This window comes from Microcaecilia unicolor, chromosome 5 (genome assembly GCF_901765095.1).
Source record: "Microcaecilia unicolor chromosome 5, aMicUni1.1, whole genome shotgun sequence".
Taxonomy (NCBI): domain Eukaryota; kingdom Metazoa; phylum Chordata; class Amphibia; order Gymnophiona; family Siphonopidae; genus Microcaecilia; species Microcaecilia unicolor.
The window spans coordinates 93110648-93252134 of NC_044035.1; the positions used below are offsets into that span (position 1 = coordinate 93110648).

General features: G+C 41.6%; 1 protein-coding gene across 1 annotated transcript; it reads right to left on the reverse strand.

Moving 5' to 3' along the window:
• Positions 1-1761: 1761 nt before the first annotated feature.
• Positions 1762-115886, reverse strand: IPMK (inositol polyphosphate multikinase). The gene is made up of 6 exons (XM_030203100.1): positions 115505-115886; positions 97779-97864; positions 88220-88316; positions 78944-79116; positions 16073-16154; positions 1762-3343 (listed from the first exon to the last, which is right to left on the reverse strand). The coding sequence occupies exons 1-6, from the start codon at positions 115698-115700 to the stop codon at positions 2715-2717; spliced, it is 1263 nt and encodes a 420-aa protein (XP_030058960.1). The 5' UTR covers positions 115701-115886; the 3' UTR covers positions 1762-2714.
• Between the last annotated feature and the right edge of the window lie 25601 nt (positions 115887-141487).

Consider the following 141487-nt stretch of genomic DNA (forward strand, 5'->3'; position numbering starts at 1 on the left):
TGTAATTTTATGAACCATACTGTGAAGTATTAATTACAGTAATATTTATTCCCCAGTATAACTTCAACTATAAAATAATTCAAATCAGTCCAAATTCATGGCTAAAAAGCAAATTCAAAGGTCACATTTTAAATACTTTAAAAGATATTTGAAGAAAGACTGGGAGAGAAAGGGAAATGTCAATGGGATGAAAATTCTCACCCGCTCACACTATATAACCTGTTCCCTTATATCACAGAAATACATGAAAGATCAACTTAAGAACTCAAAAAAAAAGACCTGTCGAATTTAATACTAGTTCTAGAGGCAATTAATCACTTGGACTGTCATTCCAATTAACGAATGTGGTGGGGGTTATTTTTTATATTAAGGAGTTCCTTTTACTTCTTGCCAGAAAGGTGAAGCCATCATTATCATAACATAAATAGAGGCGGGAAAACTTCAAGTCAATATTCAAATGCATTTATGTGATTAATGTCAGGTATTAACCACATATATGCTTTTCAGAAAATAAAATATTCTGTGCTGGCTAACAGATTTTGGATGAACAAGTCAATGTCAGGTCAAAATTTAGCCATATAAAATTAAGAAGAACCAGGGCATTCTGGGGCCAAGGCTAAAAGCTTATAGAGACTACACATGTTCTACATAAAACAGGGTCAATAAATATCAGTTATAAGGGATCAATCATTTGCTTATCATTAAGCAGCAGCAGCAGCCATGGGTCCAAATAATGTTCCTTTTTTAAATAAACTTTTTTGAATTAAAAGACAATTCAATAATTCCTATTAGTTCAAATATTTCCTGAACTAGTTTGGACTGGATCTTTACATTGTCCATTTCTTGATTTTGGAATACTCAAAATATGTTAAACCTACTTTTGCACATAAAAGAACTATAAAATTCACCCTAAATGCTGCACAGCTTGTTCAGTCACACTTGATATCTCCAGCAAGCAGACTGTCAAACCTTTTACTAGCAAAAGCAAAACACAACATACATAGGCAATAGATTTTTTAAAAGGATATTTTTTATGCAAATACCCTGGGTGTTCCCTAGGGACCCCATTAGCTCTTCTTTAATGGCTAAGGAAAGACCAAGTTAAGAAGTGTGAACCATTTTGATAAAAGATGCAATATAATTATCCAGTACTGCTTAACCTTAATACTAGACCTGTTTATAGCCCTTTGAGGACTGGAGTGGGACAATCAGCATTCTTGGTTATCCAGTTCTTCTGAAACACTTGAGCCTACTATGAGATGAAACATATTTATGTTAAGATGGTCACCTCGGTAGATGCCCAAAAAAGTTTTACTTGTTTAAAAACTGCAAGCATTATCAGACTATTCCTTTTCTTGCAGAAAACACACACACACAATACATTTTTGTTCCTCATGTTAGGATTTTTCCAGTTATTTTTCTCTCCTTGATTTCAGTTTCATATACTCTAGGCAGCAAAGGACAATGCCAAGGACCCCACCTTGTCCCAATTACACTGAAGACAATTATCTCATCTAAGAATTGCTTCCTCTCATTTGCCACACCGCGAATCGGTGACATGGCTTTGTAAGAGGCCCCTAATGCTATGATAACAAATGGAGGTAAACCTGATCCTCATTGCCAGAAAACCATTAATCAGTACTGTAGCTAAGAGTGATGCCACACTGAGGACAATGATCAACATCATACTAGTCAATCCTCTAGTCACATATGATTTGTGAACAGATAGTAAATGCCACATTAGAGGAAAACAGCAAAAAAACTTTTATGCGTAAATCTTTAAATTATGGAAAATGTTAATGCCTTTTAACACATTGATGGGCCTCCTATTTCTCAACAAATTTTCATTTCATGTTGAAATTTATATTTCCCCTTCTGTCAGATTTTATTACTGTGAAATATGAAAATGATGATCAGAAACTGAACCATGAAACCAATACTATAAAAAATACAACATGTATTTTTAAACGCTACTGATTGAACTCAACATATTCTTACTCCTTTCAGAAGAAAAGGCAAAGGAACCCTGAGGAGTGTATGAAAACTTCAAGTTTTTAAAAACATTTGTACTTTTCTATAAAAAAATATCATTTTGTACATAAGGGAAGAATCACACTTCTGCCAGCATGTGTGCTAACCCTACAACACTGCAACCATATGAGGTTTCAATTTTTTTCCCATTACTAAGTAAACGTGGATTTTATAGCACTCCTTCGGACTCTTGCTCCCTCTTCCTTCAAGAGTAAAAAGGACCCATTCTGTGAAATAACAATTTAAAAAAATGTTTCAGTATAAGTTATCTGTCTGTGACTTACTGACCCTTTTAGGTCACATTTAGATTTTAGTAGCTTCAGAGGTATAATAGTGCTTGAGGGAATCATCTAAGTGCAAGATGGATTCTATAGGTGCCATTTAGTATACATAATTTCATCCATTCTGAACAATCAAATGTTTTACCTAAGTAAGTTCGTACAATCTCCTTTTTACTTCACGAACTGTCACCTTTTCCTAACTTCCTAATGAGTTAATTTACCATGTAGTTTTCCTGAGTAAGGTTATAAAAAGTTAAACCCTTCTACCAATCATACAAAGGCAGACATCCTATTGTAGAATCATAATTCAAACCAAGTTAAATAGCTCTGCAAGTATAGAAACTTTTATATTTTGTTGCTCTTCATTATTGGCCCTTCACAACAAGAAATGTGGTGAAGAATTCAATCATCTAAAATATTTTGTAGCACAACAATCAAATGTTTCAGCCCATATATATATCCTTCATCTTTCGTGTTGCTAGGAAACACATGAGCAAAATCTATCATTCGTACTTCCACCTCAGTATTCTTTGTTAGCTCTGGGGATGTACTGCAGAACACATTTTCCAGTTGGGTTAAAATGTTTCCATTTAAATGCTCTTGTGGAACACAAGAACTGTTCCATAATGTACCTTTCTCCAGGTTTTCTACTTTCTGTGAAACCTGACTATGGCCACTCTTAGAGCATGCCTTTTTGTGCAGTCCATACATTTTAGACACATTTTTGTCTACACAGGACTCCATTTTTCCATTCTCTGGAGGACACGTGACATGAATGTTGTTGTTATACTCCAGTACTTCTCCATCTGGCATTTGTCCTTTGGGTACGACTACTTTGTTCATCAAGGTTCCATCGCTCAACCTTCCAATCTGCTGAGAAGAACCTTCGTAAACAAACAATAATGAACTTGCATAAAAGTGAAGCTTGTCCTGGCTCTCAAACCACTGTAGAATTTTCTGAACTTTCTGAATGCTGGCAGCAACAGCATCTTTTCTCAAACTGCAGCCATTATGAAAAAATCTTGAAATACCTGCAAGTATTCAATAAAAAGGTAATTATGGCAAAGTCATTAAGAGCAAAGGTGTACCTGATAAATCAGAGCAACAATGCCCTAAGAAATGCTCAGTCATCCTGCTCCAGATTTAATAATGCCGTTCTATTACACTAGTTTTGTATCATGCAATGTAAACATCACAAACTGGCCAAACATGAGCATGGCATCAAAGTACTACACTGCTGTCAGACACTGAAGGTAAGCTATGTTGTCCTGATTTATTCTCTTTTTACTCTTATTTCAACAGCTCAACAAAATTGTAAGTCAACAGGTAGGGAAAGCTCAGGGAATTCTTTACAATCCTTTTCTATGGAGAAAAGCCTTTAGTGAGACATGGTTAGACATTCAAAACCAGTACTTAATTTCTATCATTGGGCTGAAAATTCCATTCGTTCTCTCTTGTCTCTCTCTCGAAAATGGCGCTGACCATTTTCGAGAGAGAGACAAGAGAGAACAAATATTACTTGGTGTCTTGATCTTAAAGAACTAGTTCCTGAAAAAGCCTCAAAGGGGTGAAACAGTGGCCCCATAGAACATTTGAGAGTTAAGTGCTGGCTTTCTTTTTTACTAAATTGGAAGATTTACAAGAGTTCACATAAGCTTTCACGGATGAACTTTAAATGATTGCACATATAAAAACGAAAAAAATGGAGTTGTCAGCCCTATGATAGAAATTAAGTACTGGTTTTGAATGTCTAACCATGTCTCACTAAAGGCTACAGTCCTTTAGTTTCTGAGGGCTTATCTCCATAGAAAAAGATTCTTTCAGCATTTTTGAATATTACATGCTAATGCTTGAATATTTTTAGTATTAGATTAACTTATTTTGTATTAGTATTTGCTGCATCTTACTGTATTGTTGTACATTCTTTACAATCCCTCTGCATATGAGTGGGGGGGGGGGAGGGGTTGGTGTGTGTGAATGTATGTTTGTGTGCTTTCTGTGTGTCTAATCTGGAGATGATAGCAGTTTGAAAGATGCAATTCCTTAATCACTGTTACAGTAAATCAGTGAATGTACACTGCAGCTGTTGGAACTGCTTCTACTATGGAAATTTATTGGGAGATTTTCTGGCGGGGGGGGGGGGGGTTATTTCTTTTGCACCCCTACTACATGCAAAACCTTTACTTCTACAGTACATCTTCCTCCAGATCACCATCTTCCTTCCTGAGACTACAGCAGCCTTCTTGTCCTCCTCCCCTGCTGCCTTTCCATTGGCTGGATTCTTCTGCTAGCTACAACTGAAGCAAGTATGGAATGCTCACACTGGGGAAGGAGGGGTGAGAGGAACTAAAGAACTGAAGAAAAATGTCTGCATATTACCCATCCTACCTAGGATTACCATACATCAGGATTTCCCCAGACATGTCCTCCTTTTCAGAGGACTGTCAGGGATCCGAGCGGTTTTTTCCAGCCAGCCTGTATGTAAGGATTTCTCAGCTGTGGCCTTCTCCCTCCCCCCGAACCTACCACACACAGTGTGCCCTGGTGATCTAGTGGCATCTTCGGGGCAGGAAGGAACCCCACTCTTTCCTGCCCACTGCCACTGACTTCCTCGCTGTCGCCGCTTCTTGATAATGGCTGCCAAGACTTCCAGTGATGGCCTCATGAGACTTCTTGGAAGTCTTGTGAGGCCACCGCTTGAAGTCTCTGCAGCCACTTTCAAGAAGTGGCAGCAGTGAGCAGGTCAGCGGCAGCAGGCAGGAAAGAGTGGGGTTCTTTCCTGCCCTGAAAAAACCACCAGGGCTGTACGGTAGGCCCAGGAGGGAAGGGAGAGAAGGGGACAAGCTGCCCATGCATGGAAGGAAGAGAAGGGGGCAAGCTGCTTGTGGATGGGAGGGAAAGGAAAGGGGGACATGCTGTTCATGGATGTTTGCTATTTTGGAAATGCACTTCTGTTACTTTTACCAGTATTTTCACTGCTTTTAGAATTTGACTTTCTTGGGTGGTCAAGATGACTGTGTAGCTGAGGCGAGGCTGGGGGCATTTTTTTTTTTTGTGTATTTTCTATTTTGTCTCCACAAATATGGTAACCCTAATCCTAACACCTTCCAGACATTAATGTAAAATTCTGCAGACTTCTGAAAAAAGCCAAACAGTAGGACCCCTGCCCCCCCCCCAAAAAAAAAAAACATGTGAACATAAAGTATGTGCAAAGTTTCTCAATGGATTAAATCTAGCCTTACCCATGGCAAACAGGGGTAGTTGTGGGGTGACTAGCTTTGAGGGTGGGACAGTTGCAGGAGTGAAGTTTTGGGGGGTTTGGGGTAGCTTGTGAGGTGCTGTGTCAGTTGTAAATAGAGTAGATTTTGTGAGTGGGGTAGTTTGCATAATGCTGGGGCAGCTGTGGTGGCTTAGTTTTGGGGGATAGGGGCAGTTTGCAGGGTGGTGAGGCAGTTGGAGTAGTTTTCTGAAATGGTGCAGTTTTAGAGAGTGGAACAGTTTGGTAGTGGTGTGGCAGTTGCAGTAGATATTTTGGGATTTGGGAGCAGTATGCCGAGTGGTAGTTTATGGGTGTGGAGGAGATGCATGGGTAGTTCTGGGGGATAAGCAAGTTTGTGGGGCAGAGGTTCAGCAGTTGCAAGGAGGCGTAGTTTTGCGGGCTAGGAGCAGCTTGGGGTTTGGAAGAGTAGGGAATTCCCATCTTTTAAACTGCCTTGCCCTGTTCTCTAACTGCTGTATTTCACTCTAAGGGGGTCTTTCACTAAAGATTAGCTCGAGTTATCTGAAGCAGGGCCCACTGGAATAAAATGGGACCTGATGCAGATAAAGCTAAGATACTTACCTGTAGCAGGTATTCTCAAGAGGACAAACAGGCTGATTGTTCTCACATGTGGGTCAACGTCCGTGGCAGCCCAGGAATCGGCAAAAATTTTGCAAGCAAAATAAATACAATGTCTTTTCAGAGAGCTCCGTTGCACGAGCAGTGCGAACGGCTTCCCGCCCACAGCGCGAGCATGCCTCCTTAGTTTAATCAAAAAGCATAAAGACAAATAAACAACAACTCCAAAGGGGAAGAGGGCAGGTTTGTGAGAACAATCAGCCTGAAGTCCTCGGAGAATACCTGCTACAGGTAAGTATCTTTACTTTCTCCGAGGACAAGCAGACTGCTTGTTCTCACATGTGGGTATCCCTAGCAACCAGGCTCACTCAAAATAATGAACATTGGTCAATTGGGCCTCGCAACGGCAAGAACATAACATAGATTGACCTGAAACCAAATTCAACTAACAGAGTGTAGCCTGGAACAGAACAAAAATGGGTCTAGGGGGTGGAGTTGGATTCTAAACCCCGAACAGATTCTGCAGCACTGCCTGTCCAACCCAACTGTTGCATCAGGTATCCTGCTGAAGGCAGTAGTGAGATGTGAATGTGTGGACTGATGACCACGTTGCAGCCTTGCAAATCTCTTCAATGGAGGCCAACTTTAAGTGGGCCACTGACACAGCCATGGCTCTAACATTATGAGCCGTGACATGACCCTGTAGAGTCAGCCCAGCTTGGGCCTAAGTGAAGGAAATGCAATCTGCTAACCAACTGGAGATTGTGCGTTTTCCGATGGCGACTCCCCTCCTGTTGGGATCGAAAGAAACAAACAATTGGGCGAACTGTCTGAAGGGCTTTGTCCGCTCCACGTAAACAGCCAATGCTCTCTTGCAGGCCAAGGTATGCCAACTGCGCTCGCCAGTGCGGGTATAAGGAAGAGGAAAGAAAGTGGCAAGGTAATTGACTGTTTAAGACGGAACCTCCGACACCACCTTTGGCAGGAACTTAGGGTGCGTGTGGAGGACTACTTTGTTATGATGGAACTTGATAAAAGGTGCATGCACCACCAACCCTGAAGCTCACTGACCCTATGAGCTGAAGTAACAGCCACCAAGAAAATGACCTTCCAGGTCAAGGTACTTCAGATGGCAGGAATTCAGTGGCTCAAAAGGTGCTCTTATCAGCTGGGTGAGAACGACATTGAGATCCCATGACACTGGTGGAGGTTTGACAGGGGGCTTTGACAAAAGCAAACCTCTCATGAAGCAAACACACTAAAGGCTGTCCCTGAGATAGGCTTACCTTCTACACGGTGATGATAAGCACTAATTGCACTAAGGTGAACTCATACGGAGTTGGTCTTCAGACCAGACTCTGACAAGTGTAGAAGGTATTCAAGCAGGGTCCTGTGTAGGACAAGAAAGAGGATCTAGGGCCTTGCTGTCACACCAGACAGCAAACCTCCTCCATTTGAAAGAGTAACACCAATCTTGAAATCATATCGAATATAGACCTGGTGCATCCATCCTCTTGTTTGTCAAAATCATGGAGGGGTGGTCACCGCCCCAGTTGACATCTTATTTGGACCGTTTCAATATTTTGCATAGTCTCAATCGGGTTTCTGTACTAATTTTAGTACGGAGACAGTGGTTGGTTCTATTTAGATACTGCTAGATCTATATTAAGAAACAGGAAATTATATTAGAGGAGGTGGGACATCATAGAGGCACGATGATGGCACGCAAAGTTTCTCATAAAAATAAAGAAAAGAAAATTTTAAATCATGCACACAAGTTCACAATAAAGAGTGTACGCTACCTGTAAAAATGGGAGTTCAGCAGTTCTAAAGTAAGTGCAGGCTTATAGTGAAAGTGGGAGCTCAGCAGTTCTTTTATTTATTTATAATATTTCAAACCTTATTCACAAGATATACCTTGTTACAAGAAACACAGAGATATTATCTGAAATAACAAAAAGAAGATTCTATTCTAAAGTAAATATTCCTCTTTTCTTACACCACTAATTTAGAGGGGGAGGTCAGTAAATGGAAGAGAACATATATCATATTAATTCATAATAGGCAATAAAGCCTGACCCAAACCACGGACTATTTTACAATTACGTTGCTCACCCTAGTCCCGAAAGTCATTTGGTAATTTTCTTTAAAGCAATAAAGCTTTTCAGCTGATCTGGGGTTTATAGAAAACATATTTATTACCCACATATCTTATCATACATTTGCACGGGTATGCCAGTAAAAAACTGGCCCCCAGTGCTTTAGTATCTTCTCTTAATGCAAGAAACTTTCTCCGTTTTTCCTGAGTTGCTCTTGTAACATCCAAATAGATCCAGATTTGTGCACCCAAGAATTCTTTTAAAGCATTTTTAAAATATAACTTCATTATTGAGTTCAGTCTTGCTCAAAGACTAGAGAAATGAGAATATCAGACAAATATTTTTTTAAACAATTCAAGGGCACTCAGTTCTACCATTTTTGGAAAATTCCAATATTCGCAAATTGAGCCGCCTGTTAAAGTTTTCAATCTGATCGATTTTGTTATGAATAATAACTTTATACTTAATCAGGCACTCAGTTGTGGTTTTTAATGAACTTAGTTCTTGTTGGAAAAGTATTTTCTGGCTATCAGTATCTTGCTTGATTTTTTCTACAGAGTCAGACAAAAGATCAACTTTAGTCACCAAAGAAGCAGTGTCCGAAGCAGCTTTTGTAATTGTCTTATTCAAATGCTGTAACATTATCCAAAGCTTCCTAGGGTTACCTCTGTGGGAGCTAATAGCTCCTGCTGTAAATCATCTGCAGTCTTCCCGGGCGAGGCTCCATCTGTCGAGGATTCCTCAGCCTCTCCTTCAGAGGCTTCTGAAAACTCTGCCTCCTTCTTGTGCTTGCTGGACACAGAGGAGGGTTAAGATCTGGCGAGGAAAGAGTTGGTTACTAGCCCCAGGGGAGTCGTCGCTCCTCCACACGCTCCCACAGCAGGGCTCCTCCCTCCTTCCTCCCGTGGTGTGCTCGTAGCAAAACTATCAAGGGTCGACTGGACTAGCTGTGGTGGTTTCCTGCCACGGATGGCAAGCTTTTTACCACCCCTTTCGTTTTTGTATGCGGCATCTTTCAAAGAGAAAACTATTGTGTTTAAGATAGAAAGGGAAAAAAAACATCCAGAGAGCCTCGATGCGTGCTAACAGGCAGCGTCCGCCATCTTGAAACGCCACCCCTCGGAGCTCAGCAGTTCTGATGGAAGTAGAACTTATACATCAACTCTACAAAAGGAAAAAGATGATAAAAACCCAACAAGGAATAAATCATAAGGAACATGCAAGAACTAAACCCCTACCTTATGAGGTTAGCAGAACAGCATCTCATCTCAGAACACTAGCGACAAAACACCAGATGGACCAGACCCAAACAACCTGGACACACTTTCCAATCCATCCAAGGTATATGAGAATCAGAATTCAAACCTGGAGATCATGAAGCTGGCAGATGCCCTGCAGGCAAACTCCCACTGACCACACTGATGGAAGTGCAAATCAAATGGGGATAGTAAACCTCTCGAGCTACTAATTATCACAGCATGAGACCTCTGTACTGTCTAAAGGACTTTCATTTTGTCTTTCCAGCAAACTAGATGAAATTCAACTATACTCAGACCTGAAGAATTCTTTAGAAAAACTCCGCATGAAGGTATATTTCTACAATAAAGAGACTCCCAAAAGACTGGAATACAATTTTAAACAAAAGAGTACGTATTTCTTGTCACACAAAGGACAAAACAACTAGACACAACACAGAAAGTTTCAGACATAGGGTGAAATCACAACGTTCCAGCAAACAAAAGAAAATTCTGTACAAATTCTCTCCACCAGAAAAAGAGTGGCTATAAAAACTCTACAAAATAACCAAACATTATCATCAAACCTGAAGACAAAGGACGCTCTGCAGTGATTATAGACACACAAAAATACATTGAAGGAGGACACAGACAGCTCTCAGACAATACATACTATATGAAACTAACTGAGGAACCCACACAGGATTATATTAAATAGTTGAAAAATCTTATCAAACACTTCTAAAGCAAGTAAGCCACATCTTTAAAAACTCATACCAAACCATCCTTCTGTGGGCACATTCTACATGCTACCCAAAATCCACAAACTTGGCAGACCAATCATATCTGGTACTGGCACACTTACAGAGGAAATATCTGGACTTAGAGGACATTCTTAAATCCTTCATGCACAAGACAACAGCTTCATACAAGACACCACACACTTTCTGAACAAATTAAACTCAAGCAGTTACCACCAAGTGCTTCTCTTTTCACAATGGATGTTGAATCACTATACTGCAATATTCCCCATGCAGATGGCACAGCTGCATGTGATTAATTCTTAAAAACATCCAACCTGGACCACCAATACTCACCAGAAATTATTACAAAATTAATCAAATTTATTCTAACTCACAACTATTTCTACTTTAATAATGATAACTATCCGCAAATCATGGGCACTGAGATGGGCACCACGATGGCACACAATATGCTAATCTCTTCATGGCTGAACTGGAAAGAGAATTTTTCAATACATATCAGACTAAATCCCTAAATAGTACTGATATATTGATGACATTTTTATGATTTGGTTTAGGCGAGAAGAGACTCTCAAACAATTTCACAGTTCTTTCAATATATACCATCCTACAATCGAATTCCAAAATTGACTATTCTTCAGACAAAACAATATTTTAGACACCACAGTTCCATCAGCAATGGCTATATACAGGAAACCTACAGACAAATGCAGTTACCTCCACAACTCCATCTTCCACTCTTCAAAATGCAAAATGTCTACTATACACAGCCAAGCCACAAGATACCATTGTATCTGATCTAATCCCAGAGACAGAGATAAACATCTCAAAATCCTGACAGAATCCTTCAAACAAAAAGGGTACAACCCCAAAATAATCTCCAAGAATATTGCCTCTTCCCTTAAAATACCCATGGAAAACCTATTGCAGTACAAGGAAAAGAAAGCCACAGAGAGAATCCCCCTTATAGTAACATATAAGGGCCAGAGCTAGAAAAAATCATAAAAGATCTACAGCCACTAGTCCAGCAGGATGAACTACTGAAAGATATTCCCAGCCCATCAGTGCTGCCTTCTGACAGCCCACCCAATTTAAAACACAAATTAGTGAAAAGCAAGCTTCCGATAGAAAGCTCAAAAAGAAAGAGAGTGGCACACATCCCTGCAATATATTTATTTTAAAATTTTTATTCTGCTTGATCCATCGTTCTCAGTGGATTACATAACTACATATCTAAAAACAAATAAAACAACAAAAGACACTTCAAAATATTTAACAAATCAAAGTCCTGAAGCAAATATTAGCATGGTCATGCATTACCCCAGCTGTAGGCTTTCATGAACAATAATGCTTTAAAGCTCTCTTTTAAATTCTTTAGTCTGTAATATTCCGTATTTGCAAAGGAAATTTATTCCAATAAACTGGTCCACAGCATTTTAAAAATTTTACTTCTGTATTCACTAGAGTGGGTATCACATGATGAGATGGAATATCCAACAGTTGCTTGAATTGGATGATACACATGAAGTCTCGTTGCTAATATCTCTGAAACTTGTTATGTAAATATCTTAAACACCAAACAGGCCATTTTAAATTGAATCCAATATTCTATAGGTAACCAATGCAGGCTTTTCAGAACTGGTGTTATATGATCAAAATTAGTCATTCTAACCAAAACCCTAGTCACCGAGTTCTGAGCGGTCTGTAAAGATTGTGTCTTCTGAAGTCCTAACAGCAATACACTTGTGTATCAAAACATGGAACGATTAAACTCTGTACCACCATTCTAAAATTTCTTATCAATCTCAAGTTAAAATATACATATTTAATCATTTTTAGTGCATGTGCTTCATTGTCAAACACACAAAAGAAAGGTCCAAATCTCCCATGAAAACGAAACAAATCACAAAAAATGGCGGAAGATAAACCCAAACAGACCAAAACCAAGGGAGTAAGAGCGCCAGAAAAGTTTAATTAGGACCCTACACGGTCCTTGTTTCGGCCAACAGGCCTTCCTCATTGTCAACCATCATCCAAAATAACACCTAGAGCTCTCAATGTCCTAATAGGAATAGATTCATTATCATACTGAAACATTGTTGGTGAGTCATATGTCATCTATAACATAATCTGAGATTTGTTAATGTTTATTTCAGACTATTTGCAAAATTAGTCTCCATAGTCTGAATTGTATACCAAAACAGTTGAGTAACTGACAAAGAGGTATCAAAAAGACACTGAAGAGAATACAGATACAGGAACCTTGAGGGACACCTGTCTTTATTTGTTACATTTGTATCCCACAGTTTCCCACCTAGTTGTAGGCTCAATGTGGCTTAATCATGCCAGAGAGCTGTGTTGCCAGACTCCAGAGTAACAAATACAAGGTGATGTTGTGGGAGGATGAAGGTTCGTATGGTAGGATCACATAAAGTAATCCTACAACGGGAGAGTTGTGTAGTGACTATTATGAACTTTAATGTTGGGTGTCGCAGAGATCAGGCATTTACGTTGGATCGGTAGGGTAAGCCTTTTAAACAGATGAGTGTTTTCTGAAGTGTAAGTGGTCATATATGGTTTTCAAAGGCTTTTGGTAGAGCGTTCCACACTTGGACACTGATGTAGGAAAAGCTGGATGCGTACGTTGATTTGTATTTGAGACCTTTGCAGCTTGGGTAGTGGAGATTTAAGTACATTCATGTTGATTCGGATGTGTTTCTGGTTGGTAGGTCAATAAAGTTCTGTCATGTGTACCGGTGCTTTACCGTAGATATTTTGTGAACCACCGTGCAGATTTTGAAGGCGATGCATTCTTTGATTGGGAGCCAATGTAGTTTTTTCGCAGAGGGGTTTTGCGCTTCAAATCGGGTTTTTCCGAAGATGAGTCTTGCTGCCCGTGTTTTGTGCGGTCTGAGGTTTGTTCTTTGCATCCCACATAAATTCCATTGCAGTAGTCCTGTGTGGCTTAGTACCATTGATTGTATCAGGTTACGAAATGTTCCCTTGGAGAAACTGTTCGCACATTTGAGTTGCCCATTGAGTAGAACATTTTCTTCGTTGTGGATTTACTTGGCGCTCTAGTCTTATGTTGCGGTCCATGTAATGCCGAGGATTTTCAGGCAGAAGGTGTGGTCTGGGGTGCTGATAGTGTAGGGTTGTCCGTGATGTGTTGGGATGAAAGATGAGACAGTGTGTTTTTTCTTTGTTGAGTTTTAGTTGAAATGCATTGTCCAGGAGTCCATGGTGTTCAAGCCGATCTTGATTTCGTTAGCGATTTCTGTGTAAGGGTATGTATATGGTGACATCGTCCTGCATAGATGAAAGGTTTAAGGCCTTGGTTGGCTAAGGTCCTTGGCTAGTGGGGTCATCATTAGGTTGAATAGGATTGGCGATATCAGTGATCCTTGTGGTACTCCGCAGTCTGCTTTCCACAGTGAAGATATGTTTGATTTTCATTTTACTTGATATGTAAGTCTTTAACAACTTATACTCTGATAAATCATTTCACTGAATGACACAAAGCCTCTATTTTTTTTAGAAAGGATTCAAACCAATACTGTCCTTGTATTCCAATTGCCTTCAATCTATTATCAAAATAACATGATATATAGTATCAAAGGCAGCGGATACATCTAAACTTACGAAAGAAAACATTGACCATTACTAAGCCTGCTCTTACCACATGAAACAGAGACAACAAGCGAGTGTCAGTGTCATGGACTGACTGAAAACTGGACTGATTGGGGTTTATCTATATCTAGATGCAAACTGTGCCAACACATTTCACAGGATCCCACAGTCATTCACATGGGAAAAATTCAGTATAAGGGGATTCTTCACATGCTCATCTTCAAACGTGGTATGTATCATTCAGTGTAAAAAGGTGTGAAGGAGGGTGTATATTGGAGAAACAAGCCAGATGCTAAAGATGAGATTTAATCTACCTAGATATCATATGAACCTGACAATGCCAACCAGGATGTCACCTCTGTGGGACAGCCTTTACAAAACCAGAACACTGCATCAATGATTTTATGGTGAGAATACTAAAAGGAAACTTTAAGACAATCCAGGAATGTAGATCTTTGAAGTCAAAATGTTAAATTTTCTGACACCCACTAGACAGGGCTTAACAAAGACCTCGGATTTCTAGCCCATTATAAACCATACAAGCCTCGCCTTTGTCACCATCCCTCTCTCTCCCTGTTCTCACCTAACCCACCCCACCCTCTTCCTGTGAGACTGTCAATGGAATGCTTTTGTGTTGTTTCACTTATATATTCTGATATTTGTCTACATTTGCTTATTTCTGATCTGAAGAAGGGCTACCTTCAAAAGCTAATCAAAAAATGTAAAGTTAGTCTAATAAAAAAGGTATTATCTTATTTTCTTTTATATGTTTTGTTTTATTTCTATTTATTACCTTTAAAAGTGGACTAACCCGGCTACCACAGCACTTTACTCAGCTTATTGTCTATACTGACACCTAGATCTTTTTCTTGGGTGCTGACTTCTAAGGTGGACCCTAGCATCAGGTAACTATGATTCAGATTATTCTTTCCAGTGTGAGGAACTTTGCATTCGTCCACATTAAATTTCATCTGGTAGTGGTTTGGGCAGGCCAATGTTATCAATATGACTACCGCAGGTTAAAACCACTACCACAGGGTGCACTCAAGCATCCTGTGGTAATTTTTGGATTGGTGCACACGTCCCATACACTAAAAAATACTTTTTGAGCACAGGGGGCATGTTTGGGGGCAGAGAGTAGGCATGCTACATTGCTACAAGCTAACCAATTAGTGTGGGGTTAAGCGCAGGAGCCCTCATCATCTAGAAAATAGGTGGCAGCAAGGTCACATATGCCAATGACCATAGCTAAAAGGGAAATTAGTGTGTTGCCATTAATAGAGCAAATGGAAAATGCAGCAATTTTAAAGCCGCAATGGACTTAGCACATGGGAAAGCCCCGCGCTAGTGATAGCACTGGCCACTTTTTAGTGCAACTTAGTAAAAGGCCCCCTTAATTTTTAAATTTTCTATATTATGCTATTGTATTTCTATATAAATTTATTTATATTTATTATGTTATTGTATTTTGTTGTAAACTACTTTAAAACTTTGCTTATTAAGCAGTATATCAAGTTATTAAATAAATCACATAAAATCAAACTACTACTTTAATGCATTTTGAATGCATTTTTTAGATAGTGATGTGAAAAATGCACAGGGATGTGAACACATTTACAACACACTGCATTCCAGTGTCTGAACCAGGTTAATTTGCATTTTTGGTTATCCTGAAAACCAGACATGTTGATGACTCATGAAGACTTGTGCTGAGGACCATCAACTCAACTGCATCTCAAATAAAATCCGGTAAATTAAAGCATATATTTAAGATAGTCATTTTGTAGTAAGTAGGCATGCCAAAATGAGCATTAGGAAATTGGAAGTTCAAGGGTAGGTGATCAGACACTGTTCTAAAAATCTTTAGCAAATGAAATAATCTTCACACAAGCACATACAGATCTTATATTAACCTAAAGCAGTTTATTTTAATATGACAAAGTATAAAAAATGTTCAAGGATCTTAGTAATCCATTCCCTAACATCATGTTCAAGAATCATCAGATTTTAAGCAAATGTTATTGTTATGCTCATTAGCTCTAACCAATTGCTTATACATTTCCAAATACAAACAATGTTCCCATTGGCAAATAAACACAATATATGTATTCTTAAATTGGGAACTATACTAGTGTATAAATTTATATATGCTGAATAAACACAAGCCCCTGACATTTATATTTATATTCCTTACCATCCCTTATTGTTTCTTTAGTCAGACTCCTTCCATAGTGCTGGTTTTGTGTCTCATAACTGTCAGAATTAACCTGATAAACCTGGAAAAGAAGGGAAAGGAAAAAGTAAATATTCAGTTCTGCATTTATATTTAGTAGCTTTCTACAGTTATATAAAACCTTACTAAAAAAATTACTATGGAGTATATCAAGTTAATATACAATGAATATACTGGTCAGCACTGCCCTCTAGTGCTTTCTTTAGCGGCATGCTATCCATTATCAGCAATTTTTAAAAATGTAAGCAGGTAAATAAGTGTGGTATTTTATTTTACTGCAGCAAAAAGTCCTCTACTGCCATTATAAGTCCAAGAACTATTATGCTAATCATCATTATAAAATTGTGCAAACACCATGAATACATCTTAAGTATGATGACTACGTATCCATTTATTAAACAAAGTAAATTATGTAGTCCTAAAGCTCGGCCATAGCACTGGTGAAGAAGATCTGGATTTATATCTATCATTTAACAGGACATCAAAAAAGTGACATGCTCAAGCTCCCCAAAGGGGTGACTACAGTGAACCCTGCTGGCATAACTGCAGCACCTAAGTTTAGTCTTGCAAGAGGCTTTCTGCCAGCCCTCTGGCAGGAAGGGACCCTTGGTTCACCCAGTATGTTATCTGGGAAAGGGGCTCGAAAAGTGCAAGAATAAATGCAAACACACAAATTTAAAAAAAAATGTTTTCAACAAAACAGAAAGAAGACCAAAAGTAAAAAGTACAGCCAAGCAAAAGGCAAACTTATATAGAGACTGTAGTACTTCTGTTTCAAAGCATGCACAGGAAAACCTATCTTACTAAAGAAAACTTCTTTCACAATTACATCCACAATGATACCACAAACCTTTAGGTAAAAACTAGGCAGATAACACATAGAAAACTCAATGTGCATTAGCAAATTGAAATACTAAAGCCTGTTTGAAACTGTTTATGAGCCACAGCCCATTCACAGTAATGTCAAATTCTGTGTACACGTGTACAGATTCTTCTAACCTAAATTAAATTGCAAAGTATACAATAATGTAGTAAACTTGTTCAGTAAGTATGGCCAAAAGAGCTGTTATATACTTCAATATCCCACAAACCAACAGTTCAGCCAAACCAATATTGTCAAATAAAAACAAGTCTCCATGAATGCAGCTGTCGATCATAAGAATATAAGAATAACCATACTGGGTCAGAAGGATGGTCTATCTAGCCCAGAATCCTGCTTCCAACAATGACCAACTCAGGCCATAAGTAAATGACAGAATTCCAAAGAGCAGCAAGATTCCATGTTACTGATCCCAGGAGAAAGTAGTGGCTTTCCCCAAAGCTGTCTACCTTAATAGCTGATTATGGACTTTTCCTCCAGGAACTCGACCAAACCTATTTTAAAAACCAGATACACTAACTGCTGTTACCCACATCCTCTGGCAACAGTTCCAGAGCTTAACAATTTTTTTATTTGTTTTACAAGTGCCACTATGGAACTTCATGGAGTATCCCCTAGTCTTTGTACTTTTTGACAGAGTAAACTATCAAGTTATGTTTACCCATTCCACTACATTCAGGATTTTATAGCCCTCAATCGTATCTCCCCTCAGCTGTCTCTTTGCTTTTCCTCATTTCCCTTATCATTTTGGGTTGCCCTTCTCTGTACCTTTTCCAGTTCCACTATATCTTCTTTAAGATGCAGCGACCAGAGCTGCACACAAAACTCAAGGTGTGAACTCACCATGGAGTGACACAGAGGCATTATGATATTGGTGTCATGATGGCCACCTTCCAACCTTCAGGTACCGAGGACAATTTAAATAACAGGTTACAGATTACCAAAAGGAGACCTGCAATTTCATTTCTGAGCTCCTTCAGTACTCTAGGGTATACACGATCCGGTCCAGGAAACTTGCTGCTCTTTAACTTGTCAATTTGGCTTACTACATCCTCCAGGTACACCAAGATTTCTTCCCAAATATGCTAGCTTCTCTAATTTCTATTAACTCTTCATCATCTGTCTGTTCTAGTCAGGCAGACGGTAGTATAGTCCTACCAGCATTTTCTTTCCCTTCACCCATGGAATTTCTATTCATAAGGATTCCACATTACTATCTATTGCCTACTGAATTTTTGTTCTTAGTCTCAATTCCTTCTTTAACATATAGTGCCATCCCCCCCCCCCCCCCCCCCCCCCATTTGATTCACCCTATCATTGCGATGCAATCTGCACCCTGGTAACACAGTGTCCATATAGTTATCCTCTTTCCATCAAGTCTCCGAGTTACCTATTGCATCTACCTCTTACTTTAGTGCTATATACTCTATCTCAACTTATTTTTAGGCTTCTAGCATTTGTATAAAGACAATCAAAATATGCTTTTTATTTTTATCCACAAGGATCATTTGTCATCTTTACTCTGCTCTACTAACTTTTGCTTTTGTTGCTGTCTCTCTATTGGGATGCCCTAACTTCCCTGTTTTGATCATACCTCAAAGATACCTCACGCCAAACCATGTGCTCCCAAACGACTGTCGGCCTTCCCTCAGACTCTAGTTTATCTCCTTTCTAAATGTTAGTACCAGCAGCATGGTTCAGTTAAGGTGGAGCCAATCTTTTTGGAATAGCTCCCCTTCCCCAGAATGTTGCCCAGTCCCTAACACATCCAAATCCCTCTTCCCTGCACTGTCTCATCCACACATTGAGACTCTGGAGTTCTGCCTACTTCTTGGGACCTGTGCGCGGAACAGGCGCACTTCTGAAAATGTTACCCTAGAGAATCAGAATTTCTGCTTTCTGAGATTCTGAATTTGACTTCCAGAACCTCCTTCCCATATTTTCCATTGTCTGTAGTAGCCACATGCACCATGACAGCCTGCTCCTCCCTAGCACTATCTAAAATCTTATCTAGGTTAAGAACATAAATGTTGCCATACTGGGATAGACTGAAGCTCCATCAAGCCCAGTATCCTGTTTCCAACAGTGGCCAATCCAGATCACAAGTACCTGGCAAGCTCCCAAAAAATAAAACAGAGAAGGAGAGTTATCTGCCTTAGGACATGACGTAAGCGAAGTAAAAACCCAAAATAATTGTCTAGAATAGCTAAGGGCTTTAGTTATGTGGTCAGAAAAAAGATATTTTAGCCAATCTTATTTGTAAGCTGTAAAATCTCCGACATGACTTACAGCATGCCTGGTCTTCTAAGGAGCCATTCTGATGTTCTCTATAGTACAAGTAGCAGAGATTATAAAATGGCAACATGCACATGTATATGTGTGTCAGAAAAATGTTGAGGTGGGAGGGATGTGCATGCTGATAAGCTACATGTTTGCTTCCAAAATCGCTAGCAGCTGTGTGACATTTTACAATTGGTCTATAAACATTAAAATAAGTACATGTGGTAACCATTAACTATGGCATTTTGACACCTGCCTTTACAATTTTAACCACTAGATTTCCACCACCATTTTGAAATCCCAATTAGCACTTACACCAATCTCTTGATCTGGGGGCTGCGGGTTGTGCACACCTGATGGCCAACTGTTGCCTAGAATCTACTTCAGATGGCTGGAAAAGGGAAAACGCTTTCCTCTACAGCAGGGTCTGGCCAGAGAAGTAGAAGCACTATATTGGGTGATAAGCAGAAGGTGCTCTGTGTGTATTTTAATGTTTGTATCGCCAGACAGTGGAGCAGAAGATATTTGGGAACACTTCTGATTTCAGTGCAGAACAGCTTACAAATGTAGCAAGATTTTTGGGAAGGGAAATCGTATTTTTACTTGGGGGGGCTAATGTTTTTACTGCCTTGTAAATAGTTACAGGTTTTAAATGATGGGGATACTGAAACCTTGTTTTAAATTGTACGGGGAGAGGAGCAGCAGGATCCCAGTGTTCCCACAGTATGGCTGGTAGGTGTAACTGTAGCAAACTGAATACAGAAGAGATTATACCAGTGGTTCCCAAACTTTTTTTGGTTCATGGCACCCTTCGTGTCCGAGCAATTTTTCGCGGTACTCCCCCCTCCCCGACACCAATCTTCACCCCTTCCCCGGCCACATAGGTCTCTGCCCCCCCCCCCCCCCCCCAACCACACAGGTCTCCATCTTTTTCTCTGCACAAATATTAACAGTGCTAGGGTGTCCCTATAAACAGCACTCTAAATGACACACTGATTATGATTTATAACAAACTACTACTCTAACTATGAAAAGTTATTCTATTATTATACTTCCTCTTTGTACATCTGTATGCTGCACAAGCCAGCATATTTAAAAATATAAGTAAGATTAAATAAAAAATGCTACCAACAATAAAGAATGACAAATAGGATGCAACAACTCATAGGTTTGCTTACTTTGTTTTGAATGGGAATGGAAACAGAGACTGACCTATTGGCTTGGCTTCAACTTTTTGACTTCATCCCATCTCCTGTTTTCATCAAACCTCCTTTGTAGTCACCTCTGCGAGTCCCAAAGGCCATCTGCTCCGTGTCCCCAGTGGCTGACTAAAAAAAAAAAAAAAGTGCAGGGCCGCAGCAGCCTTCAGGCATGCGCTGTTGGCTCTGCAGGTCCTCTGCCTCGCCTTACATCACCTTCCAGTCCCGGGGACAAAAGACCAGCAGAACTGACAGCACATGCTTGAAAGCTGGTGCAGCCCTGTGCTTGCTTTTTTTTTGTTGTTGTTTTTCTGCCACTGCTGTCTGCTTTCTATTCTGCTACTGTCTGCAGTAGAAGTTTGGGTAGTGGTAGGCAGGAGGGAGGTCGGGATTGATTTTTTTGTTGTTTTTCCCGCCACTGTCTGTAGTAGCGGTGCAGGTAGTGGCAGGTGGGAGGGAGGGAGGTTGGGATTTGCAATGGAACCCCAGACAGTACACAAGTGTTGCCTTACTGGAACAGACCGGAGGTCCATCAAGCCCAGAATCCTGTTTCCAACAGTGGCCAATCCAGGTCACAAGTACCTGGCAAGATCCCAAAACAGTACACTACATTTTATGCTGCTTATCCAAGAAATAAGCAGTGGATTTTCTCAAGTCCATTTTAATAATGACTTATGGACTTTTCCTTTAGGAAGCCATCTAAACCTTTTTTAAACCCCGCTAAGCTAACTGCTTTTACCACATTCTCTGGCAACAAATTCCAGAGTTTAATTACACATTGAGAAATATTTTCTCCAATTCATTTTAAATGTACTACTTTGTAGCTTCATTGCGTGCCCCCTAGTATTTTTGGAAACAGTAAACAAACGATTCATGTATACCCATTCCCTCCACTCAGTACTTTATATACCTCTATCATATCTCCCCCTCAGCCGTCTTTTCTCCAAGCTGAAGAGCCCAAGCCGTTTCAGCCTTTTCTCATAGGGAAGTCAACCCATTCCCTTTATCATTTTCATTGCCCTTCTCTGTACCTTTTCTAATTCCACTATATTTTTTTTGAGATGTGGCAATCAGAATTGCACACAGTATTTAAGATGCGGTTGAACCATGGACCGATACAAAGGCATTATAGCATCCTCGTTTTTATTATTTCGTAATAATACCTAACATTCTATTTGCTTCCTTTGCCGCCACAGCACACTGAGAAGTTCTGAGAGAAAAGGACATTTCTCTGGTAAGTGAACACTGTTTTGCTTTGTGCTTTGGGGACTTAAAGATTGGGGTTTAAAGGAGGAATTGTAGGTTAGTGATAGGCAAAGTAAAAAGAGAAAAAAGCAAATTTTATCAACTAATCTCCATAGTCTTTTCCCCTTAGTTTTAAAACTTGAACTTTGTACCACAGCATTAACAGATACTGTAGCAGGCACTGCAAGATCTAGTTTAGTATTAAAAGAGAGAGAGAACAAGCATTATTAACTAGTTGCCATAGTGTACATCCCTTTTCCCATAGTTTTAAACTGAAACCTTTTCTAGAGGTAGAAACTTAACAGCCAACAACTCTTGTTCTAAAAGGCAGTTATTTTCTGTTCTTTGGTTGCTGGAGAGGTAGCACTCCAGTGACCTCAATTAGGTGTTAACTAAGGTGTGGGGAAGTAGAATATTTGCATAGGTTGCTGAGTTAGCTTCAAAGAGCCTGTTTAAAAAAGGCCCCTTCAAAACTACATAAAGAGGAAAGGTCCCACTTAAGATTTTTCTGAAACAGAATATAAGAGTTCTCAATCCTTAATCCCTGAGGCAGAGAATTCTAGAAAAAGGCTGCTAAGTATGAGTAAGATCGATCATAATTCCTTTTTGATGACAGATGTACTGAAGGACAGAGAAGAATATTGTTATTTTAAAGCTTAAATGTTAATTGAGAAGAGGAACAATGAAGCAAATTATACAAATGTACAGAAGTCAGACCTTGCAATCATTTGAATACCAAACAGGATATCTTATAAATAATTTTTGCATTGACAAGTAGCCAATGTAAATTAATTAACAAAGACATAACCCTATCATATTTTTTGCTACTAAAAATCAATTTAGCAGCAGTATTTTGAAGTAATTGCAACCTATACAATTGTTTCTTTGGTAACCCAATATAAACTGAGTTACAATTGTTCTGGAATTTTCTGGCCTTTTCTTTTGGGTTTGCTTATTTCTGTTTGTGTTCCTGTAAGTTTCCACTGATAGTTACAAGACAGGAATCTCTGGTTGACCACAAACTGACAAAGACCATTGCCATGACATCCCAACCAACTGTCTTGTTACAAACAAACTGACCAGACCCCCCCGTTTGTCATGACATCCCAACTGTTTGTTACTGAGCAGAGGTGTGGAAAGGATACTAAGGCCCTATCACAGGACTCCTATGTACTTGCAGGATTGCTGATTGGGTGATATATGAGGTGGTCCTTTATGATGGGAAGGGTATATAAGTAACTGCTCAACTAAAGAGACTCTGAAATAGTCTGGATGGCAAGAGAGTTTCATATCCCTGTCACAGCCTATTTTCATGGGGGGGGGGGGTACTCCCCCCCCCATATGAACTAATTCTCTATAGCTAATATTCTTTCTTTCTTTCTTTCTCTCTGTTCTATGACCTTTGTAAGTTTGTATGACAGTGAGGAATAAAACTTTCCTTCCTATTGTTAGCCTCTGTTCTGTAAAACTACTAATGCCAAGAGCCAATAGTATTTCTTGTGCTGTCGCTAGTGAGAAATAAGATTCCTTTTCTTCTTCTAACTTAGCCTGAGTTTTTTAGCATGACTAAACGCACAGCCTAGTACACAATAATTTAACTATGACAGTACAAATGATTGCACTACAAGTGCTAAATGCTCCTCATTAAAGTAAGACCATATCGGTTTTAGTTATCTTAACTTAAAAAATACCTTTTTCATTATACTGTTTATCTGAAATTCAAATGATAACCGTGAATCAAAAATGAAGCCCAAAACTCATGATGTTTGAACAACTGGTATGGATTGTAAATTATCTAGGGGGACCACAGATGGAATTGTATTCAAAGAATTACTAAACCATAAAATCTTTTGTTTTATCAATGTTCAGTTTTAACATATCCTTAAGTAGCCCAGTTCTTAATGGCAGCTATACAAGAAGGAATGACAGAGTAAGTCAGGTCTAAACTCTTCTGTGCAGGTACCCAAATACAGATATCGTTTGCTTAGTGAGTTCACAATAAGTGAGTTCCAGAAGGTAAAATAACAGAATTCAATGAACTCAAAATAATGTTAGATAAGGGAAAGACGTGAACCCTGCAGAGAGTCAACCAATTGCATAGGTGAACTTTGAATCAGGGGACTAAGCAAAGGGGTGAGTGAAGATCTAGTTACCAAAAGATGTACAAAGTTTTAACATTACACACAAACTATTAAAATAGGATCCAAGTCTAAGGAGGAAATTCATCAAAGCATGGTAAAAGATAGCCTTTTACCGCACCTTGATGTACTGCCTGATTCAGCAATTCTCCGGCTTTCAACAAACCTCTGTAATAGAAGCCACAGTAGATTATAATAATAAAGAAACTTCACCTTCCACCTTCACAACAGCCAGCTCACAATGCTGAATCCCTTCTTCAAATTTCACATTATGTTGAAGCTCTATTTTTCCAATGACTACAGACTCTAACCTTAAAAAAAGCCTGCAGGAAGGCATTCACTAGACCAAACTGTCATGTAATAAAAGAGTCTTACATTTTGGATAAATCCAAAGCTAAAACATGCTCATCTCCACTGTTGTCTTGAAAATGTCCAGGAAACTCTGACAAAGAAAGACTAAAAGTTCTCAGTTGACCATCTTTTGTTTTCTCTGATTATTTGCTAGGCAAAGGTTCAGAAGTCTTAAGGCTAAATGATAAATGATTTCTGTTTCCTACCAAAACTTGTAAGGGAGATTCAATTCATATCACTTAAAGGAGAAAAGAGAATGGGAGACCATGCTTGCAAGGAATCACCTCTCCGCAGGAGCTCTCTACAGAAACTCCAGATTTTTCTTTCCTTGTGGTAATTTTGCCTTTTGCTTTGATAGGCAAGAGGAAAGGCAAGCTTTGGGTTTTTCCTCCAGACCCCATCCGAGTGTCTGCCCCCAGCCCAGACAATGTTAGATACTTTCCTGCTACAAGGAGCAGAAGCTGTTCACCTGACTTGTTTTGGCACCCATGTGGCGACTCCAAAGGGAACGCAGGAGTATTGTTAAGCCCAGAGCTGGACAGTTCACTAAAGTCTTAGGGTATGCTGGTTGCAGAGAGTTTCAGCCTGTCCTCAAATACAGAATTTGTGTTGTCAGAAGGCTGGCAGGAAGGGAAAATCTGAACCACCTCTGGGAGAACCTGAGCAGATGGGGACAATGCAGGTGGCCTTGTCAACACTGCCTCTGCATGAGGCTGGAAGACTCAGCCAAGGATGTCTCAAAGGAGATGTATATGTGAAGCTAGAAAAGCAAAGGGAAGTGGTTGAAGGATCCTCCTTGGTGAAGATGAGTAGCCACCCTACCCCCCACCCCAAAAGTCCTCCTTTTTGAGGATGAGCAGCCTCCCACCCCAAAAACAACCCTGAAAATACTAAGGGAAGCCACTGTTTCAATGGACAAATTGTTGTTTCAAACAGACAAGCTCCTGAGGGTAACTTCTGAGCTTAAGAGCAAATGTCAAAAGCAGGAACGACAACTTGGAGAGCAAGTAACCAAGTTGGATATCTGATCAACGCAAGTGGCTGAAATTCAGAAAGAACTGCTGTTTTAGCTAGAGACCAGATGGCTATTTGGAGGAAGATGAAAGCTTTGGATAATCACGGTAGGAGATTTAGGGGCTCATTTTCAAAAGAGAAAAACGTCTCAAAAATGACAAAGTGTCATTTAGATGTTTTTCTAAAAAAAAAAAAAAAGTCCAAAATGATTTTTGAAACTCGGACTCGAGATGTTTTTCCCTGCAATGCGTCCAAATCACAAGGAGGAATGATGGTGGTGGGATTTGGGTGTTCCCAAAACTAGGAACAAAACAAAAACATCCAAGGCTAAAAGTTAGACATTTTGGTCTAGACCTGTTTCAATCACAACTAAATCACAAAAAGGTGCCCTAAATGACCAGATGTCCACTGGAAGGATTACAACATGACCCCTCCCTTAATCCCCCAGTGGTCACTGACCCCCTCCCAACCTCCCATCCCCAAAGACATGAATGACAGCTTCAGATGCTATGGCCAGTCCTATTACAGCAGCAAGCAGGTCCCTGGAGTAGCCTAGTTATTGGTGCAGTGAACTGTAGAGAAGGGAACTCAGGCCCATATCCCACTCTAACTGGTACACTTGCGGTGGAAAATGTGAGCCCTCCAAAATCCACCAAAAACCTACTGTACCTATCAAGAGGTGACTCATACAGGTATACGGGTTATTGTAGTTGGGTACAGTAGGTTTTTGGTGGATTTTAAGGACTCGCTATACAATATAAAGGGGTAACGGTGAGATGTGTACCTGGGAGCTTTTATGTGAAGTCCACTGAAGTGCCCCCTAGGGTGCCCCACTGCTCTGCTGGGATGTCAGTGTGGCCAGTCTATCAAGAATGCTGGTCTCCCATACAGCCCAATGGCTTATTTTAGTGCATTTTTTCTTTGGATTTTTTTTATGGTCCTAAAAGATGCACTGAGCACAAAAACGTCTAGCAAATGGCTGTTTTTGAAACAACAAGTTGGACCTTATTCTGCTTTGAAAATAGCCATGTTCACTACTGGATTTTTGGATGTTTTGCAAAAAAACATCCAAAATTGGATTTATATGTCACATTGAAAATGCCCCTCTTAATCTCCACTTTCTCAATTCCCCTATGGTGAGATCCATCAAGCCAGGGCAGTAAGGTAATATTTTATGGAGACATTGGCGCTTTTTATTTGACATTGGTGAAGAAAAAGGAAAGAGAGGGAGAAAACTAGCTTCACCAGTCTCAGACAATAGTTTGAAAATCAGTAATTGAAGTCAGTGATGCCGCCAGACCTTCTATATTTTTTTTTTTTGGGGGGGGGGGGGGGGGGGGGGCTGAAGCCAAAGTGGCGAGTCACAAAATTTTGCCCCCTTCCCCTACCACAATCTTTAAATACCTGAGCTGGAAGAGATCCCCAGTTTTTGTGTATATGCAAAAACTGAACATGTGCAGTGTGTGGGGAGGGGTGGGGGGGGGTGGCACAGCGGTAGACCATGGAAAGTGAAGTCGACTGCAAGTGTTGGGGAGTTTCCGGCCACACGAGAAGGACTTCTGCTGTTGTGGCTTAAGGATCCCTACCAGCTAAAGCAACAGTACTGCAAATTTGGTTATGCCACTGGTTGAAGTAGATAGGTGGTCTGAATCCGAGTTCCAGCACAACTCTGGTTATGATTTTTGTTTTGGAGTGTGACAGGAAATGGCTATTTAAAGTGTATTTTCGGCATAAAAATAATCTTTTTCTTAGGATGAAATTTTGGGTGTTTCCTGATTTGTGTAAAGTTACACAAAAAAAGAAATTTTTTATTGCTTAAAAACAGAGCTAATGCCTTAGGCATAAACTTTGTTACATTTTCCTTGTAAATGTGTCTAACCTGTAAGAATGATTCCACTTATTTTTTTATCTTAACAGTTTAGAGTATTCCTCAATGCTAAGTCTCAGTCAAACAATGCGATTTGTACAGGTGCCTTTGGGTTGATAAACAGGAAGGCGGGTTAAGTGCGTTAATTGTGCCTTTTTTATTAGGCTTCTCTTTATTACAGCACTGTTTCAGTATATATTTCCTTTGACAATGTGAGGAGCTTCCTTTCCTAAAGTTTTTTGATATCCCTAATTAATTGCCTATATGTGAGCAAACATTGCAAAGGATGATATTCTTGTTCTTTAAGGGGTTTCTTTTACTAAAGCTTAGCTTGTGTTATCTGCAGCAGGGCCCATTTTATTCTTATGTGCCCTGCTGCAGATAACTTGAGCTAAGCTTTAGTAAAAGACCCCCTAACTTTATATATATATATATATATATATATATAGTGTGCTTTCAGCCGTGTCTACCCAGTTAAATCTTACTGACCAGATGCTCCCCTGATTTTCAGTGGCACATAACAGGATACTGCTGCTGAAAATCCAGAAGGACTGCTTTACTGTAGAAGAAAACTGACCGTATTATGAAGCTAATCTTTAAGAACTAGAGTGTGCTCTTATGGAAAGCCTCAACAAGGAAATCCCTGACAGCAAAGGAGCACATTTAAAAACAAACAGCATTGGACATCAGCAGTCTCAGAAGCACTACTACTACGTTTCATTTCTATAGTGCTACTAGACGTACACAGCGCTGCACACTTGAACATGAAGAGACAGTCCCCGCTCGACAGAGCTTACAATCTAATTAGGACAAACAAGAGATAAGGGAATATTAAAGTGAAGATGACAAAATAAAGGTTCTGCTTAGATTTGAAGATGGCCAGAGATGGATCTTGACGTACCGGCTCAGGAAGTCTATTCCAGACATATGGTGCAACTCCAGGATAACCACATATATGAATACCACTATCGGGATATGAAATGAGGTATCTAAGGCAAGATGTCTGCAAAGAGGCATGCAAATCAGAAAATGAGAAGCAGCCATGTCCATTCATCATCATCCTCCTGTAGCCCCTGAATGCAGCATTAGAATGCAACAAAAATAAAAGCCAAACTTTTAGGCAGCAGTGTGTGTACATTAAACAGCATGTAAAGGAGATCATACCATGCAATTAACTGCACAACAGTAAAGCATCAATTACAACTGATGTTGTTCTTTTACATGTACATTTCTTATTTTAATGTACACATTTTCTTCAGAGTGCTTTGTGTGCACACTAAGTTTTAATGACCTTCACAGCATTAAACAGTATGGTATTTCCAATTATAGATGTTTGCACTTAAGAACTTTTTAGATCATGAATATGGTGCACTTCATTATACATTTATTTATTTTTTTAAGTCAATATTGACTTTCAGGGAAAGGGCTGAAATTTTAGTCACTGTTCAGGATACACGGAAAAGATGACTCACTTCAACTTTGCTAAACTAAGGCCTCCCTGTGGCTTTGCTGGCGTTAGAGAAGCACTAATTTCAGAAAAGAAGAGACAGTAGTTTAACAAGCAATATATTTAAACAAGTTTAGTACCATGAGACAGTTGTTGAAACCATACCATTACTAGGGGTTAAAATGAAATAGATGCCTCTGAAAGCTATTTTGGTATACATTATGTTGTTTACAGCCATTACGGGGTCATTGTCAGGTTGATAAAGAGATGAATTTTAATATCTCTAAAATGGACTTCCGGTGGAGCCGCGCGGCAAGATGGCCGCGGTTTGAGAGAGCTCCGCTACACCGCTGATGGGCTCTCCGCCCCCCGCTCTCGAGAACCCCTCCATGGCGAGCTGGCAACACCTAAAGCTCCACAAAGCATGGGGACATATTTAGAATATCCCCTGGAACGTCTGGGAGTGCAGCGCAGCCGAAAATAGTGACTCGCGCGATCAGATCCAAAATGGCGGTCGGAAGAGCAGCGCACGAGAGCGAGAAGAACTACCAGAGCTGAGGGCACAACGCCCAGAGTAAGAAATCGGGGGCTTGAAGCGAGGGCGGAGAAGGGAGTGCAGACTAGAGGATAAGGGGGAGTGCAATAAATTAAAACGCACAAGTTTCCTTCCGGATTCCCCTCACCCCCCCCATTCACAGCGAGTGAACAGGGGAAACGACGCTGGAATATAGCGGGGCTAAGACCAGGTTCGCTATAACAACCCCTGGAACATTCGAACATCTACCTCAAGTAAATTAAAACTTCCACAAGTGCATACAGTCTTTAATGTGGATGCTGTGAGGGTGTGTAGTGAATTTACTTGCATAAAGATTGTACCTGAAAGAGGAGAGAGGTGGAACATTGTGCTTGGGGATCCTAGAGTGATACGGGGCCAGCAGCGCGAGCGGGACTGAGCCAGCCCGTAGGTGGGCTAATTTAAGTTCATACTTGCTTATATTTCACACAAGCGCACAACTAACTCAGTGGAATTGAACCGCTCTCCTTGGCAGTTTGGAAAATCTGAGAGAGCTCCGGACCCGCGGACGTGGCCCCCAATTAGTGGAAAACGGCGAAAGGAGGGTCTGCGGAGCCCAGGCATAAGGTATATAACATCTTGGGATATATACACTACGAGCATCCACCCTGCAAGATCAGACGCTCAGTATTTACAAAGTCATAACGTACTCTATATGGAGCAATTTCTGAAGCCTAAACTAACAGGAACAACTCGAAGCGGGGCCAAATACGATAAAGGGAAGAGTCCCATACTGAGCACAGGAGCCAAAATGGCAGAAGGGAAGCTGGAAAAGCTGGGGGACTTTTCTGAAAAACAACTAGCACAGATAACTATGGCGGTCAGTGCTGCACTTAACCCAAGATTTGACTTGCTCGAACGACAAATGAGCAGTTTGGAAGCTACTATGGCAGACACTGTAAGACGCATGGGAGAGGCGGAGAATAGAATCTCAACGGTGGAAGACACAAGAGCACAAACAGCACAAGACGTCACCCGATTAATGGAACAACTTAAAGCTCAACAAGACAAGATCGAGGATATGGAGAACAGAGCAAGAAGATGTAACCTAAGAATTGTGGGCTTATCAGAATCAATCCCTGAAAAATCCCTGGGACATTTATTAGAGCAATGGCTTAAAAAAGAATTGGCTTTATCAGACAGCTATGGAGAACTGTGTATAGAGAGAGCCCATAGGCTTGGCCGCTGGCAACAAGGGCAGCAGCGACCTAGACTGGTGATTATTAAAGTGCACAACTATTTACATAAAGAGGAGATAATGAGGGGCTTTAGACTGAAAAGAGATACTTTGAAATATGACGGGAACCCGATTAAAATATTTCAAGATTACTCAGCCGGAGTTCAAGAGCAAAGACGCCGGTTTCATCCGCTCTGTACAACTCTGGTGAACAAGAGAGCACGGTTTATGCTGATTTATCCGGCTATTTTGAAAATTCAACATGAGAATCGATGGCGGTCCTTCCACACAGTATCAGAGGCTCAACAATTTATTGACGCAGAGTTCATGGTGCCGGAGGAGGCACCACCGTGAACATGACTTCCAATTTACTGACTGCGTGTGGAGACGGACTTTGTGTTCGGCTTGCAGCCTTAACGAAAACAACAAGGAGACAGTTATGAAAGTAATGTTATATCTACTGTATAGAGTGGTTTAAGAAATGTTATGTTGCATGTTCCCAGAGTATTAACTGTTGATTAGCAAGTTGCCTGAAGGTTCTATAAGGAAGTTCCGGGGGAGCATATGGGGGGGAGAGGGGAGAATTCCATCCCCCCTTTCCGGATTAGGGGAGAACAAGGGGCTCGGGGGAGGGGGGAGAGCCAGGAAGCGGTACTACATCCAAGGAAGGGAAGTAGTTAGGGGTTAGGTAAGGGCACGGTCCTTAATGGAGGGCGAGGGGCGGGGGGAGGGAGAGTTCACAGGGGATTTCAAATCAAGGGTGGGAGGGATTTTAATAAGAGGACATAGGTCTCTAATCCAGATTAAACAAAAGAATAACTTGCATAGGAACTGCATGGGCATAAAGAGAAAAGCAAATAACAGGATATACCTTTCACAGCTACTGGGAAAGGGCTGGGACCCAGTGGCTGAATGTTACAAGCGCATTGTTATGGTATCAAAAAGTTTAAGAAATAACACATTGTAAAATAATCACTTGGAATGTGGGAGGTATTTCCTCTCCCATTAAAAGGAAAAAGATACTAGCGCATTTAAAGCACCTTAAAGCAGATATTGCGTGCCTGCAAGAAACGAAACTGACAGCCGCAGAGCATGAAAAATTGAGACAGGGCTGGGTGGGACAAGTGATCTATGCATCTCCAGAAGGGCGGAGAGGGGGTGTGGCAATTTGTATACACCGGCGGCTAGCGTGCACGGTGGAGACGATCTTACAGGATCCTAAGGGGAGATTCGTGCTGATTAAAATATGGTTGCAAGGGAGGGAACTATACCTTTTAAATGTATATGCTCCCACTCCCCCAGATGACTCTTTCTTCCCTAGACTGTCTAGGCAGTTACTCCCTTATGAAAGTAAGCAACTAGTGATTGTGGGAGATATGAATGTATTGATGGACCCAAGAATTGACTGTTCGAAGGGAGACCAGGAGGGGAGAGAGCACCGCAGGGGAGGTCGAATGTTAAAGGAATTTAGCAATTCACTGTCTGTCATAGATACATGGCGTAACTTAACCCAGGCTCGAGAGAATATACACATAGATCTAGGGCGCACGGCACCTGGGGCAGAATAGATTATATGTTTACTTCTCCCACACTATTTGCGTGTATTAAAAACACTAAAATTGAAGAAATATTGATATCTGATCATAGCCCTGTCTGGTTGGAACTGGAGGCACCTGGGAGCTACCAACCGACCAGGCAATGGAGATTCCCCAGTCACTTAGCAAAGGATAAGTCTTTTCAAAAATTTTTAGTTACAAAATGGGAAGAATATGGTTGGTTTAATAGACAACATGAAGCTAATCCCCAATTATTTTGGTGCACTGGAAAGGCAGTTCTCAGAGGTAACATAATTGCCTTTATTGCAAATAGGCGGAAAAAAAAACTCGGCTAGCCTCCTGCACTTAAATAGACAATTACAGAAAGCCAGAAATCGATATATGACACGGCAAACCATAACTAATAGAGACTCTTATCTATCTATCCAAGCAGCGGTGAATTCCCTGCTGCATGAGAGAATGAAAAAAAATAGAATCTTTCAGAAGTATAGCTTCCACAGGTTTGGGAACAGAACGGGGGGAATGCTGGCTCGGATAGTTAGGAGACGGGAGGGAGGTAGAACCATATCGGTACTAAAAGAAAAGACGGGAAGCCTCACCAATTGCCCGGATAGAATCCTTCAATTGCTCCAAGAACACTTTGCACAACTATACACAGCTGAACACCCGGCTGGGGAAATACAAATGAATGATTTTTTGAAAAGAGCCAAGATGCCAAAACTCGGGGATCTAGATATAGCGGGCTTAGAAGCTCCCATCCAACCTAAAGAATTAATAGAGGCAATTAAAGGACTGAAATCCTTTTCAGCTCCAGGGGTGGATGGGTATTCCGGAGAATTTTATAAGCTATTACAACCTCACTTAATACGGCCGCTCTTTGAATACCACCAGTCGGTGATACAAGAAGGGAAATTTCCCTTATATGAAAACACCGCCTGTATTTCATTACTGTTGAAGCCTGGGAAAGTGGTTGAAGATCCAGAATCCTATAGGCCTATTTCACTAATCAATGTGGATATTAAGTTGTTAGCAAAGATTATGGCTTCACGACTCGGTAGATGTATACCTAGTGTAATAGATCCGGCGCAGGTGGGCTTTATTCCAAAAAGACATTCTGTTGTACATATACGGAGAATGTTACTAGCAATGGCACAGTGTCAGTTCCACGAGACACCAGGGATAATGGTGAGCCTTGATGCCACTAAAGCTTTTGACAGAGTGGGGTGGAGTTATCTGTTCTATGTATTGAAGTGGATAGGACTCCCTCCTGGAATAATCCAAACTATTGAGACTTTGTATTCTGGCATGGAAGCATGCATATCAGCTAATGGGGGACTTTCGACACGGTTCAGGATAGGGAGAGGAACAAGGCAGGGTTGCCCCTTGTCCCCACTATTGTTTGATATAACGCTAGAGCCACTGTTGCGCCTTCTTAACTCCGACCCCAGAATTCGTGGGGTACAGTTGGGGGGGCAGGAGATCCGAGCGTTGGCTTACGCGGATGATGTTCTTCTACTATTGACTAAGCCACGGGAATCATTTGAAGCGGCACTATCTCTGATAAAAGAATATGGGATGTTATCGGGATTTGAACTCAATCTCTCTAAATCTTGTGCGATGCCTATGAACTTGGGAACTGAGTCCCTTTGGCGGGGGGAGGCCCCCATTAGGTGGGAGACGAATAAGCTGAAATACCTAGGAGTATACATCCCGTGCGATAGGTCCGCTGTGTATCGAGTTAACGTAGGCCCATTAATGGAGATGACTAAAAGTAAATTGATGATGTGGAAAGAGCTCCCGCTCACCATCTGGGGTAGAATAGCACTATTTAATATGATGGTGGCCCCTAGATGGTTATATGTTTTTCAACAACTACCACTCTTTTTGAAACACAAAGATGATAAGCAGTTACAGCGCTTAATACAAACATATCTTTGGCAGGGAAAGAAACCCAGAATATCATACAGCCAAATAGTGACGCCAAGGGAAGGAGGTGGCATGGGACTTCTAAATATCAAATTCCTAACGACTGCATGCTCCATGAGACATATAAACGACTGGTATCGGGGGACATCTGAGTTCTCCGCCACATTGGTGGAGACTTCGGTGTTTCCGGATATACATTTCAGTCATTTGCTACACACGGGTGCCCCATTACCACCGATGGCATTTAAGAGGCATCCACTTTTGCGACCCCTCAGGGAGACTTGGAGATGGGTGTGTAGAAAGTATCATTTTTCTTCTCGTGTAACCCCGTGGGTGTCAATTTGTAATAATCCTGCATTCCCACCCGGCAGAGGGATTAATATATTCAGTAGTTGGGCAAAAAAAGGGATTGTATACTTGGCACACATAGTCACAGAGGAGGGACGCATTCTGGAGTACGCGGAACTCCAGGCCAGATACGGAATTTCCCCAGTGCATTACTTTGCATATTACCAGTTGAGACACTATGTGGCCACATTAGAATGGACAGATATTACAGAAGATGTGGTGGAGGTTCTATCTGAAGAGTTTACATTGGGAGCTCAGCTGCAGGTGCCGCTAAAATTTCACCATAGACAACTCAAAGATACTACAGCAGAGCTGGATTTCCGGCGTCTAGCACGAGAATGGTCGGGGGATCTGGGTTGCACATTTACTGAGGATGACTGTAGGACTTATTTAAAATCCATTTATAAGCAGAGACTTTCCATTCCGCAGAGGGAACGGCTATATAGATGGCTGCTTAGGACTCACATATCTCCGCAGAGAGCACATAAAGCGGGATTTAACACGACAGGTGTGTGCCCCAAGTGCAGCCAGCCTGCGGCAACCCTAGGCCATATGTTCTGGAGCTGTCCCTATACAGCAAGATTTTGGCAACAAGCACTAAAGGGAATAGATCAAATGTGGGATTGTACTCTCCTGAGGGAGCCGTTAATCTTATTTAACTTATTTAAATACACAGTAGACCCACCAGACGGGTTTAGAGCGTTTGCAAAGATAGCAATTTATTTTGGAATAAATACTATACTACAATTTTGGAGAGCACAAGAGGCGCCCCCATTGCAGGTATGGCGCTCTCAATTAGTACAGCAAATGAGAATTGACAGGTGTGGGATACATGATTTGGAAAGCACAAGTGGTTTAAAGTTCCAGGCCCAATGGGAGCCCTTATGGAATACCCTTACACCGAAAGCACGTAGTCTTCTCTTGAATTTTTGACTTATCCGTGAGAATATCTGAAATTGGCCCTACCCAAAGAACTGAGTGATGGGATAAAGCCCGTCTATGTCTTCCTCTTAGATAGGGCCCTCAGTGTATTTTGCAAAGTATTGAACTCACTTCAAATATCAGAGAGGTGAAGTCGGGCCAGTTGTTTATGCTAATGGTTAGAGCCCTATTCAGTCCATTCTATTATATAGAAGTTGTGGAGACACCGAGTGGGGAGGGGGGTGGGTTGAGAGGAACACAAGATCAGTTCAGGCAGGGAGGGAGGGAGGGTAGGAAGGGGGGAAAATATAATAAAAATAACATATATTGTTTATTTTAGTATTGCACATAAGATGTTAGAAGACAATTTTTGTGTTATGCATTTTCTTGACAAGCATTTGTTATGTGTCAATTTATTAATAAAAACGATTTAAACATAATATCTCTAAAATTAAGCCACTGCAACAGCGCTACATTGATGAGGGCAAGGAAATTCAAAGGTCAAGCAGAAAAAATAACTGTTCAATTAAAATGTGAGAAAAAAAGAGACACACCATCAAAAAGCTTCACCAAATCTATGTTCAGTATTATGATTAGACCTCCACCTTGGTAGGATGGAAAAACCTCAGCTTATTACAGGCAAATAATATGTTCCACCTGTAAAAGTTACATCATTGGCTGAAAAACCTTCCACCATCCATAGATCATATAAAGTATCTCAATATTTAATTATTCAAAACTTTTTTCACTTTTTCTTTATATATAAAAACTGTTTAAAGCAAAACTTAGCTTTTCAGCAGATCGACTGTCCCCGACGTCGACCAGTGTTTCGCAGTCTTACATTGTTGCCTCAGGGGGAACACAACTTTCTACTGTGCTCTCCAGTTCATTCATGATTCACTGAGCACAAAGAGAGAGTCAGATATCCACAGGGAGAGGAAAGAGTCTTCTACTAACATTGAAATGGCCAAGAAAGAGAGAAACTGAGGAAATGGCATAAGCCTTGGACAGTCTTAAAGATCAGTGGAATAATTTTACACTTACTACTGACACCATCTTTCTCAGGGTCAAAGTTAAGGTCTCTTTGGATATGAGAACTGAAGTCCAAGTAAGAACTCTGGTAAAGCACTTTGTCTAAAGTTGAGAACATCTCAGCTTGTGAAGGTAAAAATTAATTTAAAAAAAGTTTATTTTTAACAATCACCCTTCAAATCTATATTGAAATGGTTTTCGAAAATCAAACATACTATCTAAATGTACACAAACACAATGCCACAGAGAATCTTCAATGTGAAAGTAATCAAAAGGCTTCTGATTTAATGGAAGTAAGGTCACTAGTACACGTGTTTGTACATATGGAGGAAACCTGGATGCTTAAAGTCAACCTGACTCCTTATACTTTATTTATGGATGTTTGCAGATGCCACCATTTCAATGACTTTCTTGTAACTCTATACCTTATATGAGCTTGAGCAAATGGTATCAGAAATCATGAAAACCATCGTAGTCATAGTAGATGACTGAAGATAAATTCTGCCCAATAACAAACTCATCGCATATGATGCAACATAACATATATATTCTTGATCTTGATCTGTCCTTGCCATTTTCAGGGCATAAACTTTAGAGTCTGCCCAGTACTGGACATATTCTCCAACTACTGGAGTTGCTGTCAAAGCCCACTCCCACCAATCTAGTCCATCTTGCTGAAACCCGTACTCAAACATTTTTTGTAGTGGGGCCAGTTATGTGGCATACACTTCCGCTGGAAATTCATCAAATTACCTCACTAATGATGATCAAAAAATAGTTGAGGCATTGTGTTAATGATTTGACATAATTCTATGCTGTGTTCTAGTTTGGTCTATGTATTATTTTTATGAGTGTACATTGTAACCCGCTTAGATATGTTGGATGGGCTAGAGTGTAAATTGTAAAGGGCTTTTATGTTAGCTTCAGAACTTAGTACAAGAACAGTACTGGGCAGACTTCTACGGTCTGTGCCCTGAGAAAGGCAAGGAAAATCAAACTCGGGTATATATATAAAGTATCACATACCATGTAAAATGAGTTTATCTTGTTGGACAGACTGGATAGACCATACAGGTCTTTATCTGCAGCCATTTACTATGTTACTATGATATAAATTTGATAAATACTACTACTACTTATCATTTCTATAGCGCTACTAGACGTACACTTGAACATGAAGAGACAGTCTCTGCCCGACAGGCAGGCAAGCACACAGTCTCCCGAACAAATGCCGGTTGGCACATCAGAGTTCCCTTCCTGTCCACCATTTTAACATCACAAGGAGAGAGGACCCTGATTGGCCTCTTTCTTTTTGTTTCATCTCATCTCGTGCTGGCATCACCAGTGCCACCACAACAGCCATTTTCTGGGTTATTTTTCAGTGTGGTGGCTGGTAGTGATACAGTGCATCATCGTACAGTACAGGCTAAGGAGAGAAAGGGGTTGCAGGCAGCACAACAAGAGAGACTGACTGAGAACGGAGTTGCCAGTCAACTCGGCCAGAGGACTCATCCAGGCAGAAGAGCATGGGCCCCAGAGGAACACATGGTACATGACTGTGAAGACCATGGTAAGGTGCCCCCACAGCCCTGCCCCCCCCCAACATACTGGCTTGTGCAGCAGCATATGGATGCGATGTACACAGAGGAAATATTATTGGTTTCATCTGTTAGAGTAGTAATTAGTTCATTTTGAGGGGCTGGTTATAGGGACTCCTTGCAGAGATGTTTTTCATCTAGTAAAGGGCTACCAAAAAGTACAGACATCAACTTATCAGTTCAGGCCAGTTGCTCAACAATCATTACTATTTATAATGCAGTGGTATATTATAAAAATGCACTTGCCTTTTTTTTATTACTATTTCATGGAGAAGTTCAGAGAGTCAGTCTAAGGGGTCCTTTTACTAAGGTGCACTGAAAAATGGCCTGTGGTACTGTAGACACGTGTTTTGGGTGCGCGCAGAATTATTTTTTAGTGCACCTACAAAAAATGCCTTTTTTTGCCAAAAATGTATGTGCAGCAAAATGAAAATTGCCACGCATCCATTCTGAGTCTGAGACCTTACTGTAAGCCACTGACCTAGCAGTAAGGTCTCATGTGGCAACCAGATGGTAATGGATGGTCTATGTGCGTCAAATGCCACTTGACACACATAGCTGCTGCATGACAGAAAATAAAAAAATATTTTTCGGACGAGTGCCAAAATTGAAATTACCCCAAGGGCCACGTGGTTACCAGATGGTAACACCAATTTGGCGCGCATAGGCGCCTACGCGGCTTAGGGCCCCTAAATGTGGCAACATTGACCAGTTCATAAGTTAATTACGTTCAGCGGAAAATAAATCTGTTGGCTCAGGCTGTTTGCTATGTTGTAATATTCCATCACTGTTTCATTATGACTACCACCAGTTTTACAGTATAGGACTGCTTTGGGATGGGTCCTATCTTATCTAGAATTTTGAAAGATGGAAATGTGAAAATAAAAATTAAGTTTTAGATGTTCTCTGAGTCTGTAGAAGTTGTTTACTTTTGCAATGTGTATGTGTATCAGTGGATGCCTTTTCTGGTGTTATGCATCATACATATGGCTATGATTTCTAAACATGCTATGGCATCATTAAAGGACAGACTTTTAAAAATGCCCAATTGGTACTATATGTATATACGGCATATGCTAATCTCAACTTTGTTAAATGTTTCACACATATCCATCTACTCACTTACAGCTGTAGATTAATGATTAGAAAAATTTGTGCTCATTATTCTTACCACTGTTTCATTACTGCTACCAGTCCAGTATTACATACTAAGGGCGTATGCTTTAAACTTTTAATTTGTTTATTCAGTTCTGACATGCACATGGTTTTGCTATTTAAATTCAAAGGTAAATCTTAAGGGTGGTTAAACAATCAGGTATAAACTGTGTTTTTTTCTGACTTTACTTGTTTTGGACTGCTTTGGGTCCCTCCCTCCTACTGATCCGTATATCTGCTGTATAGAATTTTGGAAGATGGAAATGTGAAAATAAATATTAAGTTTTGGATGTACTCTGAGTCTCCATAGGAGCTGGTTTGTTTACCAAGGGCTCCTTTTACTAAGTGGCGCTACTTTCCACCCCTAGCACTCCGTTATTTCCGGCGCTACAAAAATGTATATATTTTTGTAGTGCCAGAGTGTACCCTGCCTGGTTAATGCCGGGTTAACACTGGAGCCCTTACCACAACCTCAATGGGTGGTGGTAAGGGCTCCCCCCCCCCCCCCCGACATGACCGTGCAGGAAGTGCTTTACATGCCACATGGCCATTTCCTGCAGGAAGGCGAGAATTCCATTTTACCAGCTGCGGTAAAAGGTGGCCTTGGCGCTCGTGTAAAACAGGCGCAGATGTCAGCACCAACCCCCTTTTGCTGCAGCTTGGTAAAAGGGGCCCTAAGTTTTGAAGTGTGTATATATGGAATATGGATGACTGTTGTGCACTCTGCACGATACCATAATGGCTCTGATTTCTGAACATATGATGGGAATGTATCTTCTATTTTTGCTTTATAAATGACAGTTTAGATTATTGTTTGTTCATTTTTATACTGTAATAAAAACATTGAAATATAAAATCAACAGTTTTAGTCTTCTGTGGATGGGGACAAAGTTCGTGGGGATGGGGCAGGGACAGATTTGACGGTGACGGGATGGGAACAAACTCTGTCCCCGCATCATTCTCTAGTTACTGTCTAAACACCACAAAGTTTTGTTTTTGATTCCATTCTCTTTCCATATAGGAATTCTTTGTGTTTATCCCATGTATTTTTGAATTCTGTTCCCGTTTACGTCTTCATCACCTCTGTGAAAAAGTACTTCCTGACATTACTCCTAAGTTGAACCCCCTGCAACCTCAATTCATGTCCTCTAGTTCTACAGCTTCCTGTTCTCTGGAAAAGATTTGCTTCCATATTAATACCTTTTAAATACACTAAAATTAAAAAGAAGCATAGTCATTTATCTTGGATATAAAAATGCCAAGAATGTGCATGGTATAGAACACTGTCAATCATGAGCTGAGCTATAGCACTGATGTCAAAAAGGAGTAATCAGTTAAATAAATAGATGGATGGAAACAAAATAGACATTTATCTGGAAACAGAGTACTCAAAACACGATACTGGAAATTCAACATACCTATTTCTACACTTTCCACAATAGATATATTTTACTACATTAATTCACTTGTTCAAGGAAAACAGGTATGTTTGATGTGGAGTTAACTGGTATGGTAACAGCTTCTCAATCCGCCCATCATTAATACAGCAGTGTCCATACCAGAGAAAACCCACCTCCAACAGCTCAAAGAGTACAGCCCAGTCATATTGTCATGCACAGCAGTGAGACAGATTTAGATTCAGTTCTCCAGTCTAGCTTCTACATCATGAGGCAGCTGAATCTCTAACTTCAGGTGGCTCATTATTTAGGTTCAGTTTACTAGTCTAGCTTCTGCATCTGTCTCACTACAATGCATGACAATATGACTGGGCTGCACTATTTTTGAGTCAAGTTCTGCAGGGGTCTTTTCTCTGTCATGAGCACTGATGTATTAATAATGTTAGGAAGATTGAGAAGATGTTACCACATCAGAGTTAACTATGTCAAACCTAGGATGTATTTTATTTTTTGTATTTCAAATATCGTGTTTGAATACTCTGTTTCCACAGAAGTGTCTGCATTTTGTTTCCATGCATCTATTTATTTGACTGACCACACCTTTATGACATCTGTGCTATATATAGTTCAGCTTAGCTCGTGATTGGAGTTTAGTAGCTGAGCAATAATCTATATTAAAAGTACTCATTCCCGGTCCTTAAGGGAAGCTAAGCAGTCTGGATTTCACGTTAACCATTTTAAATAAGACTATCTTCCTTTGCAGGCCAAAGATATGCAAATTCACCTGATTAAGTTCAATATGAACATCCTGAATACTAGACGTGTATATAACTCTTGCAAAATCTCCTAAACTATACTTTGATTTCTAGAGCTTCCCATCAACAGATGAAAATAATTGTATTAACAAACGCTCTCTCCCTCTCTCTTTCTTTATAGACAAATATGTACAGAAATTCAAAACAAATATATCAATTAAAGCCAAAATTCAATGTCAGGGATTTAAAGGCCTTCTATCCATGAATATAAGAACTGTAAAACAGAGTCAGAATAAAAGTCAATTAAGCCCAGTATCCTGTTTCCAGCAGTGACCATCCAGGTCATAAATACCTGGCAGAATCTGAAAAAAATAGCTAGGCTCCATACTGCTTATCCCCAATGATAAGCAGTGACCTTCCGAAATCTATTTAAAATAAGATTTATGAACTGGCATTACATCGGCCACTTTCCAATCTTCACATACCACAGATGACAAGTTACAGATCATTTCACTTGTCGTTCCCATTTCCAGATCATTTATTACTATGTTAAAAAGCTCCGGTCCCAGTACAGACCCCTGGAACACTCCACTATTCACCTTCTTCCATTAAGAAAACTGGGCACTTAACCCTACCCTATGTTTTCTATCTTTCAACCAGTTTCCAATCCACAACAGAACACTGCCTCCTATCCCATGGCTTTTTAATTTTCTCAGGAGGTTCTCATGACGGACTCTGTCAAAAGCTTTTTTAAAATCTAGACATACTACATCATCCACTTTCATTCACATGCTTACTTATACCTTCAAAGAAATGTAGTAAATTGGTTAGGCAAGATTTGCTTTGGCTTAACCCACGTTGACTCTGTCTCATTAAACTAGGTTTGTCTATGTGTTCAGTCATTTTATTCTTTATAATAGTTTCTATCATTTTGGCCAGCACTTATGTCAGCCTTATTGGTCTGTCATTTCCCAGATCACCCCGGACTCTTTTTAAAAACTGGCATTAGGCTGGCCACCTTCCAATCTTCAGATACCATGGATGATTTTAATGGCAAGTTACAGATCATTAATAGTAGAGCAGCTATTTTTTTTTTGTTGTTGTTGATTCTTTCAGTACCCTGGGGTGTATACCATATGGCCAGGTGATTTACTGCTCATTAACTTGCTGAATTGACTCATTACCTCGTCCACGTTGGTTGAGATTTGTTTCAGTTTCTCCATATCAACCTTGAATACCATTTCTGGCACTAGTAGATCTCTCACATCTTCCTCAGTAAAGGAGGATGTAAGAAGGGACAGTAATACCTTATAGTAGCATGGTTCAGTAGCAGGGTCCTAGGCCTGTAGTGAAGCTTTTTGACAGAAATTAAAGACCCTAAGCCAAGGTTCAGAACTAAAAAAATTTTTTTTTTTAAAAGCATTTATTTATAACAAAGTCCTGCCTGGATTACCATGCAGATTCAACACAGGGCTATAATCAAGTACTGTACTTTATACATATACACGCCAAGCAAATTTCTGAAGCCATCTTTCTTCCAGTCTGGGACAGAGCTTTTAAGTTCCTTTCGTGGGACACTTAATGGCCTACCAAGAAAGGAAATCTATATTGTGATAGTCCCTTCCTGCTCAGTGTTGCACCTTATAGTTAAAGCCTTAGGAACCACCACATTATTGTTTTCTCTGTTCTCAGCTACCCATTTGTGGCTGGTGGTGCATTATCTGGGTAGATTTGCACCCCACCAGATGTCTGAAGAGCTCTAGAACCCATTTTATCACGCATGCACAGTTATTACCTTCTTAGAGACTAGCGCTCTGGTTTACTAAGCAGTGCTAGCGACAGTCTATGCACTACTGCCGGACAAAAGGCCCATTCACTTTGAATGGGAAGTGTCGGCACTAGCGCATGGACCGGCACTAACGCAGCTTCGTAAACAGATCCCTAGTTTTGCAATGTATGCAATGCAGAAAGACACGAGATAGAACTATGTGCCAATGACTAAGGACACAACTTCTACTACAAAATTATCGAGGAAGAAAGAGCAGCAATGCAGTAAGCTAATAATATGAACATTTCAATCACAGAACTTGTGTACTCTCAGGGGAAGTCTGCAAGACACATGCTCATAAAGGTTCTGTGATGAGGACTCTTCACTATATCCATGCCCAAAGAAAAAGCACGCGTATGCATCTGCACATGAGCCAGAATATTGCTCTTTGCTTAAACATCAGCCTTGCAAAAATTTCTTGAAGCTAATATTTAACAACATTCTGGCTCATGGGCAAATATGTGCTTGCACTTTTTGTTTGGATATGCGCTGTTATCTCCTCTTCTGTCTTTTAAAATGGCATACACTTGTTTTGGTTTTAGGAAGAAAGACAAAACTGGTGTTTAAATCCTAAAAACCAGCATTAAAAATTCTCAACCAACCTAGCTGTAAATTTCTCATGTTGTGCGTGCGTTAAAAGCCACAGTTTACTTCTCTTTGTTCCAAAGGAATACCTAATGGCCTCATTAGCATTCATTTTAATATAGTGAGTGCCAATGCACATCACATGAATTAACTTCTGCACTGATCTGTTTTCTGCATTGTGCACCTGGTAACAAGCACGCAAATAGTAGGTTTCTGCATTAGCCCTCTATGAAGTAAAATTTAAAATTAAAACAGATAAATGTCCTGAGGCAGAAGAGGAAGAGAAGATGTATGGTAGAGAGGTTCGATAAACTCTCAGGTACAAATAAAATGCAAGCCAGAAAAAATTTAGCTGATAAAGAATTTCCAGAAAATATGAAGTTGAATAGGGTCATTCATAAGTAACATAACATAAGGAAGCATTTCTTCTATGGTCTGTGTCCCGCAAATAGCAAAAAACAGTTGAAGATTTGGCAACTCCAGTAGATGGAAATTAAGGTCAGCACCGGGCAGACTTCTATGGTCTGTGTACCACAAATGGCAAGCGACAGATGAAGATCAAGTCTGCATATTGAATATCACTTTATCATCATGTGCTATAAGATTTCTTAATGTTGAAATTAGCAAGTTAAATACTGTTAGCAATACGTTTGGTTTTACCATATATTGTTCCAAGACAACATCATATTTAACTGCCTATATGTGGATGGCATAATGGCAAATTGCCAACCAGTGCGAGTGGCAGGTGCAGGTATGGCCGCCTTATTGGGCAGACTGGATGGACCGTGCAGGTCTTTACCTGCCATCGTTCTACTGTGTTCTCAAATTGGTGTGTGGATGACTCACAGTTAAGATCTGGGGATAATCTAATAGAACTGAAGGGGGTAGGCCAGGAATAGGGTTTCCAGGATTGTGGCAGGCAGAGAAAATGGACAAACTGAATAGGCTTGGCAAGTTTTCTATTGTCAACTGTTCCTTCCATGTCAAAATCCCTCAGCAAAAGGGCACATTTGCAATAAAAAAATGTTTCCTTATTATGCTCAATCTTTCATTGCCACACAATTAAACATGTTTGGCAATGTATTTCTAGGTGTATTAGCTGAACTGTTCAATGCTGCCCAAATTTCTCTCTTCTATATTGTTCCATCCCTACTCTTCCAGGCACATTCAGTTCATGGAACTTCTCACAGCTGCCAATCTCAGGAAACCATAAGTCTGGTTCTTGAAACTGAAGCAAAGTTCATTCTTTCCACACCCCCCCAGTCTGCTAAACAACTACTAATAAAAGAGATTATTTCCTTCTAACTGGAAATAGCATTAAATTGCAGTATGTAGTAGTAGTATGCTCCAAACTGGGTACATTAATGTGACATAACTGAACCTTCTAAACAAATAAACCACATACATGCTGCTCACTGAACTTCATGAGAAGAAATACCAAAGAAACAAATTAATTCAATCTGATGCAAACAAGCAGCTCACAAATGAATAGGAGGGAAACACTTTTTTTTTTCCATATGCCTGCAACCATGGAAACATTTCAACAGACATCATTTCAACAAAAGGCACAAAGGGCAGCACTGTATCTGCTAAACTGTAACCACAATGTGCTAACATAATGTAAGCAGAGACCTGCAAGGACTGTTCCTGTTAACATCAGATAAGAACTATTCTGGTTGATATTAACAGGAGACAGTCAGGATAAAATCCATACAACTATCTTTTATAATAGCTGAACTTTGATCTATTCATTTCTTTCAAAAGAAGGAACAGAGTAAAGAGAACTTTTTATATCCTGTTCAATCAATAAAAAAAGAAAAAAAGCTTCTAGTAAACATGGTTTGCATTTAAGGTTAATGTCAGAAATTGGTACTATACTTAATTCTTTTTTTTTAACTCAGTCTTCAATTCAAACACCTGTCTTTTGAGGAAGCTAAAGGTATTTTGTAAATATTTCAAAATGCAGGCTTTTGGTTTATTACTACAAGCACTTATAATATCGCAGGTGGACTATTGTAAAATTGTGTATTTAAGTTGGTCTAAATATCTTTTTAAAAGATTTTAAACGGTACAGAATACAACAATCAGACTAATTTGTTTTTACACTAGCCCGTTTACTACGCCGTGCAGCTTAGTAAACAGGGGGAGGGGGGTAGGTTTAATAGGATTTCTCCTTATCAAAAATTACATTGGCTCCCTAATGAAGCTTGAGTTCAATTCAAATTATGTTTTAATATTTAAAATGTTATGGTTTTGCCCCACTTTAATTACTTTGATCAATTTATCTGTGGGTAGGAGAGATCATTCTTCTCGTAATCAATATCTTATTCATTTCCCACCTATAAACCAAGTTCAGTCCTTTAAACAATTGGTGTCATCCTTTTTGTACTAGGCATCCTCTATTTGGAATGGTCTACCTTCCTTTGTCAGATCTGAAAGGAATTATTTAATATTTAGAAAATACCTGAAAGCTTTCCTATTTTGGAAGTTTATATTATCTAGGTACTGTTAATAATAAAATAAATTGAAAGATAAAATGTAAATTTACATGTCACAATGATGGGGTTTTTATACTTGTTTAACTGAGTATGTTTCTCAGAAACGTATGACTAGTATGTGATCCACCATGAACTGTATAGGTAATGCCAGAATATAAATTCTAATGTAATGTAATGTACAAAGGTGGTTCACAATTTTCCATTTACATACTAGCCTTAACATTGCAGCAGTGGTGTGGCCTGGCCTACTCAAAATTGCTCAGTATAATACCCAACCAGTGGCTGATTTCATCAAACAATATTTCAATCGATTCCAGTATTACATGAACACTTATCATAGGTACCCAATAATTCTTCAATGGAAAGATTTACAGAAAACAAAACATCAGAATCACTTATCTTCTTTAATACTTCAACATTTTCACGATATATTGGTGACCTCAGCGGTGCTCCTTGCTAATACTTAGACATAGCAATGTACTCAGCACCCACCTCTTCATCGGTTCACCCGATTAATTCTATTAGGCTACTTACTTATTAATACTGATTTTTCCAACTTATCTTTTAATGTCAAACCCAGGGGCTCTGTAACAGTGTTCATGTAATATTGGAATCCATTGAATATCATGGAACTCCACTGAAGTGCCCCCTAGAGTGCCCTATTGCTCTCCTGGGATGTCTGTGCGGCCAGTCTACTAAGAATGTTGGCTCCTCCTACAACCCAATGTCTTGATTGTGTGTGTTTTTCATTTGGACTGGGATTTTTTTTTATGGACCAAAAAGATAAATACACAGAGCACAAAACAGCCATTAAAAAAAATAGACTTTTTCTGTTTTAAAAATGGCTATATTGCCCACTTGAATTTTGGATGCTTCTAACAAAACGTCCAAAGTTGGACTTGGACGTCATATTGAAAATGCCCCTCCATGTGTATTACTATGAAAGTTAGTTGAGGTTATACTGCATGATGTTGAAGGAAGAGCTTTTTTAAAATAATAGTTTATAATTAAGTGCTTGGCATTTAAGTTTGAATGCAATAAAATGCAGCTGCGTGCACCTGGGATGCAAAAATCCACTGGAGACATAAGTTATGAGGAGGAGGTCACATACTGATGTGTGCCAACTAAGCCTTAAGGAAGAGACCTCAGGGTGACCATAGCTGATGATCTCAAGACAGTGAAACAATGCATTAACATAAAATAGTAGCCTAAAACAGTGGTTTTCAACCCAGTCCTCAGAACACACCCAGATAGCTGAGTTTTCAAGATATTCACAAGAAATATGCATGAGAGATTTGCATAACAAAGAGACAGATTTGCATGCACTATCTCAAGTATCACTTCTGCTAAGTCTTCTAAAAGCACACCACACATCTGAGGCAGTTACTATCTTTGACCACCTTCGAAAGTGATGACTATCTTTAACCATCTCAAGTCAGTATTCTATGGAATACCTTGTTTGGCAAAGCGATTGAGCGGCATGGCATGGCTCCAGCCATTTGATGACATCACTTCCACTAAGACTCTTCCAAAAGTGCAACACACATCTAAGGCACACCTCATGGGAAAGTTTCCTTATCCTTCTAGTAACCTATTTGTCAGACAGCACAGAACTTTGGTGTACTGTCATCAGGGTTAACATGTCCCTGTTATTCAGGGACATGGTCAATATGGTTCTTTAATTAGTTAATTTTTGTTAACGGCATTCAAGTTAAATCAAGATCTCTAATAATAAAAAACATCTTCTCTCCCCTCCGAAGGGACACCACCTTGTAAGTGGTGGAGGGGCTTCCGTGTTTCAATGACTCAGAGGGCTATGCTGAAGGGTTACCCATATCAGACAGGCCTCTGAGGAGAAACCAGACAAAGAGTGTCCCAAATTAGGGAGAGAGGAAAGATGGTGACCTGAAGCTCGTACACTCAACTGCCCAGCTGTCCTCTGAAGTTCTGTTTTTGTTCACTTGAAATTTCCTCTCTGCATTGCAGTTGCCTTAACAGAGGAAGGGGACAATGGGGGGTCAGCCGCCGATGACCAGTGTTTTGTCCCCTGTGCAGCAAGTGTGGGACCGCTGTGTGACGAGCTGCCCATAGATGACTGGGTTGATGAGTCCTTTGATTAGCGCCGACGAAGGAGTGTCGATGCTCTTGGACCTAGAAACAACTTCATCGCTCAAAAATCATTTAACCACCATGCCCAAAGGAGTGGAGGAGTGAGTCAGGAGTGTATGCTGAAACGGAAGTCGTTTACAGCTGAACCCGTGTCGGCGGTGCTACTCCTAAACCCTTAAGAGTTATCAGCTTGGAGTTTTTGGCTCCCGTGGAGGTTGCATTGAATGTCATCTGGAGGGTGCTCCAGGACCTGACGGTGGTAGAGAATGACTTTGCTTCAGATATAGTCTTGTTAATGAGCCACATGGATAATCTAATCGAATCCTTTGAGAATATACAGCAAATGAAGTTCTACTGAAGTAGGAAACGGTTAAGATTTGAAAATGATAAAAGACCAGAAAAATTTGAACAAAATGAATATTGTTATAGATGATTAATATCGAGATTGTTGTTTTCCCAGAGTTCCGGGTATGACTCCTAATGTTTTTTTTTCCTCTGAAATGATTCCTCTTAATATATTAATTCAAAAGGAGTGAAGCCTGTGAAACTGGGATTACTTTAATCAGCAGGAATTGGATTGGAGATTCAAGGGTTTGTATTGTTAAAAAATTTCTGGTTTTAAAAGGGAAAAAAAAATGAAATCAGGTGTATTACTTTCACTAATATTGGACAATGAAATTGATGGACTATGCACCGTTATGGTCTTGAAGAAACCAACCAGATGATCAATGTGGAATAATGATTTAGATAAATAATAACTGGGCATAATCGGGTTAATACCACGTTTTCTTTGTTTGCTGTTGCTTAAATTGATCTCCTTGTCTTGTTTCACTCTCCCTATTTATTTTGTGGTCTAAGAAAGAGAAAGATTGTATAAAATCCATTTATCTTGTTGAGATTGTTTTCTTCTAATATTGTTTTAATGTACAATCATCTCTGTTTTACTGTTTTGCAAGTGATCCTTGTAAAATGAAAAAATTATAAATAAATGATTAAAAAAAAAAAAAAAAAAAACATCTTCTCTTGCTGACTGATAGAATTCCTATGCCATGTATGTTAATTAACGCTAGATCTGTGTGCAACAAATTAGATCTCATAAGAGACATGGCTGGGGACGTAGATGTAGGATTAGCTCTGATTACTTAAACTTGGTTAACTACTAATGAAGGTCTTAGATTACACTCCATATGACCACCTGGTTATAAACCTCTTTATTGCTCACGACCTACTCAGAAAGGAAGTAGAAGTAGGGTTTTAGTTCTCCACAGGAGTTGGCTGTCTGTTAAACTAATAAATGGTATTTCTCCACAACGGTCTTGAGCTTGTACCTTTTGTGGTAGGTTTCTCTTCTAAATGTGAACCAACAGCAGTCCTATTGGTTTATCATTCTCCTGCCACATGCTCTTAATCAATTGATAATTTGATAGAACTAGCTCAATTTAAGCAGAATGTTGTTTTAGGAAACTTTTAATGACTCAAGAGTATTGTCATTTATTGATTTTATGGCTTCACTCAACCTATGTTGGCTACCTACATCAGCTACCCATATTGCTTGTCACGCCCTAAATGGGGTATTCATCTGCTTTAGCCAGCACAACACAGCTGGGTGTTCCCGTTTCAGTTACCCCTTTAATTTGGATGGATCACCATAGACTGGAATTCAACTTTCACAAAACAAATACATAAAACAGTGGGGGGAGGGGGGGAAGGTTAGAGCTGGATTCAATAAAGATATTATTGCTCAGGCTACTCAACTGTTTAAAAAACTATTACTACTATTTATTATCCTATATAACAATTTGCACCTCCGTCTGGATGCCTGGGTTCGTAACACACTTCCCATTGGTCTGCCCTGGGGATGACGTCACAGGGCGGACCAATGGGAAGTGAGAGGGGAGCGAAGCCAGCACCAATTCCATGCCCCCCTACCTCCCTCCACTCCTGTCCAAGTTCCACGCCCCCCCTCTCCTCCGGAGGTCTGCACAGAATGCCCCCTACCTCCCTCCTTCCACTCCCGTCCCACGTCCCCCCCCCCTCTCCTCCGAGTTCCCACGCCTCCCTCCTTCTCTCTCTGTGCCCTCCAAGTGGAAGCAGGACGTGTGCGGCTGGCCCTCCCCTTCGTAAGTGCCGGCTGTTATTTAAAACTTTTTACCTGGTGCTCCGCCGGCAACAGTGAAGTCGAGCAGGCACGGCATGGCGCTTCACACTGCCTTCGCTTCTGTTTCAACTCTGCCTCTGGTCCCACCCTTCCACACAGGAAATGAGGGCAGGACCAGAGGCAGAGCTGAAACAGAAGCGCAGGCAGTGTGAAGCGCCATGCCTGTTTGACTTCACTGTTGCCAGCGGACCACGAGGTAAGAAGTTTTAAATAATAGCCGACACTTACGAAGGGGAGGGCCAGCTGCACACGTCCTGCTTCCACTCCGAGGGAACAGAGAGGAAGGGAGGGAGGCAGGCGCGGGGGTGTGGAACTCGGAGGGCAGGGGAGGAGAGGGAAGGAGGGAGGGGGTCCTGGAACTGGAATGGGAGGGGAGGAGGGGTCCTAGAACTCGACCGGGAGAGGGGGATCGGTCCTGGAACTCGAAGGGGAGGGGGAGAGGGGTACTGGAACTCAAAGGGGAGGGGTACCTGGAACTCGGAGGACAGGGAGGGAGGCATGTAGGGGGGTATGGAACCCAGAGGACAGAGAGAGGGAGGGGGCTCTGGAACCTTGCTAGTGCCCGTTTCATTTCTGTTGGAAATGGGCCTCTTTTACTAGTATGATTGATAATTGGCAAGCATAAGAACATAAGAATAGCCATACTGGATCATCCTCCCTCCCACCCACCCTGGAAAGCTTTGGAGTCCAGAGGCTAGGAGAGTTGGCGATCGCTTAGACGGAATCCACAACTTCGGAAGCAGACCGTAGCATCAAGGGAGTTTCACTAAGCCCTCCCTCTTGTACAGCTCCTCCAATACCAGGTAGTAGATACGCGCCGACGGGGACACAACATGTGGAAGCGCCCTAGAGGGAACAGGCTTCTCTTGTTGCGAGAGGAGGACCCAAGGCTATGTTAACCCCAGAAAGAGAACCTTCATAGGAGAGCCAGGCTTTTCAGCTTACCTCCCCCCTCCTACCCGAGGCTCTACTTCCAGAAGTAATGGAGAATTGGTGAGACCTGCTGTGGTAACGTTAGAACTATTATGGGATGTGATTCAGGGTTTAAATTTCTCTCTCCTTCAGGTTTCTAACTCTTTTAAAGGAGAGACTGTGGATTTGAAACAATCAGTTCAAGTTTTGTCTGATAATTATGAAAATCAAATGCATAAAACTGAATCATTAGAACAGGAGATAGTACGTTTACAAAGTTTTGCCTCAATGGCTATCAAGGACAGAGATGTACAAGCTCATAAGCTGGAATACTTAGAGAACCAAGGAAGGAAAAATAATTTGAGGTTTTTTAATTTTCCTAAGTCACTACTCATCTCAGCTCTTGATATGCTAAGAAAGTATTTTGGTGAAATATTGGAAATAACGACGGAGGGTTATCCACCCACAGTCAGAGCCCAATATATCACGGGAACTTCTAGATCTACTGCACGACCTCAATCTGATTTAAACTTGACTCAATTTCTGGAAAGTTCCTTGGACGTAATAATGGAACGGACACCCCTTCTTGTGACTTTTGCTTTAGAGCCAGACAAAATAATATTTTTCGGACTTATTTTCGACATATGAATGCAGACTTTTGGGGAGCAAAAATAAAAGTTTTTCCTGACTTAGCAAGGGAAACACTGAAAAGAAGGACAGAATTCTTAGCTTTAAAACCTAGAATTCTTAATTTAGGTGGTATGTTTGTGTTGAAATTCCCTTGCAGGTGTTTAGTAACGTTAAATTCAAACAATTATGTGTTTTTTGACCCAAATAAGCTGCTGGAATATGTAAAATCTAAAGAAGGTGTTAGGGATACCTTGGTCACATCTAGTAATTGAATTTGCTGTATATCGGTTGCGAATCTCAGGCTTTCCACTGCTCTATTGATATTTATTTTTCCACAAGTTCCAGAGCTTAACTAATCATTGAGTAAAAAAATATTTCCTCCTATTTGTTTTAAAAGTATTTCCATGTAACTTCATTGAACGTCCCCTAGTCTTTCTACTTTTTGATAGAGTAAAAAAATTGATTCACTTCTACTAGTTCTACACCACTCAGGATTTTGTAGACCTCAATAATATCTCCCCACAGCTGTCTCTTTTCCAAACTAGAGCATCTCTTTAGCCTTTCCTCATATGAGAGAAGTTCTATCCCCTTTATCATTTAGGTCGCTCTTCTTTGAGCCTTTTCTAATTCTGCTATATCTTTTTTTTAATATGGTGACCAGAATTGAATGCAATACTCTGGGACAGGTCGCACAGGGAGCGATACAGAGGCATTATAGCAGTCTCACTCTTATTTACCACCCCTTTCCTAATAATTCTTAGCATCCTGTTTGCCACACACTGGGCAGAAGATTTCAGCATATTATTTACACCTAGATCTTTTTCTTAGGTGCTGACCCCCAAGGTGGACCTTTGCATCAGGTAACTATGATTTGGATTGTTCTTCCCAAAATGAATCACTTTGCATTTGTCCACATTAAATTTCATCTGCCATTTGTATGCCCAGTCTTCCAGTTTCCTAAGGTCTTCCTGCAATTTCTCAGTCTGCATGTGATTTAACAACTTTGAATAGTTTTGTCTCATCTGCAAATTTAATCACCTCACTTGTTGTTCCAATTTCCAGATCATTTATAAATATGTTAAATAGCACTAGTCCCAGAACAGATCCCTGCAGCACTCCACTATTCACCCTCCTGCACTGAGAGATGTGGCCATTTAAACCTACCCTCTGTTTTTTATACAATAACCAGACTTGCTAACATGGCAGCACCTTATAAGTTGATTGAACTTAAAACTACTTCCTCTCCATAGTATACTCCTACATTTTTAGAGCATAAAAAAGAATGTAGTAAAACGTGGGCCTAAAAAGAGAATTGCTTTTTTTAAAACTTTGGGGTACATACATAGATTCTTTGACCCATAAGGGGAGAAGTTTAGTTCTGAATACACTGTGATGATTGGACGATGATTACACAATAATCAGACATGAGCGGAGGAATGGGAGGGGGGAATTAGGGATATATAGGGGATCAATGAGAAGGACTCTCTAGGGATAAAAGAATGATGTCTGTTTGTAAAGGTGAAGAATAATATCCAATTCAATAAGTACTGTTTAAACTAAAGGACTCTTTGATACTGCAGGGGGGAGGGTCTAAGGATCCAGTTCTTCTCCGAGATAAGCATATGTTGGCGTGATATCTTAGTATAGAGTTCCTGTTAACCTGTGCAGAATATATCCCTGTTCATATGAATATGAGTTGTTGTAATGCAAAAATGAACAACTTATCACAGATTATGGTTGTAATGTTTTTATTGCATGTTCAATAAAAATTAAGCATAAAAAAAGGAATGTAGTAAGCTGAACAATTATGAATTTCCTCTGAATTGGACAGCACTAAGTTAAAATGGATGAAGTATATTAAAATCTGTAAAATCAACTATTAATTCAACAAAAAAATTATTCTAAAAAAATCCATAGAGGAATGAGTCTTCCTCTCTCTTTCACATTGTACACTTTTTTTTTTAAGGCCCCTTAAAGTACGATAATTAATTCTGCCAAAAAGCTCAGTCAGTTATTTTGAACAATAAATTTCTACGATTAGACTGCAGATATTGGATAGTCAATCATTATCAAAATTTGATGCACCTGTCAATGATAAAATTAATAAAATTCCAGTTGATCAGTTTTGGTGCACTTTTCCAAAAGTAAAGCCTGACGCCCTGTCCAAGATGGTATTAAAATTCAGAAAGGGATATTGTGACCTTGATCCTTGCCAAGAAGCAAATGTTAAAATTTCTTCCACAAGCAGGACTTTTCTGGCTACATTTGAACTTGATGTTTATGCAAGGATATTTCCCGCTCAGTATAAGCACCATCTCTCTTCAATCAATCTTGAAAGGCCCCTCTAAACCAACCAATATTTGCTCTATTGTCCCACAAGTAATATTACTTTTCTTCCTAAAATAGCAAAAGCATTGATGGCTTCTTATCTTCAGGATTAAATACAGAAATGTAATGTATTTGATGATATGCAGTCTGGTTTCCATAAACTTTATAGTACTGAAACTTGTTTAGGGGAAGGTTGGGGGGGGGGGGGGGAACGGGACTTAATATACTGCCTTTCTGTGTTTAACTACATTCAAAGCAGTTTACATAGTATATACAAGTATATTTGTGCCCGGGGCAATGGAGGGTTAAGTGACTTGCCCAGAGTCAGAAGGAGTTGCAGTGGGAATCAAACCTGGTTCCCAAGGATCGAAGTCTGCTGCACTATCCATTAGGCTACTCCTCCACTTTTGACAGTTAATGAACACAGGTTATTGATCAACCAAAGTCAATCTGTTATCCTAATGCAGATGGATCTCTCAGTGGCATTCAACTTGGTCAATCATGACTTACTTTTAGATTCTTTGAATTTGATTGTAATTTTTGGTTCATTGGCTTGGTTCTCTGCTTTTTTTTTTTTTTTTTTTTTTAAAGCAGTAAAGATATTAGAAATGGGTCTTTTTCATCCACTTAAGAGTCCAGGCTGTGGAGTTCTACAAAGGTCACTGTTGACCCCAATTTTATTTAATATCGCACCTGTTTACAAAACTGTGCTAGCAGCTGGTGCGCTGCAATGATGACACAGCCCATTCAAAGTGAATGGGCTGTGTCGGCATTACCGCACCAGCAGCCACTAGCGCAGCTTTGTAAACGGGGGGGAGGGGGTGTATTTTTTTCATTTTTTCAGTAAAGAGCTCAAAGCCTTAGATTTGTCTTATTTTATTTATGAAGAGGTTGAAAGCAAGTAAAGTATGAAATTTAAAAAAAAACAGCTAAAAAAGCTATATATATATTGAATACACACTTTAGTAAAAAGGAATATAAGATCATTATATCAGAAATCTTTTGATAAATCAGCTTTCAAAGCCTTGCAAAATAAAAAAAATAAGAAAGTGAAGTATAGATGAGGTTTACTTGTCTGAACTATGCTCAGAAACTAATAAACAGATTTCAATACCTTCTGAAGGGGTGGGGGTGGAGCGGGAGGGGGGGGAATGTTAAAAACTTTGATGATGAGATTAGCACCGTGCTTGTACTCAGCTTGTCTTGCTTTCAAAGGGGTATATACTGAAATTGTTGACTGTTATTCTGCTATATCATCAATAAAAATTGTTGAAACATTAAAAAATAAAGGCAAAGCTCATAAACCCAATGGCAATGATAACCAAAAATGAACAGCCTGACAGTAAAAAAAAAATCCTCTAAAAACACACTCCTGAGAAAGAGGGAAGAATTAACCTTTAGAAACATTCAAAAAGTAGTTAAGAGTAAGAAAACAAAGTGTTTTGACTGGACAAGTCTTCACACTCCTTGATGGGAATACTTGATAGAATCCCATTTTGCAGTAAAGAGCCATGAATCACTCACAAACTCTGCATAGTAGGACTGCAGCCTTCAAGACTTGCCACAGATTCTCTAATAGATGCATATCTGGGTTTTGACTGAGCAACTTGTTGAACCAGTCCATGGTTGTATTTGCTCACTGAAAGGTGAAACGTGGCCCTATCTCCAAATCTGTGACACAGGGGAAAGATTTTCTTCCAGGACCTACCTGTACTTTGCATCACTCATCCTTACCTCAACTGTCAGAAATCTCCCTGTTCCTGCTGCTGTAAAGCAACGCCACAGCATAATGCTGTCATCATTAGTAGGGACGGTGGTAATAGTATGATTTTTTATTTGTTTCACTTAGCATTAAGATCAAAAAGTTCCACTCTGGCCTCATCAAATCACAAAACTTTCTCTCAGTATCCCCTAATTCCGCGGTTCACAAACTGTGCACCGCAGGAGCACTCTGGCAGGGGCGTATCTGCGTGGGGCCACAGGGGCCTGGGCCCCCGCAGATTTCGCCCTGGACCCCCCTACCACAGACCCTCTCCACCTCCACCTCCCCCTCCCTCCCGCCCGCCCGCCACCAACCCGTCGCCGATCTTTGCTGGCGGGGACCCCAAGCCCCCGCCAGCCGAAGTCCTCTCTTCCGTGCAGGATGCAAGTTTCAACGCTTCCTGTTCTTCTGAGTCTGACGTCCTGCACGTACAACGTGCAGAACGTCAGACTCAGAATTTGGAATTCAGTCTGATGTCCTGCGCGTTGTACGTGCAGGACGTCAGACTCAGAAGAACAGGAAGCGTTGAAACTTGCAGCGGCGCAGCCTGCATGGAAGAGAGGACCTCGGCTGGCGGGGGGTTGGGGTCCCCCGCCAGCAAAGGTAAGTGACAGCAGCGGGGGAGGGTGTCATTTGTGGCGAGGGGGGGTCCGGAAATGGCGGGGAGGGGGGGGGATCAGTGGCGCCGGGGGGGGGGGGCTAAAATGTGCCCCCTCCCTCTGGCTCTGGCCCCCCCTACCGCCCGAGTCCAGATACGCCCCTGCACTCTGGTGCATCACAGTGAACTCACAGGGGAGCCACAGCCTATTTTAGGACCCTATTCAAAATTATGGCACCCATGGAATGGCTGGCAGATATGCCAAGCCTTGCCAGCTGAAGTGGACTGTTGCCCAAGGCCCATGCTGCCTAAGGAAGCTACTGACATCATTACACCCACGCATGCTCAGTTCATATTGAAATAAGCATGCATGGGAGTGCCAGCATTGGCAACTGAAGCATACTACTGACTTCCTCAGGCTAGAGCTAGAGGCTCAGGCAGCAGATTACTTCAGCTAGCAGGTTTGGGCATCCCCACCAGCAAAAGGTAAGACTTCACATGGAGTCCACATCGCCACCACAGGGTGGGAGGAGGAAGAACACCTGAGAGGAAGTGTGTGGCCTAGATGCACCATGAAAAAATTAACACTAAGGGTGCCATGAACTGAGAAAGTTTGGGAAGCACTGCCCTGTTTCTTTGTAATTATGTGGCATATCAGCATTGGCTTCTTTCTTGCCACACTCTCATCTAGGCCATGTTTGTGACTTAATGTTGAAATTGTTAGGTTTGCCATGACAAATGGTCTTAAGAGTTTTGTAATCAAGTGATTTCATTACTTTTTGAATATGTCTATTCTTGTTCCTCCACACAGAAAGTGGAACAAACTCCTGCTTTAATGCATTCTGAATTATATAATTTTGACTGAAGAATATGAAAAATGGTAGAAGTGTGTGAAGATTAAGGCACTCAAAGCTTTCCAGAACAAATGTCCACTTTATTAGATACCGTCAAAAGCTCGTCTCAATAAATGTGCTTGTCAAACAGGTGCCACCAGCCTATGTGTTACTTTCACTATGACAGATTAACAGATGACAGGTGAACCTCTGGAAGCTTTAACGCACTAATCTTTCTGCAAGTACTTAAGTATGTGCAAATTTCAAGGTCTCAAAGAAGTAGTGTAAAGAAATTAAAGGTGAACATTAAAGAAAAGGAAAGGAAAACTTGAGTAATAGGCGTTAGCTTCTAAAAATATGTACAACCCAACAATGTCTACAAACCTGGATCATTAATAATGCCAAAAGGGTGCTGCTCTTTGCAAAATCCATAACAAAACAAATATTTTATTAAAAAGGAAATTCTGGCTAACCAACCAGTACTTGAGAACATGTGATGTGATGATTGTTTTGAAAAGTGTTTGAAAAGTTAAGGATGATTCACATATAAAAGCTGCCAACAAACTTAAATGTGAACATGCTCTAACAACCTAAACAGGATATGTCTTGTGAAGTGTAAGACAGTTTAATGCAAAGAAAGCAGCACTACTAGCAAAACATGTTTTTGAAAGTTCACTTGGCAGTTGAGCTTCTGGCCACCATAATGTTTGTCATCCATATGGCCAAAGGACTTTGTGGATCAATACTTAATCTTACAAAGTCAAATTATATTCTCTTTTTTTCAGGACAGCTACAACTTTTCTGAAATGGTAAATTGTGTGGCACTAAAGCATTTTTTCAGTATTAATGCTCCATTTCAAAGACAGAAATCTTCATTTATAGAAAATATAGCTTGTGGCGAGATAGGCTATTTCTCAGGCACAGTTTTCAACAGCTAAAATAGGAAATGGGCAATCAGAAGGCTTGACAAAATGCATTGCCCTTCTTCCCTTGGTTACTTTGATTCATTATGTGACCTGGAAAGTATTCATGCATTATTTATATTTCCTGAACTCACAAAAGTCTTGTAATTTGAGACTCATATGGGAGTTTGGGCATATCTATAACTCAAAATCACTGAGAGTTGTACGGTGTCAGACTGGCACATCCCTACTGACAGTGAAGTTCACTGCCTTGTGATATTAATGCAGCAATTATGGAATGGAAGTCTGAGGACATCCATAGCTACAGGAATAATATGGCAGTAGCCATGGCTCTGCCCTCAGGCTTTGCAAGGTCTCTAAATGATATCCAAAATAACAGCACTAGCAGTAGGAGAGGTGCAGAGTTGGAATGGTTCAGCAACCAAGGCTTCTATCCCACAGAAGCAAAAATACTGCAATGGCATATCAAGCAATCAACAAATCCTGCACCTGCAATTATCTCCTCTCCTCAGGACTCCTCTAAGATCCAAAGTTTCAAAAGAAAGAAATGCAGATAAAGGGGCTGAAGCCTTTAACCTGGGAAAAAAAAAAAAGAAATCCAGTATTCAAGACAAAAAAAAAAAAGAAACGAGGAAGAAATGAAGGATTGAAGAGCATCAAGTAAAGCTCAGACAGAATATATAAGAATGGGCAAGAATGCCCAGGAAAAAGGAGAAAGAAGCCTAGAACCAATATATGACAATGAAATATTAAAAACATTGCCAGAAATCACTTGGTTTGAATCAAGGGAATTCAACACGACTGCAGAAAGTCTCAGAAACCTATATGAACCCTAAAAACTGGGAATATATGTCCTTCCCTCAGTCTGCATTTCTCCCTCCCTCCTCCCTGAGCGCATGTCAACAGCTCTTTTGACACTCCCCCTCCTCCCCCAGGACCAAACACATCTCCCTCTTCTTCCTATGCCCTCAGCCCTTCAAACATTTCTCCAGCAGTGTTTAACACATACTGTCTGGAACCATTCCTCGGCACATCCCGCCCCTTGCTGATGCAATTTCATGTTTACACTGCAACAAAAAGAAAAGTTTGAAGTGCTATGGGCATGGGAAGAAGCAGGCGAGGTGTTTGGACCCATGGGGGTATAAAGAGAGCTGCTTGCTTGCACTCAGGGAAGAGGGAGCAAGGTTAGAGGTGCCGTAAGGCTAGGCAGGGTAGGGAGAGCTGCTGGATTCCCAGGGGGAGGGGCAGGAGAGATGCTAGACTGGCAGGGGAAAGGGCCAAAAGAAAATCTGGACCTGCAGCAGAGGAGGAAATGATTACCTGTAGGGGGGCTGGGATGAGGAGATGCCAAGCTACCCAGAGGGGTTGTAATTAACTACCGGGGGCAACTAGGCAGAAAGGAGAAGATGCAAAACTACCCCCAGCGATCCAGAGAGAGGGGGAGAAGAGATGCCATAGTGGGGAGAGATGTAGGACTGTGGTCTGTGGGAGATGGATGGAAGAGGCATGCTGGACTCACAGTGGTAGGGACACATGCTGCACTGGGTATTGCAGAGGGAGTAAGGGAATGGAGAGAGACATACTGTCTTATGGTGGGACAGAGGGAAGATAAGGGAGAGAGTGGAGGAGTGGCCTAGTGGTTAGGGTGGTGGACTTTGGTCCTGAGGAACTGAGTTCGATTCCCACTTCAGGCACAGGCAGCTCCTTGTGACTCTGGGCAAGTCACTTAACCCTCCATTGCCCCATGTAAGCCGCATTGAGCCTGCCATGAGTGGGAAAGCGCGGGGTACAAATGTAACAAAAAAAAAAAATGCTGGACACAGGGTGCAGGATGGAGAGAAGAAACAGAGGGATAATGGACCATGTGTGAAGAATATGAAAGATGCTGGGCATGGAGGGTAGAGAGAAAGAAGAAGTTGGACATGGGGAGGAATAAGGACACAGAAGGGAGATAATGGGCATGGAGGAGCATAGGAACAGGGACAGAGAGGGTCAATGCCGGATACAGAGAGGATGACACAGAGGACCAATGCTGAACTTGGGGGAGGGGTGGTTAGGGACACAGAAGGGAGCCTATGGTCAGGGAAAAGGGTGATGTTAGACATGGGGGGGGAGGGAACAGGGACACAGAGGAATGATGCTGAAAAAAGGGTACAGGGATACAGAGGAATGATGCTGAAAAAAGGGTACAGGGATACAGAGGAAAGATGGATAATGGATATGGAAGAAAATAGGGGAGACGGGATGCACACGAAAGGAATGGAAGAGGGGAGACGAGATAAATTTGAGAAGGCAGCAGAGAAATTGAAGAAAGCTGAACGTGAAAGATCAGTGTCAAACAGACAAAGGGCAGAAAGTGGGAAAAGAAATTGCAAATGGAAAGGAGGCCCTGGAAACAGACTTAAGAGCACAGACGTAGGAAAGCAGAACCAAAAATTGTGAACAAGATGACTGGAATAATAAAATCACCAGACTACAGAGGAAGGAAAAATGATTTTATTTTCAGTTTAGCAAGCAAATTGTGTCAGTGTTAAGAATTTGCATGTGTGTTTTATTTTGCACTGTACAGGAAGACACACATTTCTTTATTTTCTCTGCTTTCAGTTTGCATCTGCATGTTTGTATCTGCATGTTCTGCTGACATGTGGTGTCTGTGCAGGAATCTAACAATCCATCTTGTTTCAGTTTCCCAGTAACAGGTATATTGGAGCGGCAATGTATTCAGTAGCATATTTAAATAAAACAACTACTTCTGAAGGTTACAGGTATGGGTGGGGAGGGATTGGATATCAGCAGTGACAGGGGGTATGGGTTAGATTACAGTGGTGTGCCTCAACAAAGTTTGCACCTTGTAAGAATGCCATGAGATGAAAAAGGTTGAAAATCACTGCTTCAGATCATAGAGGGTGAGATGGCACATTCAATATGACATTAAGCATATCTGAATATGTTATAATTACTGCAACCAGTGAATGAAAATAGATCACAGAGCAGAACTCTAACTCGGTAGCCTGATCTAATGACAAAGACCAAACTTATGTTTTCAGCATTTTCACTTTTGCTTTAAGCTATCACTAGGTGTCAGCTGGCATCATTTTGTAATCAAAGCCAGATGGGGCAGGAGTGGAGGGGGACTGCTCCCACCCCTTGCCACTAGTCTATGAGAGATGGCTCCTGCATTAAGTCGCAGGGGTTCTCAGGACAGGGTCAGCTTGGGATGAGGACTAGTTGCCTTGCTGTTATGGGAGGGAGTTTGAGAAGGAGGTAAGGCTAAGTGTCAACGTGCTGTTCAGGGGAGGAGCTGCAGAGGATCAAATTGGGTGGGAGGCAATCTTATTTGTGGGGGGAGGGAGGTCTGCATAGGAGAGAAATAAATTGAGGGGGGTACACTACCACCACAGCAGTTCTGTATTTTATTTTTGTGAGCAGGCCCGCACCATGTTATATGCAGTGCCTGATAGCACAGCTGCTCCACTGCTGTCAAGCACTGCATTTAATGTAACATGCAGTAAGGGTCTGCCCTGTGCAGTAAATGCAGGTTAGAAGCTGGGCATGGCTCCTGCATTTGCTACACAGGCTTTGAATTTAGCATGTGTTCGTTTTTGCAACTGATGCTGGTAACTTAAAAAAAAAAAAAAACAACAACAACAACTTACCACACAGAATCCAATAGTTGACCTGACGTTTTCATATTCAAGAACTCAAACCATAATAGGCAAGTTACAGATTTTTTTTTATACTTTATTATCCTTTCAAAAATTTTAACAGAATAAACTTGTCAAAGAAATACAGCATAATTCAAAATACAGGAAATTTACTTTCACTCTCAGCTTAAATTTTTAAATCGAAACAGAATCATATCCTCTCAATCATATAGGAAATTAAATAAAAAGGAAAAACATCTTTAAGCTCTATTTTCTGCTTCCTTAGACCCCAATATCAGATGGGGGGGGGGGGGATATTATGAATAGAGAAGATTATATAACAAACATTTAATATTTAACATTGCGGCGTTTCCTCGAATTACTATTAATGATGCTATTTTTTCAGTTGTTTCATATCTAGAAAAGATTTTAGCTGCTCTGGTGAATAATATATATATTTTTTTTCTCCCAGTTTTACTACACACTTACATATGGGTAAGCTAGAAAAAAAGAACCCCCTATCTCCACAGTTCTTTTCCTCATAGCCAAAAATGCTTTCCTTTTTTGCTGGGTTTGTTTTGTTACATCAGGAAATAACCAACCAGACCTTCTCACATCCAAAGAGGGTTTTAGCGTTCTTAAAATAAAGTCTCATAACTGAATTAAGGTCCTGTTCAAAATACAAATGAAACAAAAAGTGTAGATTTTTCAGTTGCTCCTTCTAAAGATTGTTCCAATAATGCTGAAATATTATTCAAATCTATGTTTGCTTTCACTGCAACTCCCATCTCTCCTTCTTCTCTCCTGGAATTCGAAATATAATACAGTTTATTTATAGGGGCATTGCTTCTAAAGGCAACTTCAAATTCTCATTCAGGTATCTTTTAAACAATTCAATTGCGGTATTTCCAGGAAGTTTAGGAAAGTTTAAGAGATGTAAATTCAAACGCCGATTGAAATTTTCTAACTGTTCAATCTTTCGACGTAAATCTATGTTATCTTTTGCTACCGTATCTCTAAATACTTGCAGTGATTGAACATCTTGTTGTAAGTTTCTAACTTTAGTTGCCAATTCTTGTTTGACCGAATCTACTGTTACCTTCAACTCTTCAAATTTAAGATTAAAGGTAGCAACTTCACCTGATGATTTTTGTAGTGTTGCATCCATTTTATTCAACATCAGCCATATTTTCTCCAGATTGACCTCCGGTATTTTGCTGTGTTAGTCCTTCGCTTAGTAATCCTTTCACCGCACTTGCGGCAGATTGTTGGATCAACTTTAGCACTGCTGTCGATGCGGACACGGAGGGGACAACAATGTTGGTGGTGAAAGGGAAATGTCTTCTCCCCGCGGGGATTCCTCTTCTCTGATTCTCCCCGCTATGGGATCCGTTTCCCTCAATATCGACGAGGAAGCAGTGAGAAAACACTGTATGTTTGGCTGGATCAGCGTGGAGGTTGAGGAGGGTGGAGGCACCATTCTCACCATTCCTTTACACTTAGTATGTGGCATTTTGAGAAGGGAAAATATTCTCCCTCCAGCTTCACAGGAGCGTTTCACCCAACATCCGACTACGCCACCATCTTGACACGCCCCCCCCCCCCCCCCCCAGTTACAGATATTTTGTGCATTCAGGAAAAATATATGTATCAAATTTAGGGGTAGATTTAAGAAACAGTACCAAAATGTAGGCACTGGGATGACGCACACTAAGTGTGAATTCTCTAATGGCAGTTCCACATAGGATAGTATTCTATAAGGGCAGTTCTAAGTATGCAGTTTCACACCTAAAGTTACAACCTGCCAAAGCCTGGTGCAAGTTCTTGCAGCTAATGTTGGCAGTCAGGCACATAACGCTTAGTGTTCTAGAACTTATGTACCTAACTCCTAGGCACACATCGATTGTCCATCCCACAGACAGGAATTTGCACGCACAGCGTCAAGAGAAGCAACTAAGGGCAGTTGCACACACAACTGCTAACCTGGTGCCAACTAACACAAATTAAAGCCAATTAAGTGACAACTCCAATTAACAGCCAATTAATAAATTTAAATGCATGCAAACTAACCTTATTCTATAAATTGCATGAGCAAATCTATATTTGGGTGCACAAGTTTATAGAATTAGGAGGTAAACTAGAATAAAAACGTAGCCATATATTCTAAAACACCAGGGTTGGAAAAAATCGTAAGTGTTTCTAGGAGCCTGCAGGATTTCTTTTTCCATAAGAAACCAGAGGAGAAAACTGAACTCTCTAATCCAGTGATTTTCAAAGCTGGATGAGAAAAGTAAGAGTACCAGGTTGACAAGCATGTAACTTGGTTCATACCCTACTATAGCTCCTTGTGATCATGAGCAAGCCACTTAATTCTATTGCCTCAGGTACAAACTTAGACACACCCACTAAAACCTTTGCGCGCCTACAGTGCAGCTTAGTAAAAAGGGTCCTATCGTTAGCGTGCACTAAACAGTTAGCATGCCTACAGCGAGCTCCCTGTTGCCTGTTTTGCAAACACAGAAAGTTGAATCAGAAGGCAGAAGGACCTGGCAGAGGGAAAGCCCTGGAGCAGACCTCTGGGAATAGATGTTGGGCAGCTCAATAACGTAGAGTTAGCAATATGGCTAGAGGGAGGGGGGAAAAGAAAGTGCAGGATCCTTGGGGAGGGGGGCTGCTTGACAGAAGGGAAGGGAAAGGTGCCGAACCAAGGGAATGATGGAAGGATTCAAATACCAAACACACAGCTGAAAGAAGACATGGAGGGTATGTGAGCCAGATGCTTGGGGGGGGGGGGGGGGGGGGGAGGGGCAGGGAAGTTGGATGGGAAATGGCTGGAAGAAGACACACACACATTGGTGTGGGGGAGGAACAGAGGGCAGATGCCGGACACAGGGAGGTATACAGAAACAGAGGGCAAACACTTGGCATGGAGGGGAGCATAGGGAAGTAACAAAGAGGGGCAATGCCAGATCCTGGAGAGGGTATATGGACACAGGGACGATGCTAGATATTGGGAAAGAATAAGAATACAGGAGGAAGATGCTGGACTTGGAGGCATAGGGACAGAAGAATGATGCTGGACACAGGGGGAGGGATAGGGACAGAGTTGTGATGATGGATGCGGGGATATGGGCATAGGGGAGATGCTGGACAGGTAAGCATAAGAGACACAGAGAAGGGAGATGTTGAACATGGGGAAAGACAGGGACACAGAAATGGAAGATAGATAGTAAGGATGGAGAAAGACGAAATATAAAATGGACAGGAGACTCTGGTGTGTGAGTTAAGACAGAAGAAAACAGACCAACATGATTGGAAATATAAAATGACCACACAAAGGTAGAAAAAAATAAATTTTATTTTCTGTGATTTGAATACATCAGATTTGAAATGTGTACCCTGCCAGAGCTGGTGTTAAGACATGGCTGGGGATCTACTACTACTACTTATTTCTATAGCGCTACTAGACGTACGCAGCACTGTACACTTGAACGTGAAGAGACAGTCCCTGCTCAACAGAGCTTACAATCTAGTTAGGACAAACAGGACAAATAAGAGATAATGGAATTACTAAGGTGGAGAGGGGGGTGATAAAATAAGGGTACTGAACAAGTGAGTAAGGGTTAGGAGTTAAAAAGCAGAATCAAAAAGGTGGGCTTTTAGCTTAGATTTGAAGACAGCCAGAGATGGAGCATGACGTACTTGCTCAGGAAGTCTATTCCAGGCATATGGTGTAGCAAGATAAAAGAAGCAGAGTCTGGAGTTAACGGTGGAGAAGGGTGCAGATAAGAGAAATTTACCCAGTGAACGGCGTTCCCGGGGAGGAGTGTAGGAAGAGATGAGAGTGGAGAGGTACTGAGGAGCTGCAGAGTGAATGCACTTGTATGTCAATAAGTGGAGTATGAACTGTATGCAGAAATGGATAGGGAGCCAGTGAAGTGACTCGAGGAGAGGGCTAATATGAGCATAGCAACACTAGCGGAATATGAGTTGTGCAGCAGAATTTTGAACAGATTGAAGCGGAAAGAGATGGCTAAGTGGGAGACCTGGGAGAACTAAGTTGCAATAGTCTAAGAGGTGATAACAGTGTAGATAAGGGTTCTGGTAGTGTGCTCAGAAAGGAAAGGGCGGATTTTGGTGATACTAGAGAGAAAGAAACGACAGGTTTTAGCAGTCTGCTGAATATGTGCACAGAAGGAGAGAGAGGAGTCGAACATGACCCCAAGGTTACGAGCTGATGAGACAGGGAGGATGAGGGTTGGTTAAGGGGGAACAATAAGAAGCTCACTCTTGGTCATGTTTAGTTTCAGATGGCAGTGAGACATCCAGGCAGCAGACAGGCAGGCTGATACTTTGGCCTGGATTCCTGCTGAGATTTCTGGTGTGGAGAGGTAGATCTGGGAGTCACCAGCATAAAGATTATACTGAAAACCACGAGATGAGATCAGAGTACCAAGGGAAAGAGTATAGATGGAGAAAAGAAGAGGTCCCAGGACAGATCCCTGAGGTACACCAACTGATAGTGGGATAGAAATGGAGGAGGATCCACCAGAGTATACACAAAGTATGATGGGACAGATAAGAAGAAAAACAGGAAAGAACAGGGCCCAGGGCAGAAATTTGGGAGGGGATCCCAACGTGCACTACCAGGCTGTGTCTACAGCTTCCAGCAGGCTTAGGGCTCTCTGGCCAGGGGACAGTTGCCCTAGTGGCACTCTCCCAACACCATCCCTGATTTTTATATTTTGCAAAGTATAGTAGGAAATGCATCTCTTTCTATTTCTTTGGTGTTGTACTACATGCAAAGTGTGGCTTCTTGAGATTTTGGTTTATGATTATCATTTTTGTTCAGCTATTCTGTATTTGGCATTTGTGTTCTGTGCGCATAACGGAAGTATTCTGTTAGAATTAATTTTCTATGCAGCATTCTGTAGGAATTTGGCTTGTTCAGTTTTCCCGATGGTGGAGAGAATGTTTCTGAAGGAGGAGGGGGAAGGGAGATGAGGGTTTTGTCGATCCTTGCTCTGTATTATTGTTTGTGATTTATCAATGATGGTTGTATAGAATATTGTTTTTTTATACTTTAATTATTTAAATATAAAATCATAACTGTTTGAGACTTGTGCAGAGGGGGGTCAGACTGAGCTCGCAGGGACAGAGCTCGTGGGGACACACACTGTCCCCTTGTCATTCTCTACTTTCTATAATAGTTCTCAACTTTTGAAAAATGAATGTTAACCACTGCAATTTCAAGGCACACAGCTTTCTGAAAGGTAAACTAGTTATCACTATATATATTCCAGGCAAATCTCACATGTAAGAGCTCTATTGTTCTTGGTTAACATGTTAAGAGCTCTATTTTTATTGGTTAAAAAAAAAAACACCACTTACGACTGGCTTGATTTCTTACAGTGCACATATGTTTATGAAGGAAACTGAGCAAAAATTAAGCATCTTCCCATGTTCAATGGTCTGGCAATTCCTGCATCAGAATTTACATTTTTTGTTTGTATCTCACTACCAAAATCTGTTATGTACAAGTTGCATGCAGTCAACAAATCTGTCATATTTAGTGCTTGCTTTAAGTAAGAAGATCAGAAAGGTTTAAAAAAAAAAGCACTTAAATCATAACCTTCAAACTTGGTGGCAACACAGGGATTTATAATGCCACAAAAAAAAACCCACGTTAATAATAAAAGTAGTATATGAATTTGTTCTTTTAATTGTAGAACAAATTGAGCAGGTTCTTAAAGCAGATATACTACAGCATTAAATCACTTGAAAGTATTTGCCTTAGTAATACTGGATTCAAGCATCACTGGAAAAGCACAAGATAGAATAGCATTTTCAGCCTACTCAAATGATGAGGTAAAACATTAGAATGTTGTGAAGATAAACTATCAGATCGAAATACTAATTTGCTTAAAACGAATCTTACTTGGTGTTCATTGGGTATGTCGACAAATGTTTTTTATACACAAGGAGCTCATGAATGTTTAAAAAGAACCCCAAATATGCTGTTGATCTACTTGGTATTTCTATTCCATTAAAGTCCAACAAATCACCTCCTGTAAAGAGTGTCTTTTGCAAAAATAAAACTATCAACTAAAGCAGGGCAAGCTTCTGTTGCAGGGCCACACTGGTAGCTCTTGACTGCACTAGGGGCAGGGGAAGAGGGCCCCACTCAGACTACTACTGTATGATAAAAGATAGAGAGAACAAACTGTGGAGGGCGATTTTTAATCATTGCAAAGATTGTTTTGGTTAAATAGTTTTAAGCATATGGAGTATGGCTCATGGAATTCAACACTTTCACAGATGCACATATGTATGTATGAGTACAGCTAATGCTTCTGTGAGTTTGACTTACAGGACAGACAAGAAGGGCATCTGTTCATGTGGGGAGGAGGGTTGGAGAGACATCAGGGGTAGTCTTATTAATTTAAAATTTATAACCCACTCTATCTTAAAAGTTCTAGACTGAGTACCAGAAAACCCCACCACATACACAGTAGCTTGTTAAGATAAGTGAAATATAACACTTCCACATCACAAAACTTATCACTTTTATGCTGCAGAAGCTGGAGCTGCTTCTCCCACAGAAATATACTAGGTTAGCTTATTTCCCCTCAAACCCTCTCAGTCTGATCATTTTTGAGCTCAACTTTTTTTTATTATTATTATTATTGTTGCATTTTATTAGAACAGACTTGAAACAGAATCATGCAAAAAAGATCAAACCCAAACCACAACCTTTGGCAGGTGCACATGGATTATCCAATATACCAACCCATATCAACAGAATAAATCAACAGTTTTCATAAAATGAACTCAGTGTAACTTGACTATTTTTACTCCATGCCAAATTTGATCCTATTCTGTTAAACTTGGGGCAAAATAATTCTCCAAGGACTAACTTTCTTGACCCTTTATTTCTTTACAATTCTGCTGGGTTGGAAAAAAAAAAAAAAAGAACAGACCTTCTGCAGCGTCATTTTTGCTCAGATTTGACAAACTATGTTTTCCACTGTATGTGAAATAGGAAACCCTGACAAAAAGGAAAGAGAAGGGGTCCCCAGAGAAGACCAAAAGAAAATCAGCAATGATGAATGAGAGGAACTGACAATTTAGGAGACTACCTTGGTTCAAAAATTTATTATTATTGTCTAATACATGACCCAACACAGTTCCAGCAGGGGTCCAAACATTTGTGAAATGCCAAATCCTATATACTTAGGGGTGAATTCTATATATGGTGCCAAAAAAAGTGCCATTCTATAAGCCAAGTTAGGCGCAGCTTATAAAACAGCACTTACGCTTGGGAATTGTGCCTAACTTTAAACAAGGCCATTTACACCAACTGAAAAGTAGTACAAGTGTATGTGCCTAATTTATGTGCATAGTCCCCCTCGTTCTGTAATGCAAATAAATGTTTGGAACACCCCTGTTCCGCCCATGACCGAAAAATTTCTCTTACCTGATCATTTTCTTTCCTTTATTCTCAGCAGATGAATCCAGATACTTGTGAGTTGTGACCATCTAGCAGAATGTGGAGAGAGCGTGCACTAAACTGCACTGTCTTATAGAATAGCATGCTCCCTGGTCAGTCAGTATCTCTCATAACAAAGCAGAAGGAAACAGAATTATAACATTTCTCCTTCCCCACAAGGAAAAGCGATATCCATAACCAAATCATTTAAAGTGTTCCAAACAAATCAGAGAAACGCCAACATTGGGAAAAATAATGCAGCAACCAAGTCAACAAAACAGAAGTAACCGATAAGTCACCAGGTTGGGCCTCTGGATTCACCTGCTGCGACTAAAGGAAAGAACATTATCAGGTAAGATCATTTTTAATTCCTTAGCATCAGCAGCAGATTAATCCAGATACTTGTGGGATGTAGCAAAGCAGTCCTGAAGTTGGGAGGGGGGGGGGGGGGGGGGGAATAGCACAGATACTCCAAAAGATGCCTCCAACCGATCGGAACAATACATGAAATGTCTCTGGGAAAACTAGATAAGTTTTCTTTGTGGATTAGTTGCAATATGAGTTAGTACTTAAGTACATAAGTAATGCCATACTGGGAAAAGGTCCATCAAGCCCAGCATCCTGTCCCCCGAAAGCGGCCAATCCAGGTCAAGGGCACCTGGCAAGCTACCCAAACGTACAAACATTTTATACATCTTATTTCCGAAATTGTGGATTTTTCCCAAGTCCATTTAGTAGCGGTCTATGGACTTGTCCTTTAGGAAACCGTCCAACCCCTTTTTAAACTCTGCCAAGCTAACCACCTTCACTACGTTCTCCAGCAATGAATTCCAGGGGTTTTTTTTTTCTTACATTTGTACCCCACGCTTTCCCACTCATAGCAGGTTCAATGCGGCTTACATATTATATACAGGTACTTATTTTGTACCTGGGGCAATGGAGGGTTAAGTGACTTGCCCAGAGTCACAAGGAGCTGCCTGTGCCTGCAGTGGGAATCGAACCCAGTTCCCCAGGACCAAAGTCCACCACTCTAACCACTAGGCCACTCCTCCCCAACACAGGAAGGCACAGCTGCAGTTCCCAAAACCGCCGGATTTGATTTGTTCTAATGAGTCTTAAATGTTCAACAATTTGCACCCTAATGGGTGATAGTGTGGCCGCTCTGCATTTTAGAACAAGGACAATGTATCATATATACTACTCCCCGAGTTGAACAGTCCATACTTCCCTTCAACTTGAATTTTAACTTTAAAGTCGGATTACATACTTCTGTGACTGAATTGGTATATTTACATACCAGTGCAATGTATGTCCATTAGGTGTACTGCAGTTCAAAGTATTGTAAGGCTCAAAACTAGAACTGGTAAGACAATCTTGTAGATTTAAACCTCTTGAAAAGGCAAACCGCAGAACATCCTTAAACACATTTTATTTATTTGTTACATTTGTATCCCACATTTTCCCACCTATTTGCAGGCTCAATGTGGCTTACATAATACCACAGAGGCAATCGCCATTTCCGGTAGTGAAACAAATACAGAGTTGAAGTAGACGAATAAGGTTCATGTGTTATAGGCACATTGGGGAATCGTAGAGGGGAAGAATTGCACAGAATCTATTACGAGCTTTGGTTTTGTTGTGTTGCGAGGTTAGGCACTTAGGTTGGGTCAGATGGGTATGTCTTTTTGAACAAGTTGGTTTTTAGTGCTTTCCGGAAGGTCAGGTGGTCGTACATGGTTTTCACAGCTTTCGATAGTGTGTTCCACAGTTGTGTGCTTATGTAGGAGAAGCTGGATGCATAGGTTGATTTGTATTTGAGTCCTTTACAGCTTGGGTAGTGGAGGTTTAGGTATGTTCATGTTGATCTGATTGTATTTCTTATTGGTAGGTCTATGAGGTCTGTCATGTATCCCGGGGCTGCACCGTAGATGATTTTATGGACCAAGGTGCAGACTTTGAAAGCGATACATTCTTTGATTGGTAGCCAGTGTAGTTTTTCTCCGAGTGGTTTGGCGCTTTCGTATCATGCTTTGCCAAATATAAGCCTGGCTGCTGTATTTTGAGCAGTCTGAAGTTTCTTTATGAGTTGTTCTTTGCATCCCACGTAGATTCCATTGCAGTAATCTGCATTGCTTAGTACCATTGATTGTACCAGGCTGCGAAATGTTTCCCTCGGGAAGAAAGGTTTCACGCGTTTTGAGTTTCCACATTGAGTTGAACATTTTCTTGGTTGTAGATTTAACTTGGCTCTCAAGTGTAAGGTTACGGTCAATAGTAACACCGAGGATTTTCAGGCTGTCTACAACAGGGAGGGTGTAGTCTGGGGTGTTCATAATTGTGGGTTTGTTTGTGTTGTATTGGGATGAGAGGATGAAGCAGTGTGTTTTATCTGTATTTAGTTTTAGTTGAAATGCGTTTGCCCATGAGTTCATGATGTTTAGGCTGAGTTTGATTTCATTGGTGATTTCTGTCAGGTCTTTTTTGTATGGTATATATATATTGTGACGTCAACTGCATAGATGAATGGGTTGAGGCCATTATTGGATAAAAACTTGGCTAGTGGTGTCATTAGGTTGAAGAGGGTTGGTGATAGTGGTGATCCTTGAGGTACTCCACAGTCGGCTTTCCACGGTGATGAAATGTTTGAGTTTGATTTCACTTGGTACGTTCTAGTGGTTAGGAAACCCTTGATCCAGCTAAGTATGTTTCCACCAATACCAAAGTAGTCTAGGAGTCTTAGTAGTATGTTATGGTTTACCATGTCGAATGCACTGGACATGTCAAATTGAAGGAGGATAATGCTTTTACCTGTTGCTATTTCCTGTTTGAATTTGGCCAGGAGTGTAATGAGTACTGTCTCAGTGCTATGGAGGGGATGAAATCCTGATTGTGATTCATGTAGGATTGAGAATTTATTTATGTAATCGCAGAGTTGCTTGGTTACCATGCTTTCCATCAATTTGACTGCTAGCGGGATAGATGCTACTGGGCAGCAATTGGCGACTTCGCTTGTCTTTTTCTTGGTGTCTTTAGGAATAGGAGTGAGTAGGATGTTGCCATTTTCCTTTGGGAAGAGACCTTGTTGGAGTACATAAGTACATAAGTAATGCCATACTGGGAAAAGACCAAGGGTCCATCGAGCCCAGCATCCTGTCCACGACAGCGGCCAATCCAGGCCAAGGGCACCTGGCAAGCTTCCCAAACGTACAAACATTCTATACATGTTATTCCTGGAATTGTGGATGTTTCCCAAGTCCATTTAGTAGTGGTTTATGGACTTGTCCTTTAGGAAACCGTCCAACCCCTTTTTAAACTCTGCTAAGCTAACCGCCTTCACCACGTTCTCCGGCAACGAATTCCAGAGTTTAATTATACGTTGGGTGAAGAAAACTTTTCTCCGATTTGTTTTAAATTTACTACACTGTAGTTTCATCGCATGCCCCCTAGTCCTAGTATTTTTGGAAAGTGTGAACAGACGCTTCACATCCACCTGTTCCACTCCACTCATTATTTTATACACCTCTATCATGTCTCCCCTCAGCCGTCTCTTCTCCAAGCTGAATAGCCCTTGCCTCCTTAATCTTTCTTCATAGGGAAGTCGTCCCATCCCCGCTATCATTTTAGTCGCCCTTCGCTGCACCTTTTCCAATTCTACTATATCTTTCTTGAGATGCGGCGACTAGAATTGAACACAATACTCAAGGTGCGGTCGCACCATGGAGCGATACAACAGCATTATAACATCCTCACACCTGTTCTCCATACCTTTCCTAATAATACCCAACATCCTACTCTATTCTAGGTAGTTTAGGTGGGATGTGAGGTCTCCTATGAAGTGGTCGGGAGCAGATTTTATTAGGTAGCTGGGGCACGTATCCAATTTGCACTGAGTGACTGAGAACTTATGAATTGCCTGGGTGACTTTCGGTGGTGAGGAGTGCAAAGTTTGACCAGGATCGGTCCGCTGGGTATTCTCTCCTGGGGTTGGGTCCAGACCGTTGATAAAATTTTCGATATCAGTATTGTCAAGAGGAAGTGTGTTACGTAGGTTTACAATTTTTTCATTGAAATATTTGGCAAGTTTGTCTGTGGATGGTATGTCTGTGTTGGTCATGGTGACCGGGGTGGTATCTAGTAATTTGTTTACAAGTTGGTATAGTTTCTTTGTGTCTTTGTAGTCTGGTCCTATTTTGGTTCTGTAGTATGACCTTTTGGCCTGTCTTGTTGCATATTTGTATTTTCTTTGTAGTTTCCAAGCGTTGAGTGTGTGTTCGTCTTTTTTTTTTTTCCTATGCTCTTTCAAATTTCGTGGATTGTGTTTTTAGTTTTTTCAGTTCGTCGTTGAACCATGGTATCGAGATATGTCTTTGTGATGTTCTTGTTTGTAGTGGTGCTATTTCGTCTAGGATGCTTCTGCATCTTTTGTCCCAGCTAGAGAGGTAATGTATGGAGTTCGTTTGTATCATCCATTCGCTATTGTATATTTTTTGCCAGAATGTTTACGGGTCTATTTGACCTCTTGTGCTGTAGGTTGTTTGTTCTTGAAGTTGGTGTGAGCTCTTCTTCCGACATCAAGCTGCTTGTAAAATAAACCAATTGTCTTTAATAATGCATTTAATTTGAAACCCCAAATCTGAATAAGGAAGGATGCATACTAAACCAGACTTGTGATTTTCAGGTGGGCTGCAACAATAAGTCCCTGTTAGTATATAACGCTTGCTTGCTTGTTTGTTTGTTTGTTAGTTATGTATCACCTTAGGTAGATACCCCCGTTTCAGAAATCTCAACTTCATGATTTCAGCTTCTTGTTTAAAATCAATGTCAGGGCACAGACATCAAATGAAAAACTGTCCGACTGGCAAATTCTCTCTGAGATGTTTAGGATGAAGACTGGAATAATACAGAAAGGTGTTGCAATCTGAGTCTTTCCTTATAACGTAGTAACAAATAGACTGCTGAAGGCGAATTAAAAAATATCCAAAAAAGGTAAAGCTTGATAACTTTTAGATGCAAAGAATTGTAAATGGGGATTACAAGAATTAAGCCAATGTAAAAAAAAAAAAAAAAAAAAAAAAAATTTAAATCCTTGAATTCACTCTCAGTTCCCAGCCATACTGAAAAAAATATCATAAATAGTACGTTTCCATATACAGAGGTATTACAAATGTAGTTCCTTAAACCTAGAAACATACAAACATGCCAAAGTGGGGGCCATAGTGGCTCCCATCGCTGTGCCCTTAAATTGCAAAAAAAAAAAAAAAAAAAAACCTGACGGAAGTTGATTTAACCCATTAGTGCCCAATGTTCCCATAATAAAATCCCATATGGGAACATTGGGCACTAATGGGTTAAAGAGCTGTGATATCTATGGTTACAAGTAGCGTGTTGACCAGGAACCAATTGACAAGATTGCAGAAAAAAAAATTATATCTGCAGTGTCTTTCACATATGACAGACTTAGGAACTTTAGACTTCAAGATATAAAGATCCAACAAAGATTCCAAAACCAATCCTATCCCCAAGACTATAGGTCGTCCCGGGGGCAACTGAAGAGATTTGTGGATCTTAGGAGACCGAGCGGAGACATGGAAATGGTAGTGCGCTGAAAAGATATGCAAGGAAGACACGTCATCGCCCTACATATTCCCTCTGTTATGATTCTGCTAGACAGGCAAGGGGAATGTTTGGGACTCGCTCCTGATTGGCTTGTCAGGGGCTGAGCTGACGGCTGAAGCAGCAGACGTCAGAAGCCTGATCTACTTAAGCCTGCTTCTCTTTACCTCTCTTGCTTTAGCGTTTGATTGCTGTCAGCTGAAGCCAGCTTTCCTCTCTCTCTTTTTGTGCTAGTGCACACTGTGTTTATGTTGGAGATTTGCTTTCTCTCCTTGTAGCTTGTAGATTCTGTGTGAGCGCTGGGTGTTCCCAGCGTGTGCTTGATTGCCTCACTACACTGCACCTGGGTCTATTCTCTGCTTGGCTGGTGTTGTATTGTTTGTGGTAAGCTTGTCCCTTGTATCGTTCCAGTTTGTTGGTTTAAGTTTCCCTTTCCTCTGTGTTAACCCTTTGTCTACAGTGTAAGCCCTGCTTCTGGCAGGCTGTGTTTTGAAGCTGTCTTTTCCTTTAGCCTGTTTTTATTCCTTCTTTGCTGTGTCTGTATCATGTTTCTGGTGAGCACTGCTCCTCATCTGTTCTGTGTGTGTTAAGGCAACGTTCTCTGTTTGCTTATCTTTCCCTTTAAGTGCTATGTGGCACAGCCTTGTGTATTCCTGTATAGCAGTTCCCTTTATCCCTTCATGTTGTGAGGCCAGCCTTGTACATTCTTGTGTGTGGATTCCTTTTACCTTTCAGTGCTGTGTGGCACAGCTTTGTGTATTCCTATATAGCAGTTCCCTTTATCCCTGTTTGCTGTGAGGTTAGCATTGTGTATTCTTAGGTGGCTTTCCCTTTCCCTTGTGTGCTGTATGGTACAGCCTGGAGTGTTCTCTTGTGTGGCTTCCTTTATCCTTGATTGCCTGTGGCACAACCTTGTGTTTCCTGTAGGAACGTTTGTCAGTCCCTTTTCCCTTGCATTCTTCGTTAGCGGTTTGGCCGTGAGGCCCACATGCTTGGACTCTGTGCGTGTGGGTTCCCGATAGAGCATTCAGGCAGGCCTCATGGCCTATCTCCCATTTTCTGGTGGTGCTAGTTGGTGTTGTGTGTCTGCCGGGCTTGGTGGCTGGGGTAGTGCATAGTGCCTGTTTGGTTTACCCTAGGCCAAAACCCTATATTAGGCCTCGGCTCAAGGGCTCACGACCAGAATAACACCCTCCAGGGAGGCATGCCAGCTCAGGTAGAAAAGAGAGGGAATTAAATTATGCCTCATGAGAAATAGGGCTGAGGTTCCCAGCACCCAGTAATATGCATAAATCAGCCTGAGACCCTCAGGGGAAAGCCAGCCACCATCCAGAAAAAAGACAACAAAAAAAAACAACTATTCTAGTGCTCCAAGTCCTGTCTAACATAGTACCCAGAGAAAGTCCATGGAGATCAAAAGAGATATGTGAACAGGACTGTAGGTTCAGAAAAATACCTTCCAAAAACACATGCAGCCAAGACACCAAGCTGCAGTCCATACTAAACTCCTTTGTAAAAAAATTCCTGGACAGAGAAATTGCCTAGGTGGGTTGTTTGTTTTTTTTGTTTTAAGAAATAACTGTCCACTGCTAAAAACTGAAGGGATTCCAAGGCTCTATCTGAAGGGAAAGAATATAGGCACACTCAACAGTCCCCTTCTTAAGACCCTGCATACCTGGTGAACTGCCCCGAGACTTTTTGCGGTCTCCCAAATTACAGAGAACAGACAATCAACTATGGAAAGAAAGGGAAAAAAAAACTCCCTACAGGCACTAGGAAAATCTGTGATCTTACCACTGGCAGAATCACTCCTGAGGAGACCCCTTGAACTGAGAAGCTATCCTGCATCGCTTCATGCCTTGTAAGGGGCTAGGCAGCTGCCTAGCATCCATCTTAGGGCTAAACTAGGACAGTGAAGCAGGCATAGCGGAGAAACCCAGAAACACAAGCAGGGCCGTGCAATATCCAGGAACCAAAGGGCTCACAAGACCATCGTCCTATAACTCCTGTCTTTGCATTGAAACAGACAGCCCACCAGACTCTATCTGACCGAGAAGGAAAAGGAGGGCCAGAAATCCCCCATCGGAGCCCACATGAATCCCACTTCCTTTGCAATGCAAGGACTGAAAGGACAGACTGGAAAATAAAGAACCACACAAACCAGTGGAGAACAGGCACTGCAAGGAGTCTGACTGGATATTTTTGTTCTTCTAACCATGGAACATTGCACCAAAAGAAAGCACAAAACATGGGGGAGAATGAAACAGATGCCCCCCTCAACCAGAGAAAACCCTGTATAAGTTGATAGCCGGGAGAGCAGTGCCAAAGCAGGGTCGAGTATGGCAAGCACTGGTAGAACCACCCAGATTGCATGTAAACAAAATGGCTGCTGGCAGCTTCACAAGAGAAACAAGCCCACGCTTCACATGCGTGGGAAACAAGCATAGCCCTCTTGGACACAGCACTCGCAAGCACAGCCGGCAGGACACACCCAAAAATGCTTGCTGCTTTCACTGCGGGAGCAGTGCTCAATCACTACTGCAGTAAGCTGTAAGAAAGTGAAAAAGAAACCAACACTCACCCCAGGGAGTCGATGGGTGTCCTGTCCGGCACCCCAACATGGCTTAAGGCAAACAGCTACCCACTCCTCTACAAGCCCCAATACTGAGATCACCAGTATATCTCAAGAAGCCAACAGAAGTAAAAAAAAAAAAAAAAAAACTGAACGCCCAAAGGCTGGGCCATAATGGCTCCTTTTTTTGTTGTTGCTGTTGGTGCTCCACCACACCGAGGAAGGCAAACAGAGAAAAGGCAAGAGAGGGACCTGGGGTCATCAGGTGTACCCTCTAAAGGCAGCACCGCTCACCTGCACACCACAAAGATCTACTGAACCGAGAGACCCAGAACAGGAGATGCCAACTGGTGAAACTAGGAGCTCATTAGAGACCATCCATCCTCCTAGTGGAGACAGAGAATACTGAGTGGCCAGGGAGCATTCCATCCTACAAGACAGTGCAGTTCATCACTCTCTCTCTCTCTACCTGCTGGTAGATGATCACAACCCACAATATTTGGATTCATCTGCTACTGACACTAAAGAACCTCCCATTTCTGAGTCCCCTTTTTGAACTCGCATGTAAAGTTAGGCGTGGATATCGCGCACCTAAATTTACCCACATATTTCAATTAAAGTAAATAAGCCTAAAAACGAGGAAATTAGTTCCAATAATTGGTTAACAAGCCAATCGGTGCTAATTAGCTCTTTATTCAAAGAAAAAGAGCATAAATTAGGCGCATGCCCAAATTTGTGCGCGCAATTTTTAGCAACTTTTTTTTTAGAAATAGGGGGTTAATGGTTCAAAGAACATTCTCAAGTTCTATCAGAGCTGATATGGTGTGAGTTATAGGTGGTCTCCCAAGTTGTCTGCCACTTGTTTTTCTTCGTTCAAATAAGAAACTGCTCCACCTTAGACTGTTCCTGCAACACAAACTTAGATACAGTAAAAGAGAACCCCTACCCCACAAACGACCTCAACTTCCAAAAACTAGCTACCCTACAACAGCTACCTCTCACCACTATACCAAGCTGCCTCTCCCCTGTCAAAGACACACAGAAACAATACAGCTAAACACACAGGTAGAAGGAATAGAAAGAATTCCATGAGCCATGTGTTACATGATTTTCACACTTATTTAGCTGTAACTATTACGGAGGATTAAAGGAAAATAACTTTAAAATATATATGTACTGCCACTGTAAAATTACAAAACATACATTTTTCTGGCCTGCCCAAAACATGCCCACTTCCAAACTGTGTATGCTGCAATTTTTACACATATAAATACCATTGTTTACATGTGTAAAAGCCACAAAAGGCTTCTAAAATGACCTCATATTGCTGAGCTTATGTTAGGGTTACCTGCTTAGGAATAAAAATGTACAAACTGTAAGACCGATCTATTTTTAAGATCCTTTTTTATGCAGTACCACCAACATAGCACTAGTTAAATCTAGTGTACCCAGTACAATGGCTGTCAGTCCAAACAGTAATAATACCTTACCCTCATGCCAAGCACCAGGAAGCCAATCTCTTCCATTAGTGGGTACTTGCTGACCTGCTGCTGAATCTTCTCAACTGAAGCATAAGGATCATAGCTTTTCTGGCCTATCTTTACATCCATTATACAGGGCTTGTTGAACTTATGGGTCACATCTTCCAGTTTTAAGTATAAATCTGTAAAATAACGATTGTAACATTATGCATTAAAAATAAATGCTCTTACCTCAATATCTATATGCTTAAATCAGTATTTCTCAACCCAGACCTCAGGGCACATCCTATGTGGACTTTCATGAAACCCACAATGAAAGTGGATGAGTGATTTGCATACAATGAAAGCAGTGAATCCTGAAAACCCAAATGGCTGTGTGCGCCCTGAGAAATGGGTTGAGATGAGAATCAATGGCATACAAAAAAATACCACCAAGACATCCACCTCAACAGTAAACAATATAAAACGAAAACAATTACAAAGTTCAGAATCTGCTACAGCTGTAGTTTCTTCTGTAAAAGCACAAGAACCAAAGATCATAATATAACCTGTTTGCTTCTACCCAAGTCGGTCAGCTGAACCAAGTGGGATAATTCAGTATATTTCCTTCAATTACTAAAAAATATTTTAGGGGTTAAAACTTTACAATCAATTTCAGGTTAATGATTTGTTTTTCGTTAGCCAAGCCCCGTGCTCACATACTGCTATGGAGTAATAATCACAGCAATGCAGATAGGGTCTAAATACACAAACAGAAGCAAAGAAAACAGCACTCACCTTCAAGATTTAAAGTAATCTTTTATTCATAAACATGACACAGGACATGTTTCAGAACTGAACACCTGCATCAGGGGTCAAATAATTGAGTATAAACTCTCAAACACAAAAACTTGAGGAGGTCTTAAAATTCTACACATATGGACCATGAAAGCTGCTGCTTCACCGATTGGTAAAACACTGTTCTCGGACATCAGAAAATGGTGTTTTACCGAGCAGTGAAGCAGCAGCTTTCATGGTCCATATCTGTATAAGTTAAGACCTCCCTTTTTTGTGATATTTGAACACTTATACTCAATTATTTGACCCCTGACGTAGGTGTTCAGTGCCGTAACATGGATTGTGGGTTTATGAATAAAGGATTACTATCTCAATCTTGAAGGCCATTGGTGCTGTTTTCTTTCATGGAGTAATAATCACAAGAAAACACAGAAAATGAAAGGGCCAGCCAGGTGACTCAGTAGCAGTCCTAAACACTATCACAAGAAGCACCTAGATACAGGTCTTCATTTCCCCAAGCTCGCCAGGGTTGAAGATCCTGAATTGGTAGCATCATAGGCCCTGGGAAAAAGGTGGAAAGAGTCCTAGTACATGTTCTTTTTTTATGGATTGTAGTTGCAATAATTTAATAGAAGGATGTAAATTTGGGGGGGGAAACCACCAAGCCCTTGCAAATGAAGGATCATGGCACCATAATCTGAAACAAGTCAGCTCCAAATCAAGCTGAATGCCCGAAGAAACTGGGAGAAGAAGAGAGAAAGCCCAATCAGACATGATCAATAAATGAATTAGGTTCAGGTTCACTACATCCATCAAGGCAGAGTAGAACAATATATAAATACCATAGCATACAACATTTGAAAGGAACTGGGGGGGGGGGGGGGGGGGAGGCTACACACCACAGTCCAAAATAGCCACATTCATGTGAGCCAGTCCAGTTGTTGTTGATCGTGTTAATAAAAGCCTGACATGTTTCAGGTCTGCTGCCTGCTTCAGGGGCTAAATCACCACCAGTTTTCACTATCTGGACATATGCTGTGGCAAAAGGTGTTGAAAAAAAATGAAAAAGGGTGAGAAAACAAAAAGTGAAAGTAACCACCACAGAAACATGGGAATTTAACCATAAAATAAATTTAAAAAATTTTAAGCATATAGATATGGACAACAAACATAAATAAACTTGTACAACAGTCTTAAAATCCCATACCCTTTTACCTACAGATATATATATATATAAAGACAAAACCGTTTGTGAACTAGGCTGTAGAAAGGAAATAAGCCTAAAAACAATGAGGAAATTTGTGCAACCATGCATTTCTTCATAAAGATGAAAGAAAGGAAGAGAGAAAAAGGGGAAGGGGAGAAGAAGAGAAGGAAAACAAAGTTCACTTCCCTCTGAAGTGGTCAAATGGTACTAGTCTCAGTTAACTGTCATATAAATATGCCCACTGTTAAGGCCATCTTGTACTGGTTTTAAAATATAAAGATTAAAAAAAAAAGTGGGGGGCAAAAGAAATAAGAAATATTTGCCCATACATGCTAGCCTCAGAAAACCAGGCTCAAGTACTAAACTATACCCATTGTAAATGTCTGTATAACACTGATTTGATTACAAGCCAATAACAAGCCAAACTAGAAGAACATCAGGCACTCAAAAAAGAAAAGGTACTACAAATGTACTCGAGGAAAAAAAAATACAGAAGAAAAGGAAAATTACATTACAAATATACTAAAAAAAAAAATACCAGAGAAGGGGCCCTTTTACCAAACCGGTAAAAAGTGGCCTTAGCACATACCATTCCCACACGCTACGCCATTTTTTCCGCATGTAAATTGGCTATTTTGTATTTTTTGAATTAATGGCCAGGAGCTGATTTTCCTCTTTAGCACGTGAGCCCCTAATGGCATCTATTTTGTAGGTGGTACAGGCTCATCCACTTATCAGCACGCAGCAACATAGCTGTGCTAACCAATTAGAGCAGAATATGCCTACTCTCTGCCCCCGACCCACCCCAGCACTAAAAAATAAAATCTATTAAATTACCACAGGACGCCTGATCTCACCCCACAGTAAGCATTCATTAGTGCTTAGCACAACTTAGCAAAAGGACCCCTAAGAGACATCTAAGACTTGTGACCAGCTGAGCAAAAAGGCACCCGAAGTGGGGTGTGACTTATTTATACCATAAGATAGAGGGATATCAACTGCATAATCCTGCAAAATTTCAGCCTTAAATATGGACTAATTACACCTATAAAAAATGAGAAATGTTTATCAATAAAATGAAGTTAATTACCTGTAGCAGGTTTCTCCGAGGACAGCAGGACATGAATCCTCACATATGGGTGACGTCATCTGAAGGAGCCCTAAGAGGCCTTTGGTAGTGTCCCACCATGCATAAGTGGTTGCCTTCCCACATATGCGTGGCACAAGTGTGGAACTAGCAGTACAATACTATAGCTGAAGGAATGCAACTCCAAGGGGAGATGGGAGGGGATTTGAGAATACATGTCCTGCTGTCCTCAGAGAACACTTACTACAGGTAAGTAACTTTGCTTTCTCCGAGGACAAGCAGGACATTGTTTCTCACATATGGGAATCCCCAGTGGTGTGCTGGTAAATTTTTAACAACAAGCTCTCTCCCCGGTCCACCTCGGCGCCCCCCCCCCCCCATCCACCTCTGCACACACCCCCTGCGCCCCCCCATCCATCTCTGCGCCCCCCCCCCAAAATTGCAGAGCTGGCTATAGCCGTGGGGGGGGGGGGGGGGCAATGCATTACTCTCTCCAGGAAAAAAAAATTAAATGATCCCAGGTTCCAATCTAATTCATGTTTAATATGGGATAAAATGCTATAACATAAGTAAATAAATATAAACTTTTAACGTTCAGCACCTGATTCTCAAAGTGGACATATTCCAAACATTATAATGAAAATAAAAAATTTTTTCTACCTTTGTTGTCTGGTGACTGTTTCTCTGATCATGCTGGCCCAGTATCTGATTCTGCTGCTCTCTATCTGTTCCCTTGACTCCGTTTCCAGGGCTTCCTTTCCATTTATTTCTTTTCTTTCCTCCTTTCTTCTTCATTTCTGGTCCTCCGCAGACTTGACTGTACAGTGGATCCAGCTTCTGCCTATTTTCTCCATCCATGTGCAGTTTCTCTCCTCACTTCCTTTTCCCTCATCTAATCTCCTTCCTCTATCTTCCCTCCATGTCCAACATTTCTTCTCTCTCCCTTCCCTTCCCTCCATCCATGTCCAGAATTTCTCTTGCCCTCCCCTCCATCCATGTCCTGAAACTCTCCTCTCTCCCCTGCCCTCCTCTACCCATCCATGCCCAGCAATTCTCTCCCCTGCCCCCCTCTACCCATCCATGCCCAGCAATTCTCTCTCCTACACACACTCAAACACACACACTTTACTAACAACTCTACAGATACCAAAAAAAAAAAAACCAAAACCATTGCTAGCGCCCGTTTCCTTACAAACAGAAACGGGCCTTTTTTACTAGTATACAATAAAAACCACAAAACAGTAAAAACAGGTAAAAAGGTAAATGGGGGGGGGGGGGCAAAAAAATCATAGAAAAGCTGTTTTTTTTTTAATATGACAAGACGAATATAGATAATATAAATAAAGTCAAATAAGTACTCACATATGGACACAAAAAAACACTTATAAAATATATAAAATTAAGAAATCATATATAATCAAAAATTACTACTACCACTATTTCTATAGTGCTACTAAACATATGCGCGGTACACTGTAGTAGTAAAAAAAAAAAAAAAAAAAAAAAGTTAATACTGAAGCCAGGAGAAGGTACCTTTGGTGGGATTTGAACATGCAACCTCAGAATAATAAGCCAACTGTTCTAACTTCTACATTACCTCAGTTACAGATTGTTAAAAAAAAAGAAAAGTATATAAATAACCAGTAACTATAAACCATTATACGTAAGTAATAGATGAACAAATATGAAAAAATAAAAGTTAAATACCCCCTTCCCCATGAAACCACAGATACACACTACAATCAATCTTTTGGTAAGATTAAGTCATTTTCTGCTCCTCTTGCAATAAATGTTAATATTTCTCCCAATCCACAATGAAAACACCCACACAACATATAATTTACAGTCTTCAGAAGTGTGATTATTTTCAGACAGTGTGCCGCCAAAGGTTTATCCAACAAATCATTCTTTATACAACACTTAACCCTCAGTTGCCCCTGGTACAAAATAAGTACCTGAATATATGTAAACCGCTTTGAATGTAGTTGCAAAAACCTCAGAAAGGCGGTATATCAAGTCCCATTTCCCTTTCCCCCTTTTCTATCCTCCTAAAGTCCTGCTCTTCCTCTATTAGACATTTCAGAATATGATTGTCACTCTCTAACTAGCCATAGAAGCATTCCATGGAATATGAGACAACCATCCCTTATCAAAGTAAAATGCTAATTAGTCAAACTCCTGTAATCCTCTCTAGAATTTTATATTTTTCATAATCCTATCCTGAGCCTATTTTCTTCATGAACCAATAAGTGCCTAAAATAACAATGATAAAACATGTATATGGCCTGTTCCTTGCCAAATCCAGAGGCCACTACTCCATCCTCCTCGATCTATCCGCCGCTTTTGACACTGTCAATCATGACTTACTTCTTGCCACACTGTCCTCATTTGGGTTCCAGAGCTCTGTCCTCTCCTGGTTCTCCTCCTCTCTCTCCCACCGCACCTTCAAAGTTCACTCTCATGGATCTTCCTCCACCCCCATCCCCTTATCTGTTGGTGTTCCCCAGGGATCTGTCCTTGGACTCCTTCTCTTCTCAATCTACACCTCTTCCCTGGGCTCCCTGATCTCATCTCATGGTTTCCAGTATCATCTCTATGCTGATGACACCCAACTGTATCTCTCCACACCAGACATCACCGCAGAGACCCAGGCAAAGGTATCGGCCTGCTTATCTGACATTGCAGCCTGAAACTGAACATGTCCAAGACCGAGCTTATCGTCTTTCCACCTAAACCCACTTCTCCTCTTCCTCCACTTTCTATCTCAGTTGATAACACCCTCATCCTCCCCGTCTCATCTGCCCGCAACCTCGGAGTCATCTTTGACTCCTCTCTCCTTCTCTGCGCATATCCAGCAGATAGCCAAGACCTGTCGCTTCTTCCTCTTTAACATCAGCAAAATTCGCCCTTTCCTCTCTGAACACACCACCCGAACTCTCGTCCACACTCTCATTACCTCTCACCTGGACTACTGCAACTTACTCCTCACCGGCCTCCCACTTAGCCATCTATCCCCCCTTCAATCTGTTCAGAACTCTGCTGCATGTCTCATATTCCGCCAGAACCGATATACTCATATCACCCCTCTCCTCAGGTCACTTCACTGGCTTCCGATCAGATACCGCATTCAATTCAAGCTTCTCCTTCTTACCTACAAATGCACTCAGTCTGCTGCCCCTCACTATCTTTCTACCCTCATCTCCCCTTACGTTCCCGCCCGTAACCTCCGTTCACAGGATAAATCCCTCCTCTCAGTACCCTTCTCCACCACCGCCAACTTCAGGCTCCGCTCATTCTGCCTCGCCTCACTCTATGCTTGGAACAACCTTCCTGAGCCCTTACGCCAAGCCCCCTCCCTGCCCGTCTTCAAGTCTTTGCTTAAAGCCCACCTCTTCAATGCTGCGTTCGGCAACTAACCCTTACCGTTCAGTGAATCCAGACTGCCCCAATTTGACTGCCCCTATCGGACCGACCGTTCACTTGTCTATTAGATTGTAAGCTCTTTGAGCAGGGACTGTCTCTCTTTGTTAAATTGTACAGCGTTGCGTAACCCTAGTAGCGCTCTAGAAATGTTAAGTAGTAGTAGTATATGATCAAATCACTCTGTGTCCCATTTTAGTATCCTTTGGAGTACGCAATGCAATGCCCCAAGCCTACAAAATACTTCCATATGAATATGAAATTAGGTTTATTAAAGTAAATGTATATAGTGTTCATCTTAGAGAAGAAATATTTCCAAGTATCTCCTGCACTCATTTTTTAACATCAGTTCTCTAATCTGTAGAAATGAAACCCGTTCAGTGAATTTCCAGATAGAAAATTAGGCAAGTTCCCCCTACCAAATGTCTCCCTTAACAAAAGATCTCAGGATCAACAGAATCGCTTCTAAAAAAAAAAAAAAAAAATCATACCATATTTTGTCCAAATTTTGAGCCTACAGTATGTGAACCATGTAAAGTGAGCTTCTGGTTCTGCTGCTTTTCACCTCTGCTGATGCAAAACACAGACATTCAATCCCCTTGTTCAGACTAACTGCTCGTCTTGTTATCATGCATTTCTTAAACATACAGATGTTTTCCTTTTATAGGGCCAGTGTCATTGTGAATTAAAGATACAGTAAAGCAGGAGTGATTGAGGATGGTTCCTGCCCCATTTGGAGACAACTACCCATCCAATAGGTAAGAGGCTTGCATTTGTAAACCTGGTGGAGGGATTCTTTTTAACAGGGGACAAGGGATTTTCAGTTTTGTTCATGTGCTGTTTTTTCTGCCTTTTTTACTCTTAGTGGATTTTAGAAAGGGGGGGGGGGGGGACACTGCACCTAAGGTGTTGGGAATGTGCTGGTCCCATTTGATTAAATTTTTCAGTTATTTTGCCCCCAGACAAAATTTGTTACTGGAAACAAAAAACTGAAGAAGAAAAATCAAGTCCAAAAGTGGGTCAGATTGTACCCAGGACTCCAGAAAAATAAGCTCCCCAAAAGATGACCAGATGCATTACTATGGAAGAAGCAGTACCACCTTTTAAACCTATATGCGGTTACAATGAAACCTAGCAGTTAGGGAATTGCTCCTCTCAAACTGTCTCTCCTCTTCCCCAATCTCCCAGTCACAGACACACACAGAGCAGTCACATCAAAACAGACACAGGGATTAGAAAATCCCACAAGTCATGCTACAAATTAAAAAAAACAGTGTAAGAGGTGCAAACAGAAAACCAAGACAAATAAGTGCTAACCTCTCATCAAAAGTCATCTGAGTTTGCCAGGATACAAAAATCTTAAGTAACTGCATTTGCAGTATCCCTCGTAAAACATGTTTATAATATTCCATGCAAAGCTTCTCACACACAGTTTATTTATTCGTACTTGTACCCCACAATTATCCAAAAATGAGTTTCAATTCAACGTGGCTTACATTTAACAGTTGTTAGAGATTACATTGATTCAATTACATTTACAAGGTTGTATGATGCTGTGTTTTACAGTGGTTGGTAAGATAACTATTAGTGCATATGGAATAGTCATTGGGTTTCTTGAGAAGATACGTCTTATATGAAAAGATGCGTTACAGTTAGAGGTTCTGTTGCGATTGTTGATACAGGATAATTAGTGCAGAATATCAGAAACAAGCACATGTGTTAAAAAAGAAACCCACTTTAAAACTCAAAATAAAAAAATATTACTCCATGAAATCTATGGGAGATCAAAAGTAAAACCACTCACTTCAGGCATATCTCCTAGGAACAGCCACTGAACAACTATCATAAGAACACTCTCTCTCCATATACCTCCAAAACTTTTCTATATTTGCTCAACCTAGCCACCGAGAAATGAAGCACAACTCCTTGCAAATCACTATTGTTTCATTGCAATAACTTTTCCTTATACCTCAGCATTATCTCCTAAATAATATAAGAACCTAAGATAGCTAACAAGCCATCTTAGATGTAGCTGTACCGGAATGTAACTCACTTTGAGCTACTACAAAAAAAAATAAATAAAAAGTGTGCACTAAATCCAAAATCTGCCTCTCAGTTCACATTTACATTCAAGACCAAATTCTATAAATTATGCAAAAAAAAAAAAAAAAAAAACACGCAACAAAAAATAAAACGCTTTTACTGCTATTCTATAAACCTCACCTAAAGTTAGGCATGGTTTATATAATACATGTAGTGCCTGTCCCCACGACTAAAATTTAGGCAAGACCATTTACACCAACTAAAACCTGGTGTAAATGCCCATGCCTAATTTAGCTATGGATCGGACGTATTCTAACAGTATGCATAATTTTTAGGAATGCCCATGACTAGCCCATGCCCTTCCCATGGTCATGCCCCCTTCTGTGATCTGCACCATTTTACAGAATACACTTAGAGGTATGTTTTCTAAGGTGCGTTAGCGTTAACGCACATGTAAATTTAAGGTGCGTTAATGCGCCTGTACATTTCTATGGGCATGTTAACGTTAAATGCGCGTACACCATTTACGTGCGTTAAAAACGCTAGCACACCCATAGCACCGCTTAGTAAAGCATGCATATTCTAATTAGTACTGATAATTGCTTGTGAAGTGGCCAATTATCAGCACTGATTAGCTTATTCAGCAATTAAGTTAAATTAAAATGCTGAAGAAAATATATTTTAAAAAAATTCAGTGTAGATGCCTCAAGCAAAACCTGCATATTAATACTTAACAAAATAAATAAAATACCATTTGGTGAATTCGGAGGTGCCCAGATGCCAAAATATTTTGGCAGATACTTCTGCAGCTCAAGAAGATGACTGTCACCACAGTCCACAGCATATACCTAAAAGAGAAACAAAATACTGAAAAGAAAAATCTGCATAATTTTGGGGGAGGGAGGAAGAGAAGGATGTTAGTTCAAAGTACATCTCCCTTTAAGAATGCCATCTCTGAAACATTTAACTATTAGTATGAGAAATCAAAGGAAACTTCTGCCACTACAGTTACCTGGAGCAATCAAAAATACAGAATAGTCTACAGGAGCAGTACCTTTCCACAGCCATGACCCTAGAAAGCACAGGACAATGATAGCTTATGGAGTACCACCCAGTTCATGACACCAAATGCAGGTTTCACAACCTACAGTTTGAGAAGCTCTGGGGTACAGTGCTTTCCATAGACAGGATTCAGACATACAAGTGAGTGACATTGTGACAAACAGCTCTCCCAGAGGTCAGAAATTAGTGAAGTTCTGTGCATGCATTGCCCTTCCAGTGTGTAGAAGTCTCCTTAAATTTTCAGTTCAATAGCTGAAGGATGAATACAACTCAAAGGGAAGTGAGAAGGATTGTATACCTGTTCAGTCTTGCTGTTTAACAAAAATGGGTTAACATCAATTTTCTATTGACAAACAGGATTCAGTCAAGCATACAAATATGGGACTCCCAAACTCAGTGCTACTCATATCTTCATGTACTGTCCAAGGAGAAGCCCACACATAAGGTACAAGAGCTCAGTATCATCCAGAGGCAGACTGGCCATCACAGCTCAACCAAATATATCTGTCTCTTATGGCTGATTGATCCAATAAATACTGCTACACAAATGTATGATGAGAGGACCAGATTGCTTTGAGTCTGCTTCATTGGATACCATTTATAAACCATGTATGTTACTCACATGTAACAAGGGTCTTCTTGATAAGACACATAGATGAATGATGTCATCTGATGGTGCCAAGATAGAACTACACTTTCAGAGATCAACATAGTATAAAGTACTGAGTCACTAGATGCTATGTAACCAAATTGATTTAATTAGGTCTCTGGCACTGAAGATTCAAAACCCAATTCTAATAAACACAACTTTAAGAGCCACCAGAACCAGAGTCACCAAATTTTGTGTAACCAAGTTAATTGGATTAAGTCACTTGGCATAGGTACAAAACACAGTTCCAGAGAGCACCTTTAAGACAATTGCAGCATAAAAATATGAAATCACTGGCACAGAAGTTCAACACAGTTCAAATAAGAAACTACCAGCAAAAATTATGAAATCACAATGCAACAATTGTAACTTATAGGCAATAGGATAGAAAGGTTTAGAGAGGACAGACCCTCAATAAGTGAAAGAACAGGTTTGTTTGTTTGGTTTTTTTTGTTAAATGAGATACTGGTCCCTGATGGTGTGCAGGGCATAGTGCGAGAGGTGGCGGTGTTGGGTCCCCTGGCAAACAATGATCATAACATGATCAAGTTTCAGCTACTATCTGGGATGAACCTGCAAAGGAAATCTACCATAGCTGCATTTAATTTTCGAAAGGCTGACTATAATAAAATGAGAAAAATGGTTAAAAAAAAAACCTAAAAGGATTAGCTAAGATTAGGACACTAAATCAGGCGATGGTGTTATTCAAAAATCTCTACAAAAAATTAAACAAATCTGCATAGAGCAAACTAATAATAGAAACTAAGCAAAAAGCTCTAAGTAGCTCTATAGAGTGACCACACTAATGTCCATATACTAAATAATTTTAAATGAAGAAGGAACAAAACAGTAAGAATTCTATGGCTGTCGAGAGAGAGAGCAAGAAATTCTAAGAGACTTAGAGACTGATAGCTTGCATTCTTTCGCATGAACTATTTTGTTCACTACAGATTGTTTGAAGTATTTCACTCTGTAGGTTTTTTCAGAGAATTGTTGGCCCATGATAAAAGCCTTATCAGGTGTGTTATTCAAAAATACCATCTTGGAAGCCCAGTCCAGATGCATTCTATGTATTTGCAAAGGTGGGAAGAAGAAAAACGATGGCCAGCATAGTTACAAGGTGAAGTAAAAGAGGCCATTACAGCCAAAAGATTGTCCTTCAAAGAATGGAAAAAGAACCCAAATGAAGAAAAGAAGCAGTAACATAAGCACTGGCAAGTCAGATGCAAAGAATTAATAAAAAAGGCTAAAAGAGAATATGAAGAGAAACTTGCCACAGAGGCTAAAACTCACAGTAACAACTTTTCAGGTACATCAGAAGCAGAAAGCCTGCGAGAAAATTCACGGGACCGTTAGATCATAAAGGTGCAAAAGGGGTGAACAGGGAGGAGAAGGCCGTAGCAGAAAAACTGAACAAATTCTTTGCTTCTATCTTTACAGATGAAGATGTACGAGATCTGCCTGTACTAGAAATGGTTTTCAAAGGTGATGATGCAGAGGAACTGAAAGAAATCTCGGTGAACCTGAAAGATGTATAAAGCCAAACTGACAAATTAAAGAGTAGTAAATCAACTGGACCAGATTGCATACATCCAAGGGTATAGAAAGAACTCAAGCATGACATTGCTGATCTGCTGTTAGTAATATGTAACCTGTCGTTAAAATCGTCTGTAATACATGAAGATTGGAGGGTGGCCATGTGACGCCAATTTTTAAAAAGGTTCTAGAGGTGATCCGGGAAGTTATAGACCGGTAAGCCAGACATTGGGTGCCGGGCAAAATAGTGGAAACCATTATAAAGAATAAAATTGCAGAACGGGTAGACAAAACATAGTTTAATGGGACAGAGTCAGCATGGGTTTAGCCAAGTAAGTCTTGCCTCATCAATTTGAATTTGCATAATTTCTTTGAAGGCATGAATAAACATATGGATAAAAGGTAGCCAATTGATGTAGCATATCTAGATTTTCAGAAAGCTTTTGATAAAGTTCCTCATGAGAGACTCCTGAGAAAATTAAAGAGTCATGGGATTCGAGGCAAGGTTCTGGTGTGGATTAGAAATTGGTTATTTGACAGAAAACAGACGGTAGGGTTAAATGGTCAATTCTCTCAATGGAGAAGGGTCCCGCAGCGATCTGTACTGGGACTGGTGCTATTTAACATTTATAAATGATATAGAAATCGGAACGAGCGAGGTGATTAAATTTGCAGATGATACAAAACTATTCAAGGATGTTAAAACATGTGCGGAGTGTGAAATATTGCAGGAAGACCTTAGGAAATCGGAAGACTGAGTATCCAAATGGCAGATGAAATTTAACGTGCACAAATACAAGGTGAAGCACATTGGAAAGAATAATTTGAACCATAGTTACCTGATGCAAGGATCCATCTTTGGGTTCAGCGCTCAAGAAAAAGATCTAGGTTGTTGTAGATAATATGCTGAAATCTTTTGCTCAGTGTGTAGTGGCGGCCAAAAAAAGCAAACAGGATGCTAGGAATTATTAGGAAAGGAATGGTAAATAAGACCAAAAATACTATAATGCCTTTGTACCGCTCCATGGTGCATCCACACCTTCAGTACTGTGTTCAGTTCTGGTCGCCATATTTCAAAAAAGATACAGCGGAATTAGAAAAGGTTCAAAGAAGAGCGACCAAAATGATAAAGGGGATGGAACTCCTCTCGTATGAGGAAAGGCTAAAGAGGTTAGGGCTCTTCAGCTTGGAAAAGAGACAGATGAGGGGAAGATATGATTGAGGTCTACAAAATCCTGAGTGGTGTAGAACGAGTAGAAGTAAATCTATGTTATACTCGTTTCAAAAGTACAAAGACTAGGGGACACTCAAGGAAGTTACATGGAAATATTTTAAAACAAATAGGAGGAAATATTTTTTCACTCAACGAATAGTTAAGCTCTGGAACTCTTTGCCAGAGGATGTGGTTAACAGCAATTAGACTATCTGGGTTTTAAAAAAAGAAGGTTTGGACAAATTCCTGGAGGAAATGTCCATAGTCTGCTATTGAGACAGACACGCGGAAGCAACTGCTTGCCCTGAGATTTATAGTATGGAATGCTGCCATGATTTGGGTTTCTGCCAGGTACTTCTGACCTGGCTTGGCCATTGTTTGGAAAATAGGATACTGAGCTAAATGGACCATTGGTCTGACCCAGTATGGCTACTCTTATGTAACAATCCATTTACATGATAATTTGTATGAAAATAAAACAAAAATTATAGAAAAAAAAAGATGAACAGCATCAGAAAAACCTGTTTTTGTATCACATTCATCAGCAGAAAAAAAATCAAGGCGCTGAGGAGACTGCTGCCACAGAAAAGGCTGTGCATGCGCAGAGCTTTACACTTAATTCCAAGTGCCAGGAGAGCTGTTCTATCCCAGCAACATGAAAGGATGTCATCCACTTGCATGCCTGACTCAGTTCTGCTGGTCAAAGGAAAATGCCTTCAATCAATACAAACATTCAGGGCCAGATACTGAGCCACAGAAGAGCAGACAAAGTTAAAACAGGACTGAAGGAGATTTGTCCACTCAGATGTATCCCCCATCCCCTTTTTCAGCTTTGGCAATGTTTAGTCTGCACAAATTTAGCCCAATATTGCTCAGTATGCTCAGACATGCCTCTGATCTAGCCTCTATCTAGATAAAAATTTGTCCTTACAACAACTGTTGGAATAAAAGGTGACAGATAATTTTTAAAAATGAAGAGGAGGTTAAAAGCCAAAATTATATCCACACAAACCTTATCAGCCTCGTAAACCATTTTGTTATAGGAAATATAGAAGGGTAGTGAATAAAACTAGACCTTGCTGTACACAGGGTTGCCTTTCACTGCATGCCATTATTTTCATCAGTTCTATGCCCAATATTACTCCCACTGAGATTAATGAATTGTACTGTATTCTGAGATTATGGTTCAGAATATAGTACAATCCATTAACCTATACAGTTTTCTTACCAAAAAAAATCAAAAACACTTCACAGCATTTGTAAGTATGGCTAAAAAAAGAAAAATACTGCTGTCACACTACTAGCCTTTCGAAAGTTACTGTACAACAGGTACCTCTGACCAGATGTTGCCGCAACCAAAACCACTTGTCTTCAGTACTCTAGGGGCCAATATTCAGCCTGCAGTAATAAGAGACTTATAAGGCATGGACTACTCAACTAACTCCAGATATTCAAAGCCAGGGCATGCACAGCACCTAGCACTGAATATCTATCTGGGTATGTGCACCAGTCAATATTCAGATCAATGCCCAGTTAGGACAGCTTTTTTGCTTACTTAGCCAATGAGCAGACCAAATGTTGCTGCAAACCATCTAAATTGTGGCTCCACCCAAACACCGCCCCTGGACCACCTCTAATTTAGCCAGTTAAGGGAACAGCTGGTTAGCAAAGGTATTTCAGCCACACTACCCGGTTAAGTGTCAAACAGCTATCTCAGCAAGGTTTAATTACATCCCTTTGAATATTGGGCCTCTATCATCACCAAATTTTATGTTCATGTCAGAAGGAACATGAAAAACTCAGGTGGATGGGGGTCTTTCAGTTCTGGTGGAACTTTCTATAAAATATCTGGGAGTGTCATATACCAAATCAAACAATTTCTGTCTATTTAAAGGTCTCCTATCTACCTTTTACCAGTTTACTTAGACTACAGGAAGGCTACTCTCCCCCCACCTATGTGAGTTCTAGGTTTGCAACTGTATGGCTAAAATGCGATCTGCTGTCTATTCTTGAAGACAGGCATCAATAAATGAAAAAAATGTTGGATGGAGGCGGGGTAGGCTTTTGAAAGTTGACAAGAAAATCTCAGAGACTGAACATAAAGGAACACTACCATCATACCAAATCAGGAGGAATTGTGGGAAACTGCAGTTTTAAATAGCTCCCAGATCCACCATCACAATAGGCAGTAACTGCTTAGCACTTTGAAACAAAAGTCTGCAAAACTAAAGGCTCCTTTTAGTAAGCTGCAGAAAGCACTAACATGCGCTAACCAAGTAACACACTCAGTTGTCCTGCGGCAAGTTTGAGATCAGAGTGTAAACCACATGCTAAACATTTTTTATGTTCTCCACAGAGGAGGCATATTGGGGGGGGGGGGGGGGGGGGCAGGAAATGGGAGTTTCTGTGCTGATCAGTTAGCACATCTACATAACTGTGCATCGATTAGCGCATGAGCCCTTACCACTTACAAAACAGATGTTGGTAAATGCTCACATACTAATCTTTGTTAATGGCCACATGCTAATGGAAAAATTAGCATATGGCCATTAATTGAGAAAATGGAAGATTTCTGGCTGCGGTAAAAATGGCCTTAGTAAACAGGAAAAGACCTGCATAAGGGCGTGCTAAGACCACTTTTTACCGTAGCTTTGTAAAAGCACCCCTAAGTCTTCGAAGTTCGATTTTTTTTTCTTTAAGAGAAAAACAGTTTTTGGTTATTTTAAGAAATATTAATTTTATCTATCTCCTTTTGCTTGGTATGATACGTTTGAAAGGTAGTACTCCTTTATGTTAATAACTATTTGTGTTTATGGGTTGGCATATATATTTACTGAATGCTGTAATACTCTGTTTTTTAATTCTATGATTTCTGAAAAGCATCAGGGTATACAAGCTAAGGCTACTTATAAGCTTCCATGTTTATATGGATTTGTGCCACTTCACAGTGATTTTTTTTTTTTTGGCTTTTGGAGATGCTAATTTTGTTTCTTTTTTTTTTACCTTGACTTTTCATTCACCCTGGCTAAGCTATTTTTCAGGATTTGAATCTCTGCTTTGAGAGACAGAGCAAGAGAGAGACTGTGTGTGTTTGTGTGTGTGTATATATATATATATATATATTTTTTTTTTTTGTTATGAGCTTTGTTTTATATGCACTGATGAAGGCTCCCAGCCGAAACAGTCATGTCTGGCTTTTATTGACTCCTGTGGGTTTTTTTTTGTACAATTCGTTATTAACTGTGTTTTATTGTATTATGTATTTGTGATTGTTTTCTTTCCAATAAATGTGATGTAAAATTGTACCCTTATTTAAAAGTTCAAATTGTACTATTTAATCATAAATGTGATGTAAAATTGTACCCTTATTTAAAAGTTCAAATTGTACTATTTAATCATAAATGTGATGTAAAATTTACCTTTAATAGTTCATATTGTACTATTTAACCATCTGGCCTACTGTGTGCTGCTGCTTCTACCCGTTTTAATATTTCTACACAAAGAAATCAGGTATATGAAGAAATTACTGCAAAATTCCCAGAAATGTATGAGGCAAAGTTTTTGGGTTTTTTTTTTATAATAGGTGGGAAAACGTGGGATACAAATGTAACAGATAAAATAAAATAAAAATAAATTAGACATTTATTCGCAGCTCCAGTGTTAAGGTTACAATCTCCAACGGGGCTGATCAATATTTAAACAACATTTTCTTGTGAAGATTCAGCGAGTAGCAGGTAGGAAAGGATTTATATAGGAGGGGGTGAGTAAGGAAGGAGTAAGGGGCTTTCCCCCGTTTACAAAGCCACACTAGCAGCTGTCGGTGCACTAATACCCCACTTTTAATGGGCAGTGTTGGCATGTTGCGCACCTTGGTAAATGTGGGGAGGGGGTAAGAAAGTTATGTAACTTTATTGTAAACTCTCGGAGATTTAAAGTGAACTCTCGGAGATCCAAGATGGCGTTAAGGAAGGACGCATGAACAGCAGTTCCTGCCTCTCAACTCCGAAGTTGTGTGTGGGAATCTCCCCTAGCTGCCAATGGGGAAGAGAAAGGGTAAACCCAGCTTACCTCGCTCCACGGGACGGGTGAACTCCCTTACCACCCGACAGACGACGTTAGAGGAAGCGGGACTGCTGTTGCAGAGAACTCAAGCCGGTGCTTCGAGGGGTCCGAGGGATTCTTCGGACCTCAGCGTAGAGGGAGTGACGTTGAGTCCCCCTCCGATGATAACGCCCCAGAGACCCGGAGGGGAGTTGTTAGCTGTGGAGAGGCAACCGACGGGGGCTTCCAGAAGTGGAGTCCCTGCGGATAGTAGTGGAGACCCCATAGCGACCTCGTCTCCGTTGGAAACATCCTCGCAAATGGGCTTGATGCTGCAAGCTTCTTTGCCCGAGCGACACCTGAGCGAGCCCTCCGTTAGTGTCTGGGAACTTGTGAGACCACCGGTTATCACAATGGATTCCATTTGAGAAGCGATCCAAGGATTAAACAGCACGTTACTCCAAGTGGCAGGAACTTTGTGAGGAGACGTGGGGAAGCTGTCTCAGGCTCATTCAGAGCTTTCGGGTAAGGTTACTGAACAGATAAATAGGATGGATCTTTTTGAAACCAAGGTAAATTCCATTAAAAACTATTTCGGCAGTTATTAAGGATAACACTGTTCAAAGGAAGAAGATAGACTATATGGAAAATCAGTTAAGGAGGAATAATCTCAGGTTTTTGAATTTTCCTAAATCTCCTTTGATTCCAGCCAAAGAAATGCTGAAAAAATACTTTACTGAAGTTCTGGGGCTCCCCCCAGAAGCTTTTCCCCCTCTAACTAGAGTGCTATACATCTCTGGGGCTGGAATTGGAAATTTACAACCTCCTCAATCTGATCTGAATTTGACACAGTTCTTGGAAAGCTCAATGGAAGTTATTACGGAGAGGACAACACTGTTGGTGTCGTTTGCATTAGAACTGGACCGTAATAACATATTCAGACTATTTTTTCGCCACATCTCCACACCTTTTCTTGGTTCAAAAATTCAAGTTTTCCCTGATCTCTCTCGAGAGACGCAGAGAAGAAGAAAAGCTTTTTTATTATTGAAAGTAAGGGTCCTACAATTAAGTGGGACCTTTAAATTTCCTTGTAAATGCTATATTTCGTTGGAATCTACTAATTATATTTTCTTTGATCCAGATAAACTTGCAGAATTTATTGTCAGTAAAGAGTAATGTACTGTTTGTTTGGATTGTATGCTTTATCGGCTGCCCCCACTTGATTTCTTGCCCTTCCTGTTTGCAAAATGTTTTCTGCATTTGAGTAGACTGAAGCGGGAAGCTGCTTCAGCTATACCATTTTTGTTTGAGTCCCTAGTTCTTGGATCATTTAAATATGGACTAACAAAATTTATATTTTGCCTGATTGTTTAGTTCAATCTTGTATATTTCTTTAATTCCATATTATGTTTGAGACATAAATGTAATGATTAAATTGAATAAATAAAAAATAAAAAACATTGAACTCTTTACATTGCTGATACTTATACTGTACTACATTTGGTGTTCAATAAGATCGTTTAAAATTAAAACAAATAGAAGAGAACTGTTGTATTTGTCGGAACTCAATTTTGTGAAATGGCTTATCTAATCAAAACGCTTTGATCACAAGGAGTGTGCTTTACTGTTAAACTGGATGTTACAAAAATTTTCTGTTCAACTGAAGAATAGCCAATCAAAACATAAAGGGATTTTTGTTGTTCATGAATAGTGTCCTTAATTAGGACAGCATGTGATGGTTAGCTCGATGCCAGAAACAGAACTCTTCTTTCAATAGAGCTGATTACATCCTTCCTCAAGAACAATTACCTTGCTGTAAAAATCCAGCTCCCTTGGACCACGAGGCGGTGGCTGTAACTGTTTTAGAACTGTTCCATCAGGATGCTGTAATATACCTAAAAATTAAGAAACAAAGTGAACTGCATGTCAAAGTGCTGTACAGCAGATAATTCCCGATCCTCTTTGGCCCCTGGTTATCTGAACCTGGCCACCACCCCCACCTCAATTATCTGTGTTTCTTCGATTATAAGTCATAGCTTCCATGGAGGGGGGGGGGGGGGAATGGGTGCAACTTATATAATCGACTAATCTCAAAATTTGTCTAATGACCTTAACCTGACATGTACACCGCTACACCTCCGAGTTGTATTACTTTGATTTCTAGTTAATCTTATAGCTCATAATTCCCTTCTCTTCTACCTAACTTTAGGGAACAGAAAGAAAATGGGACTTGATATAGTGCCTCTCTGTGGTTTTTGCAACTACATTCAAAGCAGTTTACATGGTATATACGGGTACTTATTTGTACCTGGGGCAATGGAGGGTTAAGTGACTTGCCCAGAGTCACAAGGAGCTGCAGTGGGAATCGAACCTTTCCCCGGGATCAAAGTCCACTGCGCTAACCAATAGGCTACTCTTCTACTCCTGCGTAATTTTATGTTTAAATCTTTTTACTGAAAACAATGAAAGAACATATAAGCCTAAAGAAGAATTAGCATATTGTGTAAGGTTCTGATAGATCTAACAGGTTTGTTTGTTTGTTTTTTTACCAATTTGTTCCCTCTATCCCCCATTGGTATTCCAAATGTTGCTTTGCTAAACACTTTCATGATGAAATCCTAATGTAAATATGCTATTGTCCTATGGCAATCTGATATAAAATCGCACTGTAAACATAAAACTGAATCTACTATTTTGTCTAAACCTTTGCATATCCCACTACCCCTTTATGTTGAAGTATTAATTTATTGAGAGCATGTCTATCAAAACCCATCATAGCAAGAAAAAACAAATGACCCCAATTTCCATATTATTCCCCATCCCTCTCCCAATACCTAATTACTATTCATTTTACAACATAAAATCAAATTCAGAAGGTCTGTACTTTAATGACACCCTGGATATAACCAACATTCATACTAAACTTTAAATACAAAATTTTGATTTAACTTTTTAAATAAATTTAAAAACCCAAACACACACAACCCGGATGTGCTAGTAATCCCAGCCCTCCTCAGTGTGTTAAGTATTCCACTTCTCACTGTGGGTAACAGGGATTGGATATATACCTCCCAGATAAATAAATAACATTTTTTTTCTTTTGATTGAACTTGAAATCCCTGTACGTTCCATTTCCATAAGAGCATGAAATTTATGCCATGCCCAAAAAGAAGGCGTGTCCGATGGTGTCCAGAAATGATCTTTTTTCCTATTAGGCAAGCTTTCCCAACTAGCTGACATGTACCTCGACCCTGTAGCATGAATAGTTCATATCTATCCAGTAAAAAAAACCAAGGGGGAAAATAAAATTTGGGATTTCAGCAAAGATACTAAATAAATGATGAATAAGAACATAAGAGTAGCCATACTGGGTCAGACCAATGGTCCATCTATCCCACTATTCTGTTTTCCAAACAGTGGCCAAGCCAGGCCACAAGTACCTGGCAGAAACCCAATTAGCAGCAACATTCCATGCTACCAATCCCGGAGCAAGCAGTTGCTTCCTCATGTCTGTCTCAATAACAAACTATGGACTTTTCCTCCAGGAATTTGTCCAAACCTTTTTTAAACCCGGATACGATAACCACTATTACTACATCCTCTGGCAAAGAGTTTCATTGAGTGAAAAAAAATATTCCCTTCTATTTGTTTTAAAAGTATTTCCATGTAACTTCCTCAAGTGTCCCCTAGTCTTTGTACTTTTGGAATGAGTTAAAAATAAAAATAAACCAATTTACTTCTACACCACTCAGGATTTTGTAGACCTCAATCATATCTCCCCTCATCTGTATCTTTTGCAGGCTAAAGAGTCCTACCCTGCTAGTTCACCCTGTTAGATGCTTCTCCCCCTGCATACTCCTTGTATACTCTTCTAAGTTTTCCTATTCTGTATTTTATTTAATGTTTGTAAGCCACATTTTGCCTGCATGAGTGGGAAAATGTGGGATATAAGTGAACAATAAATAAATATCCTTCCAAAGTTCTGTATCCGTGAGCAATCCCAAAACACATGAAACGTGTTCACATCCAGATGGTATTTTTGACAAAGCGGGGAGTCTTTCCCCACTGTAAGTGTTCTTAAGTAAGATATGCGCGATGTAACAAGCGAAAACTGACATTCTCTCAAACCAGCGCAGACCATAAATGTTGGTATTCATTTAACCAAGGCCAGAAAGTCCAGGGGAGAGAGAGGCCGCTGCAGATCAGTGCTCCAGCAGCACGACAAATCAGACAGATCCCACTGTGGGAAGAGTGGGAAAAGCCTTTTATTAAGGCCAGAAACTGAAACGATCCTCCCCTTCCCCTGCCCCTTGAAATAAAGCCTAAGCACGTACAGTATGCCGAGCTTTTATACCTTCCAATTAGTTAAAAAAACAACAAAAGTGGAGAAACTAGATCCGCTACAAGGGAAAAGATAAAAAAACAAAAAGTAGTGTGATCAAACGCGACACTTCCAAAACACTGTGGAGGCGAGTAAGAGATAATCAACCTTTATTTATAAAATTTAAAAAAAAAAAAAAAAAGACCCGACACGGAGCCGTGTTTCGGCGAAAAATGCCTGCTTCAGGAGTCTACAAATTAAAAGGCGTATACAACTACAATGCATAGAAAATGACAATGCATAAAAATATATGTGACTTATTATAAGAATATGAAAAGTAATGACTAATAAAACAAGGAGGGTTTTTTTCCAAAGACATAAACGGCATATGCTAAAAAGATTAATAAACAAACATCCAAGAAAACTTTTAATACCCTTTTGTATTGCTGTTTATATTAATAGTCCAATTTACAGTCCTTTTTTATTTAGCCCTATGTAATTTACAGTTTTCTTGGATGTTTATTATTTATCTTTTTAGCATATGCCTTTTGTCTTTGTGAAAAAAAAAACTCCTTGTTTTATTAGTCATTACTTTTCATATTCTTATGTCACATATATTTTTATGCATTGTCATTTTCTATGCATTATAATTGTATACTCCTTTTAATTTGTAGACTCCTAAAGCAGGCGTTTTTCGCCGATACACAGCTCCATGTCGAGTCTTAAGTTTTTTTTACATTTTATAGTAAAGGTTGATTATCTTTTACTGACGGAAGTGGACTTCGATTTAGTGGCGTTCACGGAGAACCACGACTGGGATGTTGCTATACTTGGCTATAATCTATTCAGGAAGGACAGAGTAGAAAAAAAGGGTGGTGTGGCATTATATGATAAGAATGATATCCAAGTGACAGAACTGCAGGACATGTGGGGTATGGAAGAAGCGCTATGGGTTAAACTGTAAAGAGGGAAAGGAAAATATCTCTCTATCGGAGTGATATACAGACCTCCCTCACAGTCGGAGGAGATGGACAAGGACTTAATTGAAAACATCCATTAGATAGCTAGGAAAGAGGAAGTACTACTGAAAGGTGACTTCAATATGCTGGATGTTGATTGGGGTGTCCCGGCTGCGGGGTTGTATAGAAGCAAAGAGATCTTAGATTCCCTACAGGAAGAATTGTTCCAGCAGTGGGTAACGGAACAGACGCGGGATGGAGCTGTTCTGGACCTGGTGCTTACGAATAGAGAGTACGTTTCTGACGTCAAGGTGGCAGACCATTTGGCATCTAGTGATCATTGTATGGTATGTGTCAGCATTCGTTGTCTAGGTATGGTCCCGGGTCCAGTTCACAGAGGCAGTGGGTTCCCAAAGAATACACAATCCACACGGGTTTGGATATATATGGAAAGTATATTGTATTTACTTAGGTAGGCTCACAGCACTTGGTACAGGTAAATATTACAATGCTATATCTGTGTGGGTTTAGATGGGAATCAATGACAGAAAGGTAAGAATGGGGTGGGGGGGGGGGTGCAGAGAAAGAGAGAAGCCTTGAGGTAGGGCTGTGTGTGTGTGTGTGTGTCAAAAGAAAGAAAGAAGAGCCTAAGAAAGCAGAGCCATGTGCTCTGAGTAGGGCTGAAGATGTGTGTGTAGAGAAAGAGCTCAGCAGAGCCACGTGCTTCTGCTTTATATACCTCAGGAACAGAAAGGGATCAAATAACCTCTTTCCTTCCCAGCCAAACTCCAATTTAATTTCCTGATGTAAGGAAGGTGACCATTTTCACAGGTTTTACTCTTTGAAGTCCCTAGTTTTGGAGCCTGTCTGGCTTTCTTTGTTCTTAGAGAGCCCTGTTCCCAGATAGGACATAGGTATGTTAATTAGGGTAATTTGAGAAACAAAAGTGCTAGCAGGCAGCTGGGCAACATTTGATCCATTTGCCATCCTCAGAGCTTCCTGAGGGAGGGGGGAGTTAGTTTCATCAATCCTGACATCTCCACCACTTTTTTTTTTGTGCATTGAGGCAAGATGGAAGCAAACCTGGATACCTGGTCTGTCACTGTAGTGACAACATGATGTCAGGATTGATGAAACCAACTCCTGATAATTCTTAGGTTTTTTTTGTTTTGTTTTTTGTGCTACAGTAAAAAATCAACGTGGCTGCCTCTCCCAAAAGCTGGACACCTTTCCACAGAAGGGTGAGCTCTTCCCTGCACAAAGGGAGAAGGGGAGGAAAGGGGGAAGGGACTCGGGGAACTCCCCGAGTGTAGCAACCCAGAGGCTGATAGATGCCAACACCCTAAGCCTCTATAGAATTTTAGGGCACAGCAAGGTATTACTCTCATAGGCGGGACCAGAGCTTGAGAGACAGAAGGGAAGGCACGCCGAACGAAGAACACGCTTTTCGTTGCCACTGCCACTTCCGACGCCGCCTTAACCCGGTACGCTTTTTAAATTTCAGAGGAGGAGGGGGGACCCTGGTGCTGGGAGGGCGAGCGGCATGATGCTTGTTTGGTTGGAGGGAGGGAGGGCAGGAAGTAGGCTTCGTGCTGGGTGGGAGGGAGGTAGGCAGGCCTGGTGCTGGGTGCTGCTGGGTGGGTGGGAGGGAGGCCTGATGCTGGGTGGGAGGGAGGACGGGCAGGCGGCCTGATGCTTGTTTGGTTGGAGGGCGGGAGGGAGGCCTGATGCTGGGTGCTGGGAGGGCAGGCAGCTGGACATGGATGGAGGGCAAGAAATGAAGAAGAAAGGAGGAAAGTAAAGAAATAAATGGAAAGGAAGCCCTGGAAACGGAGTTAAGAGAACAGACAGAGAGCATCAGAATCAGTGACTAGGACCAATATGGATAGAAAAACAAAATCACCAGACAACAAAGGTAGAAAAAAATCATTTTATTTTCATTTTAGTGTTTGGAATATGTCCAATTTGAGAATTTACATCTGCTGTCTTATTTTGCACTGGGTATATTGGAGCTGTAACAGCTTATAGAAATTATTTATAATGAAAGAAAATCATGTTATTTTTTTCTCCTATACTAGTATAATATTTTCAATGATGTCTGTTTATATGCACCATGGCTGGTGTAAGGGGTGTGACTATCGTAGGGGTGGAGTCATAGGTGGTGACCCCGCCCATAATGAGTACCGGCACTTTGCGATAATTAGATTTGGAGTTGCTGTTTGGGCACTCGGTCTCTGAAAGGTTCGCCATCACTGTTATATACTAACCAATTTATTGAGGCATGACCTTTTAAGAACTAGAGTCCACTTCATCAGAAGTGTGTTAATTTTGTTGCAGACCACATAGATACTCCTATTAACTGCAGATAGTGCAGTCAAAGTTTTTTTTAATTTAAAAAAAATGACCGCAATACATAGCATAGTGATCTATAGATACATGGTTCTTAGAATAAACTTGATACCCAAGAACTCAGCTCAAAATGTATGTTCTGCAAATCTCTCTCCATATCGAACTTATATGTCAAATAGTAGGATTTTATTAATTTAATTTTTCCTGGTGTATACATGAGTATGTAGAATATACCTGGTAGGCCTAATATTCTGTATTAAGTACCATACCAAGTAAAACACTTGGTAAAATTCTGTTAAGATGTATTTTGAAAGTAGAATACTACTTTATCCCTCCAACAAAAATGAACTGTTCACTATTAGCACTACAGTTACATGTGTTTCAGCTTGATCTGCCTACAATCTGGTAGTCTTACCCTCCCCCTCCCTTTCTCATTCTCAATGGCAGTGCTTCTTACCTGTGTGCTTCTTCTACCAGCTTCAACTTTGAATGCGAGGAATGCTATATCACAAAATCAACTAAACCTGCACACAGGTATACACAGAACATGACAGGGAGACCCTACAACCTTATCAAGATTTCCCATCTACACAGCTCTATACTTCCTTCCTTCCTTCCCTCCTCAGCTCTACCACCTCCACTGAAAGTCTATGCTTTCTATGAAGAAATATTTCATTATGTTAGTCCTGATTCTACACCCTTTCATCCTCATCCTACGACCAGTTTCCCCTTCAGCGCATATATACAATTGGAGGTATTTTTAAAGTTTCTATTATAGTGCTCCTAACCTACTTTCGTCTTGATTATGCATGTTTACATTTTTAAGTTTGTCCCCATATGCTTTATGACTAAGACCACTAACCATTTTAGTTACTGCACTATGGGCCAACTCCATCCAGTTTATATCCTTTTGAAGGTGCAGTCTCTAGATCTGCATACAATACTCTAAATGATATCACACCAGAGACAAAGACATTATCTGTGCCATTCTTCTGCCTATGTAGCCAAGGCAAATGCAAATGCCAGAATACTTATCTACTTATTTTACCACCTTAAAATCAGATGTGATTACCCACATATCCTGCTCTTTAGTACACAAACTTCATCCCTATACTGAACACTCAGGGGTCAATACATGTATTGTGTATATACTGTATATTACATGCAGTGCAATATTGAAACAGCACAAACAATCCTTTTTTTTTTTTTTTTAAATGTTTCTTCTGCATTCACAGGGTCTGTGCTACCTTTTTTTGCTACCCTATGTGGTTGCTGTGCTGTGGGTCCTACTCTTCCCCCCTCACCCCCCCATACAGGAAGTTTGCATCAGAGGAGTAAAGACATGTCAGACCCACGGCACCAGCATGGGATTAAAGGCCTCATGCTGCTTTTTCCCCCTTCTGGCAAATGTTTTTAGCCTGCCACATGATGGGTTGTACCGGCGCCTACACAAGTTCCTTCATTCTCAGACAATTACCACTACACTCAGAACTAGGCATTGCAGTTATGCAATGCTACTTTTGAAGAGGTGATGAGTTAGGGGAAAACCACAAAGATTCTAGCAAGGAAGGAGACAAGGAAAAAGTAAATAAGACTCTATGGGGAGATTTGAGAAAGTAAATGGGCCATGGTAGGGGCCCACAAGTGTATGTCTGCCTAGGGTCTAATAGTGTCCCCTGTCTGTGGGACAATGGTATCCTATGGTTAAACTGTAAAATCCATCTATTCTAATCCGTTGTCGGTGTCATCTAAATGGTTTCATATATCATACTTAATGGTATAAGAGAAGAGCAAGGAAGTTCTCGGGGGGGGCGGGGGGGGCGGGGGGGAAGAGATGCACAAAGCTTACTGTGCTTGCAACATTTGCTTTAGACTGGCCTAATTTTAAGTCTAATGCACAAAGGAGTTATGCATCTCTTTTACTGTTCCCCGTAGCAGCTACTGATAATCCTATGCAAACAAGCTCATCGGTATTAAATGAGCACTCCGCCCAATGCATAGACATTTCCATGCACATTTAACATGCAAAACTTAATGGCAAGTCTGGAGCTGTCATTAAGTTTCACACAGTACCCCTGGTGGTCTAGCGGACCACCCCTAACCTTAAAAGTCCCTGGTGGTCCAGCAGACCCGACAACCTTTAAAACATCCCTGGTGGTCCGGTAGACCCACCCTGCTGAACCAGAATCCCTGGTGGTCCAAAGGACCCCCTCCTGACCCCCCCCCCCCCCAAAAAAAAAAAAAAACAATCAGTCTTCTCACCCCCCCGCACAACTCCGTGAAGGTCTAGTGGCCTGACCCAATCCCCCTCTGTACCTCTGTTAAGATTTGGAGGCAGGAAGGCAGGAACAACGCCTACTCCCTCCTGCTTCTGTGCCCTCCCTTCTCAAAATGGTAGCGCCCAGCCCAGTGCACCCTGGGATGCACTAGGAGGAGCTAAGTACTATATAAGGAAGTTTGTTATTTTTTTCTCTTACATAGTGCTTAGCCCCCCCCACCCAGGAGGGCACCGGGCATTGCCATTTTGAGAAAGAAGAAACTAGAGGCTGGAAAGAGTAGGTGTTGCCCCTGCCTGCAACTTTTACTGCAGGTATGGGGAGGGTCATTCCACTAGACCACCATGGAGCTGTTGGGTGGGGGGGGGGGGGGGAGCTCAAGAGTGTGTCCACTTGACTCTCGTAGACCCCCCCTTGAGCCCCCCACCCCACACTTCCGCAACTCAAAAAAAAACCCCATCATGGTTGCATTTGACAGCTTACTGGTCACAATGCATAAAGGGAATGGCATGCAAGGAAATTTAATGGCAACCTCTATGCATCGGCCTTTAAATTTCTGTGTATTTCATTTCTCATCCCCTTTGTGCACTGGTCGCTGTTTGTGACTCTGTAAGCTCACCCATGGCTGCTGTATTTAACAGCAACCTCTGTGAATCAGCCCCGCAGTCTCCCTTAGAAGACTGAAGATTTTTTTTTTGGGAGGGGGGGGGGGGGGAGACGAAGCGCTGTTCCACAGTTATGTGCCTGAATATATATTTTTTTCTTTGTTTCAAGCTTTGGTGAAGTAAATAGAATGAATACCCACAATGTTGGCACACAGGAACCGCTAGCGCAGCTTGATAAAAAGAGGCCCTGAAAGACAAACATAGAAAAATGTACTACTACTACTATAAATCATTTCTATAGCGCTACCAGTCGTACACAACGCTTCACAATTGAACATGAAAAATGTAGGCAGATAAAGACCATACGGCCTACCCAGTCCTATCTTGCACAGCTTGGACCTACCTTTTTGTGCAGTTTTTACAGATCAAGGTAGAACTATAGTGACTGACAGGGTGTAGACCTTAAGACAGAGTGGCAGACCCAATGAAGGAGCAGAACACAGCCAAACACACACACAGTTGGAAAGAATTCCACAAGCCATGTTCTGTATGCTTGTCTCACTTGTGCTGAAGTGTATAAAAGTTTTTTGCTTTAAGTGGAAATATTTTATATTTTGATTTTACCCTCTTGCTACTTGGAATTCAAGAAGACATGGAATAATCAGAGGAATCATATCAGTTTTCATCCTCACCTCCAACGGGACAGCAGTCCAGGCATCCACCACCCTGTCAGAAAATACTTGCAGATGGCCTCTTTTTTTGTACTGCTGTAAACTACATTAATTGCATGGCTTAACACAGATTTCTAGCATGAGAATTGAAAATGTTTTTCCAAACTAGACAACATCCCCCTGATTCTGTAAAGGTTGCCAAAAATTGCATATGCAAATTTAGGCACGGTTCCGATTTGCACAGCAATTTAATAGGATAACAAGCCATTTGGCTTAACAATTATTGGCACTAGATTTAATTGGGTGTTACGTGCCTAAACTTTATGCACAGCCCAAAAAAAGGGGCACAGAAAGGGGACGGTAACGGGCATCGCATTGAGTTACATGCGTAATTACAGAAAACGGTGCTCTGCATGTAAGTTTAGGTATTTGCACCATGTTTTCATTGGTGCAGTCATGCCTAAATTTACACGCGACTGTAATGATTAAGTGTTATTCTATACACCACACCAAACTTTAGGAACAGCTTATAGAATAATGCTTAAGCATTGTATTTTAAAATCATACTCACTTTAAAACTGTTATCTTATCATGAAAGTAAAATGGAAGAATTAGTATTGTAAATTTTTTTTGTAGGAGTTTTTGAAGTCATAATTCAATACTTCAACATTTTTCCTCACATGACAATTTTTTTTTTAAATAAAAATATTCTAAATATTCTACTTCACTACTAAGGAAGTTAAAAATCAGTAAAAACATTTTTAAAAAACCACCAACACATACATTAATCTTTACTTTGAAGGGGGTTTTTTTCTAAGCCATGGTAAAAAGTGGCCTTAGCGCCCCCTTATGCAGGTCTTTCCTGCAGCTGTAAAAATGCTTTTTTTTTTTTTTTTTGCATAAATTGCCTTGTGCTAATATTGCCATAAGCACAAAACCATTTTTTTTAAGTTAAAGTGTAAGCACTTACTGCCATCCATTTTGTAGGCAGTAAGGGTTCACGTGATATCTATGCACTAGCCAATTAGTATGCAGTAATATAGCTGCGCTAACCAGTAGCACAGGAATACCCACTCTCCACCCCAATACACTGCCTCAAAAAAAGCTTAGAAAAAAATCTTAGCATGTGAATTAGTGCATGCAGCTTTCAAGGGTAGCGCAGGAACACCTGAGCCCATTCCATGGCATTTTATTTTTTGCTAGGTTAGGCGGTAAAAGACAGATGAAAGGGCCATCTTATTTCCCCTTTTCATCCCCTCATGACCTGCTCCTTTCCTCTCACTGCACCCCAGCAGCTCAAATTTCACACTACCTCTCCACCCATCTATACCTTGATTCAAACAGCTCAACTCTAACACATCCCACTCTCGATTACCAAGCCTACACCGTCCCATAATCCCTGTCCCCACTCATTCTCTGAGAATCCACTTCCACTACTCTCTACCCAATCCTTGAGCCCTCACCTAGTCCTCTGGTTTGCAGGTAAGGATACTTTCTACCTCTTAACACCCACTCCCTGGAGCAATGTCAGTGTATCAGATCATCCCTTGTGTCTCCCAAGCTCATTCCCTCACTTTCAAAACCCTATGCTCATGCCTTGTCTCTTCTCTCTCCTCTAGCAGTCTTCCTTTAAAAAATACACCATGAAATCATAGCCGACAGGAAGAAAATGGGATCCATCGCCTCATCTCAAGGACTGCCTTGTGATCACAGTTGTGGTGGAGGGAGCAAAACCCTGAATGTCCAAGCTAGTCACATGTATCTCCAAGCTTGCTGTCTATGGCCAATTTTAAGTGACACACCTTGCAGCTCCTAACACCAATAGGTCACTACATCCTATATTGGGTGGGGGACTTTACAGCAAAAGTTACAATCCTAATCACATAACTGGGCAGATCAAATGGGCCATGCTGGTCTTCATCTGCCATTTTTTACTATGTTACAAGAAGTGACAATATGTAACAGTAATCTGAAGTCTCAGAGTCGTTCTAAAGAGTTGTAGATTGAGCAAGATGTTTTTAAAACTAAATGGTCAACATGGTTAAAAGGCGAAGTTAAAGAGGCTAGTAGAGCCAAAAAAACATCCTCCAAAAAAATGGGAAAAGGACCCAAAAGAAGGAAACAAGAAGCAACAATCACTGGCAAGTTAGATGCAAAGCGTTGATAAAGGTGACTAAAAAATATGAAGAGAAACTTGCTGCAGAAGCAAAAACCAACAGTATCACCTTTTTCAGGTACATCAGAAGCAAACAACCTGTGAGGGAATCTGTGGGACCATTAGATCACGAAAGAGCAAAAGGGGTACTTGGGGAGGACAAGGTCATAGTGGAGAGACTGAATGAATACTATGTTTTAGTCTTTACAAAAGAAGATGTAAGAGATCTACCTGTACCAGAAATGGTAAAGGGGTGACGACGAGGAGGAACTCAAAGAAGTCTCTGTGAACCTGGAATACGTACTGTGCCAAATCAACAAGTTAGAGTAGTAAAATCACCTGGACTGGCTGGCATGGACCCTTAGGTACTGAAAGAACTTGAACATGAAGCTGAAATTGCTGATCTGTTTTAGTGATCTGTAGCCTGTCATTAAAATTGTCTGCAGTACGGCCAATTTAACGCCAATTTTTTTTTTAAAGGGTTCAAGGGGTGAAGACTGGTAAACCCAACTTCAGTTGCTGGGCAAAATAGTGGAAGCTACTATAAAGAATAAAGTTATAGATCACCGACAAACATAGGTTAATGGGACAGAATCAGCATGGAGTCACCAATTTGAAGGCATTAATAAATATGTTGATAAAGGTGAAGGTGAACCGGCTTTTGACAAAGTTCCTCATGAAAGGCTCTGAGAAAATTAAAGAGTCTTGGGAAAGCAGGCAATGTTCTGTTGTGGATTAAGAATTGGTTATTGGACAGAAAACAGAAGGTAGGAATAAATGGCCATTTTTCTCACTGAAGGACGGTGAATACTGGAGTGCCCCAAGGATGTGTACTGGGATCGGTGTTATTTAATATATTTGTAAGTGATCTGGAAATCAGAACAAGTGAGGGAATTAAATTTGCAGATGATACAAAACTATTCAAAGTTGTTAAAACACATGCGGACTATGAAAATTTGCAGGAAGACTAAGAAACTGGAAGACTGGGCATCCAAATGACAGATGAAATTTAATGTGGACAAATGAAAAGTGAAGCACATTGGGAAGAATAACCTGAATCATAATTACCTGCTGCTAGGGTCCACCTTAGGAATCAGCACCCAAGAAAAGGACCTAGATGTCATTGTAGACAATGTGCTGAAATCTTCTGCTCAGAGTGCAGTGATGGCCAAAAAGCAAACAGGATGCTAGGTATTATTAGAAAGGGATGGTGAATAAGACCCAGAATTTTATAAAGCCTCTGTATTGCTCCATGGTGCAACTTCATCTTGAGTATTGAATTCAATTCTGGTCACCGAACCTCAAAAAAAAAAAAAAAAAAAGATATAGAGGAATTAAAAAAAAGATTCAAAGAAGAGTGACCAAAATTATAAAAGGTAAGGAACACCTCTCATATGAGGAAAGGCTAAAAAGTTTAGGGCTCTTTAGCTTGAAACAGAAGTATGAGGGAAGATAGAGGTCTACAAAATCCTGAGCGGTATAGAATGGGTAAAAGTGAATCTTTTGTTACTTTTTCAAAAAGTACAATGACTAAGGGACACTCAATGAAGTTACATAGAAAGTTTTAAAACAAATAGAAGCAAATAATTTTTCCACTCAATGAATAGTTAAGCTCTGGAACAAGTTTTGGACAAAAAGCCCATAGTCTGCTGCTATTGAGACAAACATGGGGCAGTCACTGCTTGCCCTGGGATTGGTAGCATGGAATGTTGCTACTGGATCTGTGTCAGGTACTTGTGACCTGGACTGGCCACTGCTGGAAACAGGATACTGGACTAAACAGACCACTGGTCTGACCCAGTACGGCTATTCTTATGTTCTTAGATCACTCTCAATAAAATATATCCTAATCAGCCAAAATTAAGAACATATAATAACTGCTTTACAATGGTAAAACTGATAACTACAACATATAATAAAAGCATGAACAGGAGATTTAAGTTGTAAATGTACTGAAAATAGAATATGTCTAATATTTTTGAATGTGCACAAGTCAGTCGGTTGAAACTAAAACTTATATGAATTGCAGGATCCATATTTGTCAGTAAAGAAAGACTTAAGAAGATTACAACTATATTAAATAATTAGTCACAGGTATAAGGGTTATACTTTCTACTACAAAATACAACAAAATTATAATTTTATTCTCAGTCTTAATGCACAAAAAGGGTCCTTTTACTAAGCTGTGGTAAAAAGTGTCCTTAGCACATTCTTATGTAAGTCTTCCCCATATGCCAAGGCAATTTTTAGTGCAGCTGTAAAAATGCCTTTTTCCGTTTCTTGCCAATAGTGCATGACCATTTTTTTTTAACTACCGCCACCCATTTTGTAGGCAGTAAGAGCCCCTGCATTCAGGGTTGCCAACTCCGTGGTTTTCCCACGGAATTGGAAGAGTATTTTGCTGGTCACAGGCACTTTCCAGCAGTCACGGGTTGTGACTTATTGAGCCAGTTTGGTTTTCATGGGCACCACTGCTGGTTCTGGCTCTCTCTACTGTCACCCTATTGGTCAAATTTGGAGCCTGAATGAGGCTTGGTTCCCAATTTAACCAGTAGGAGGGTGAGGTGTGTGATGTCATCATCAGATGATGACTTATCACACTCTGGAGGAGGAGGAGCGAGGCAAGAAGCAGACAGAAGTAGCAGCACATCACGTCAGGAGGAAAGGAGGCCCAGTCCTCAGATAGGCTGCCTGTGGGGCATGGGTTGGGCTGGGGACTTTTTTACCCAAATGGCAACCCTGCCTGCATTATACCTGCACTAACCAGTAGTATAATGCAGTGGAATATCAAGGGCAGAGCGATGGGGGTGGTCCACCCCAGGTGTACGCTGCAACTGTGTGGCTGTTGGCTCCACCAGATCCCTGCTCCCTCTGGCATTACTTCCTGTTCTGGTACAGGGAACCAGCGGAGCTGACAGCCACATGACTAGTCACTGCACCCCTAGGAGATAAGAGTGATGCACTTTGGGGGGGGGGGGGTTGTGCTTCACCGGGTGGGTGCAGCAGCAGCGATCCATCCTGTATGGCAGCCAACCTAGTAACACCACTGGTATAATGCACTAACTGGCTCGCACAGGAATGCCCAAACTCTGCTCAGGACACACACCCCCTTTAAAAAAAAAATCACCTTTTTTAGTATACAACTGGAGTACTGTAGAATGGAAATCTGTGCATGCTATTTATTGCTATGTTAGGTGCACATTAGCCCTAACACATCTTAGCAAAATGGCCCTAAAGATAATACAATTTGATAAACTAACATCTGGAAGGAAAACATTTGTCCCACAGTTCAACTCTACAGCTTGTCATTTTCATAATTTTTAATGATCTGCTAAAATGATAGTCTAATAAAATACTTAAAGGTATATACATATACATTTCAGGGGGCATAGCAATGGCCCACCCACTTTTGCCTGAGGCCCACCATAACATCCCTCGCTGCCTTTCCTCCAGCAGGTCCAGTTCCAGATCTGGCCATCCGCGATCACTGCCTGCCTCTTCCTGCCGTGGTGTCTGCAGCTTTCTTTCTCGGGCTGTCACTGGCAACGATTCACACAGGCATTTGCCTCTGCTACGTCCAGCCTTTTCTGATGCAATTTCCTGTTTATGCGAGGGCCGGATGGACACAGCAGGGGGAATGCCTGTGCAAATCACTGCCAGTGACGGCCCAAAAAAAGAAAGCTGCAGGCAGCATGGCAGCAGTGGAGAAGAGCAGAAAGAGGCAGGCAATGCTCCCAGATGCCCAGACTCACGGGAGGAAAGGCAGCGAGGGATGTTGGGTTGGGGCAGGCTGGACTGGGGGAAGGCAGAAGAGCTAGACATGCGAGGTGAGGAGGGAGGGGGCTGCGTGAAGGGACAGTGATGCCGAACATGCGGGAGGAAGGGGACTGGAGGGAAGGCAGAGCAATGCTGGACTTGGGAGGGCTGGGAGAGAGCTGCTGGACTGGGAAGAAAAGGAGGAGGGGATCTGGATGGAAGGGAAAAAGCTGCTGGACACGGGAGGAAGAGGAGGAAGGGGCAGGAGGGAAGGGAGAGAGCTGCTGGACATGACAGGAAGAGGAGAAAGGGGATGGAGGGAAGGGACAGAGCTGCTGCTGGACTTTGGAGGCTGGAGGGAAGTCAGAAAGCTGCTAGACATGGGAGAAAGAGGAGGAGGAGACTGGATGGAAGGCAAAAAAGCTGCTAGACATGGGAGAAAGATGAGGAGGAGACTGGATGGAAGGCAGAAAGCTGCTAGACATGAGAGAAAGAGGAGGAGGAGGCTGGAGAGAGCTGCTGGACTTGTGGGAGGAAGAAGAGGAGGGGAGCTGAAGGGAAAGAAGAGACCTGCTGGGACAGCACAAGGAAGGATGGAAGGGAAACAGATACCAAACCACGGAGAACAAGGAAAAGTGAGATCAAATACTGAACCTACAATGGGAGGGTGGAAGGGCATCACGCAAGCAACCCAGATGCTGGAAAGGGGAGGAAGTGAAAGGAAGAGAAGCTGAATGGGATAGGGTCAGAGAAGATAGCGATATACTAGCACTGGGGACGAAGAGAGTGGAGAAGCTGGACATGGAAATATAGGGACACAGAGAAAGGGCGATACATGGAGGAAGACTGTAGATGGATAGAGGACATGGAGAGAGAGAGTAGAAATATCAAATGGACAGGAGACCTTGGTGAGCAAGTTAAGAGAAGACAGAAGGCTGTAGAAACCAGAGCCTGGGACCAATATGATTTGAAAAATAAAGTGACCAGACAAAAGATAGAAAAAATAATTTTATTTTTCGATTTTGTGATTAGAATATGTCAGATTTGAAAAGTACATCCTGCCAGAGCTGGTGTTAGATATGGCTGGGGCCCAAGTCAGAAATTTTGGAGGGGACCCCAAAGCCTACTAACAGGCTGCACCTTCTTCAGCTTCCAGCTGGCCTGGGGTTCTCTCTGGCTAGGGGGACAAACGCAGTTGCCCTAGTTGTATCCCCCTAAAACCATTTCTCGCATGTGCTATCATATTTTGCACAGTACAGGAGAAAATGCATATCTTTGTATTTCTCTGTGCTGTGCTACATGCAAGGTCTGGCTTCTTGGCATTTCAATTTAATTTGTTTATGGATTGTGGTCACATTCTGTATTTGTGTTCTGTGTGTGACCAAAGTATTCTGTTAACATAAATTTTCTACGTAATATTCTATAGTAATTTGGCTTTCCAGTTTTCTTGATAGATGTATTGATATTTTAGGGCCCCACTGTAATATCTAGGGCATATTTGGGGGAAACATACGTGTGTTGGAGGACCTGGCTCAGTGGAGGATGAAGAGCATACCCTTTTGTATTTCCCCTAGCTCTCAGTGTGGCCTGCAATCAATGAAGCCAGCACTGCTACTCCCACTGAAGTTATTGGGAGTGGGGTATGTGTGCAGTGGGGGTAAGGGCATGGGTGCATCAGGTGGCAGGAGTTTCTCTAGTGCCCACCCATCCAACCTGTTGGCCCAACCAAAAAAATGCCATCTGGCTAGTCACTGGTACATTTTGTTTTCTTTTAACATTACTAACAACATGACTGTACAACTACGTGCTCTTTGTCCTCTGCTTTCCAAAGTCCATCAGTGCTAGAAGTGGTCGGAATTGCCCAAGACTTCCATCTTCGCCTAACACATGAGAACTTTCCAAGACACACGGTAGAGAAACAGACTCCTAAGAAACTGTAGAACGAATACATAGTTCCTGACCACAGTATCAGTCACTGCTTTGTTTTGGTCACAACATTGCTACATCAGTGTTCTTTTGCTAGTCTCGCACAGCAGGACAACTAATAGAAACCAGCTGCGCTGCCTATCCTTCTCGCGCTTTTCTTTACAGTTGTCGCCCCTGCAGGGCTGCTGGACTTCTGGTCCAGTATTTCACGGGGAAGTGGACGGAGTGTTAGAGCGTGCCAACACTTCCACTATAAAATTAGCGTCACTGCAAGGATTCCAGGGAAAGCAGGATGTCCCCATCACGAGACCGGAGTTCTCAACACTGTTTACTCTTTCCGCAACAGCTCTAGTTCAATGCATTCCCCCACAAGACTTAAGACTCGCTGTTCGCACGCACACCCCCCGGACTGCAGACTATGGCCATGCTCAGGATGTCACATCCTGGCAGAGCCCACTTGGTACCAGGCACAATCGGAGCAGGGGAGTCGGAGAGCCGAGGCGCCGCCAATACTCACCGATCTTCGCCTTGCCGTACATGTGTCCGGCCACCTGGTGCGAAAGCGGCACGCAGCCGTTCGCCAAGCAGCGCCTCTCGTCGCCGGGACCGTCCTCATCCTCATCCGTCCTGCCTCCCGGCGCGGGAGCACCAACGGCGTCATCGCCTCCAGCCCTAACCGGAACGGCGGCCGCCAGAGGTAGCTCCGTTGCCATGACTGCTGAGCGCGGAGAAGGAGTCGGAAACCGCTTCTCAGATACTTCAGAGCCCGCCTGCAGCTGCCGAGCTCTTCCTTCGCACCGCTACTGCCTTCTGCAAAAGGCTATCCATGCTGCTGCCTCTTCCGCTCTGCCCGGATTATTGCCACGGTCAGGGAATGGATAGGGAAAGACACCGCCTCCGCCTCCCTTGACTGACCACCAACGAGTAGGCGTAAGTAACTAACTGCGACTGCGTCAGGACTAGAGCCCACACTGCCCCGCCCATCGTCTCCCTACCTGGTGACGTCACTGCCTGCCCTGCTTTCGCGTAGTGATGCGAGAGTCAGACGCGTTGTAGTATAAGTTACAGAGCTGGCTGGGTTCGTGTTTAGTGTGTAAGGATAAGAATTGCTAGGTTCTGGAATGTATTACTTGATTATTTTAGCCTACGGGAAATAACCTTTTTTAAGCAGTATTGTCTAGTTTCCTCATTTTCTCTTTTTTTTTTTTTTTTTTTTGGGGGGGGGGGTTCTCTTTTGATTATATTCCTATAATTTCTATAATTTTTTTCCCAAATGTAAGTCGGATTGGATATTTTTTTAATAGTCTATCTAGCGTACCGTACAGAACCCTGGGCCCTCACCCATATCCTTTGGTGTTTTTTTTCCCCTAATCTTTGGCCCAGTAGTTTCTTCGGTTTATAATAACACCTCAATTGCAATCAGGGCTGGAATCAAGCTTCAGAACCCTCATTTATTATCACCCACAATATTTTTCTTTTATTTTTTAAATAATGCTAATTTGGATTTATAGTAAGTCCCCTATACCAAATAATGCTCAAACTGGCTTAACAGTAATTAGGGTAAATAAATCCCGGCCCCAAACAGTTTGTAGTGAGAAAAAAGGAAATAAGTCTGTAACGACCTGTTCCTTGCCAAATCCAAAGGTCACTACTCCATCCTCATCCTCCTCGATCTATCCACCGCTTTTGACACTGTCAATCACAATTTACTTCTTGCCACACTGTCCTCATTCGGGTTCCAGGGCTCTGTCCTCTCCTGGTTCTCCTCCTATCTCTCCCACCACACCTTCAGAGTACATTCTCATGAATCTTCCTCCACCCCCATCCCACTCTCTGTTGGAGTTCCCCAGGGATCTGTCATTGGACCCCTTTTTTCAATCTACACCTCTTCCCTGGACTCCTTGATCTCATCTCACGGTTTCCAGTATCATCTTTATGCTGATGACACCCAGCTGAATCTCTCCACACCAGACATCACTGCGGAGACCCAGGCCAAAGTATCGGCCTGCTTATCTGACATTGCTGCCTGGATGTCCAACTGCCACCTGAAACTGAACATGGCCAAGACCGAGCTCATCGTCTTTCCACCAAAACCCACTTCTCCTCTTCCTCCACTCTTTATCTCAGTCTTTATCCACCCTCATCCTTCCTGTCTAATCTGCCCGCAACCTCGGAGTCATCTTCGACTCCTCCCTCTCCTTCTCTGCGCATATCCAGCAGATAGCCAAGACCTATCGCTTCTTTCTCTTTAACATCAGCAAAATTCGCCCTTTCCTCTCTGAGCACACCACCCGAACTCTCATCCACTCTTGCCTCGACTACTGCAACCTGCTCCTCACTGGCCTCCCACTTAACCATCTGTCCCCCCTTCAATCCATTCAGAACTCTGCTGCACGTCTTATATTCCACCTGGACCGATATGCTCATATCACCCCTCTCCTCAGGTCACTTCACTGGCTTCCGATCAGTTACCGCATACTGTTCAAGCTTCTCCTTCTTACCTACAAATGCACTCAGTCTGCAGCCTCTCATTACCTCTCTACCCTCATCTCTCCTTACGTTCCCACCCGAAACCTCCGCTCACAGGACAAATCCCTCCTCTCAGTACCCTTCTCCACCACCGCCAACTCCAGCCTTCGCCCATTCTGCCTTGCCTCACCCTATGCCTGGAATAAACTTCCTGAGCCCGTATGCCAAGCCCCCTCCTTACCCATCTTCAAATCTTTATTCAAAGCCCACCTCTTCAATGTTGCTTTTGGCACCAGGGCCGGTCTTAGGCAGAGGCGACCGAGGCGGCCGCATAGGGCCCCGCACGGCCCACCTCAAGTCTGCCTCGCCTCTCCTACCACCGCCACTGCTCGCCCGCCCTCCATGTCCAGCGATGCGACTCTCCAGTCCTCGTTCCCCTGCTCCACCTCCCTCCAGCTGTCTGAGCCCCTCCCCCGTCTGAGCCCCCCTTGCCCGACCTGCCAAACGACCCTCGTCTACCACCCGACCCGCCGGCACCTCACCTGACCCAGCATTTTTAAAAGAGCTACAAGCGGCAGTGCCTCCTCACGTCTGTGAAAGAAGAAAAGTCGCTTCGTCCATTGGCCGGCCTTCCCTCATGTCCCGCCCTTGTGGAAGTTACATCAGAGGGCGGGACATGAGGGAAGGCCGGCCAATGGACGAAGCGACTTTTCTTCTTTCACAGACGCGAGGAGGCACTGCCGCTTGTCGGGTGGTAGAAGAGGGTCGTTTGGCGGGTCGGGGAGGGGGGCTCAGGTGGCTGGAGGGAGGGGGAGCAGGGGAACGAGGAGAGTCGCGTCGCTGGACATGGGTGGAGGGCAGGGGGCACAGGAGGGTCGCTGGACATGAGTGGATGGCAGGGGAGGGGGCTTCTGGACATAGGTGGATGGCAGGGGAGGGCAGGGGGCACAGGAGGGTCACTGGACATGGGTGGATGGCAGGGGAGGGGGGCTTCTGGACATAGGTGGATGGCAGAGGAGGGCAGGGGGCACAGGAGGGTCAATGGACATGGGTGGATGGCAGGGGAGGGGGTTTCTGGACATAGGTGGAGGGCAGGGGGCACAGGAGGGTCGCTGGACATGGGTGGATGGCAGGGGAGGGGGGTTTCTGGACATAGGTGGATGGCAGGGTAGGGGGGTTTCTGGACATGGGTGGATGGCAGGGGAGGGGGTTTCTGGACATGGGTAGATGGCATGGGAGGGGGGTTTCTGGACATAGGTGGATGGCAGGGGAGGGCAGAGGGGACGGGGGGGGGGTTGCTGGACATAGATGGATGGCAGGGGGGACAGGAGGGTCGCTGGACATGGGTGGATGGAGGAGAGAGAAGAAATGCTGGACATGGATGGAGGCGAGGGAAGAGTGAGGAAGGAGATGAGGTGAGGGAAAAGGAAGAGAGGAGAAAAAGTGCACATGGATATAGAAAATAGGCAGAAGCTGGATCCACTGGACAGTCAAGTCTGTAGAGGACCCAGCTTTTACTTATGGATGTAGGGCAAGAAATGAAGAAGAAAGGCGGAAAGTAAAGAAATAAATGGAAAGGAAGCCCTGGGAACGGAGTTAAGAGGACAGATAGCAGCACTATCGGATACTGAGCCAGCATGATCAGAAAAACAAAGTCACCAGACAACAAAGGTAGAAAAAACTATTTTATTCAGGATTTATTAATTGGAATATGTCAGTTTTTGGAAATGTGCATCTGTGATATTTTTCATGTACGTTTCAATTTTTGTAGTATTGCTGCATGCTGAGTCTGACTTCTTGAGGTAACTTTCCATTTCAGTATTTTGCCTTCATGTATTTTTCAGGTGTGATCCAGGAAGGTGCAGTATTCTGCTAGCGTATAGTTTGAATCCCTTTTTGTTTGTTTTTTTTTCACTAGGTTGTGCACTGGTGTTTTAGAGCCAGGTGTAATTACAGTTGCCTTTCCACGCCATGCATAAGGTTGTAGCTCGTTCTGTCCTTGGAATTAGTGCTGTTTATGGTTTGTTAAGGTTATGAGTGTGTTTTTGCTCAAGTTTGTGTATAGTGTTTTGCAGTGGAGAGATTGTGTGTTGGCCTTACTAAGGTGGCACCAAACATCAGAAAGGGTGTAGAGCCTAAATCATGACACACTACCTCTAAAAGGGTGTTTTGTGGCTCTGCATGAGAATTGTAGTATTATGATCCCTTGCTAGCTTCATATTGTTGACGGTCTGCATTTTCCGTATGGCTGGTATATTGGTGTATAAGGTATTAATTGTGACAATTTGTTTTTACTTATTTTTTTTCTGTGTGTTGTCAGACAGTTATGGATGACAGACAGAGTCGGAGTCTTCTTGAGTCAGAGAGCTGTGGTATATATTTTAAAACAATACCTTGGTGGTCTATATGTTTTTATATTGTAGATTATATTTCACACATCACTTTATTTTATTGTATATCTTTTCATTTCATTTTTATTTTATTGCATATATGGGTTACAGAGTAATAGGGGAATTTGAAAGTACTGAATCTTTTCTTAATATTTTTCCTTTATTCTCCTTTGTTATGAGAATTGGAACTACTAATTGAAGTGGACTTGAACTGAATAATTTCTGGGGAGGGGAGGTTTCACGATAGCATTGTGCTTATTATTTCAATCAGTTTTTTTGTACAAGTTTAGCTTTTTGTCTTTATTTGAAATTTCATAAATAAAAAATGTTCTAAAAATGGAATAATCTTATCAATGGGGTGGAGCTAGGGTAGGGGCGGGGCTAGGATGGGGCCCCACCAAATTGGTCTGCATAGGGCCCCGCACTTGCTAAGACCGGCCCTGTTCGGCACCTAACCTTTATACCTATTCAGGAAATCTAGACTGCCCCTATTTGTCTGTCTGTACATTTGTCCTTTAGATTGTAAGCTCCTTGAGCAGGGACCGTCCTTCTATGTTAAACTGTACAGCGCTGCGTAACCCTAGTAGCACTTTAGAAATGTTAAGTAGTAGTAGTAGTAAAGGAGCCCTTTTACTAAAGGGCATTAGCCTTTAACGTGGCTTTAGGGCCTCTTTTACAAAACCGCGCTAACGTTCCCGCACAGCAAATACAATGCAGCCCATTTGTCGCACCAGGAATTGCTAGTGTGGTTTAGTAGAAGAGGCCCTTAGTGCAATAAATAGGCTACCACAAAGTGCATTAAAGTGTTTTACATTATTGTGCCTGATTTTGTGTGCTAAGCCTGCATTAACTATTTTTGAAAACCATTTTTTAGAGGGTGCATATCATGGGGAGAGAGTGGGTATTTCTGATTTATTCAGCTAGCACTTTTTGATTTGATTTGGGCGGGTTTGTTGGCAGGTGCTGTGCTCTAATGGGAACATAAGCGCATGGCCTACAAAACAAAAAAGAAAATGCCCAACTTTAATGCCATAGTAAATCTGGGCTTAGTGCACGGAAAAGTCCCGCATTAGCAGTGGCGTACCAAGGGGGGGGCGGTCCGCCCCGGGTGCATGCCACTGGGGGGTGCCGCGGCGCGCGCCTGCTCTGAGTTCGCTGACTTCGCGCGTTCGCTGCAGCTCCCTCTGCCCTGGAACAGGTTACTTCCTGTTCCGGGTCAGAGGGAGCTGCAGCGAACACGTGAAGTCAGGGAACTCTGAGCAGGCGCGTGCTGCGGCACCCCTCCCCCAGCGGCGTGCACCCGGGGGGGGGTTCCGCGCTGCATTGGGGGGGGTGCTGCACCCGGGGGGGGGGGCGCCGCCCCGGGTGTACGCCCCCCCCCTAGGAACGCCACTGCGCATTAGAATGTGCTAAGCCCAGATTTCACCACACCTTAGTAAAAGGGCCCCATCCTAAAGTGCTTCAGGGTCCATTGCACAAAGCCTACTGGGCTAACAGCGTGTTTCTTAGTCTGGTTCCAGCCGGTTTAGTGAGCACGTTATTCAGCGGTAGATGCACAAAAGGGCTCTGCAGGCTTTTTACCATGTGGGGCAGCAGACAATGGGAATCCTATGCTAATCTATTTAAATGAGCTCTTAAGCATTCAAATGTGGATTCTGAGCCATTCACAACCGTTTTCCGAACAATGCACAGAAGTAGCTCCTACCTTTTACAATTACATTTTTATGGGAGGTCAAAAGGAGTCACTGCATGACTGGCGGAGCAGTCTGCTGTGTATTTCCAGATGAGGAAGACATGACTGGTTACAGCCATAACGGAAGTACTGATATCTTGCAGGACCCATTCAGATTTTCCCTTCTCACCACAGCGAAAACAAAATCAATAATTTAAAAATTCTGAGGGTGCTGACTGCCTTAGCACCCTGCCCCCTTCTCCCAAAAGAGCCAGGTGGCTTTGCACTCCTCTTCCCTAGACAGGCACAATGTAGGATATGTGGAAAGTCCTTGGTACAGCCTGGGATATTCGTCTTCCACAGAATCTAGACAGGATCTATTGCAAGCGGCACATCTTACGGATTCTGCTCCACAAGGGGGCAGCAGTGGACAGCAGGGGAGACAGCTGTGGCAGCGAATGGCGATAAAAAAAGTTTAAAAACAAAAAAAACTACACCTGGCTTTCATACACGCTTCTATGCATGCATGACAACCATGTGTAGCACATGCTGAATGAGCTTGCGCAGAGCAGCCACACTTAGCAATTGACTGCCCTGCACATGCACATCTTAGCGATTGCCTTGCCCCCTACCGAGTTTTTGCAAGCAGCTGATTTGCATCCAGTTTTGGTGTTTTTTGGGGGGTTTGTGTTGTGTTTTTTTATGAGGATTGCCCACTATTTCCACCTTGATAATTTTTAGCAAAATGAAAATAGTGTTTGGTTCTTTATGGGGATTTCTGTGCATCGGCCCCTTTGTTTAAAAGGCATAGGACACAATTTTTCAGATTGATTGGGGGAGTGCTGAACTCAACATACATTAGATTAGGCAAACAACAACAAAAAAGCATGGTGGGTTATGGCACAACTAGCCAGGCCATATTTAAACATAAAGATAGCAGGAGGTAAGCACAGAAGAATGGCACATGTGGTCAAAAGAAGAGCTAGGGAAGCAGTAAACGCCCCACTCATCTCTCTCCCTTACAACCCCAGCTCTTCTCTACTAGTTTACCCCCACCTTTCCACAGCCCATCTACACTACACTTCCTCTATGGCTTCCAGTCCAGCCCGGCCCATCCATACTAATCACAGTCTCTTTTCGCTACCCAGCAGGATCACCCTACACATTTTTGCTTATTTATTTATTTATTGCACTTGTATCCCACATTTTCCCACCTATTTGCAGGCTCAATGTGGCTTACAAAGTCCTGTTATGGTATCGCCATTACAGGGTAAAAGATACAATTGGTGTAACAAAAAGGTCAAGGATGACAGGAAAGATCTATCTATCCCAGACCACCCTACTTCTTTCTCAACTCTTCTTTCTTTTAATCGTTTCTTCCCTTTTCCTATTTTCCCCTCATAGTTTGACTTATATTTGGAGGTAGGATGCTTAATACCTCTATAACTGTTTCACTCCCTAAACTTGTCTGCTCACTACTTTCTCCTGATCTGATGTACTTTGTTCCCTCATTTCCAGTTCTTCTCCACTTAAGTTACACCTTACCCCTCCCCTGCAGGTTAGGGTCATATATCCCTTCATGCATCCTCACAAAGTTTGCACGTTTTATGTCTAGATTTACTAAAGAGTTCTATTGTGTTAGCACTGGTTATTAGTAAATAGAAGATCTCACTGCTTAAACTGGGACCTGTGGTAAATAACATATAATAATGTGAGTTAGCATGTACTAGTGTGTTATTCTTCCTTCTACGCTCTTTCCTGCTTCCCCTTCCCAGAGCCCCAGCACATCTGTTTCTGGAACTATGCTCATCTTCCTATCCCCTGCAGCACTTCTTCAAAACATTATGGATTTAAGGACAGTGACAGTTCCATAACAAGAAACTGTACAAGCTGCTCCACCATCTGCATGCCAAAGCCTTGGAAGCTCAGCAGTCAACAACTCCATAGCAGCACATTGTACTTCCTGCCCTCAGCCTAAAAGCTCCAGAGATCTCATGCCATTTGTTTATTTTTGTTGCTATCATTATGAATGTATGTTTGTTAACTACTTCGATCAGCTTTGAGAGTGGAGGCGTAGCCTAATGTATAGCTCAGTGGGTTGAGAACCAAGGGACCTCCTTGTGGCCTTGAGCAAGTTACTAAGGGGTCCTTTTACAAAGCTGTGGTAAAAAGTGGCATGCAGTAGTGTGGGCACATGAAATTGCCATGCGCCGAGGCCATTTGTTACCATAGCTGGAATTTCCATTATTTTAAATTAAAGTCATAAATGGCCGTGTATTGTCGTGTGACAGTTTACTGTCTGAGCCGTTACCACCACCTATTTAGTAGGCAGTAAAGGCTCACATGCTAACATGGAAGTAATCGGACAGCGCAGGGCAATGGCCTATTACTGCTGGGTATGCCTACACCACCTGCGCACGCCCCTTGGTAGTACTATTTTGCCACATGCTACCCACACAGTAGCCCTACCACAGCTTACTAAAAGGGCCCCTTAACTTTCCATTGCCCCAGGTACAAAACTTAGATCGTGAACCCACTAGAGACAGAGGAAGTTCCTGTATATAATTTATTTGATTTTTATTTTATTGCATTTGTATCCCACATTTTCCCACCTATTTGCGGGTTCAGTGTGGCTTACAATACATTGTAATGATGGAAATACAATTTGTTACAACTCGATTATGGGTTACATTGTGAGGAGTTAAGTTAAGACAAAGTCGGAGTATCGTTAAGGGGAATAGAACAATGGAAAAAGAACGTTGGAACAGTGAAAGAACAACTGATACTAATAGGGCAACAAGACAATAGCAAGAGAGCATTCGGGTATAACATTTTTATCTGTAGATTAGGTTTAAATGTGATAAAATTACGGGGGATAAGAGTACAGAAAAGAATGTATTGATGCATTGCTAACAGTGTGTGTGAACTTCATGTGTTTTGATCCTTTCGATAGATTTTTTCAAAAAGATGAGTCTTTAATAGTTTGCGGAAGTCGGTTAGTTCGTAGATCGTTTTCAGGTTGCGTGGTAGTTTATTCCAGAATTGCGTGCTCATATAAGAAACGGTTGATGCATGCAGCACTTTGTATTTTATGCCTTTGCAATTAGGGAAGTGGAGGTTGAGGAAAGTTCGGGATGATCTTTTAGCATTTCTGGGTGGTAGGTCTATTAAGTCAGACATGTAGGCTGGGGCTTCACCATGAATGATTTTGTGGACTAGTGTGCATACTTTAAAAGTGATGCGTTCCTTGAGTGGGAGCCAGTGTAGCTTCTCTCGTAAGGGTTTCGCACTTTCGTATTTTGGTTTCCCGAAGATGAGTCTGGCTGCTGTGTTTTGGGCTGTTTGAAGTTTTCTCAGTGTTTGCCCTTTACAACCTGCGTATAGTGAGTTGCAGTAATCCAGATGGCTGAGTACGAGTGATTGCACTAGGGTGTGAAAGACGGATCTTGGGAAGAATGGTCTTATTCTTTTCAGTTTCCACATGCAGTAGAACATCTTTTTGGTTGTGTTGTTTGCGTGAGTTTCAAGTGTAAGGTGGCGGTCAATAGTGACTCCAAGGATTTTTAAAGTTTCTGAAATTGGGAGATTTAGTTTTGGTGTGTTTATAGCGGTTAATTCATTCATGTTGTATTGGGAGGTAAGTATCAGGCATTGAGTTTTTTCTGCGTTCAGTTTCAATCGAAATGCATCTGCCCAGGTGTTCATGATGTGTAAACTTTGGTTGATTTCATTGAAGATTTCTTTAATGTCTTGTTTGAAAGGGATATATATTGTCACATCGTCGGCGTATATATATGGGTTAAGGTTATGGTTTGATAGAAGTTTTGCCAATGGTGTCATCATTAGGTTGAAGATAGTTGGTGAGAGGGGTGATCCTTGCGGTACTCCATATTCTGGTGTCCATGCCGCAGACGTAGTTGAATTTGATGTGACCTGGTATGATCGCAAGGTTAGGAACCCCTTGAACCAGTTTAGGACATTGCCTCCTATGCCAAAATATTCAAGTATGTGTAATAGGATTCTGTGGTCAACCATATCAAAGGCACTTGACATGTCAAATTGTAGGAGGAGTATATTGTTGCCGGTTGCAATCATTTGTTTGAATTTAGTCATTAGGGTAATTAATACTGTTTCTGTGCTGTGATTCGATCAGAATCCTGATTGGGCATCATGCAGTAATACATAAACTGCTTTGATCGTATTACAGAAAGGTGGTATATAAAGAATCTAACAATAATAAGGTGTAGTTTACACCTGTTTAAATAAAGAAACATACTGTGTTGGAGAGCAGGTATAATCCAGCAACCCTGGACACAGAAACGTACACCCATTGCCCATGGTGTGCCACCAGCTGATTCATAGCTAATTGCCACAATGTGACTGGCTGATCTGGAGAGCTAGGTTAGGGATGGCTAAAGCCTGTTGCCCTGTGCAGAAATGGAAATTGGAAACCCAGTTGATGGCGGCAGGTTTGGCTGGCATCTCCAGCACAGTAGCTGGCGGCGGGGGAGGGTTGGCGGTGGGGGGGTTGAAAATAAAGGCGGGCCAGGGCTAAATCTGTGAGGCCCCATGCCCCCGTGGCCCCACCTAGCTACGCCCCTGCTGTAAGTATTACACCTGACCCTAAAACTCAATGCGCTAGTGAGAAAGAACAAACGGGATTGCTATAGATCTCTACACAGAAACTACATGCTAGCAAAACAACGTACCTTGCTCACACATGCAAACCACACACAGACCATCAAATATGAAACAAGGAACCACAGACCAGTAATAGAGATATGAAGGCAAAAAAACTGAACTGGAAACCTCAACGAGTCAGAATCTGCATATACAGCAACACTAGAGAAACAGAAATAGAAATACAAGATATCAGAGATGCATATTTCCCAAAGCTGACATGTCCAAACTGAAAATAAAAAAAAACCAAAACATTCTACCTTTGTAGTCTAAACATTTTATTTTTCCATTCGATTTGGTCTGTATCTTCTGCTTTTCATGGGTCTCCTGTCAATTTGACATTTATTCTTTCTCCATGTCTGCCATCCATCTTCTCTCTGAATCCCTATCTTTCGTGTCCAGCTTTTCTCCTCTGTGTCCCTCTTCAGCATCTGCCCTTAGTGTCCCTATCCACCCCTTTTTCAGCATTGCCCTGTTTTCCTGTCTGTATTCTTATGCCATGCCTAGCATCTCGTCTGTGCCCTATCTCTCTCCTCTCTCTTCCTTTCCTCCCACACCCCAGGTCCAGCGTTTCTCCCTCTCTATCCCCTGCCCCCCCATGAGTCTGGCATCATTCCTTCTCGCCTTCTGTGGGTCCATCTTTCCTCCTCTGTTCCACCCCCAATCCATGATTCGGTCTCTGCCCTCCCCCAGTCTGGTCTTTCTGTCTCTCCCCTTCCCAGTAGGTCCAGAACATTTTCACCTCCCTTTACCTCCAGCCTCCCCCCAGGCCCAGCACATCTCTCCCTCCATCCTACCCCCAGGCATATCACATCCCCATCTCACTCCAGCCCCACCCCCAGTCTAGCACATCTCCATCTCCCTCCAGTCCTCCCCCCTAGCCCAGCACGTCTCCATCTCACTCCAATCCCCCCTAGCCTGGCCCAACACATCTCCATCTCCCTCCAGTCCCCCCCTTGCCCAGTACATTTCCATCTCCCTCCAGCCCCCCCCCCCCCGGCCCAGTACATTTCCATCTCTCTGCAGCCCCACTGGCCCAACACATCTCCATCTCCCTCCAGTCCCCCTCCCCAGCCCAGCCCAGCACATCTCCATCTCCCTCCAGTCCCCCCCCCCGGCCCAGCACATCTCCATCTCCTTCCAGTCCCCCTCCCAGATGATGTGATGATTACTATACTTTTTGATACATCACTATTTTCCATCTCTCAGGCAATTGAGGAAGGTATTAGCATTCTCTCTTGTTGGGCAACCGCTATTAAATTGAAACTTAATAGCAACAAAACCACATTTTTAGTACTGGGGAGTTCCTACAAACTGTTTTCAGAAACTTCTATTATGATGCAAGGAATTTCTTACTAATTAGAGGTAATCAATAGAAATAAAACAAAATAAAAACATGGAAAACAAAATAAGATGATACCTTTTATATTGGACATAATACATTTCTTGATTAGCTTTCGAAGGTTGCCCTTCTTCGTCAGATCGGAAATAAGCAAATGTTGGTAGATGACAGGATGGGGGTGGATAGGTGAGAGACAGGAAGAGTCGGGTGGATGAGGGACAGGGAGATATGCATGGAGACAGGAGGGTGACAAAGCAGTACAATTTTATGGTTTATAATGGGCTACAAAAACCCAGATCTTTGTTAAGTCCTGTCTGGTGGGTGTCAAAATATTTAATCATTCTGACTTCAAAGGTCTTACGTTCCTGTATTATTTTAAAGTTCCCTTTCAGGATTCTTACCATGAAATCACTGGTACAGTGTTCTGGTTTTGTAAAGCACTGCCCCACAGGCGTGACATCTTTATTGGTACTAGCATTTTTTCATATGGTGTCTTTGTAAATTAAATCTCTTCTTTAGCATCTGACTTGTTCCTCCAATGTAGCAGCCTTCGTTGCTGAAAAGGGCTATGCACAAGCACTTCAGGTGAGGGCCAAAAACTTCTAAGGAAACTTTTTTTTTTTTTGTGCTCATCCTGAGCTTTTCTTTAATAAAATTATATTTATAACATTAATCCCCCCTGTAGGAGGTCACGTGACGCCATGGTGCAGGGCAGACGCTGGTAAGCTCAGCTCTGTGCACACTTACCCAATAATCAGTTATCTTGACGAGCCCACAGAGAAGAAAGGCACAGCTTTGATCATGTAAGCTGGGGGAACTGACCCGCGATCGGAGAGTAAGAGAGAGGAAGCAGAATGGTGGCAAAATCAGTCAGAAAGGAGCGAGATAAACTTAAACAGGCTGACAACAAAATGACCGACCAGCGCGATCTCGGAGAACCGACAGTAGGTTCTGTATGGATGACAGAGATCACAGCTGAGGTTACTGCGGCGGTTGAGGCGGCCTTGGATAAGAAATTACAACAACTTTATGATCGGACAGAAGAAGCTCAAGAGCGTATCGATAGCATGAGCTTGGAGCTGGATGAAGGGTTGCAGCGAGTATCGGAGATCGAGGAGGTAGCAGAGGCACAGAAGGAGCTTACTGCGAAAATGGAGAGGCGCGTGCAGAACCTGGAGGCCAAGCTTGATGAGTTGGAGAATCGCAGTAGGCGAAATAATTTGAGGTTAATAGGGCTACCAGAGTCGCTGCTGGACAAAGACCTACCCACATTTTTAGAGGGGTGGCTGCCACAGTCCCTGCACATAGAGGACAAACTACATCATTTCTGTGTGGAGAGGGCCCATAGAGTAGGGCTTCCACGTCAATCAGAGGCCAGGCCACGAGTGGTGATATTAAAAATCCTCAATTTCCAACATAAACAAGCCATATTGGATGCGATACGTGGTGGAGGCACCCTTACATATCAAAGTAAGAAAATTCTGTGCTTTCAGGATTATTCTCAACAGGTGCAAGCGCTGAGGAAAACATTCACACCATTGTGTAAGGACCTGTTCCAGAAGAAGATAAAGTTCGCCCTCCTATACCCTGCAAAGCTGCGCATCTCCATTAACGGAGTTACGAAATTCTTTGATAAAGTGGAGACAGCTAAAGAATATGTACAGCAACAAGAGAATGTACCGGATATGGCGTAAAAGAGAAAGAAACCACAGGGTTCAGAGGTGGAAGGATTAAACTATTGGATATAGCGGATATTTGAGTTGAAAATCTATTATTGAGAGCTGGAAAGAGAGACCTCAAGTTTGAAAAACTAACGGATAGAGCTGATATGGACCAATAAGCTTTGTGCAGAGTGCCACACCAGCGTGAGCATGGGCCAGATAGTAGGCATTACGCGCATACTTGAAACCGCAGTGAGTTTTGTGGGCGTCCTGACTGAGCATCGGATGGAGGCCTGTGGCTGAAAGAGCATATGGGATAATGCAAGTTTCTGAGTTTAAAGATCTCTTCTGATTTATACAGTTGGAGATATACCCAGAACTCTGATCTAGAGGATCCTTTTCCTCCTCCGAGGGAAAGACAGATAAAGCTTGACATAGTAGCTGAGATATTTTGATTGTGCATATATCAATGTGAATTGGAGAGCGAGACCCAAAGAATGAAAGACTACTGATGGAGAGGCTGGATGGATAAGATAGATTCAGAGCATATCTGCTGGAGTGAGCATGAGACTGATAGTAGACCATATGCAAGTGTGGGAACCGGTTGATCGCATAGCGGATGCTTTGAATGATCTCCAGCTGGAGTCCTGAGACTGCAAGAGCAAACTGGACCATACAAGTTTTTGAGTTATTAGTTTGGTTTTACCTAGTTGATGTTATATACAGAATAATGTCCCGAAATTGGCCTCTGTCTTCCGAGAGGGAGACAGACAGCTAATAACTAGTATGATTGTTGATTTGTGCTAGATGTGCCTGAATACTAGGTTGCATATAGGAAGGGGAGTGGATGGGTAGGGGATATGTTGAATGGGAGAGTGTAGGTGTTATATCGTGACTAGTTTTTGATACGGGAGGGGCAGGGGGGGAGGGGAAGGGGAGATGGGAGGGGGGAGGGTCAGGGGGGGATAGGGAAGGGTAGGCCCTGGGTAGTCGAATCTCAACTGGCAATACAGTGTACACAGATGGATGTGAGAGAGCGAATTAATGAGAAGTTGTGGGGAAGAACAGCGGGAGTGGCGCTGCTGGGACGCTGGGCCTGCTGGACACTAGATGGTGCATATTTGACAAGGCCAACACCAGTAGGTATAACGTAATGGGACTTAAAGTTTACTCCTGGAATGTGGGGGGTATATTTTCTCCTATAAAAAGAAAGAAAATACTTCATAGCCTCGAAAAGAAAGGGGCTGATATAGCGCTCCTACAAGAAACACATTTAACGGCCCAGGAGCATGCAAAGCTTCAAACCTGGTGGGTGGGGACCATGCTAGAAGCCCCAGCGGTGGGGAAGAAAGCAGGGGTGGTGATTCTGTTTCATAAATCCCTTCAGGTAGAGGTCGAACAAGTATGTCTTGATGAGGAAGGGAGATACATACTGGCACAGGTAAAGGTGAATGGTTGTATCTGTTTAATAGGGAATGTATATGCTCCTAACAATTACAGTAAATAATTTTACCAGACCCTCATAAGTAAGATTCTGCAGTTTAATATCCAGCATAAGATAATAGGGGGGGACTTTAATGTGGTAGCGGATCACACTATGGATAGATCCCATACTAGTGGGGGAACGGCAATGGGAGCTAATAAAGGCATAAACCTGATGTGTGGAGGTTATTACATCCTAACACCAAAGATTATACACATTATTCTAGAGCCCATCACACACAATCACGAATCGATTATTTACTGATTGATGAAGAGAGTTTTGCAGGGATAATGGAGGCCGACATTGATCCTACGATAATATCTGATCATGCGGCTATATATATTAAATTTAGGGATCAGAACCCACAGAGCAGACCGTTTAGATGGATATTCCCCTTGGATCTGTATTACGATCCAGAATTTTGGACTTATATCAGGGGGAAATGGAAAGAATATACAATTCATAATGCACCCCATGCAAACACACCAATCCTATACTGGGAAGCTGGAAAGGCTGTCTTAAGGGGTGAGATAATAGCGTTTAGTGCCAGGAAGAAGAGACAGAGGAATCAAGCGATCCTAAGACTGGGGAAACAGTTAGTATACTTAAGGAGGGCATATGGGCAACACTCTACGGATCATGTCCGGGAACAACTCTTGGCCACACAAGCGTCCTTGAATGAGTTGCTGCATCAGAGAGCAAGTAAATCTGCTGTCTATTATAGATTACAATTACATAAATTCGGCAATAAGCCAGGGAAAATGATGGCAAGATTAGTGAAAAGAGCGAGGGGGCAGAGGAGAGTGATGACGATCCGGACTCAGGGGGGGGCACTGGTACATACTGGTGTAGAGATTCAGAAAGTGTTTCAGGATTATTATGCTCGGTTATATGCTAAGAATGACACTGATGATCTAGACCCGGATATGTATCTTGAGAATGCCATTTTGCCTAGGATTACGGAACAACAGAGGAAGGAGTTAAACAAACCGATAGAAGTGGATGAGGTCCTTAGAGAAATCAGAGGTAGCGCATTACATAAGGCAGCGGGGCCGGATGGCTTTAGAGCCGAACTATATAAAATATTGATGCTAGACATAGGAGAATCCCTGGTTAATGCTTTCAATACTTCTGTTGAATTGGGGGAGCTCCCGTAGTCCCTGCGACTTGCGGATGTTATGGTTTTTCTGAAACCAGAGAAGGATCCGACATTACCTGACTCCTATAGGCCAATATCACTAATCAGCTACGAGGCTAAGTTATTGGCGAAGATACTAGCATCGAGATTGGCTAGAGTATTACCTAGGATATTGGCGACCCCCTCAAGTTGGGTTTGTTCAGGTGAGACAGAGTGTGAAAAATATTAGGATGATTTAAGCCACGATGGAAAGGATTCGTAGGGAAGGAGGGGATTCATTATTAATAAGTTTCGATGCCGAAAAGGCATTCGATAGGGTTGAGTGGGCATTTCTGTTTGCTTCAATGCAAGCATATGGATTTGAGGGGTATTTCACTCAAGCGATCTCAATATTGTATAAGAGTCCGGCAGCGAGAGTGTTGGTTAATGGGTCGTACTCTAGAAGCTTTGTGATTAATCGAGGCACTAGACAGGGATGCCCCCTGTCCCCTTTAATTTTTGCCATCACATTGGATCCCTTGATTCGGGAAATCTTAGGGAATCCAGAGATCGAAGGAGTGAAATTGGGTAGCAGAGAATTTAAGATTTCGGCCTTTGCGGACGATATTTTAGTTCATCTGGCTAGACCGGAGCAGTCGCTGCCGATGTTGATGGAGGTCTTCGCCGAATATGGGGCATTTTCAGGCTTTAAATTGAACACCCAAAAGTCTGAGGGTTTGCCTACTTCCAATAAAGTAAGGGAGCAATGGAGGGGTGAGTTCCCGTTGAGATGGGCGGATAAGGAGTTTAAATATCTGGGAATCACGCTAACTGGGGATTTGAGCCGATTATATAGAAGGAATGTGGATGAACTGTTACATCATACGAAAATTCAGTTGGCTTTGTGGGAGGGATTGCCTTTATCGTTGAGCAGTAGGGTAGGCTTGTTTGCCATGATGATTTTCCCGAAATGGCTCTATGTCATGCGACAGCTGCCAATTCTCTTACTAGCTAAAGATCTTAAGAAACTCCGTAGAATGGTGTTCCAGTTTTGCTGGGGAGGGAAGAAGGCTAAAGTTAAGTTGGAATATCTGTATGGGAGAAGAGTAGAGGGAGGCCTCGGATTGCCTGACATCAAACAATATAATTGGGCCTGTTTATCGAGACACCTAGCGGATTGGATATTAGAAACCGAAGAGTATACAGCATGGAGCTATGAGAGAGAGCTGTTTTGGCCTTATCATCCATATTATATGTTACATGCCAAGAGTGAAGTGTTACCTAAGGGATGGGGTCAACATATATTATTACAACCTATGAGACATACATGGCAGTATATATTAAAATGTTTGAATAAGAATCCACATAGCACGGATATGCTTCCACTAGTGGGGAATGCAGAATTTGGGCAAGGGGGGAACCAAAAGAGGTTAGTTAGCTGGGCACAGGAAGGAGTAGAGTTGGTGGCAGATGTGATACAGGAATCGGGGGAGATTATTACTCGGGAGGCCTTAGTGGATATGGTGGGAGTAGAGCATGTGAATTGGTATGACTATTTCCAGCTACATAGTTATATATCGCACTTGCATAGAGGCAGGTGTGATAGAGGAATATATGCCTTATTGTCGAACTTATTTTTGCCTCAGGGCAGAGAACAGACCTCGGTGTCTATGCTTTATAAACAGCTGGGTATGATTTCTGTGCAGCGAGATTATGGAGAGGTGGCTGGGAGGTGGTCTGCAGATATGAGGGCGGAGGTCAGCAGTGGCGACATTGCCCAGTTTTTGAAGGAGATTGCATATAAAGTGACTAGTGCTCGACATCGGGAGATACAATTTAGAATTATCTTGAGAGGCTATTTCTCCCCCATACAGGCATATTATACGGGCAATATACAAGAGCCAAAGTGTATCAAATGTAACTTCCAGAGAGCTTCCTTATATCATATGTTGTGGGAATGTCCTGAAATCAGGAAGTTTTGGGGTAAAATTATGGGATTTTGTGAGACAGTGATACATAAAAAGATAAGTTTGATGCCACGAAGTATAGTGTTAGGACTGGGGGGGAGTGGGAGAGATTTGCGACATGTAGAGAGATTATTTATCTATAAGGCTATTCTGATTTGGAAACAAAGTATATTACAATATTGGACCCAGGAGGTGGGGCCCTCATACTGGATATGGAAAAATATGCTGCATTAACTGGCGACGATGGAGGCACATAGTGTGCACAATAGTCCTAGAAGTAGACGACACTTTTGGGAGGTTTGGGAACCATACGTGCAGGCGCTCTCAAGTAGAGCTCATAGCTTATTGGTTAATTCACTTACATAATAGATTGGTGCTGGTTGAGGTGGGGTAAGATTAATGAATTCACCTGTGTGGGAGGGCTGGGGGGGAAGGGAGGAATGGAAGTAAGGGGGGGATGGAAGGGAGGGAGTGGGGGTTTCAAAGTGCCATAGTGAAAGAAGCTGAATTAATAAGGGAGGGAGGATTTGGGGGGGGGGGGGGGAATAAAGTTTAATATGGTTTGTATTTCACAGTTGCTAGTATTTTGGAATGTATAGGAGTTTCTACAATGATGATGTAATAATGTTCTATAAATGTCTTTGTGATCTTTAATAAAAATGATTAAACATAATCCCCCCTGTAGATCACATATCAACATACAACCCAGAGCTGGAAAAATTAAGAAAAATCATAAAATATCTGCAGCCTCTACTCCAGGAGGATGAATTACTGAAAGAGATATTCCCATCCCCACCAGTGCTAGCCTACCGACAGCCACCCAAATTAAAACAAAAGACTGGATTGCCTCTATCTTGCTGCTGTCTGCATTTTAGTATTGGTTCAAAATGATATGAAACAAATTCACATATCTATTTTTTGTCACCTTTCTTTGGTCCTGAAGCTTCTTCCAGGTCACTTAACCTGGGCTGGGATCCAGCAGCTTGAGCCTTAATTTGCAACTCCTAGAGGACATTTCCCTTATTTTATGTGGGTATCAGTATGGGTCATGCATTTGATATGCCTCCTTTCTGTGTTACAACCAAAGTGGTTTACATATTATATACTTTCTAGTGTTAGCAACTAGCCTTTTTTCCTTGGCCAATCCAATTGTCAATAGAATTTGTCAGCTGAAAAACAGGGTATCTCTGCATTTGCAGTTTTCAAATTGTGTGGGAAAGCTACAAAGGCAAAAGCATGACAGAAAATTAGTTGTTGCTATTGCTCCGACAGTAGAAGTGTCAGCCCCTCTACCATTACTCCACAACGCTGGCTTTCTTTCCAGACAGAAAGCCCAATGCCAGCTTACCACCTTCTTGTGGAGGAGGAGCAAAAGAAAAGATGGTGGGCACACAAAGCACTGGCTCTACTATGGCATACTGACATCGACTGCTGCTCTCATGCTGTGATAAGCCACACCTAAGGCTCCAAGATATGAAGTCCTTTCCTGCATTCTGCCTCCACTAGAAAGTGCTTGCCATTGATGTCCGACAACAGTTGAGTCCCTCCCAGGCATCATGGACTGCAGCACAACCCTGAACCAGCCCTTATTCGGTGACAGGTTAAGGTAATGTCCCTGCCTGAGTGGATGTGTACAGGAAGCTCTAGGTCTCAGCCTTGCATTTGGATGTGACTGTGGGAATATATCTGTTTGAAGTATGCTCTGGGGAATGATCTTTTGTGTGGGGCCCTTTGGGGGTTGGGTATGGTGGAGGACAAGCCCTCTAGAAGATAAATCATGTAGAGGCCTTTGAGGGTGCTCTGAAAGATGCATTTAACACATAACATATCAAATTAATACACTCAGAGTTCAAACTCCATGCAAGAATTCCAAGTCCAGTCAAAATGTTTCTCATTTCCAATTGTTTTTGTCACAAAAATGTTTTTATAATTTAATATCCTTGCATCAAAACATTAAAATATAGTCTTCCATTTTCATTCTATTTCTTACAACAATTTATAACATTTTTTCTTCTTTTGTCATTCTTGATGAGAATCAATATACAAAGGAAGTTGCACCTCATTTATTTGGTTGAAAATCCAACAGGAACCCATTTCGCTTCACAACATGGCCTTCCTCAGGGGTTTAACATTCAATAATCATATAGGTGCAACCAGATCAAAAGTGTGCCAACTTCCTTTAAATGTTAGTGTTTCACTTAAACGGAGCTTGTACAGCACTTCACCAAGCTGCCTCCAGAACTTAAGCAATCTGAATTTCAACAGGCAGAGCATTCTCAACAGGAATTACAGCAAAAGTAAAATATTTCTTAGTAGATAAGGTTTTTTTTTTTTGTTACATTTGTACCCTGTGCTTTCCCACTCATGGCAGGCTCAATGTGGCTTATATGGAGCAATGGAGGGTTAAGTAACTTGCCCAGTCACAAGGCGCTGCCTATGCCTGAAGTGGGAATTGAACTCAGTTCCCCAGGACCAAAGTCCACCACCCTAACCACTAGGCTACTCCTCCACTCCTAGGTTTAAAAAAGAAATTAACTTATTAACATGAATTAGCCTTGTTGTCATTCTAGAAGGTTCTACTGCAATTAAAGAAGACTTGAAGCCTGTACCTTGGGTAGCAAAAATTTGAAGTCAGCATCTCCTGCTGCTCAGGAGAAGGCCACAGCCTCATGAGGGCTGAAGATTGTAGCTACTATGTACTCTCCTCCTCCTCCATATGGTTTGTAGGGTTTGAAGCATGTGTATGTGGAGACTCTGTCTGGCTCGAGGGACCTGGCCTGGGGGAGCGCACCTCTGAGGCATAATGAATCTTCTGTTTAGGGATTTTTGGATTATGTATATGGGATTGTGCTCTAGGTAACATGCATCATGTCTTTGGAGGGGGGGAGGTAGGGGGAGGACAGTTTTTGGTTGTAGAGGAGTAGGTGGTGGGTTTTTCTTTTTCAAAAACTTGGAAATCTTCAGAAAAAATTAAGTGCAATGATTATCTGTTTCAACTTGATATTAAGAATATTTTTGCTGTGTTGCTTTGAAATTGTATATTAATACTTGTCATTTATTGCAAAAATATAAATAAATAAATAAAACCTTCTCCTAGTTCACTCAGCCCAGTCATTTCAGTGGCAGTCCTTGGCCAAACACCATGCAGTGGTGTACCTCCAGCCATGATTCTTAAATCTCACCTCTAGTTTATTTATTCGGATTGTCACTCTTTTCCTCCGAGTGGTTATGAACACTGCTTCCAAACCATCCTCAGCTCTGGCTAACTCAGGAAGTGGAACACCCACCCTGGAAATAAGCCTAGGCCCCGCAAACACTAGTGCTCCTGCAACTAAGCCACCAGGCCAACTGTAAATTATGGAATTTAATGCATTAAACATTTTAATTTCAGAATAAATGGCAGAATATAGTTTCTGAAATCCAGAGCACCATAAAAATGACTGGAAATTCTCAAAGAACAGTAGTTAGAACATTTTGTGTACAGTGGTAATTGAAAATAGTCTGTGCATTTTAAACCTTTCATCCATTTAAGGTTACTGTTGCAAACTGCAAAAACCTGTTGGAGAAAACTGATTTATTATCGTGGGTTTATAATTCAGTTTTGTTGTATTTCTTTTGCCAGATCACTTCAGTGAACTGCTGAAACATTCCAGCTACAGAACTGGTTAGCGCAGAGTGCTCTGTTTCTAAATACAGCATAGCAGACTCTGTTGCTGCCCCCAAAGCAAGAATAATTTTCACTGAATTTCTGCTTTAGTCTTCTGTGTGTTCCTTTGGTTAAAACACTTGTGGATTTCAGCTTCTGGCTTGTCTGTCAGAATATGCATAGAATGAGTAATAACCTAACACACAACTTTTTTTGTTTGTTCTTCTTTTACTTCAAAGGAGAGTTCCATAATCATACTGGTTCTTCACATTCAAACAGATAATTGCAAGGCCCATCTATTCTGCCCACTTAAGCACCTGTTCTCTGATTTTCCCTTCACAGTTGGGGACCCCTTATGCCACACTGTGTTGTGGAAATCCTTTCTGTGATGGCTATGTTGTACAAAGTTTCAGGGCTATTGAAGAAGTAGAATGGATGACTCTCTCTCTCATCAGATCTTGCTACCTCTCTGCCATTTTCCACATCTTTTATTACCTTGCACCCTTCATCATTCCTCCCCATCCTATTTCTCTCTCTCTTACCCCACACTGTCTCTCACTTTCATCTTCTTCAGTCCTTCTTTCTCATCTTCTTCCCTGTCCTCATTTCATCGCTAACCTCCTGTTTTCCCTTCTACACCTACACACAAGTATGCCACTTCCACACTCTGCACGCAGGGACGGTATTGGGGGGGGGGGGGGGGGGGGGGGCGATTGCAGACAGGGCACTTGCCCTGGGCTCACATGTCAGAACAGGCCCTAAGCCTGACCAAAGCTGAAGGCAGCATAGCTTGCTGGCAGGCTTTGGGGCCCTCATGCAAGTTTCTGTCCTGGGCCCCAGCATATCTAACACTGGCCCTTATCTGTACTTACCCCATCCTCAATTCTCATCTATTTTTACTTCATATCATCATTATGCTCCTTAGCTGTTGCTCACCTTTTTACCTGGCTACAGTGCCTTTCTTCTGCTACCCCAAATGGCCTCTCCTTCTTTATCCTCTCATTCCTAATCACCTCTCTAGCTCTCTCCATCACTGTGCCTTTCTCTCTCTCTCTATCCTGTCTTCCTCATCAAAGATTCAGTCTACTGCATCCCCCATACCTTGGACTCTCCATGCAAAATCTGGTCCTCTCCCCTCTCCGGTTCTGTCAATTCTGCTTCATGACCCGATCCCAAATCCTCTCTCCATGTCCTTGCCTATCTTATCCTATGTAGGTCATACTCTTCCTGCCCCCTCATCTCCAGTCCTAATACTCTGATCCTTTCTCCCCACCTTAGCAACATGTCATCTTCCTCTGTCTGTCGACTTCACTCTCTCCCCCCCTCAATTATTCATGTCCTCCCTGAGTCCCATCTCCTTTGCTTGCCTTCCTCCTTCCTTCACTCAATCCTATCCCTCCTCCTGCCCCCTCCTTGTACTTTGATATTCTTCTTGACTCTTCCCCCCCTAAGAAGTAGTAGTACTTAAGTTTATGCAGTTTTCTCTGCCACATGGGGCCAATCTCACAAGCAGCTCACTGATCAAAGGTAAATGCGGGTGAAAAGGCCACTAGCATCCACATTTGCCTGTGCCTCCATGATCATTTGGCAAACAGCGCCCGAGCAATGCAATAACACAGTCTAATTTAAATTAAATTTAAATGACCTCTGTTTGTAATCCACTCCTGTGATCAGAGAACAGCGCTCTGATCATTAGGGTGAAATAGCACCTTAACCCTACGGCAGCTCAGAGCTGGTGTTAGGTTAAGGCTCGGTCCCCTCCCCCCCCCCCCCCCCCCCCACATCAGAGTCAAGCAGCCCAGCCTGTCATCGTCATCCCAGGCTGCCACCATATCCTGAGAGTCCAGAGGATCCCCAGATCCACTTCCAAAAGCAAGACCCTGGTGGCCTAGTGGCCCTCCAAGCACTCACACTCCATCCCCGGGATGGCAACATGGGGAGGCTGGAGGTCCGGTGGATCTCCAGCCCCCCTAAGTCCCCCACACCCAAAAGAATATACCTGGTGGCCCAAGTGGGCTGCCAACGCAAACCCCCATCCTCCTTGGTGGTCAAGTGGCAAACCACCCGCTCCCCGTACCTCAGCATTGAGTAGCACTCCCTTCTCTTTCCAACACTGCCCTCAAAATGGCAGCGCTCTGCCCTGCCCAGTGCATCCTGGGATGTGCTGGGTGGGGCTTCCCTACCATATAAGGACTATTATGCTATTTGATTCTATTCTATCCACTAGCTCCCTGTCAGGTAACACTACCATTACAGAAAATTTCCTCCTTACTGTTGAATGTATTCTTCCTCATCTTCACACTGGACCAGCACAGTTTAAAAAAAAAAAAAATAGGTTTTTTTAGATGTACGTCCATCATATTTGTTAAATGAGGTTTCATTATCAGTTTTGGAATGGTTAACTGTTGTTGTTAATATGTTACAATCTGGCTACTATCCTGAGACTTTGTCTGAAATAATTTTAACACCTTTACCAAAGTCAATGGATGCTAATTTATTTAAAATGGAGAATTATCATCCTGTTGCAAGCATACCATGGACGGCCAAGCTTTTGGAATTCCTGGTGAATGAACAGCTTCAGAAATTCTTAGAATCTTTTGACATACTTCATAGGACCCAACATGGTTTTAGGTCTAAATATAGGACAGAAACACTACTTGTCCTTACAACTGAAATTAGACAGTTTGAGTAGAGGGCAGCAGGCCATACTATTGCAATTTGATATATTGGCAGCATTTGATGCTATAAAATCATTCAATTCTTCTTTTTTGGTTAGATGAGATGGGTGTTATCAGGAAAGTATTGCTTTGGTTTGAATTGTTTTTAAAGCTTAGGTCTTACTGTGTAAAGGATAAGCTGGTAAATCTTCTAGTTGAACCCTGGATGCAGAGTGCCTCAGGGCTTATTGCTCTCATCTTCTCTATTCAATATATACTTGAGTTGTCTGGGCAATTGTTTTTTATGTAGTGGAATTTCTGTTCTATTGTATGCAGATGATATTTTTCTTTTATGTCCAGCATTAGGAAGCCTTGATGATATTCTAGATTCTATCAGATATTATATTTCTGTTATATAGACGGCTAGGCAACTAAACATTTTCTGAAGTTAAGTAAACAAAAAGCAAAAATAGTTTGGTCTGGAGATGTTAGTATAATCCCAGTAATGCCAATAACATTGAATACAGGAGAAATTTTAAATAATGAGAATCATTCAAGGGTATTAGGTATAATTTTAGACTCAGGCTTATGTTTCGATAGGCAAATAAATGCTCGGAGTAAGTGTTTTTTTTTTAATAAGCTTAAGCTATTGAGGGCAATCAGATCATATGTGCAAAAGGAGGATTTTAAGCTTCTAGCTCAAGCAGTTCCACTTCCTCAACTAGGTTATTGTAATTCATTTTATCTTCAGATTACAAGTAAACTACACAGTCATTTGCAGAATACTGCTGTTAGGCTGGTTTGTGGACTGAGTTGTTTTGATAGTGTGTCATCTTCTATGCATGATCTTCACTGGTTGCCAATATGCCAGTGTATAAATTTTAATGTGATTTGTTTAATTTTTAAGTTAGTTTTTAGATTAAATTCAGAATTGTTAGGTGAACTGCTTGTGGTTCCATCTCATAGTAGAAATTTGGAATTTGCGAGAACTTTGAAATTAGGTTTCTCCTCCTTGAAGCATACTTGTTTTAAAACTAATATTGAGAAATCTTTTCCTTTTTCTGGGACAAGACTATGGAACATGTTGATAGCAGAGTTAAGATGTATTCCTTATTTTTCCTGCAGGAAAGTCCCACAGACTTATTTGTTTGATCAATAATTGGAACTCTGTTAGTAGCTATTTGCTTATTTTAAATTGAATTTTAATTGTTAATTTTTGAGATATTACTGCTGTCTATTGTAGCATTCTTCTTGATATGTAAACCGCTGTGAATCCTTTTTAGAAAACAAGCGGTATATAAAACTCCAATAGAATAGAACCAGCAGATGGAGGTGTAGAACACAGACACTTCAGTGACATCATCTGCTTAATGAATCTGCAGCCCTAGAACCTGTCAGTATTTCTCTGCTTTCAGC

Excerpts from the sequence above, each read along its gene's own strand:
- IPMK (XM_030203100.1), bottom strand. The coding sequence starts at position 115,700 with ATGGCAACGGAGCTACCTCTGGCGGCCGCCGTTCCGGTTAGGGCTGGA. Across the intron at positions 16,155-78,943 it reads TCCTGGTGCTTGGCATGAGG|GTTTATCAGGTTAATTCTGA; the intron begins GTAAGGTATTAT and ends CTTCTTTTCCAG. Across the intron at positions 3,344-16,072 it reads TAAAGAAACAATAAGGGATG|GTATTTCAAGATTTTTTCAT; the intron begins GTAAGGAATATA and ends GAATACTTGCAG.